The following is a 143,823-nucleotide window of genomic DNA, read 5'->3' on the forward strand; positions in this document are numbered from 1 at the left end:
TGAGCGATGGCTGTAATCATGCTGAGGGCCTCCTACAGCTCTGCCTTTCCGAACGGGGACCCCCACTGAGGGTAACCCAGCGGGAGTCCCTCGGGCCCCCCTGCCCGCGGGGGCCGGTGAGAGCAGAGTCTGCACCCTTAGCCTCCGTGCCCTCGGCGAGGCCGAGTGCTCAGCGGCAGTGGGCCGGTGAAGGGCTGTCCCCTCCCACTGGAGCCAAATAATTGCCTCCTGCTTTGTTGTGTGGTGTCTGGGGCCCGGGGCCTCTCATTTGTGGGGACGTGCTGTGGCGAGAGCCTCCCAGCGTAATTACCCTCCTCCCCATCGCTGCTGCCGCCACTGAGCCTCCTGCGTCCGCTGGGCCTTACTCACCCCCGCTGGCCTGCAGCTCCCCCCGCGGCCCAGACGCAGGGAACTCCCCTCCCCGGTCCCCAACTGTCCTTTCCCGACAAGCAACCTCTCGGCCTCCCCCCTTCCTCACCCCCCCGCCACCCCCAAGCCGGGTGGGGAGGAGAAGTCCCCGCCGGCCAGGGTCTGTCTCCAGGACAGGGACCTGAAAGGATATTTCTGGCCTGAACAAATCCTGCACCCCTGTCCCTGCCTGGGAACCTGACCCAGACCCGGGCTCTGGGCACGTGCCTCCCCTTGCGCAACATCTGGACAGGAGTTGCACCTGTCCGGACTCGCTCCCAGTTAGGGTTGGAGCTACCTGCGACCCTGATACCTGGGAGAAAACACTCCACTCTAGCTTCTTCTTCTTTCCCCCACCCCACCCTTTTTCCATTTCTCAACCACCTGTTTACCTACTTGCTGTAAGGAAAAGGAAGAAAACAGAGAGAGAGATGGAGGGAGAAAGGGCCTGAGACACACCCACAGACAAAGAAAGAAACAGAGATTCCAGCAAAGAAACAGAGACACAGAGGGGCCACAGAGAAGGATACACAGAGAGCCAGAGGCACACAGAGACGAAAGGATGGAGAAATGGAGAGGCCTTCACTTAAATGGTGACAAAAGAAGAAATAGAAAGAACAAATATAATTAGAAAAAGCAAGCCTCTTGTTTCTTGTTGTATTTTATTAAATCTTGGGTAACTCTTGGAGAATAGACCATTGAAGTTGAATGAAGGCTGGACGTGGAGGATGGAGGGAGGCAGTGAGAGACACTGGGATGAGCCAAGACTCTTTTTTTTTTTTTTTAATTGAAGTATTTTGACTTAAAACATCATATTAGTTTCAGGTGTACAACATAGCAACTCAACATTTTTATAGATTATACTCCAATTAAAGTCACCAGAAAATAACGTCTATACTTCCCCATGCTGTACAAAGACTCTTTAAATTATGAAGAGACAGTCGCATATCACAAAGGTTTGCACACAGGAGGTGTGCCATCAATCATAACTGATGGCAGATGACCCCTCTCTTCTGAGGCCCAGACAACTGAAAATTTAAATGGCAGCAATAGGGATGTAGGATGGACTTCTGGAGGAGGGACTGTCCAAGCATAAGAACCATTTGTCATTCAACAAATATTTATAGAGCTCCTACTATGTGCCAGACACTGTTCTGGGTGTTTCTGATACAGTTAGTGAATAAAATGAAGATCCTTGGGAAGACTTGAGAAGGTCATGGACTCTGCCTGCTGGAAGGAAGTTCAGAAAAGTACAAATCCCTCTTCTCAGTGTGTTTTAGGGGAGCTACTTAGAGAGGATGAGTTCAGGGAGTGCTGGGATTTCCCAGAAAACTAGGGAAGGTGAGCTTGAGGCTCCAGGTTATGGAGACCATCGAACCAGTGTAGACCAGGTCTCCCCACTGAGTTCGGAGCAGGAAAGAGTGGGTCCCTCCTGAGGTCACACAGCACAGGCAGAGTTTCAGTATCTGGTATGGCTGTGGGTTCTGGGGTACCAGCTGAGAAACCAAAAACATTTATTCCAACCAGATAGGCAGTATCAGGAGGAAGAACTGTCATTGTGTTCATGCATTTCCCTCCTGGTCCCTCCAAGCACTTCTTACCACCTCAGTTATCAGGAAGTTGTCTGGAAGGTCCAACTCAAAACCCTCTCCCTCAGTGGCAGTGGAAGAAAGCAATGCCTCCTACCCTTTTCCAGGGGGGAGGAAGGACAAAGAAGCAAGGATGTCATTTGAGGAGGTAGAGGCCAAAGGCTCCTTCACGAACACCCCTCCACCTCTCCCCAGCTACCTCTTTTAGGCCCTGAAGCAGAGGAGGAAGATGAAAGGGACAGAGCTGACTTGCGGTGGTAGGCAGAAGGTGGGAGCTGACTGGGAATGGATTTCAGGAGCAGATAGAGGGGGTGGGGCAGAGGAGAGTAGAGATTCTGGCAATCTCATTGGTTCCTTGGGCATCAAAGCATCCATTGGCTTTCAGCAAAGTAGAACTGGCTAGTGTGTTAGTGTGAGTATTGGCAGTGGCGGTGGCAGGAAAGGGGCGCAGGGTCCTCCACCAACGTGCTCAGTGTGTAGAGCTTCATATCCATCCCCCTTCTTATCCACACACACATATACAGTCAAGAAATTCTCCAGGAATCTGGCCCCACTAGGTCTTCATTCTGGAGTGACCCCTGTGATCTTCCAGCTGAGGAAAGAGACAGATATGAGAGCCCCTTCAAGGAATCACAAAGCAAAGTTTTGGCTTGACATGTAAAAATATTTTAATGTAAACATTTATTGGACTATGAGATGCATATAGAAAGATGCCATAAGTATATGACATAAGTAAATCACAAGTTAAAAAATGAAGTGGCAAAAAAAAAAAAAAAATGAAGTGACAGTTCACAAAGTGAACACACTTGGGTAACCAGAATGCAGCTCAAGGAACAGAACATGACCACCACCCCAAAGCCCTCGCTGTGTCCCCTCCAGTTACTACCCCACCCAAGAGTAACAGAATATTCTGACCTCAAAGAGCATATACCATTTTCTTGCCGATTTTCCACCTTCATATAAATGCAGTTGTGTACTGTGTGCTCTTTTGTATCTGGCCTGTTTCACCCCACATGTTTGTGAGACTCATCCTTTGCTTGAGTTTGAACCTGACTGTGAGGGGTGGGATGGGATGTATCAGAGATTATCCCCTTTAGGTCTCAAACTCAGGCTCCCCTGAGATCCCTTTCAGTACCTCCAAGTCCCAAACAGGATGAACACTCTGGGAGACCTTGTCCTCTTGGGGTTTCTATCCAGGATGGGATCTGGGAACTGCTGGTCCCCCACCACACCCCACCAAAGGGACTCAGAGGAAGTCCCTGACCTGGGTGGGGTTAATTAGACAGCGCTTTGAGATCTCAGGATGAAAGGACTGCCTAGAACCATTGTCCTTGGCCTGCTGTCCAGCTTGGTGGGGGAGGGGAAGAAATACTCTATCCCCTCAGGCCCCGGGGATGGGGCATCAGCCTATTGGGATTTACATCGCCAGGTGCTGGAGGATTCTTCGTTCTGAGAAGCTCCTGCCCAAAGAGGCAGGGAGCCCAGGGCCGAGAGACTGGGGAGTGGGGAGTCAAGGGCCCCTGGGGTCTGCCTCCCTGCCTCCTGGGTAGCGCCCAGACAGCCTGACTCTGGTGCCATGTGTGGTTTCAGGATAAGCTACCGATGCCACCCAGAGCGCCTTGCTGACAGACAAGGATCTCGCCCGCTTTCAAAGACGCCCTTTCATCTGCCAGGGCTAATTACACCTGCAGAGCGGAGAGGGCACTGGAGCCAGCCCCCTCCCTCCTCCCCCGTGCCAGCGCCCAAGCCCCCTTCCTCAGGAACCCTTCTCCTCCCTCCCTTCTGCCTGCTCTAAAGCTCCAGCAGCAGCCTCAGCACCTGCCTATTATGGCTCCTCTAGTGACAAGTGGCCCTGTCTCCTGGGAGGGAAGACCCATGAGAGCAGCGGGCTGGAGGGTGGGCCTGTGTGTGTACACGAAGGTTGGGGCTTGAGGGGTCTGGGTGGCATTAGGAGGGTTGCTGAATAGCTCTAGAGAGTAGGTGAGGGCCTGAGAGCATGAAAGTTCAAGTCCCTGATGGAGGCAGTTTAATGGTGACCATGAGCACCTAGGCTCTGATTCAGGCAGCTCTGGGTTAGAGTCTGTGTTCCATTACTTTATCAGCTGCATGACTGTGCTCTCACTTATTTGAGCCTCAGTTTTCTCTCCTGTAAAATGGGGATATTAATACCTACCTCCTGATGGTTGTGAAGCCCTGAGCCTTTAGCAGGGGTGCATCTGAGCATGGGAAAGATGTCACTTTAAGTGGGAAAGCTCTTTGGACTCCCAAGACTGGGTAAGTCCCCATAGTACTTGGTGCTTACTCCCCTGCCGCCCTTGACACACTGCTTTGCAACAATCTGTTTATTGGTCCGAGTCTCCTATCACCTTGTGAACAAATTCCTCGGGGCGCCATATTGGAACTGCCTCCAGCCCAGTGCCCAGAACAGAGCAGGTGCTCGCTATAGGATCTGCCAGTGTGGGATGGAGGCACATGAGTGCAGGGCTCCTCTGGAGTGAGGGTCGCTGTGTCAGCAAGAGAGTGTATGTGACGGCTGCAGGTAACAGTCACACAGTGAGGGGGGTCCGTGTGTGGGCCCGTGCACGAGTGGTCGCTGTGGGCAGATGGGGAGTGGAGTGACTCCACAGCATCTTTCTGCGTTTGGGTCTGAATGAGCCTCTCAGTGGTGATGACCTATGAGGGTGCGTGGTTGAGCGAAGGGGTGTGTGCATGTGTGTGTATGTGTGTCATGGCAGAGGATCTATGTGATTGCATGTGAAAGTGTGCAGGAGATGTATCCATCTATGTCTGGGCCCGTGGGGATGGCAGGGGTCATGTGCAAGTCTGGCTGCACCTGAGGGTCTGTGAGGGCTTCCAGTGGTGGGGAGGTCTTTAGAGAAGCAGATAAGGTCCCCAACTAGGGGGGGCTTCTGGGTAAGAGCCCACTCCTTCCCCAGAGCGGGGTAAATGGGAGGCTGCCGCTACCCTAACACCACAGTCCTCCTCCCCGTCCTGGGCCATGGGAACTGGTGAGGTGCTAGAGGTGGGTTTCCTTGGGAGGCCCAGGGAGCTAAGTAGGTCCAGGGGAGCTGGGGGCAGGAGGGTCAGAGTCCCCTCTTGACTGGCTGTGGAGCCAAGCGGCAATCTGCCCTTGCACAGGAGACCTGATTCCACACTTTCAGTATTGGCTGTGGGGTTCTACATTCAGACCCTTAATGGTCCTACTAACCAAAAGCAAGGAAGTTTTTGGTGTCTAACCCAAATCTCCTGTATCCCAGGCCAACCTGGGCCCTGCCCTGTCCTTGTCAGAGTGCTTGCATAGACGTGAATCATCGATCGTGGGTACGCTGGACCCTCAATCAGGGGCGCCGATGTCACAGTTTCCCCACTTTCCTTCTAAGCCTCATCATTTCTCTTCACCTTTCCACATCCCCTCCTCTGATTCTATCCATCTCTGGAAAGTCAATTCCCCAAGCTCATCCTGACAGCAGGTCCTTCCAGGAGTCTACCTGACTTCATGTTCTCAGGCCCTGTTTGGGGACTGGGTGCAGGGGGATCCCCCTGGAGCAGCGTGATGAGACGGGGTCTGACGGCCGGCTGAGGTCACCGGCCGCTGAAGTATGTCAGCAGAGGGTGTGTATGTGCCAGCCGGCCACACAACCTCCCTTTCATCCTTTGTTCTGCCTGCCCGGCCCATTCCCACCGAGGATTCTCAGATCCCCAGCGTGGCATGTCCGATGAGCCAGAGTCTTTGCCCAGACACGATCCTTTCCCAGCCCTGGCCTCTGCTCACCTCCTCCTCCCTGTCTCCCTCGCAGCCATGGGGAAGCCACTTTTGGGGTGTGGGAGTGTAGGGGGTGGGGTGAGGTGGGGGCAGCGGCTTGCAGTCTCCCTCCTGCCCCTCTCCTTGCCAAGCCCCCACTGGCCACCAGGGGAATTGCATTCGGACACAAGGAAGAACTTTTAGGGGTATCATCGAGTGGGGAACTTGGGCAGGTGGCAGACCCCACTTCTCCTGGGAGCAGAGGAGTGCCAGTCAGGAGCATGTGCCTGGGCAGAGAGTGGACAGGGGGACTTCTCCTGTCTCCCTTCTGTCCTTAATGCTGTCCCCAACCCTTTGTTCCCCACAGATGTCTGGCTGCTCCAGTCTGGCAGCCAATCCCCAGATTTCTCCATTCACCCCGGCATAAAACTGGGTTTCCAGCCTGGAAATGGCTGCTCATATTGGACCCTCCCAGCTGCCTGGTGACCCCGTGTCCTGCCTCCTAGCCCCTTCCCAGGCATCATGATACCTTCCCAACCTGGGCCCATCTTCCTCCTCATCTCCAAGAATTCTGTGGCTTGGATTTTCTACTCCAGACATCTCCTCACATATTCCTTCCCCTCCTTCTCCAGCGAGTTGGTCTTCACCTGGCCATGCGTCCTCCTTCCTGCCTTGCCCTGTCTCCCTAGTCCTGGTGTCCCCTGATTTTTCACCCAGAGTCTGCCAGCGTCTCTCCTGGTGTGTGCGTTGGGTCTTACATAAGTAAGCCAGGAGTTCCCTGAGGGTGGGCCTGGATCTCCCCCCACCCCTATTAGAAACACCCCAGAGATAGGAACCTTGATATTTTCCCAGTTCCCAGAAAAGTCCATGAGAGCAGGGCTGGAAGATGTGAGGGAGGGCAATTATCAGGGAGGTGATGGGAAAAAACTGGCAGGAGCTAAAGCATAGATAAGGATGGTGTGTCCCTGAGCTCTGGCCCAGGGAGCAGGGCAGAGAAGAGGAAGGAAGAGTTATGAAAGTTTAGTGGGGAGCGGTGGGGCAGAAAGAAAGTCTTGATGGCTTCTCTGGTGAGTCTGACAGGAGGTTCCCTGGAAGAGTTTACCAAAGCAAAGGCTGAGAGCGGTGAGGTCTCCTTCCTACCCAGACATGGGGGAGGCCAGCTTTGGGGTTCAGTTGTTGAGATGGAGGGAATCTGCTCCACTGGTCCCTCTTTCTTGAGCCCTACTTGCCTGGTAGTAGTACTGAGGTGCCATGGGCTCACTGGAGCCATTCCAAGTCATAAAGTGCTAACAAAAGTCCCCAGGCATCCTCCAATCTTGGCCTGGAAGAGAACCCATTGGGTTCTAATCCTGGATCTGCCATTAATTAATTTGCTGAGTGATCTCTGGCAAGTTCCTCAACTTCTCTGGGCCTCCCTTTCCTGTCCCCACCCCTCCACCCCATGAACAGGTGCCTGAGGGAGGAAGTGGAGCTTCTCCAGCCTGGCTCTGAGGCAGGAGGATGTGTGAGATGACCTCCCCAGAGTCCCTTTTGATGCCGGTGGTCAGAGCCTTTCCCTGGTCAGCGGAGGAGGTTGACAAGGAGAACATAGTGCTGCTTCAGTCCTGATGGGGACATTAATCTCTCCACACGTCCTTCCCTGCCCCTCCTCAGGTGCCTCCTGTTCCCTGGACCCCCTCCCCTGACACGCCCATCTTCCTGCCCACCTGGGGCCCTGCACGGGAGCAGGAGAAAACCCTCAGGAGAGAGACTAGCCCAGCACTTCTGATGAGCAATAATTTGTTTTATGACAGAAAAGGAAATTGTCTTCAGTTTCACAAGAGCGAAACGAATTCGTTTGAAGTAGTTTGCCCTGCGGCAGGCAGGAGAAGGTTTCTCCTGAGCTTGCCTTCGCACTCCTTCTCTCCCCCTCTCTCCCTCTTCCCTTCTAATTACTGCAGCTTCCAAGCCGTTGGCATGAGTCAATGCCAGGCTGTCAGATGCAAACTGCCCCAGGATCTCACCTCTTGGGTGTGGATGGGGGATGGGGCCACGGGAACAAGTTGGGGTGGCTCTCAGTTCAGCTTCTGCCATGCCCCAAGCCTTACCTGCTACCACCACGGAGGCAGGAGGGGACCCGGGGCAGAGGGCGGCTCGCCAGGGCCCTGGAGGGCCAACAGCTCCGGGCTTGGGAGATCACTAGCACCTTGATGCCCAGGGAGGGGACTGTCGTGGCCTGGTGGGCTTTACCCCGTGGACCTCCCATGTTTCCTGATCAGCCCTCCTTCCTCATCTTCTCTGATTGCAGCCTAGAAGTTGAACTCCCAGGTGGCATCTGGGCAAGAGAATGGACAATGGCCACCTACTGGCATCAAGACTCAAAGGTTCATTTGGGGCAGCCAGGATGGGGAGGAGAACACCTGTGGGTCACCGGTGCTCCCACTAAGAAGTCCAGTAGACTGGAAAATCATGGGACCCTCCTAGACTCATTCTAAGGGCCCCCCCCTTCCTTCCTTCCACCTATCCATCCTTCCGTTAGTCCATTCAGCAAACTCATAAAGCCTTCATAGAGTGCCAGGCACCTTTCCAAGCACTGGGAGTGTGGAGCGATGAACAAAACCCCCTGCCTCCAGCAAGGAGTATGTTAGCTACGGGGGAAGGGGCTGTGCTCAGCACGTTCCTAGGACAAAGCAGGCACTTACAAACATTTGCCGAATGAGTGACTAGATGCCCAATATGAATCAGAGGTAACACTGCAAAAAGTCAGCCATTGAAGGAAAAAAGAATCCCTTGTTTAACCCCTTCCCTGCCATGCCCCATCTCCCCACTCCCTTCCTCTCCAGGGAGTCCTCCTGCCGAGGTCCTGAGTGAGGGTGGGAAGGGGCAGCTGCTGCCTGGAGAGCAGGCAGACACCAGGCTCCCGGCTGCCAACCTGGCACCGCTGCTTGGCTCTGGGAGCCCCCTAAAACAACAAACTTCAAGTCTCTAATTCAGCACTTCCTGTTTGTCTTGATATTATCTCCCGTCCTTGAAGCCCACAGGCCCAATCAGGGATGGGGCAAAGGGCCAGAGCTTTGGGGACCCAGAGAGAGGGAGAGGCCAGGGTGCCCTCCCCTGTAGGTTTCTAGGCTGTGTTCAGGGACACTGGGCAGAGGTCAGAGGTGTCATATGCCAGGGTGTTCAGTGAGGAGCCTGAGCCCCCTGCGCCCACACTATAGGGAGTTTCTAGATTCTGGGTTCTGGTCGTCACAGGTTCTCGGATCAATGATACTCCTTCCCCTCTATGACTCTCGGTTTTCTGAACGCTGCAGAACAGGGGGAATTCAGGGTGGGAATCACCAAGCTTCACTGCCCTCTGTTTCTCATTCTCAACATGGCTGGGAAGTTCTTCTTGATGTCTAACTTCAGTACCTTTCACTAGCCTTTGGGGAATGACTCTGACTTTGGGTGCTTTAGCACCCACGTCTTATGTGTCTCAGGTTCCCGAATCAATATTGCAGGGACTTTACAGATGAAGATTATTCTAGACTTTAAAGTCCCCCTGGGACCAGCTGTCACCCATAAAAGCAGCCCACCCCCCCACTGTGCAAGCATGTCCACTATGATAGGCATCAAGATGGCTGCCCTGTGGATGGTAGGATCAGGGCAAATTCCAGACAGGCCCCCCACCCTGGCCAGAGGGGCAGCCCTCTGCCAACCCCAGAGCTCCAGGTAATAACCTAGGGGCCACGCCAGGCTCGCCAACACCTGAGCCACCGGCAGCAGATAATGACTGGGGAGCTGGGCAGGCAGAGCCAACCCCTCAATCAGGAAGCAAATTAAAAAGGGGACGAATCTCTCAGACAGACCACAACAATGAGACCAGCCCCCTTTCCAGGGCACTGCCTGCTTCCCCCCTTCCCTGTCAGATTTCGCCTGCCAGCTCCTGAATCCCAGCCCTCCCCTCTAATTACCCTCTCGTGGGATCCAGCTGGAGGCTGTCTGGGTGACCCTGGCTGCAGGTTGGTGACAGTGCCCGGCTGGCCACGACACAGGATGCTGGGCCTCTCAGTGAGCCTCGTCCACCAGCCTGATCTTGGATTCCTGACAGGGCCCTGGGCACAGTGAGGGGTGAAAGACAAAGGGTCAAGGCATGCTTTTGTGCTTTTGGTGCCACATCTTGATGCCCGTGAGGCAAACTCTGGATGGCTGCGACAATGGGATTTATAGAGAACCCACCAACCCCCAGCCTGGCAGCCCATTCTCTGCAAAGGGCGCAATTCAATTCAGCGCAACACATATTTATTGCACACTCAGCACTAGTCATTGTACGAGATGCTGGGGGGATACAAAGATGAACAGAGAAAACTCCAGTCTCTCAAGGGGCTCATGAGCTGACACACACACACAACTAATCGTATCATCCATCAGGCAGTCTTAAGGCCTCTATATTTTAGGACTCTAGGAACACAGAAAAGGGTAACTTGGAGAACTGGGAGGTCTTCATAGATGAGGGGGACATATGAGTTGGGCTTCGAAGGATCAATAAGAGCTCACAGGCAGAGAAATGGGGAAGAACATTTCAGACAAAGAAGACTATAGGGTGTAAAAATGTATGAACAATAGGATGGAGTAGAAGCTCCCTGTGGCTGGAGCCTGGGGAGTGAGAGGTTGAGGTTGGAAAGGTAGGCTGAGACCAGATGGGGAAATGGAGCTTAAATTCCAGGCCAAAGGGTATAGACTTTCTCTTGCAAGGAATGGGGAGCTATTGAATGATTTTGAGGTGAGGCATGACATGATCAGGATCCTGCCACCCTGGTAAGAAGAATTTTAACTGCCCACAGAGGGACAAAGAGGATTCTGCTTTTTCTGCCTCTTCTTTTCTCCATGGCTGCTGTCTAGCCAGCCCTTTCTCCCAGCTCCCACTCATTATCCTTGCTCCTTTTGTCCCAAACCTCTAACTCTTTGTTCCAAGCAGGCTGACAGGGCAGAGCGCTTCACTCTCCCCCGGCTCTCACCCCAACCCTTCATGTCTCAGACATCTTGCTAGGTCCTTCAACCTCCATCACACAAGTGGGGGAGGAGCTGGGTGATGGGACAGCTGGTGGGGAAGCTGGGCTCACTTCCTTCATGGATCTTTGGGTGTCAAGGCTTCTGTTGTGTCTTCCCTCCCTACCCAGGTTTCTGCCTTCACCGTTACCCTCCCTGACTGAGGAGCTTCTGGAAGCTTTGATTCCAGGGAAGCACTTTTCCAATTCACTCATCTGTGGCCTATCTGCCCCTTCTCAAAGAAAGGTGCTGAGCTAAGGACTGTGTGGCATGAAAAGGACATGGTTCCTGCCCTTCAGGAGCCTACCGACCAGTAGGGAAGATAAGACAACTCCGTGGAAACAGGGCATGTGGCAATCAGTGCTAGGGAAGTTCACAAGAGCAAGCCAGTGACATGCTGGTAAGAGAAGACTTTATAGAGAAAGCATGAGGCTGGAGCTTGGAGGATGAGAAGCTTTCTTGAGGGCAGATGGGGTGACAGGGGTGGAAATAGTTGGAGCAAACTAGGAAGGCTAGACATGTTTAGTGAAGATTAAGTCCAGTGGGCTGGGCTGGAGGGTCTGTACAAAGACCATTGCAAGTGAAGACTGAGAAGGTGATGGAGGCCCAGTAGGAGGGTCTTAAATGTCATGGCTAGCATTGGGGAGCCATTGGATGTGTTTGAGATGAAGTGTGCCAAGGTGGAGGGACATTTCAAGATGATTAATCTGGTATTGGTCTGCGGGACACCTTGGGTAGGTGGGCAGAGAAGTGGGAGAAAACCCATAGGAGACCTAAAAAATAATCCAAATGAGAAGCAATTCCTGGCAGCTACTCACCCAGGTTGGCCCGCTGTCCCCCTCAGAGCGTACTACCTACCACTTAATAAATCCTCGTTGTGCTCTCTCAGGAAAAAAAAAAAAAAAAGTAATTCCTGTCACCAAGTTGGCACCTCTCTAGAATTTTCACAGATCAGTGCCCATTTCCAACTCATTCATTCACTCATTCATTCAACAAATATTTAGGCCACACTTACCAAGTACCAAAAACCATTTTAGGCTATTTCTTCATTCCTTTCTTCTCTCTCATTCTCTCTCTCACTTTCGGATTTGAAGACTAAGGTAAACTCTCACATGCACACATGTGGGAGCCTTAGCCCAGCCTCCTCCTCCCCCCAACCCCCAAGCTAATCCAGTAACTTCTGCCTTTGGAGCAGGTATATGGAAAAAAATTAGAGAACTACACACAGTAAGGACTTGGGGGATGGCATGAGGTAGGAAAATCTGAGGGCAGGAGGGTAAGCAGCTTGGGCAGCAGAAAGCTCTTGATGGGAGGGAAAAAGCAAAGTTGACAGCTGAGTGTAGCGGGGGACCGGATCTCTGTGGGAGGGAGGCTGGGGGAGGAGGAGAGAGGTGGAGAGAAGAGTGGGAGACAGGCCTCTGGGTGAGAATGGGGGCCAGGAGGGAGGGAAGGACAAATTAGAGAGCTGGAGAAGGAAGTAGAGTCTTAGCAGCTAGAGGTGGGTGAGGGAGGAGGTGGGGCTGGGAGGCGAGGGCAGAGGAAATGGGCCCAGGCACTGGAGACAAAAGTCTGGGAGTCTGAGCCTCTGAGGAGCCACCTGGAAGGTGCAGGCAGCGGTAACATCAAACTTGGGATTGGAGGGTTGGCTCGGAGTGAGCTGGAGCTGGGTGGGGGTGGCTGCAGGGGGAGCTGAGAGCAAGAGCGAGGGGCTTGAATCTACCACAAACCCTGCTGGGTCTTCAGCTTCATGCAACACCCCCTCTTTCCTCTGAATGCCTGGGCTCCAGCGTCCCACCCCCGACATGTAGGTTGAGGCCCCATTGGCACCCCCCTCCACTTGCCTACCTCATGACTGGTGGTGGGAAAGCACTTTGTTCCAAGGTGCGAATAGAGAGGAGGTAAGGGGGTCTCCTGCCAGACATCGTCCAGGTGAACCAGGGTCCAGGTAAAGCCCCTCCCCGCAAACCAGGCAGGGTCTCCACGCACTCTTTACTGATCAGAGAGCTGGGGAGGGGTGTGGGCCAGCAGGTCCAGGCCAAGGGCTTCATCCTTTTCCTCCGCCCAACCCCCCACCCCACAAGATTCTCCCATTTTGGACTGGACCAGCTACCTAAGCATATGGAACTGATTGAAAGAATTTGTATGCTCACCTTATAATTTATGCAAATCAACTCTGTAATTAACTATAATTTGGAGGCATCCTTTGGTATTTGAGACATTTATCCATGAGGAAATGCCCTAGTGATAATGCTCCGGTATTAACATTATTTACTCCACCTGTGTGGTCTCCTCGCCTTGTTTCCCCCCTCACTCTGATTTTCTGGGCTGGAAGGTGGGGAGGGCCAGAGAAGCCCCTCCCTGGAGCCTGCCTCCTTCCTGACGCCTGGGGTCCCCCAGGGAGCCCTGTCCTCTTAATTTTCCCTGGGATTAGAGGAAAGGGTGCAGCTCTGCCTCCTAAGCCCCCGACCACTCTACTCTCTCCTGCCTGATGAGTAGCTTCCTGCTGAGCTTTTTTGCGCTCTTAAGGGCCTCAATGTTCTTATCTCTGAAATGGGTAGAGGAAGGACCTGTTGGGGCCTTTACAGGATAATTACTGAAAAGCTAATGAGAGGACTAGGAATCTTCAGTCTAGAGATTTCTAGGGGTGTAGGGGGAGGAACAGGAGAAGAGTTCAGGGCGAAGATGCCCTGACTGAATGGGATGTGGTCACGAGAAAAGTCTCCAGGCCACTCTCCTATGTGGGTCATAATTCCTAGTTTCAGAGTGCTTTGGGAAACCAGTCTTATCCTGTTTCATCTGCTTTCCCCTTCCTGGTCTTCTGTCCCTCTCTGCTCCAGGACATGCTCCTATTAGCCAGCATGCCTAAACTCACAACCACCCTAAAACTCAGTTCATGTAACTAGTTGGGAACGATGGAGGCCCACCTAAATTCACCCCCAGGCCTTTTCTCCCTTTCCAGGCCACGTTCCCAGCCTCTTCACTCTCTTGGAGTTCTGGGATTCCTGAATTGTCCATAAAAGTTCTTGGCTGGGCTCTGCCTCTGGTTCTAGGTGAATTCTTGTCCATTCCGAGCTGCCCCATGCTATCCTAAGTCAGGGAGAGGGTCTTCCTTCCCTATTTGACAATGAGAGATCCCAGATCCAAAATGTGAATTATATTGGACCCTCCTGGTGGTTCCAAGTTGAGAAGTAACTGAAAAGGAGACAAAGGAAAGGGAGGAGGAACAAGGCTCCAGCAGAGAAGGAGAGACCCACTTCAGCTGCCAGAGTAGCCAGGAACACTGCTGGGGAGCTCTGCAGGGAGGGACCATGTGAAGGGGAGTGTGTGTGTTTGTGTGTGTGTGTGTGTGTGTGAGGTCTTAAAAGTGGTACTTCTTTCTCTCCCACCATGTCCATGGAGGAAACAAAAGGAGGGGGTTGGAATTTGGAGAGTTCCAGCCATCCCAGCTCTCTCCCCTGGTGATGCTCTCATTTCCTCCATCCTGAAAGAACCACTTTTGTCCCTCTCCCACCAACTGCCCAACCTCTGGGGAGGGAAGGATGTCTTGCTCCCCCCAACCCCATCCCCACTCCCACCCTCAGCTGCCTCTTCCAGCTGAAATCCTCCTTTCCTGGCAGACCTCAGAGACTCAGATCTCAGCCCCACCATTCCCCCAGGAGAGCAGGGGGCCACTGTTTCCTGGATTATCCTAAAAGCTTCCGAGGCCGTGAGGACTTGGCAGCATCCCTGCCCGAGTCTCTCACCTCCCACTCTGGCTCTGACTGTTGCCTACTGTTGCCTCCTTTATAAAGCCTGGCTCTTCCATCACCCCCACTTGCCCCTCACTGCCGCTGCCAACTCTGGGCTCCATGGACTGGTAAGAGGGGCTGTTCCCTGTCCAGTTCAGGGGACAAGAGGATCAGGTCTTCACTCTAAAGTGGGGGTCATTGAGAAGGGGTTAAAAGGCTTGATTCTCTCTGTACTGGGGAGGGGGACCTAAGAGGGGGATAGTGGATGCATGGAGAACGAAAGAGGGTTCCTTGAGGTCTCTGGACAGGGCTGAGATATGAGGGAGAAGTACAGTGGTGATTCACCAGTTTCACTGGTTAATAGATGACTGGGGACTTCATTCTGATGAAAAAGATGGGCTAATATAACAGACATACAGGGCACACACTCACCACATGGAAGTTCATGCATGAGAGCATATCTGCAGAAGTCATAAGAGAGAAACCACTGTGCATGGCCTGTGGGGAACACACTTTATGATGGAGGAGAGAGGACAGACACCCCACATTCAAGCCCCAAAGGTACACACTGGTGTGTAGGTACACACTGTTGTGGTGGTTACACACAGGCATGGTGGGTACACATACATCTGTAGATACACACGCACACAGACACACACACATAAATGCACTAGCCTCAGCTGGGCTCATCTTTCAGACTGAGAGTGGTTGTGATGCTAGAGTAGTGCTTGGCCCTGGGTAGACCCTCAGTAAGTGTTAGTTCAGTGAATAAAGGATGAATGAAAGAAAACCATCTGGCTCCAGCTCTGGACCTTGTACAGTTTCCCAGGAGCCTTGAAGAGTGTGGGGGAGAGGAGGGGATATGAGGAAGGTGTTAGTGTCCATGATCACCAGCTCACAGTTGGCTGAGTGCAGCCTGGAAGCGTGGGATGGGAGAAGAGACGAGTGAGCAACTAGGAGACCAGGAATCAGGAGACTGGGGTTCTGGTGCCTGCTCTGCTTCTAACTTGTGTGACTTTGAGCTACTTGCCTCCTTGTTCTGGGGTTTAATTTCCCCTACTAGCAAAATGAGGGTTTGCACTGGACAATTTTTATGGGCAGAACAGCTTATAGTGTTCTGCACTATAAGAATGCAGATATCTATATTCTTATAGTGCAATCTCCATGGAGGGACAGTTGAAGTTTGGAAGAGACCACAGCAATCCAATCCAAGATGGGACCAGTTTGTCCTATCTTAGTAACAGGATCTTGATGGTTTTGATCTGGGGAATAGTTTAAAAATGCCGTCCTCTCCACCTTCAGGATCTAGGGGAGCCGGGCTGCCAGGGCCATCACTGCTGCCATAGTGAGGCTGGATGGAACAACAGGCAGAACGTGTGCTTTAGAGCCTGACAGATCTGGACTCAGTTTCCTTCTGTCTCTTAACAGCTCTGTAATCTTGTGCAGGTCCTTTAACTTCTTTAATCCTAGGCTTCCTCATCTGTACAATGGGGGGATAATAACAACTACTTTGCTGCATACCCATGAAAATTAGAGATATTTGTGTGAAGCACCTGGAACGTAGTAGGTGCCCAATAAATAAATGCTGGTTATTATGAGCATGGAGACCAACAAGGCTGCTCCAGGTACAAAGTGGATTGCTGACTAAAATGAGGCATGAGAAGCAGAGGGGCGGCAAGAATGGGAGACAGACACTTGTGGCAAAATCTGTCTGTTTACCCCTTTAGTGGAATGAGGGAAAGGAGTAGAAATGGCCCAAGTCCTGGGCAGATCTCAGTGGGTGGCATGGTTCAACTTTGAGGTGAGACAAGAACATGGCAGTGGGCAGTGGTGATCTTGGCAGTCACGTCAACAGATCATGAGCACCATTAAGTAAGGAAACATCTAGAAAGTGGGAAATTGAAAGGGCTGGAATCAAAGGAACAAAAGCAGAGGGGTATCTGGAAGAAAAGAAAGTGCCCTGAGTCAGAGGCAGAAACCCAGGCAGTGCAGGAAGTCAGAACAGCTGAGTTTTCTGAGACAACTGCATTGCGGTTGAATTTCATGCTGATGAGCGCCAGGCAGATGGAGGGTCTTTGCTTCTGGGAAACCCGGGTGGCTGCGGGTCAGGACCAGGTGGGGTGAAAGGGGGCCTGGGGTGAAAGTGGGGTGGGATGTCTACTGTCCAGGGGCTGGATCCCTTTCCCTCTTCTTTCCAGGAAAAGATGGAAGGAGCTAGGAAGACAAGACAATCTGGTGCCTGTAAATAAATGGGAGAGGGGGCTCAGGTTTCCCATTGAGAGTCAGATCCTTGCTCAGGTGTTAGCACCTTAAGAGCAGCAGCTTTGGGGAACAGCCAGAGGCCAGCGGGCTGCAGGGAGGAGGAGGAGGAAGAGAATGCCTAGGGGTCAAATCAGACTTAACCCAGGAATTCGAGTAGCAGGCTCTGCAATGTGAGCCCGTAACTCTGTTCCGGACATGGCTGTGAACTGAGGTGCAAACCCAACTAAGTCAAGATTTGCAGGCTGAGTGCACGGAGATAAAACCATATGGACAGAGAGGGCTGTCGATTTAGCCGTGGTCACAAAGACCCAGAGCGCTTCTTGAGAATCTACATCTCAGGGGCCCAAGAGTCGGGAATGAAATCTGACTGATCTGAAAGTACAATCCCTGACATCTGGGAGGCACCTCGCGTCTTCCCAAGTGCCTGTTCTCTGCCCCTCAGGGCGGCTGCTCTAACCGCATTTCACCCACGAGGAAACTGAGGCTCAGAGCAACCTCATCTGCCAGATCAGCTTAGCAAATGCAGGGCTGGAGTTAGAATTTTGGTCTGTCAACTTCTAGCCAAAGATCTTTGTGAATATACCTTTATCCAACAAACATTTGCTGGGAACCGACTTATTTAATAATTATAACGCTACCAACGATATCTTCCCTTTACTGTGAGCTTACCAGGGGCCCCAAGGCTAAGTGTTTTAAGAACATCAATTCCTTTAAGCCCCAGGAAACCCTCCCAACTTGTACTCAGGTTGTCCAGATGAGGAAACTGAGTCTTACAAAAGAGGGATTTGCACAGATGAATCAGACCCTGATTCTGGATATGAGAATGTGTATGTTTGGTGGGGGGAACCACACACAAAAAGATCGATTTTCAAGTGGCTTGTGGATCAGTTTAGCTGTTTAATAGTCGCACTTCGTATTCAGGACAGGTAAACCAACGGTGGTGGAATCGGGGCTGTACCTGCGAAAATGAATCAGCCTAAATTCTGCTCGGGCTGTACGAAATAGACTGTAAAGACAAAAACGAAATTAAAAAAGCAGATGGCAGAGTCCGCAGGGAAAGCCAACCGAGGCAACGAAAAAAATTAGGAAGTTGATCAGAGTGCCCCCTGCAACAAAAGAGTCATTTCAGGAGGTCAAAGCGGCCGGTTCAGGGAGGCACCCACCAGGAAGGGAGTTTCGTACCCGGTCGCACAGGCCATTCCTGGCGGGGGAGGAGAGGGGAACACTCCTACCCACCGCGCTGGATATCTCAACCAGCTCTGATCTTGAGAGAAGTTTTTAGGTGGGCGTCGCAAACGCCCTGACATTCTGCACTGTGTTGCAGAGGGTTGCACTGTGTATGTGCATTTGTTTTTCTCAAAGGAATCCAAGACCCTTACCCAAAGTTATGAACCTTGGGTTTAGACATTCAGATGAGAATCGGGAAGGAATGGTGGCAAGGGGTCGCGCAAATCTTTGCAGAAGTGTCCTTTCCCAGGGCTATCGCGGCTCCTGCCCCATCTTTCAGAGCCGGGTGCGCGCGGGGGCGAGGGTGGCTGGGCGCAGGCTGAGCACCTCTGGGACCGAAGGGAGCTCGGGTGTATTGGAGAGGCGGACCTGGGAGGCGCTGGGGTTGCTGCCCAAGGGTAGATGGAGAGTGAGGGCTGAGGGGCAGGTAGAGACGGGCCAGACAGATGGGAAGAGGAGAGGAGGAGGTTACTCGAAAAAAGGTGAGTGGCCGGAGAAAGAGAGCCGGGCTGCAAGAAGAGAGAGCAAAGGACCGCGGAAGGTGCTGGTGGTGGAAAGAAGCGGCGGGAGGAATGGTGAAGGAGGGCAGCGGCCAAGACCTACTTCTCACGGCCCAGGTCTGGGGGTAGACCGGACACATCCTTGGCGCTCAATCCTGTTTCCTTCTTTCCTCTCAGTTCTGGGGCAGCGCTGCCCGACTGGGGCGGGTGGGTGGAGGGCCGTGGAGGCAAACGGCGCCCTAGGGTGACTCGGTATCACCCGAAGGACCCGCCCCCTCCTGCATTCCCGCAGGGTCAGAGTCCTGGGTGCCCGCCAAACCGAGACAGCTCGAGGGCAGTTTTCCACTCGATGGGGCGGGCCCCAGAACCTGGGAAACACTCTGCCCAGGCCCCTCGCCCCAGCAGTGCAGGGGCCAGGGAGGAGCGAGGGAGGGAGCAGGGTGCCACATAGATAGCGATTCCCTCCGCCCGCCCCCTCCCCGCTGGCCCGGCCCGGCTCGGCCTCCGGTCCGGCAGAGCCCGCAAGGGTTAAAGGCGGCCACAGGTGAGGTGGGCGGGGCCGCGAATTCGGGAAAAAGGAGCGCAGGGCCGAGGATGAAGGCAGAGAGCGCGGTGAGTCACGGGCGGAGCTGTCCTCGCTCGCTCGCTCGCTCGCCGGCTCCCGCCCGCCCTCCGCCCTCCCGCCGCCTCTCTCCGCCCCTCCTCCGCCGCCAGCCGCCGGGTCTTGTTGCGGCCCCCTCTCGCCCTCGGCTCCTGCCCCTCGCCGCTGGACAGCCCGCTGGCGCGCGAGGCCCAGGAGCGCCCGTCGGGAGGGCGCCAGCCTGCCGTGCCAGGCGCCCGAGCGCAGCCTCGAGGTAGGAGCCCGGGTCAGGGCGGCGAGGGGTGCGCGCATCGGGGATCGTCTCTGAAAGACGCGCCCGGAACGCGCCACAGCCTCCTCTAGCCTCGGGGGAGGTGGTCTTAAAGAATCCGAGGGGCTTAAAGCCCCGGCGGAGTGAAAACGGGGCGGACAGGCGAGGCTGGAGACTGGGGAAACTGGAGCGACTGGGACATCTGGAGGATTGGAACCTTGAGGACCGGGAGTACGGAAGTCCTGACCACCTGAGCACCGGTGATGGGAGAGGCAGCCGGCGGAAGGGGGAAGGAAGGTGTCTCTACCAGCCTTCCCGCCTTGGGGAGCGACAAGCAGGGGTACGCGCCCGGCTGTCTCCCTTCCCGAGATCTCGGTAGCAGGCTAGCGCATCCCGGGATTGGGCTCCCTGGCCATGCGGCGGGAGAGGCCACTCTGGAGCCTGGATCATTAGCCTCCCCCCGCCCCCAACCCCTGGGGCCGTTCCCAGGCGCCAAAAGCTATTAGGGTCCCAGGCCTCACTGCTCCCGCCCAGCCCCTGCTGGGCTGCCCCGCCTGGGCCTGAGGCTCCATTCCTGCCGCTTCACCCTGTTCCTTTCTTGTGGTGAGGCAGCAGGAGCCTGAGTAGGCGCCCCAATCCCCCTCTCCCTCCCTCTCCCAGACCACCAGGGCGACCTCCCTGGTCCCAGAAGCAGAAGGGGGGTAGGGTCATCCGAATCCTGATTTAGGAAGGAAAAGTCCTTGCCCTAAACCACTGCGTCTCCTCCCCCATCATCAGAGAAGGCTCAGGCACCCAAACTCACATACTCCAGGCATCAGGCAGGGCTCCCAGACCTTAGGGAGAGGTGGTGAGATGAGGGGGAATTTCAAGCGACAGGTATGTGGTCCAGAGAGGGGTGGGGGGTTCTTTAGGTTCCCAGTGGTTTAGGGAAAGAGAAACAGACCAGGAATATACTGTATATACCTCTGGTTCACAGAGGTATATACAGTACATATTTACTGACTGAATGAATAAATTTTTTTTCAAGTGACTTCTCCAAATATGGTCTCAGTTTTCTCTTCTCTAAAATAAGAGAACTGGCCTGGAGCAGTAGTTCTCAACACTTGGCTGCATGTTAGAATCATCTGGAGAGCTCCTAAAAATGATCCAGGCCTAGAATGCACCCCCTATATAATCTCTTTGGGTAATTCTTCCTCTTAATTTCTGTGTGATTCTGGCTTTTCCTGTTGCTTCCCCCACTCTGTCCCTGAATCCCTTAAGGGGGTGGCAATTTTATCTTCCTGAGCGTGCTGGTAAGCTCTTCTCTGGCTGACCCCGCCGAGCTTCACATCTGGTCTCCTCTAGATTGGAGGAGGGCAGGGGTAGCAGCCAGAAAGCTGGCTGGGCACTGGTGTAGGTCAGGACAGGGAGGGGGGCTTAATTTCTCTGGTGGGGAGAAGTCTTCTGGAAACTGGCACTGCAGTTGCACCCCAGGGAGGTGAAGTCCTTGCCAGAGGGAAAGGGGCATGGGAGTGGGTTTGGTGGGGCTGAGGCAACCCAGCCAGGCAGGGAGCTGGGGTGAGTGGTGTAGAGCAGTGAAATGCTCTTCTTCACTGAGCATGCCTCAGGGATGGAAGGAGAGCTCTTTTTCCAAAACCTCAGAACCTGCTTTGGGCTTCGGGAAGTCAGGTCACTTTAAGCTTTGGGTTAGACCACCTCCCTCTCCCCAACTGTGTCATGAGTTAAACTGGGGAAGCTGAGATGGGCCTAGATTCTCCATTTGGGCTGGCAGCAGATCTGCGGGTGGGCGGGCATGGGGGCAGGGGTTATGGGGCAATGCCACTGCCCCTCCCACTGGGCTGGGCAGCTACAATGGTTCCAGCACTGTACTCTAGTTGTATCCAACTGACCTACTTGCCTGGGACCAGCCCAAGTTCCAGGATGAGCTGGGTCCTATAGGAGGGATCACCTAGGGGAAGGTAGATTTCCATCGTCCTCTGCACCTCACACCCTCAAACCCTTCCTAGCACTCCCAAGTTCTCTTAACTGATCTTTAGTCCCCACCCAGACATGCCTTCCTCTTTTTCACCTGGATATGAGAAAGAAGCATTTGACAGGGAAGGGAACTGGGCTAGGACGGAAAATGAGATGGTTACTTTCCTTACTTTACCTCATCTTTGCTTTCTTTAGGTCCCACCTGAGGTGCCCTTGACCATCCCTGTCCCCCACCCCACCCCGGATCCCGGCAATGCTAACCGCCGTCTGTGGCTCTCTGGGCAGCCAGCACTCGGACGCGCCTCCCGCCTCCCCGCCGCGCCTCGACGTGCAGCCTCTCCAAACATACCAGGGCCACACGAGCCCCGAGGCCGGGGACTACCCCTCTTCGCTGCAACCTGGAGAGCTGCAGAGCCTCCCGCTGGGCCCAGAGGTGGACTTCTCACAGGGCTATGACCTGCCGGGGGCCTCTTCTCGGGTAACCTGCGAGGACCTGGAAAGCGACAGTCCCTTGGCCCCGGGACCCTTTTCCAAGCTCCTGCAGCCGGACATGTCACACCATTACGAATCGTGGTTCCGGCCGACACACCCAGGCACCGAGGATGGCTCGTGGTGGGACCTTCATCCGGGTACCAGCTGGATGGACCTCCCCCACACTCAGGGCGCGCTGACCTCACCTGGCCACCCCGGGGCGCTTCAGGCTGGCTTGGGGGGCTACGTCGGAGACCACCAGCTTTGTGCCCAGCCGCCCCACCCACACCCGCACCCGCACCACCTCCTCCCGGCCGCCGGAGGGCAGCACCTCCTCGGGCCTCCCGACGGGGCGAAGGCCTTGGAAGCAGCCGCCCCGGAATCCCAGGGGCTGGATACCAGTCTGGATGGGGCGGCCCGGCCCAAAGGCTCCCGGCGGTCAGTGCCCCGCAGCTCAGGCCAGACCGTGTGCCGCTGCCCCAACTGCCTGGAGGCGGAGCGACTGGGGGCTCCGTGCGGGCCCGATGGGGGCAAGAAGAAGCATTTGCACAATTGCCACATCCCGGGCTGTGGGAAAGCCTACGCCAAGACATCGCACCTGAAGGCACACCTGCGCTGGCACAGCGGCGACCGCCCCTTCGTGTGCAACTGGCTCTTCTGCGGCAAGCGCTTCACGCGCTCCGACGAGCTGCAGCGCCACCTCCAAACCCACACCGGCACCAAGAAGTTCCCCTGCGCAGTCTGCAGCCGAGTCTTCATGCGCAGCGACCACCTGGCCAAACACATGAAAACCCACGAGGGCGCCAAAGAGGAGGCTGCCGGGGCGGTGGCGGGAGAGGGCAAGGCCGGCGGAGCGGAGCCCCCCGGGGGCAAAGGCAAGCGCGAGGCCGAGGGCAGCGCGGCTCCCTGCAACTGAGCTCCTCGTCCCGCCTCCCTGTCCCGCCTCCCCGTTGGTCTCCCCTGGGGCCATCAGCAGAGAGCCCTCTGGCCTGATTCCCTTGGGGGGGGGGTGGCTTGAGTAAGAGAAGGTGGTTATTTATGGAGAGGGAGGGAAAGTGGTGCGGGGGTCAGGGAGCCGGGTCGCTAGGGGTCTCTTAGTTTCTGGGGCTGGACAGGACGGACGCGTTTGACTGGGCGGGGAGGAGCTGCGCATGCCCATCAGTTCTCCCCTTCCTCGTTCTTTCACTTCACGCCCCTGGGCTGGGGGGCTGGGGGGTTGGGGTGGACCACCCCTACGGAGGCTGGAGGGCCGAGGGGATAGGTTGCAGGATACGGCGCGTCCCCGGAGCAGAGAGGAGTGGGGCCGCCCCGGGCGCTGGGGGTAGCTGTCTGGACACGTCGTTAGCGCCTGGGAACCTGGACATAAAAGGGCCTCTGGAGCCGCGCTGCGGCCCGGGTCCCTTTCATCCCCCTTAGAGTGCTTTACCCCGGGGTTTCCGGAGGGAGCGCTGAGATGGGGTAGCAGAGGCTGGGGGTCCCCCTAAGGGAGGAGTTTCTATCTGGCTGGGAGGGTTGTCACCGCAGAAATAATGTCTCTGATGTGCCTCCTTATTAAGCCTTCCAGACCCAGTGTGATGGAGCCACGAGGGAAGAAGGGAAGAGGGCCAGAATGGGCGACAGCTTCCAGCCAGAAGTGTGGGGTGGAGGAGGGAGCCAGATGTGGAGGTTGAGCAAGGAAGTCTTCCTCTAAAATGAGAGAAAGGGATTTGGTCAGGGAGTGGAAGTAAGCCCCTCCCTCTCTAACTCTGATTCAGTCCTTAACTCTTGGTCTTTATAAAAGTAAAGTTCAGTAGTCCACTCTCATCTGTCAGCCCAGGCAGGCCTTCAAGGCAGCCAAGAGCCCTTGCTCCAGAACTGATGTAGTTCCTCACCCTTGGTGCCTGGCCTTTGCCCTCCCCTGAGGGATGGAAGGAAGAGGGTCACCTCGGTTGGGTGAGGGTAGGTGGGGGTGTCCCAGCAGAGGGACCTCCAGCGGTTCCTGCTCAGAGTGGAGGACTGTGTCCCTGCCTGGCCATCTGCTTGCGGAGAAGCCAAGCCCCACTCTTTCTTTAGCGCGACCCTCCCCTTTCGTGCTGCCTACAAGCCTTGCCCCTCCTGTAGAGTGTGTTAGGAGGCTCTTCCCCATCTCATCTCTGGTGGGGCTCCCCTTCCGTATGAGGGAGTCGTCCTGTCACTGGAAGGGGCCTGCCTTCTGAGGCGATGTCCAGGAAGCTGTCCCTGTTCCCTTCTTTAGAGGCTAGAAGTACGTCCTGATGGTGGTCCTGGAGTGGGGAACGTGGGGAGGGGTGAAGCCAGAAGAGGCGGAGCCAGGCAAAAGGAAAAAAGCTGATGGGGGCAGGGTCTGACAGGCCGCAGGAGCCTGGAGCTAGTGGGCTTTCCCAGGCTCCAGGTAGCGGCCTTAAGATTCCCCCCGACCTCCCGTTTCCCTGCCTTTCTTTCTCCACCCAGAGCCCTGTGCAAGGATTAGTTGTGTATTGATTTTTTAAGTTATAAGCAAAGGGTATTTTATTTAATATTAGGACATGTGTGTTCATGTTGTGTGTACCTATGCATGTGTGTGTTTCTGTGTGTGTGTGTGTGTGTTTCTCTACTGAGCCTGGGGTCTCCAGCCAGGGAGACCCCATCTTGTTCACCCCAGCCGAGGTCCTGGAGCCTAGGCCCACAGCATCTCTTCCTTCCTTGGGGATATCAGTCCAAGGAGTGGGTGCTATTGGGAAGTGGGGCTGGGATCTGGGTGGGAATATGTTTGTGTAGAAGAGAGCCCTTCTTAAGAGGGATGGGGTGACTCTCCCTGAAGGACGCATGGGCCTGGGGTAGGTTAAGAAGTAATGTCCTTTCTTTATGCTCCCTCTTCCCCTACCTCCTGCTAATCCGACCAGAGGTCCCTTTCCTTGCTGAGAGGGCTGGGGGCAGAAGAGAGTTGGCAGTGCCTGCAGGTTGCCTGGCCAGGTGGATGAGGGGGAGAGAGGGAGGGCGCTGTGGGTGTGAGGTGCCGCTTTCCTCCAGCTGAGGAAACCAGCCACCTCTCCCTTTGCCACTAGGACAGCCTTGCCCAGTGACCGTCCTCAGGGGAACTCCCAAATGTGCGTTGGGGAGAGGACAGCACGGATATTCCCCCCATGGAGGCCCCGAGCTCTAAGGTGTGCTGGTGAGGGCTTTGGATAGGTTTTCTTTTGCTCCCCTCTTTTATAGATCTAGGTTGCTTGGCTGTCTGCCCCCTCCTAGGCAGCCGCCTAGAGGAGAAATGTAGGATTTTTTTTTTCTTTAAGTGCTGTGAACCCATTTTGGGGGGGGGGAGGAGGAGGAAGAAGCAGCCTGTGTTTTTTATGCCATAATAAAGTCATCAACCACACCACTGCTTCATTTGTCTTCCAGCTCCGCTTTCCTTTTTGACTCATGGTCTCTCAGCAGCAAGGACCAGGCTGGCTGCAGGGTGGGGTGGACACTTCTCTTTGATCCTGCAGCCCTGGGCAGCCTCACCTCCCTTTGTTTGGGGGCAGAGCTGAGGTGATTGTTGAAGGGTCTGATCCTGCCCGGAGGTTGTTGATGCAGAAGGAGGGTGGCGCTCCCTCGGGGTTGATAGCTGGGCTGACTGTCCCTCCCTGGTCTTCTCCTGTGGAGATGAAAAGGTTCTAGACATTTCCTTCCTTTTCCACATGGAAGCCCCCTCTTTCGCCTCCCCTGCCAAGAATGCCGGTTCCCTGCCTTCCCAGAGATGGCCAGCCCCTTGGCCCCCTCACCCCACCCCCGTGGGTGTGTGCCTGTCAATCAGGCCTTCTGGCTCTGAGAGGGGTGGGGGTGACTGACAGCGATTTCTTCACACAGAATGATCCCTGTCAGGGGCAAGGTGATGAAAGGCAGCCGAGATATCTGATGGGCTCCCGCCCAGCTGAAAAGCATGAGGGAAAGGTTCCTAGTGCAACTCCCAGCTAGAGACCTGCCGCAGTTACACAACCACGGTGTGCACAGAAGTTCCTCACTGGACCCATCGGGCACCCCCGGATATGCACAAAGGCACACCTTCCCAGGCTGCTCAAACGCCTGGTGCACAGTTGGTGCCGAACACACGTCAGATGAGTAAAAGCCTCATGGCTCCAGAGCCCCAAACCTAGGAAAGTTGACAGGGGATCAGTTTTTGGCTCCAAGGGGGCAGAGTAGGTTATTACGTTCTTTCACCTTTCCATCCTACATCTTGGCCAAAATTATCATCTACCCCAGTGAGGTTCCTATTTTCCCCCCACCCTATCCCTAACCCAGTTTCTCAGAGCCAAATCTGGTACCCAGGCTGGCCCATTCCACCACTTGTTTGGGAGAGTCTGGGGTCACAAAGTTTCTTAAATGGGGGCATCAGAATGATTTAGGGGTTACAGAGGAAAGCAGACCAGTTGAGGGGGCCAAACGTTTGTTTCTGTCTGCCTGGGTGGCGGAGGGACAGGCGTGTTACGGTGACCTCAGGCCCACCGCGCTCCCTGGGGCTCCCCTTTTGTCTTCCTGGTTCTGGGGGACTTAAGACCCCAGGAGCCTGACGAGTCCTCTCCTGCTCTCCCCCATTGCTGCCCCCAGGGAGAGGAGGGCAGCTGTGGGGGCGGCTGGGCCTGTCTGGGCAGGGCTGGGACTGCCCCTCCTCCCCTTGCAGCTCCTCCCGCTGACCTGCATTGTTATCGGGGGCCTTTGGTGGGGCTCTGATGCCTCTCACTCGCTCGCTCTGACGGCAATGCTGCCTGGCTGCCCCCACTCCCACCCCCACCCGCCTCCACGCCCCCCCCCCCGCCCCCCGCAATGGAGCCCGAGGCCACCTGTGACCCCTCAGTTCTGGCACCCCTGGCAGGACAGTCCTGGAGGGGCTGAGAGGGAGTTCGGGAAATCAAAACACCTGGGCTGGCCCCCTGGGCAACGTCTCTGAGCCACCCTCTCCTCTCCTGGGAAGTGGGAATAGAATCCCTCTAGGGTGGGTGAGTGAAGTCGGGAATGGGAAAGTGACCGAGGAACCTGCAGCCTGGGGACTGCAGCCTGGGGCTGTGCTGTTCTGCCCGCTCCTGCCCCCCAGCGGGCAGCTGGGGAAGTTCAGGGTGTGAACCGGCTTTCAGGCCAGCCACCTCGGGGACTCATGTTTATCACCACACAGTCCTGATGTTTGCTTCTGGAATGACGTCCAATGACAACCTCCCGACCCCCACCCCGTACATCACACCAGAAGCAGCCTTCACCTCCCATTAATCCTTGTGAGTCTGACTGCTCAGCATCTGAGCAGTGGAGGTTTGAAAGGAATCTCAGGCGCCAAACAGTATTTGGTATTTGGATAAGTATTCTCATTCTTTAAAAAAGGAATAAGTATTCTCATTCTTTAAAAAAAAATGCCAATCAATAAAAAAGTGAAAAAAGAATATGCTAATCAGCACTATGCCTAGTGTTGTAAACACAAAGATGGGTAAGACAGGACTCCTTTTAGCAACTCATGACCTCACAGGGAAAATAAGCATATAAGCTCAAACCATAATGACAAAGTGCTGTGGAGGCACCATGAAGTCATAAAACTACCTTTCTTTTAAAACAGTCGTTCCCTCCTTCTATCCACTCCCCAGCTATTTGTTGATTTTATAAATATTTGAGTTTGCTTTATGTCCACGCGTTGGCTTTAAACATGATAGACGATGCACATAAGCAGGATCTAGTCCATACTTTGAAGGAGTTTATGCTCAGAGGAAATGGGTTGCAAAAACAGCTATATTTAAAGAAAGAAATGAATATGGGCAATGAGAGCTATAAGTTGGTATTGGAGCACAAAAGAAGGAAAAAAGACTTCAAGTTGGATCAGGGAAGATGTTCCTAGAGCAATGCTGTTTAAACGGGACCTCGAAGGGCCATTGGGTATCAATGACGGACATCTTGGGAAGAATAAGCTTGCAACAGGAAAGTGGGAGAAAGGCAAAACACAGGAAAAATACTCTGAGTACCTGTAGAGTACAAGTGGGAAGAGTAGGAGATTAGAGCCAGATCATCTAGGGCTTTGGAGGCCAAGCCAAGGATAACATGCCAAGCTACCATGTTACCACAGCAGTGCTTTAGGACAAGCTTTAGCCTGCAACAGAACCAACCACTTGGAGGGCTTGTGAAAACACAAGCTCCACTCCCATAGTTACTGATTCCAGAGGTCCAGAGTAGGGCTGAGTATTTGTATCTTCAAGAAGTTCACAAGTGATGCTGGTATTTGAAGACCACTTCCGGAGAGTTAAACTGGTGATCGCGTGGAGGATGGCTTAGAAAGGGAGAGGGTAGAGATGGAAACACCAGTCAGAAGACAGTTATACCCATCCAGGTGAAATGAGAGACTAAGCTGGAATCAATGGAAATAAGATAGTCAGCTATAGTCAAGAGTAGGTATTTTCGAATAAAAGTCAATATGATAGAAAGTGTAATACTGAATTAAAGTTACATATTAATGAGAGGAGTAACTTCCTTTCAAGTTGTGTGAAAGGGTATCTTTTATTTCTTCTGGTAATGAATTGGCCTAGAAAAACAGAACTCTACTGGGAAGTGTGTAAATATAAGAATATTCCTTTTAATATTAGAAATTATAATGATATATAGAGATAAAAACTTTGAGCTCATAATCTAGAATTTGATGAGACCACAAAAGGTGGAATCTAATCAATGCTTCTGCTCTCAGGAAAGACTACCTCCAAAATCTATCAAGATCTATAGTTGTATATTTAATTTATGAAGATCCTGAAGGTGAGACTCTTAAGAGAGGTGAAGGCAGGGCTAGGGGCTCTGGAAGGTCCCAATAATAATTCCTAAGGTTTGGAGTTTAGACCAAAGCTTCTTATTTATTATTATCATTCTAACCTCTACTAGTTATTCCTACTAATTAGATATCTGATAGCTAATTGAGGCAATATTTTCCTTTTCCTTTTCCTAGAGATTTATCCTGCAATAAAATACAGTCTGTCGAAAGACGTACGTTTGAACCACTACCTTTTTTGCAGTTTATCTAAGTTACAAATATAACTTCATTATATTTGGAATTTTTGTAAAGCTTAATTTTTTATAAAATTAATTTGTTACCCCTTTGGAAATATGATTAAAATTACTACTAAAATTTTGTAGCAAATCCTTTTTGTCTCTAGCAAAGATTAGTGTGCGAATTATTACACAGATCAGAGTGAATCATTATAGAGCAGTGGCTCTCAACCAGGGTGATTTTGCACGCAGGTGACATTTGGTAGCGTCTGGAGACATTTTTGCTTGTCAGAACTGTATATGCTACTGGCATCTAGTGGACAGAGGCCAGAGATGCTACTAAACATCCAACAGTGTACAGGAGAGCCTCCCACAGCAAAGAGTTATCCAGCCCAAAATGTCAATAGTGCTGCCTTTCTAGAGAAATAAAGATCACTTAACACAAGTATTTAATGAGCATTTACTATTTTGTATCTAATGCACCGCATATATAATCATGAAAGTATAAATCATAATATCCTCCACAGTGAGATTTCTTCAGCGTACGGAGGGAGTAGTGTTGTTATGTTTCATCATATATAAATTAGAATTATTGCCAAAGGATAAATGTTCTGAGAGAATATATATTTTTCTTCTTCTTTTGCTTGTGTCTTTTTTTGTAGAAATCTTGGTTGCAATTTACTCACAGAACTGAGCTTTGGAACGTTTCAGGCCTGGCATGGAATGCAGTTTTTACACAAGTTGTAAGTGAAATAGAAGATGAATGCATGTAAAAAACGGTGTGTAAAAACATCATGCAGTTCTTGGTTAGCTGGGTGTAAGCCCAGTATGAATTCTGGAAAGTGTGTCCTGAGAGCCATTCATTTTTTTTTTCAAATGAGGAAACTAAGGTACAAAGAGGCCAAGAGACTTGTTTAACTCATATATATGAATCGCTCTGCTTTCCATAGTACTGATCTTTGGCACGGGCAATAAAAGGCACCAAGCAAAAACACTCAAATTAGCATTGTCATGGAATCCCACTGATGCCTCTCCAATATGCGAATGGTCCATGAAGTTCCACTTCTGAATTTCACTTTGATTCCTGCTCATGTGCAAAGTTCCTAACTGCTTAAAATGTATGCAACACAGAGCAGCAAAGAACGAAGTTTAGCACCGAATTCTTCAGGGAGCAAAAGGTGTGGGTGCTTCCCCAACCATTATTAGCTCTTTTAAATGGTAAAGCAGAAAGAATTCCTGAACACCCACCACAGGGCTCTCCCCAGCCACCCAGAACATTAGTTTTCAAAAAGCATATATCTCTGAAGTGAATGATCTGTGGCCAATAGGAAGCTTTGAGGTATGGAAAAAGACGTTGTTTGTGTTCAGCTGTAGTGTGAGAAATATAAAGAAAATACATTGCTGTAGCCTAATTCAATATACTTTCTCTGCTGACTACTCTTCAGTAAGAAGTGTGGGTTTTACACCCCTTCAGCTCAAAAATTCTGTGATTTCTCACGACACAAGCAAATGAGAGTGGGTACGTTCAATGGCCCGAAGGCGATTTTAGACTCAAGGTAAAGAGCTCTTCTACACCTGGCTTTGGAAAAGACTCCCTTACCTGTCTTGTGCTTCAGAAATCCAGTTTCACACAGTTCACTTTGGGTTAATGAAGGTGTTGAGGCTGTGTCTGGAGCTGGGTTAGCAATTCCTGCAGATGCCTATCTTCAGCGGCCTCCTTCCTTTCCCTTGTTAGTGTGCTGATGCCTACCTTGGGGAGAGAGCACCGAGGGTCAGTTTTTCTTTTGCCAGCACACCGGAGAGCAGGCTCATGAGGTCCCTTCACCAGGAGGTTTTAGTAGCGTCAATACAACGTCTTAAACTCACCGCCTTTCCTAAACATCCCATAACACCAAGAGTTCCTTATAAGAATCAGAGTTTCACTATAGTTATGTAGGCAACACAGGAAAATACATTGTGGAAACCAATCAATCAATCAATCAATCAATCACAGTTTAAAAATTAATGAATTCATCCAAAAACATTCACTGAGTGCCATGCCCACTGGTACTCCTCTCGGGTAACCTGCGAGGACCTGGAAAGCGACAGTCCCTTGGCCCCGGGACCCTTTTCCAAGCTCCTGCAGCCGGACGTGTCACACCATTACGAATCGTGGTTCCGGCCGACACACCCAGGCACCGAGGATGGCTCGTGGTGGGACCTTCATCCGGGTACCAGCTGGATGGACCTCCCCCACACTCAGGGCGCGCTGACCTCACCTGGCCACCCCGGGGCGCTTCAGGCTGGCTCGGGGGGCTACGTCGGAGACCACCAGCTTTGTGCCCAGCCGCCCCACCCACACCCGCACCCGCACCACCTCCTCCCGGCCGCCGGAGGGCAGCACCTCCTCGGGCCTCCCGACGGGGCGAAGGCCTTGGAAGCAGCCGCCCCGGAATCCCAGGGGCTGGATACCAGTCTGGATGGGGCGGCCCGGCCCAAAGGCTCCCGGCGGTCAGTGCCCCGCAGCTCAGGCCAGACCGTGTGCCGCTGCCCCAACTGCCTGGAGGCGGAGCGACTGGGGGCTCCGTGCGGGCCCGATGGGGGCAAGAAGAAGCATTTGCACAATTGCCACATCCCGGGCTGTGGGAAAGCCTACGCCAAGACATCGCACCTGAAGGCACACCTGCGCTGGCACAGCGGCGACCGCCCCTTCGTGTGCAACTGGCTCTTCTGCGGCAAGCGCTTCACGCGCTCCGACGAGCTGCAGCGCCACCTCCAAACCCACACCGGCACCAAGAAGTTCCCCTGCGCAGTCTGCAGCCGAGTCTTCATGCGCAGCGACCACCTGGCCAAACACATGAAAACCCACGAGGGCGCCAAAGAGGAGGCTGCCGGGGCGGCGGCGGGAGAGGGCAAGGCCGGCGGAGCGGAGCCCCCCGGGGGCAAAGGCAAGCGCGAGGCCGAGGGCAGCGCGGCTCCCTGCAACTGAGCTCCTCGTCCCGCCTCCCTGTCCCGCCTCCCCGTTGGTCTCCCCTGGGGCCATCAGCAGAGAGCCCTCTGGCCTGATGCCCTTGTGGGGGGGGGGGGTGGCTTGAGTAAGAGAAGGTGGTTATTTATGGAGAGGGAGGGAAAGTGGTGCGGGGGTCAGGGAGCCGGGTCGCTAGGGGTCTCTTAGTTTCTGGGGCTGGACAGGACGGACGCGTTTGACTGGGCGGGGAGGAGCTGCGCATGCCCATCAGTTCTCCCCTTCCTCGTTCTTTCACTTCACGCCCCTGGGCTGGGGGGCTGGGGGGTTGGGGTGGACTACCCCTACGGAGGCTGGAGGGCCGAGGGGATAGGTTGGAGGATACGGCGCGTCCCCGGAGCAGAGAGGAGTGGGGCCGCCCCGGGCGCTGGGGGTAGCTGTCTGGACACGTCGTTAGCGCCTGGGAACCCGGCCATAAAAGGGCCTCTGGAGCCGCGCTGCGGCCCGGGTCCCTTTCATCCCCCTTAGAGTGCTTTACCCCGGGGTTTCCGGAGGGAGCGCTGAGATGGGGTAGCAGAGGCTGGGGGTCCCCCTAAGGGAGGAGTTTCTATCTGGCTGGGAGAGTTGTCACCGCAGAAATAATGTCTCTGATGTGCCTCCTTATTAAGCCTTCCAGACCCAGTGTGATGGAGCCACGAGGGAAGAAGGGAAGAGGGCCAGAATGGGCGACAGCTTCCAGCCAGAAGTGTGGGGTGGAGGAGGGAGCCAGATGTGGAGGTTGAGCAAGGAAGTCTTCCTCTAAAATGAGAGAAAGGGATTTGGTCAGGGAGTGGAAGTAAGCCCCTCCCTCTCTAACTCTGATTCAGTCCTTAGCTCTTGGTCTTTATAAAGGTAAAGTTCAGTAGTCCACTCTCATCTGTCAGCCCAGGCAGGCCTTCAAGGCAGCCAAGAGCCCTTGCTCCAGAACTGATGTAGTTCCTCACCCTTGGTGCCTGGCCTTTGCCCTCCCCTGAGGGATGGAAGGAAGAGGGTCACCTCGGTTGGGTGAGGGTAGGTGGGGGTGTCCCAGCAGAGGGACCTCCAGCGGTTCCTGCTCAGAGTGGAGGACTGTGTCCCTGCCTGGCCATCTGCTTGCGGAGAAGCCAAGCCCCACTCTTTCTTTAGCGCGACCCTCCCCTTTCGTGCTGCCTACAAGCCTTGCCCCTCCTGTAGAGTGTGTTAGGAGGCTCTTCCCCATCTCATCTCTGGTGGGGCTCCCCTTCCGTACGAGGGAGTCGTCCTGTCACTGGAAGGGGCCTGCCTTCTGGGGTGATGTCCAGGAAGCTGTCCCTGTTCCCTTCTTTAGAGGCTAGAAGTACGTCCTGATGGTGGTCCTGGAGTGGGGAACGTGGGGAGGGGTGAAGCCAGAAGAGGCGGAGCCAGGCAAAAGGAAAAAAGCTGATGGGGGCAGGGTCTGACAGGCCGCAGGAGCCTGGAGCTAGTGGGCTTTCCCAGGCTCCAGGTAGCGGCCTTAAGATTCCCCCCGACCTCCCGTTTCCCTGCCTTTCTTTCTCCACCCAGAGCCCTGTGCAAGGATTAGTTGTGTATTGATTTTTTAAGTTATAAGCAAAGGGTATTTTATTTAATATTAGGACATGTGTGTTCATGTTGTGTGTACCTATGCATGTGTGTGTTTCTGTGTGTGTGTGTGTGTGTTTCTCTACTGAGCCTGGGGTCTCCAGCCAGGGAGACCCCATCTTGTTCACCCCAGCCGAGGTCCTGGAGCCTAGGCCCACAGCATCTCTTCCTTCCTTGGGGATATCAGTCCAAGGAGTGGGTGCTATTGGGAAGTGGGGCTGGGATCTGGGTGGGAATATGTTTGTGTAGAAGAGAGCCCTTCTTAAGAGGGATGGGGTGACTCTCCCTGAAGGACGCATGGGCCTGGGGTAGGTTAAGAAGTAATGTCCTTTCTTTATGCTCCCTCTTCCCCTACCTCCTGCTAATCCGACCAGAGGTCCCTTTCCTTGCTGAGAGGGCTGGGGGCAGAAGAGAGTTGGCAGTGCCTGCAGGTTGCCTGGCCAGGTGGATGAGGGGGAGAGAGGGAGGGCGCTGTGGGTGTGAGGTGCCGCTTTCCTCCAGCTGAGGAAACCAGCCACCTCTCCCTTTGCCACTAGGACAGCCTTGCCCAGTGACCGTCCTCAGGGGAACTCCCAAATGTGCGTTGGGGAGAGGACAGCACGGATATTCCCCCCATGGAGGCCCCGAGCTCTAAGGTGTGCTGGTGAGGGCTTTGGATAGGTTTTCTTTTGCTCCCCTCTTTTATAGATCTAGGTTGCTTGGCTGTCTGCCCCCTTCTAGGCAGCCGCCTAGAGGAGAAATGTAGGATTTTTTTTTCTTTAAGTGCTGTGAACCCATTTTGGGGGGGGGGGGGGAGGAGGAGGAAGAAGCAGCCTGTGTCTTTTATGCCATAATAAAGTCATCAAGCACACCACTGCTTCATTTGTCTTCCAGCTCCGGTTTCCTTTTTGACTCATGGTCTCTCAGCAGCAAGGACCAGGCTGGCTGCAGGGTGGGGTGGACACTTCTCTTTGATCCTGCAGCCCTGGGCAGCCTCACCTCCCTTTGTTTGGGGGCAGAGCTGAGGTGATTGTTGAAGGGTCTGATCCTGCCCGGAGGTTGTTGATGCAGAAGGAGGGTGGCGCTCCCTCGGGGTTGATAGCTGGGCTGACTGTCCCTCCCTGGTCTTCTCCTGTGGAGATGAAAAGGTTCTAGATATTTCCTTCCTCTTCCACATGGAAGCCCCCTCTTTTGCCTCCCCTGCCAAGAATGCCGGTTCCCTGCCTTCCCAGAGATGGCCAGCCCCTTGGCCCCCTCACCCCACCCCCGTGGGTGTGTGCCTGTCAATCAGGCCTTCTGGCTCTGAGAGGGGTGGGGGTGACTGACAGCGATTTCTTCACCCAGAATGATCCCTGTCAGGGGCAAGGTGATGAAAGGCAGCCGAGATATCTGATGGGCTCCCGCCCAGCTGAAAAGCATGAGGGAAAGGTTCCTAGTGCAACTCCCAGCTAGAGACCTGCCGCAGTTACACAACCACGGTGTGCACAGAAGTTCCTCACTGGACCCATCGGGCACCCCCGGATATGCACAAATGCACACCTTCCCAGGCTGCTCAAACGCCTGGTGCACAGTTGGTGCCTAACACACATCAGATGAGTAAAAGCCTCAGGGCTCCAGAGCCCCAAACCTAGGAAAGTTGACAGAGGATCAGTTTTTGGCTCCAAGGCGGCAGAGTAGGTTATTACGTTCTTTGACCTTTCCATCCTACATCTTGGCCAAAATTATCATCTACCCCAGTGGGATTCCTATTTCCCCCCACCCTAACCCTAACCCAGTTTCTCAGAGCCAAATCTGGTACCCAGGCTGGCCCATTCCACCACTTGTTTGGGAGAGTCTGGGGTCACAAAGTTTCTTAAATGGGGGCATCAGAATGATTTAGGGGTTACAGAGGAAAGCAGACCAGTTGAGGGGGCCAAACGTTTGTTTCTGTCTGCCTGGGTGGCGGAGGGACAGGCGTGTTACGGTGACCTCAGGCCCACCCCGCTCCCTGGGGCTCCTCTTTTGTCTTCCTGGTTCTGGGGGACTTAGACCCCAGGAGCCTGGCGAGTCCTCTCCTGCTCTCCCCCATTGCTGCCCCCAGGGAGAGGACGGCAGCTGTGGGGGCGGCTGGTCCTGTCTGGGCAGGGCTGGGACCGCCCCTCCTCTCCTTGCAGCTCCTCCCGCTGACCCGCATTCTTATCGGGGGCCTTTGGTGGGGCTCTGATGCCTCTCACTCGCTCGCTCTGACGGCAATGCTGCCTGGCGGCCGCCACTCCCACCCCCCCTCCCCGCCACCCCCCCGCCCCCCGCAATGGAGCCCGAGGCCACCTCTGACCCCTCAGTTCTGGCACCCCTGGCAGGAGAGTCCTGGAGGGGCTGAGAGCGAGTTTGGGAAATCAAAACACCTGGGCTGGCCCCCTGGGCAACGTCTCTGAGCCACCCTCTCCTCTCCTGGGAAGTGGGAAGAGAATCCCTCTAGGGTGGGTGAGTGAAGTCGGGAATGGGAAAGTGACCGAGGAACCTGCAGCCTGGGGACTGCAGCCTGGGGCTGTGCTGTTCTGCCCGCTCCTGCCCCCCAGCGGGCAGCTGGGGAAGTTCAGGGTGTGAACCGGCTTTCAGGCCAGCCACCTCGGGGACTCATGTTTATCACCACACAGTCCTGATGTTTGCTTCTGGAATGACGTCCAATGGCAACCTCCCGACCCCCACCCCGTACATCACACCAGAAGCAGCCTTCACCTCCCATTAATCCTTGTGAGTCTGACTGCTCAGTATCTGAGCAGTGGAGGTTTGAAAGGAATCTCAGGCGCCAAACAGTATTTGGTATTTGGATAAGTATTCTCATTCTTTAAAAAAGGAATAAGTATTCTCATTCTTTAAAAAAAAATGCCAATCAATAAAAAAGCGAAAAAAGAATATGCTAATCAGCACTATGCCTAGTGTTGTAAACACAAAGATGGGTAAGACAGGACTCCTTTTAGCAACTCATGATCTCACAGGGAAAATAAACATATAAGCTCAAACCATAATGACAAAGTGCTGTGGAGGCACCATGAAGTCATAAATCTACCTTTCTTTTAAAACAGTCGTTCCCTCCTTCTATCCACTCCCCAGCTATTTGTTGATTTTATAAATATTTGAGTTTGCTTTATGTCCACGCGTTGGCTTTAAACATGATAGACGATGCACATAAGCAGGATCTAGTCCATACTTTGAAGGAGTTTATGCTCAGAGGAAATGGGTTGCAAAAACAGCTATATTTAAAGAAAGAAATGAATATGGGCAATGAGAGGTATAAGTTGGTATTGGAGCACAAAAGAGGGAAAAAAGACTTCAAGTTGGATCAGGGAAGATGTTCCTAGAGCAATGCTGTTTAAACGGGACCTCGAAGGGCCATTGGGTATCAATGACGGACATCTTGGGAAGACTAAGCTTGCAACAGGAAAGTGGGAGAAAGGCAAAACACAGGAAAAATACTCTGAGTACCTGTAGAGTACAAGTGGGAAGAGTAGGAGATTAGAGCCAGATCATCTAGGGCTTTGGAGGCCAAGCCAAGGATAACGTGCCAAGCTACCATGTTACCACAGCAGTGCTTTAGGACAAGCTTTAGCCTGCAACAGAACCAACCACTTGGAGGGCTTGTGAAAACACAAGCTCCACTCCCATAGTTACTGATTCCAGAGGTCCAGAGTAGGGCTGAGTATTTGTATCTTCAAGAAGTTCACAAGTGATGCTGGTATTTGAAGCCCACTTCCGGAGAGTTAATCTGGTGATCGCGTGGAGGATGGCTTAGAAAGGGAGAGGGTAGAGATGGAAACACCAGTCAGAAGACAGTTATACCCATCCAGGTGAAATGAGAGACTAAGCTGGAATCAATGGAAATAAGATAGTCAGCTATAGTCAAGAGTAGGTATTTTCGAATAAAAGTCAATATGATAGAAAGTGTAATACTGAATTAAAGTTACATATTAATGAGAGGAGTAACTTCCTTTCAAGTTGTGTGAAAGGGTATCTTTTATTTCTTCTGGTAATGAATTGGCCTAGAAAAACAGAACTCTACTGGGAAGTGTGTAAATATAAGAATATTCCTTTTAATATTAGAAATTATAATGATATATAGAGATAAAAACTTTGAGCTCATAATCTAGAATTTGATGAGACCACAAAAGGTGGAATCTAATCAATGCTTCTGCTCTCAGGAAAGACTACCTCCAAAATCTATCAAGATCTATAGTTGTATATTTAATTTATGAAGATCCTGAAGGTGAGACTCTTAAGAGAGGTGAAGGCAGGGCTAGGGGCTCTGAAGGTCCCAATAATAATTCCTAAGGTTTGGAGTTTAGACCAAAGCTTCTTATTTATTATTATCATTCTAACCTCTACTAGTTATTCCTACTAATTAGATATCTAATAGCTAATTGAGGCAATATTTTCCTTTTCCTTTTCCTAGAGATTTATCCTGCAATAAAATACAGTCTATCGAAAGACGTACGTTTGAACCACTACCTTTTTTGCAGTTTATCTAAGTTACAAATATAACTTCAGTATATTTGGAATTTTTGTAAAGCTTAATTTTTTATAAAAGTAATTTGTTACCCCTTTGGAAATATGATTAAAATTACTACTAAAATTTTGTAGCAAATCCTTTTTGTCTCTAGCAAAAATTAGTGTGAGAATTATTACACAGATCAGAGTGAATCATTATAGAGCAGTGGCTCTCAACCGGGGTGATTTTGCACGCAGGTGACATTTGGTAGCGTCTGGAGACATTTTTGCTTGTCAGAACTGTATATGCTACTGGCATCTAGTGGACAGAGGCCAGAGATGCTACTAAACATCCAACAGTGTACAGCAGAGCCTCCCACAGCAAAGAATTATCCAGCCCAAAATGTCAATAGTGCTGCCTTTCTAGAGAAATAAAGATCACTTAACACAAGTATTTAATGAGCATTTACTATTTTGTATCTAATGCACCGCATATATAATCATCAAAGTATAAATCATAATATCCTCCACAGTGAGATTTCTTCAGCGTACGGAGGGAGTAGTGTTGTTATGTTTCATCATATATAAATTAGAATTATTGCCAAAGGATAAATGTTCTGAGAGAATATATATTTTTCTTCTTCTTTTGCTTGTGTCTTTTTTTGTAGAAATCTTGGTTGCAATTTACTCACAGAACTGAGCTTTGGAACGTTTCAGGCCTGGCATGGAATGCAGTTTTTACACAAGTTGTAAGTGAAATAGAAGATGAATGCATGTAAAAAACGGTGTGTAAAAACATCATGCAGTTCTTGGTTAGCTGGGTGTAAGCCCAGTATGAATTCTGGAAAGTGTGTCCTGAGAGCCATTCATTTTTTTTTTCAAATGAGGAAACTAAGGTACAAAGAGGCCAAGAGACTTGTTTAACTCATATATATGAATCGCTCTGCTTTCCATAGTACTGATCTTTGGCACGGGCAATAAAAGGCACCAAGCAAAAACACTCAAATTAGCATTGTCATGGAATCCCACTGATGCCTCTCCAATATGCGAATGGTCCATGAAGTTCCACTTCTGAATTTCACTTTGATTCCTGCTCATGTGCAAAGTTCCTAACTGCTTAAAATGTATGCAACACAGAGCAGCAAAGAACGAAGTTTAGCACCGAATTCTTCAGGGAGCAAAAGGTGTGGGTGCTTCCCCAACCATTATTAGCTCTTTTAAATGGTAAAGCAGAAAGAATTCCTGAACACCCACCACAGGGCTCTCCCCAGCCACCCAGAACATTAGTTTTCAAAAAGCATATATCTCTGAAGTGAATGATCTGTGGCCAATAGGAAGCTTTGAGGTATGGAAAAAGACGTTGTTTGTGTTCAGCTGTAGTGTGAGAAATATAAAGAAAATACATTGCTGTAGCCTAATTCAATATACTTTCTCTGCTGACTACTCTTCAGTAAGAAGTGTGGGTTTTACACCCCTTCAGCTCAAAAATTCTGTGATTTCTCACGACACAAGCAAATGAGAGTGGGTACGTTCAATGGCCCGAAGGCGATTTTAGACTCAAGGTAAAGAGCTCTTCTACACCTGGCTTTGGAAAAGACTCCCTTACCTGTCTTGTGCTTCAGAAATCCAGTTTCACACAGTTCACTTTGGGTTAATGAAGGTGTTGAGGCTGTGTCTGGAGCTGGGTTAGCAATTCCTGCAGATGCCTATCTTCAGCGGCCTCCTTCCTTTCCCTTGTTAGTGTGCTGATGCCTACCTTGGGGAGAGAGCACCGAGGGTCAGTTTTTCTTTTGCCAGCACACCGGAGAGCAGGCTCATGAGGTCCCTTCACCAGGAGGTTTTAGTAGCGTCAATACAACGTCTTAAACTCACCGCCTTTCCTAAACATCCCATAACACCAAGAGTTCCTTATAAGAATCAGAGTTTCACTATAGTTATGTAGGCAACACAGGAAAATACATTGTGGAAACCAATCAATCAATCAATCAATCAATCACAGTTTAAAAATTAATGAATTCATCCAAAAACATTCACTGAGTGCCATGCCCACTGGTACTCCTCTCGGGTAACCTGCGAGGACCTGGAAAGCGACAGTCCCTTGGTCCCGGGACCCTTTTCCAAGCTCCTGCAGCCGGACGTGTCACAGCATTACGAATCGTGGTTCCGGCCGACACACCCAGGCACCGAGGATGGCTCGTGGTGGGACCTTCATCCGGGTACCAGCTGGATGGACCTCCCCCACACTCAGGGCGCGCTGACCTCACCTGGCCACCCCGGGGCGCTTCAGGCTGGCTCGGGGGGCTACGTCGGAGACCACCAGCTTTGTGCCCAGCCGCCCCACCCACACCCGCACCCGCACCACCTCCTCCCGGCCGCCGGAGGGCAGCACCTCCTCGGGCCTCCCGACGGGGCGAAGGCCTTGGAAGCAGCCGCCCCGGAATCCCAGGGGCTGGATACCAGTCTGGATGGGGCGGCCCGGCCCAAAGGCTCCCGGCGGTCAGTGCCCCGCAGCTCAGGCCAGACCGTGTGCCGCTGCCCCAACTGCCTGGAGGCGGAGCGACTGGGGGCTCCGTGCGGGCCCGATGGGGGCAAGAAGAAGCATTTGCACAATTGCCACATCCCGGGCTGTGGGAAAGCCTACGCCAAGACATCGCACCTGAAGGCACACCTGCGCTGGCACAGCGGCGACCGCCCCTTCGTGTGCAACTGGCTCTTCTGCGGCAAGCGCTTCACGCGCTCCGACGAGCTGCAGCGCCACCTCCAAACCCACACCGGCACCAAGAAGTTCCCCTGCGCAGTCTGCAGCCGAGTCTTCATGCGCAGCGACCACCTGGCCAAACACATGAAAACCCACGAGGGCGCCAAAGAGGAGGCTGCCGGGGCGGCGGCGGGAGAGGGCAAGGCCGGCGGAGCGGAGCCCCCCGGGGGCAAAGGCAAGCGCGAGGCCGAGGGCAGCGCGGCTCCCTGCAACTGAGCTCCTCGTCCCGCCTCCCTGTCCCGCCTCCCCGTTGGTCTCCCCTGGGGCCATCAGCAGAGAGCCCTCTGGCCTGATGCCCTTGTGGGGGGGGGGGGTGGCTTGAGTAAGAGAAGGTGGTTATTTATGGAGAGGGAGGGAAAGTGGTGCGGGGGTCAGGGAGCCGGGTCGCTAGGGGTCTCTTAGTTTCTGGGGCTGGACAGGACGGACGCGTTTGACTGGGCGGGGAGGAGCTGCGCATGCCCATCAGTTCTCCCCTTCCTCGTTCTTTCACTTCACGCCCCTGGGCTGGGGGGCTGGGGGGTTGGGGTGGACTACCCCTACGGAGGCTGGAGGGCCGAGGGGATAGGTTGGAGGATACGGCGCGTCCCCGGAGCAGAGAGGAGTGGGGCCGCCCCGGGCGCTGGGGGTAGCTGTCTGGACACGTCGTTAGCGCCTGGGAACCCGGCCATAAAAGGGCCTCTGGAGCCGCGCTGCGGCCCGGGTCCCTTTCATCCCCCTTAGAGTGCTTTACCCCGGGGTTTCCGGAGGGAGCGCTGAGATGGGGTAGCAGAGGCTGGGGGTCCCCCTAAGGGAGGAGTTTCTATCTGGCTGGGAGAGTTGTCACCGCAGAAATAATGTCTCTGATGTGTCTCCTTATTAAGCCTTCCAGACCCAGTGTGATGGAGCCACGAGGGAAGAAGGGAAGAGGGCCAGAATGGGCGACAGCTTCCAGCCAGAAGTGTGGGGTGGAGGAGGGAGCCAGATGTGGAGGTTGAGCAAGGAAGTCTTCCTCTAAAATGAGAGAAAGGGATTTGGTCAGGGAGTGGAAGTAAGCCCCTCCCTCTCTAACTCTGATTCAGTCCTTAGCTCTTGGTCTTTATAAAGGTAAAGTTCAGTAGTCCACTCTCATCTGTCAGCCCAGGCAGGCCTTCAAGGCAGCCAAGAGCCCTTGCTCCAGAACTGATGTAGTTCCTCACCCTTGGTGCCTGGCCTTTGCCCTCCCCTGAGGGATGGAAGGAAGAGGGTCACCTCGGTTGGGTGAGGGTAGGTGGGGGTGTCCCAGCAGAGGGACCTCCAGCGGTTCCTGCTCAGAGTGGAGGACTGTGTCCCTTCCTGGCCATCTGCTTGCGGAGAAGCCAAGCCCCACTCTTTCTTTAGCTCGACCCTCCCCTTTCGTGCTGCCTACAAGCCTTGCCCCTCCTGTAGAGTGTGTTAGGAGGCTCTTCCCCATCTCATCTCTGGTGGGGCTCCCCTTCCGTACGAGGGAGTCGTCCTGTCACTGGAAGGGGCCTGCCTTCTGGGGTGATGTCCAGGAAGCTGTCCCTGTTCCCTTCTTTAGAGGCTAGAAGTACGTCCTGATGGTGGTCCTGGAGTGGGGAACGTGGGGAGGGGTGAAGCCAGAAGAGGCGGAGCCAGGCAAAAGGAAAAAAGCTGATGGGGGCAGGGTCTGACAGGCCGCAGGAGCCTGGAGCTAGTGGGCTTTCCCAGGCTCCAGGTAGCGGCCTTAAGATTCCCCCCGACCTCCCGTTTCCCTGCCTTTCTTTCTCCACCCAGAGCCCTGTGCAAGGATTAGTTGTGTATTGATTTTTTAAGTTATAAGCAAAGGGTATTTTATTTAATATTAGGACATGTGTGTTCATGTTGTGTGTACCTATGCATGTGTGTGTTTCTGTGTGTGTGTGTGTGTGTTTCTCTACTGAGCCTGGGGTCTCCAGCCAGGGAGACCCCATCTTGTTCACCCCAGCCGAGGTCCTGGAGCCTAGGCCCACAGCATCTCTTCCTTCCTTGGGGATATCAGTCCAAGGAGTGGGTGCTATTGGGAAGTGGGGCTGGGATCTGGGTGGGAATATGTTTGTGTAGAAGAGAGCCCTTCTTAAGAGGGATGGGGTGACTCTCCCTGAAGGACGCATGGGCCTGGGGTAGGTTAAGAAGTAATGTCCTTTCTTTATGCTCCCTCTTCCCCTACCTCCTGCTAATCCGACCAGAGGTCCCTTTCCTTGCTGAGAGGGCTGGGGGCAGAAGAGAGTTGGCAGTGCCTGCAGGTTGCCTGGCCAGGTGGATGAGGGGGAGAGAGGGAGGGCGCTGTGGGTGTGAGGTGCCGCTTTCCTCCAGCTGAGGAAACCAGCCACCTCTCCCTTTGCCACTAGGACAGCCTTGCCCAGTGACCGTCCTCAGGGGAACTCCCAAATGTGCGTTGGGGAGAGGACAGCACGGATATTCCCCCCATGGAGGCCCCGAGCTCTAAGGTGTGCTGGTGAGGGCTTTGGATAGGTTTTCTTTTGCTCCCCTCTTTTATAGATCTAGGTTGCTTGGCTGTCTGCCCCCTTCTAGGCAGCCGCCTAGAGGAGAAATGTAGGATTTTTTTTTCTTTAAGTGCTGTGAACCCATTTTGGGGGGGGGGGGAGGAGGAGGAAGAAGCAGCCTGTGTCTTTTATGCCATAATAAAGTCATCAAGCACACCACTGCTTCATTTGTCTTCCAGCTCCGGTTTCCTTTTTGACTCATGGTCTCTCAGCAGCAAGGACCAGGCTGGCTGCAGGGTGGGGTGGACACTTCTCTTTGATCCTGCAGCCCTGGGCAGCCTCACCTCCCTTTGTTTGGGGGCAGAGCTGAGGTGATTGTTGAAGGGTCTGATCCTGCCCGGAGGTTGTTGATGCAGAAGGAGGGTGGCGCTCCCTCGGGGTTGATAGCTGGGCTGACTGTCCCTCCCTGGTCTTCTCCTGTGGAGATGAAAAGGTTCTAGATATTTCCTTCCTCTTCCACATGGAAGTCCCCTCTTTCGCCTCCCCTGCCAAGAATGCCGGTTCCCTGCCTTCCCAGAGATGGCCAGCCCCTTGGCCCCCTCACCCCACCCCCGTGGGTGTGTGCCTGTCAATCAGGCCTTCTGGCTCTGAGAGGGGTGGGGGTGACTGACAGCGATTTCTTCACCCAGGATGATCCCTGTCAGGGGCAAGGTGATGAAAGGCAGCCGAGATATCTGATGGGCTCCCGCCCAGCTGAAAAGCATGAGGGAAAGGTTCCTAGTGCAACTCCCAGCTAGAGACCTGCCGCAGTTACACAACCACGGTGTGCACAGAAGTTCCTCACTGGACCCATCGGGCACCCCCGGATATGCACAAATGCACACCTTCCCAGGCTGCTCAAACGCCTGGTGCACAGTTGGTGCCTAACACACATCAGATGAGTAAAAGCCTCAGGGCTCCAGAGCCCCAAACCTAGGAAAGTTGACAGAGGATCAGTTTTTGGCTCCAAGGCGGCAGAGTAGGTTATTACGTTCTTTGACCTTTCCATCCTACATCTTGGCCAAAATTATCATCTACCCCAGTGGGATTCCTATTTCCCCCCACCCTAACCCTAACCCAGTTTCTCAGAGCCAAATCTGGTACCCAGGCTGGCCCATTCCACCACTTGTTTGGGAGAGTCTGGGGTCACAAAGTTTCTTAAATGGGGGCATCAGAATGATTTAGGGGTTACAGAGGAAAGCAGACCAGTTGAGGGGGCCAAACGTTTGTTTCTGTCTGCCTGGGTGGCGGAGGGACAGGCGTGTTACGGTGACCTCAGGCCCACCGCGCTCCCTGGGGCTCCCCTTTTGTCTTCCTGGTTCTGGGGGACTTAAGACACCAGGAGCCTGGCGAGTCCTCTCCTGCTCTCCCCCATTGCTGCCCCCAGGGAGAGAAGGGCAGCTGTGGGGGCGGCTGGGCCTGTCTGGGCAGGGCTGGGACTGCCCCTCCTCCCCTTGCAGCTCCTCCCGCTGACCTGCATTCTTATCGGGGGCCTTTGGTGGGGCTCTGATGCCTCTCACTCGCTCGCTCTGACGGCAATGCTGCCTGGCTGCCCCCACTCCCACCCCCACCCGCCTCCACGCCCCCCCCCCCGCCCCCCGCAATGGAGCCCGAGGCCACCTGTGACCCCTCAGTTCTGGCACCCCTGGCAGGACAGTCCTGGAGGGGCTGAGAGGGAGTTCGGGAAATCAAAACACCTGGGCTGGCCCCCTGGGCAACGTCTCTGAGCCACCCTCTCCTCTCCTGGGAAGTGGGAATAGAATCCCTCTAGGGTGGGTGAGTGAAGTCGGGAATGGGAAAGTGACCGAGGAACCTGCAGCCTGGGGACTGCAGCCTGGGGCTGTGCTGTTCTGCCCGCTCCTGCCCCCCAGCGGGCAGCTGGGGAAGTTCAGGGTGTGAACCGGCTTTCAGGCCAGCCACCTCGGGGACTCATGTTTATCACCACACAGTCCTGATGTTTGCTTCTGGAATGACGTCCAATGACAACCTCCCGACCCCCACCCCGTACATCACACCAGAAGCAGCCTTCACCTCCCATTAATCCTTGTGAGTCTGACTGCTCAGCATCTGAGCAGTGGAGGTTTGAAAGGAATCTCAGGCGCCAAACAGTATTTGGTATTTGGATAAGTATTCTCATTCTTTAAAAAAGGAATAAGTATTCTCATTCTTTAAAAAAAAATGCCAATCAATAAAAAAGCGAAAAAAGAATATGCTAATCAGCACTATGCCTAGTGTTGTAAACACAAAGATGGGTAAGACAGGACTCCTTTTAGCAACTCATGATCTCACAGGGAAAATAAACATATAAGCTCAAACCATAATGACAAAGTGCTGTGGAGGCACCATGAAGTCATAAAACTACCTTTCTTTTAAAACAGTCGTTCCCTCCTTCTATCCACTCCCCAGCTATTTGTTGATTTTATAAATATTTGAGTTTGCTTTATGTCCACGCGTTGGCTTTAAACATGATAGACGATGCACATAAGCAGGATCTAGTCCATACTTTGAAGGAGTTTATGCTCAGAGGAAATGGGTTGCAAAAACAGCTATATTTAAAGAAAGAAATGAATATGGGCAATGAGAGCTATAAGTTGGTATTGGAGCACAAAAGAAGGAAAAAAGACTTCAAGTTGGATCAGGGAAGATGTTCCTAGAGCAATGCTGTTTAAACGGGACCTCGAAGGGCCATTGGGTATCAATGACGGACATCTTGGGAAGAATAAGCTTGCAACAGGAAAGTGGGAGAAAGGCAAAACACAGGAAAAATACTCTGAGTACCTGTAGAGTACAAGTGGGAAGAGTAGGAGATTAGAGCCAGATCATCTAGGGCTTTGGAGGCCAAGCCAAGGATAACATGCCAAGCTACCATGTTACCACAGCAGTGCTTTAGGACAAGCTTTAGCCTGCAACAGAACCAACCACTTGGAGGGCTTGTGAAAACACAAGCTCCACTCCCATAGTTACTGATTCCAGAGGTCCAGAGTAGGGCTGAGTATTTGTATCTTCAAGAAGTTCACAAGTGATGCTGGTATTTGAAGCCCACTTCCGGAGAGTTAATCTGGTGATCGCGTGGAGGATGGCTTAGAAAGGGAGAGGGTAGAGATGGAAACACCAGTCAGAAGACAGTTATACCCATCCAGGTGAAATGAGAGACTAAGCTGGAATCAATGGAAATAAGATAGTCAGCTATAGTCAAGAGTAGGTATTTTCGAATAAAAGTCAATATGATAGAAAGTGTAATACTGAATTAAAGTTACATATTAATGAGAGGAGTAACTGCCTTTCAAGTTGTGTGAAAGGGTATCTTTTATTTCTTCTGGTAATGAATTGGCCTAGAAAAACAGAACTCTACTGGGAAGTGTGTAAATATAAGAATATTCCTTTTAATATTAGAAATTATAATGATATATAGAGATAAAAACTTTGAGCTCATAATCTAGAATTTGATGAAACCACAAAAGGTGGAATCTAATCAATGCTTCTGCTCTCAGGAAAGATTACCTCCAAAATCTATCAAGATCTATAGTTGTATATTTAATTTATGAAGATCCTGAAGGTGAGACTCTTAAGAGAGGTGAAGGCAGGGCTAGGGGCTCTGGAAGGTCCCAATAATAATTCCTAAGGTTTGGAGTTTAGACCAAAGCTTCTTATTTATTATTATCATTCTAACCTCTACTAGTTATTCCTACTAATTAGATATCTGATAGCTAATTGAGGCAATATTTTCCTTTTCCTTTTCCTAGAGATTTATCCTGCAATAAAATACAGTCTATCGAAAGATGTACGTTTGAACCACTACCTTTTTTGCAGTTTATCTAAGTTACAAATATAACTTCATTATATTTGGAATTTTTGTAAAGCTTAATTTTTTATAAAATTAATTTGTTACCCCTTTGGAAATATGATTAAAATTACTACTAAAATTTTGTAGCAAATCCTTTTTGTCTCTAGCAAAGATTAGTGTGCGAATTATTACACAGATCAGAGTGAATCATTATAGAGCAGTGGCTCTCAACCAGGGTGATTTTGCACGCAGGTGACATTTGGTAGCGTCTGGAGACAGTTTTGCTTGTCAGAACTGTATATGCTACTGGCATCTAGTGGACAGAGGCCAGAGATGCTACTAAACATCCAACAGTGTACAGGAGAGCCTCCCACAGCAAAGAGTTATCCAGCCCAAAATGTCAATAGTGCTGCCTTTCTAGAGAAATAAAGATCACTTAACACAAGTATTTAATGAGCATTTACTATTTTGTATCTAATGCACCGCATATATAATCATGAAAGTATAAATCATAATATCCTCCACAGTGAGATTTCTTCAGCGTACGGAGGGAGTAGTGTTGTTATGTTTCATCATATATAAATTAGAATTATTGCCAAAGGATAAATGTTCTGAGAGAATATATATTTTTCTTCTTCTTTTGCTTGTGTCTTTTTTTGTAGAAATCTTGGTTGCAATTTACTCACAGAACTGAGCTTTGGAACGTTTCAGGCCTGGCATGGAATGCAGTTTTTACACAAGTTGTAAGTGAAATAGAAGATGAATGCATGTAAAAAACGGTGTGTAAAAACATCATGCAGTTCTTGGTTAGCTGGGTGTAAGCCCAGTATGAATTCTGGAAAGTGTGTCCTGAGAGCCATTCATTTTTTTTTTCAAATGAGGAAACTAAGGTACAAAGAGGCCAAGAGACTTGTTTAACTCATATATATGAATCGCTCTGCTTTCCACAGTACTGATCTTTGGCACGGGCAATAAAAGGCACCAAGCAAAAACACTCAAATTAGCATTGTCATGGAATCCCACTGATGCCTCTCCAATATGCGAATGGTCCATGAAGTTCCACTTCTGAATTTCACTTTGATTCCTGCTCATGTGCAAAGTTCCTAACTGCTTAAAATGTATGCAACACAGAGCAGCAAAGAACGAAGTTTAGCACCGAATTCTTCAGGGAGCAAAAGGTGTGGGTGCTTCCCCAACCATTATTAGCTCTTTTAAATGGTAAAGCAGAAAGAATTCCTGAACACCCACCACAGGGCTCTCCCCAGCCACCCAGAACATTAGTTTTCAAAAAGCATATATCTCTGAAGTGAATGATCTGTGGCCAATAGGAAGCTTTGAGGTATGGAAAAAGACGTTGTTTGTGTTCAGCTGTAGTGTGAGAAATATAAAGAAAATACATTGCTGTAGCCTAATTCAATATACTTTCTCTGCTGACTACCCTTCAGTAAGAAGTGTGGGTTTTACACCCCTTCAGCTCAAAAATTCTGTGATTTCTCACGACACAAGCAAATGAGAGTGGGTACGTTCAATGGCCCGAAGGCGATTTTAGACTCAAGGTAAAGAGCTCTTCTACACCTGGCTTTGGAAAAGACTCCCTTACCTGTCTTGTGCTTCAGAAATCCAGTTTCACACAGTTCACTTTGGGTTAATGAAGGTGTTGAGGCTGTGTCTGGAGCTGGGTTAGCAATTCCTGCAGATGCCTATCTTTAGCGGCCTCCTTCCTTTCCCTTGTTAGTGTGCTGATGCCTACCTTGGGGAGAGAGCACCGAGGGTCAGTTTTTCTTTTGCCAGCACACCGGAGAGCAGGCTCATGAGGTCCCTTCACCAGGAGGTTTTAGTAGCGTCAATACAACGTCTTAAACTCACCGCCTTTCCTAAACATCCCATAACACCAAGAGTTCCTTATAAGAATCAGAGTTTCACTATAGTTATGTAGGCAACACAGGTAAATACATCGTGGAAGTAAATAAATAAATAAATAAATCAGAGTTTAAAAATTAATGAATTCATTCAAAAACATTCACTGAGTGCCATGCCCACTGTGTGTCAGCACTGTACTAAGTGCTGGCGATGCAAAGACGCATAGGGCAGGGAGTTTGTCCCCAAGAAGCTTACATTCTGGAAGGAGAAAGATGGATGTTGATGGGAAAACATATATGAGATCCATTCTAGCATCTATGCAGCAGGGTAACAAGGTGAGGGAGGGGTTGATGAAGTAGAAAATGGGTGGTAGGTTAGAAAATATTTGTAATGGAAGAGGCACCAACTTGTTCCTTTTGAATTTGTGTTCCTCTTAAATGACAGAAAAATGTAGTGAAAGAATCAGATCTATCTGGTCTTGGAAATAAATTAGTACTGTACTCCTAAAACTCATTCACAGTTACTTTCAAAAGATTGTCACAGTATAGTAAGTCTTTGTTTTGGGCTAAGTCTTTCTAATAGACAAAGCTAATTTGCTTCAGGAAACATTTGCCATGGTGAGATACAAACTTACTGCATCTCTTTCCAAAGGCAAGCCACCAAGGGAAGATGCCACCCTCGAATTAATCATTTTACTACCTATAATGACATATTACTGGGGTGTTTATAAGTTGCCTGCATTAAGTAAGTTTGGCTAAGGGCCCCATCTGAAGTCGATCTTTTATGAATTCAATGAAGCTTAGGCTTCAGGGCTCCTCACTTGCATAGGTCCCTTCCAAGGTCTTGAGAGGGGTCCTAGTGATTTTTGTATTCATAACTTTGCATGTTTTTATTAGATAGAATTTCCCAAAGTAGATGAGGTTCAGGCCCCACAAAACCTTGATTCATCACTGGGTTTCAGGTAATTATAAATCAGTAGATTTCTTGAATGAAGCCTCTATGTTATTGACAAATATCAGGTGACGTAGTTAGCAGTGTGGTAGTCTATTTTAAATTCGAAATCTACCTCAAAGATGAGCCAAGAGCTTATTAATTAATAAAGTACCACTTTTTGAATGGTCGTAGTAATCATGTCTCTTTCAGGTAAAATCAGGAATGAAATATATTATGGAAAACCAGCAGTGGTTGATAATCGTAAATGTTAAGTCTACTTTTTTTTCTGACTTTAAAGTGTTTCTCCTTCATTCACCTATGCAGGTCCAGACTGATGGCTTATTTTTAAAAATTCTTTTAGTCACTTCATTGGTTCTAACAATACAAGCTCCATGATTTTAGAAACTGAAGGACTCTACAATGTAGAAAGGCTATATAACTTAACCAGACAGAGGACATTCACATGCTGGCTTGTCTGTGGTACAGCAATATTGTACCAAGAACATAAGCACTAAGAGAGAATAAGAGGAAAATCAAAGCCTTATCCCTATTGAATTATTTACCCCATTGTTGAGAATATCAATGAGGTAGGTGTGGCCACACTATGAAGGCAAATTGAGCTGAGGTCACAGAGCCGCCCTAATGCTGCCCCAGTCAACTAGCATTGGTTTCCTTTAGATAGCTATGTACACACAAAAGCTTGCACACTTCAGGGTGTTGTCATCACTTTCTGCTATGTACTAAAATCCTGGCAGCTTCTCAGACTTAGAAAAGCATAAATGCTAAAAACAAAAATAACTTGGGTCTGTCCTTTGGGGTGATTTAGGGTGGCTGTTTTATTTGTAATAGTTCAAAATTTTGAGATTGTCACACCTAGCAACTACTATACTTTTCTTCCCCAACTGTATCTTATTCTTCCCACCTGTAGTATTTTCTCCCATTCTATATGTTTTTTCACTTTCTTGATAGTGTCCTTTGATGCACAAACTTTTTAATTTTTATAAAATCCAATTTATCTATTTTTCCTTTGTGCTTCTGGTTTCATATCTAAGAAACTGTTGTCTAATGCAAGGTCATAAAGATTTACTCCTGTGTTTTCTTCTAAGAGTTTTATAGCCTCAGCTCTTACATTTGGATATTTGATCCATTTGGAGTTAATTTTCATATATGGTGTGAAGTGTAGGAGTCTAGCTTCATTATTTTGTGTATGGATGTACAGTTGTCCCAGCATCATCTGAAAAGACTGTTCTTTCCACACTGAATTGTTTTGGCACCCTTGTTGAAAATCAATAGACCATAAATATGAGGGTTTATTTCTATACTGTCAATTCTGTTCCATTGATTTACATGTCTGTTCTTATTCCAGTACCACACTGGGATTGCAGTCGCTTTGAACTGAGTTTGAAACCAGGATGTGTGAGTCCTCCCACTTTGTTCTTTACCCACGTTGTTTTGGTTATTCTGTTTCCTTGAATTGCCATATGCACTTTAGAATTAGCTTGGCAATTTCTGGAAGGAAGTCAGCTGGGATTTTGACAGGAATTGCAATGGAACCATAGGTCGATTTGGGAAGTAGTGAAATTTTAATAAGATTATCTTCCAGTCCATGAATCCAGCATGTCTTTCTATTTATTTAGATCTTCTTCAATTTCTTTCAACAGTTTTGTACTTTTCAGTGTGAATCTTGCATTTACTTGGTTAAATTTTTCCCTAAGTATTTTATTTGTTTTGATGCTGTTACACATAGAATTGTTTTCTTAATTTCGTTTTTGGATTACTCATTGCTGGTGTGTAGAAATAATATTGATCTTATATCCTACAACCTTGCTGAACTCATTTATTAATGCTAACAGTTATTTTCCTAGATTCCCAGGAATATGTCTTGTGGTCTTCCAGTTTCCCAGGAATACATTGGAACATTTCAAAGTCTCTGTGGACATCTCATTCCTCAGCTTTTTTCTTTTTTAAGCTTTTTGGTTTGGCTGTTTTTTGCCCCAAACTGTTATCCATTGCCTCATGCAACCTCCATGTTAAAATATTTGCTTGAAAATGTTTTCCAAAAATGCCACGTGAGGAGAGTCTTTTCCCCCTAGACAGCTCTCAGTCAGGTCAAAGGCAAGCCTTTCAAGTGAGGTCTTCCAGGGGACCTCCAGACATGTAAAACAATGACAGTTCTTTGGGAATGAGGCTTTGAAGGACCTCCCAGTCCATGCTGCTCCTTCTGGTACCAGGGATGTGGGCTGTTTTTCAAGGCTACCACTGGCATGGAGAGCAAAGGTCAAGGACAATTAAAACAACAGAGATCTCATTGTTCTTACAGAAATTAATTTGTTTTCCTTGAATAAATTGCTCCCCAATTTGCTGCAAGCCTGTTGGTTAAATTTCCAGAGTTCAGAAAAAGTTGATTCTGACCTTTTTTGCCAGTTTTCATGTTGTTATTGTTGCTTCTATGGAGGGATGAATTTTCAGATGTCCTTCCTCCATCATTTTTACTGATTTTCCTGCAATATTTTTTAAAATCTCTAAAGTCTCAATGACCATAGGCTAATTAAATATTTATCATGGGAGATGATTAAGGAAAAAATAAATAAAAAGAGAAATAAATAAATAAATAAAAAGAGGAAAATATCATTTTCATAGACACTTTCCCAGATGAGTAGATGAAGTTTGAAAAGGTATTTCTATATTTAGTGCTCTCAAAATTAAGGTTAAAGTAACAGATGTTTTAAACACCCCCCCGCTTTTTTTTCATTCAGGTTAAATAGAGGCTTTAGAGTCAGAACTGAGTTCAAATTCCAGCTCTGCTTCTTACTAGCTTGATGACTTAGGACAAGTTATATAACTTCTCGGTGCCTCAGTTTCCTCATTTGTACAATGGGGTAATATATCTATCACATAAGGTTACTGTGAGGATTAAATGTTAAATGCTGATCACAGATGCCTGGCAACCCAAAAGATATCAGTTTTGATAATTATCTTTATAATATTCTCAAATATACGCTAATAATTCTTGAGTAGAGTTAACCTAAAGTCAGATATTCTTTTCTTTCTTACTGTTTCTTTTGGGGTTTTTTGTTTCCCCCTTATTTGTTTTAAAGAACTAAGAAAAAAAAAAAAAGAAAGAAAGAAAGAACTAAGAAGAAAATCTATTCCAACATTTTAGAATAAAATTTTGTTCCCCAAAATTAATTTGTTTATTTCATTGATATATAAACAAAATGTTGTTTATTTATTCAGCAAACATTTATTAAATACCTAGTAAATATTAGACACTATGTCAGGCACAGGAATAATAATGACAATAAAGTGTGGTCCCTGCTCTCAAGTTGCTGACAATCTAGGAGACTGACAAGTAAACAGGTGATTACATACACAGTAACAAAGGCTATGATACAAGAATACACATGGGACTATGTGATGGGAGTATGGCTTTCACCAGTTCCTCTTGGATATATCTCTTCTTCTTTGGCTCCAGAACCAAGGAATTAGCCCTATTTTTGTCTTTAACTGGGTAGTTTAAATCATGAAATTTTAAAAAATTTGTAGAGATGAAGGAAAAACACCTTGAATTATGGAGGACACTAGAAATAGTACTTTTTTACCGAGCAAGGGCTTCCTACCAGCATAGTCACTTCTAGGGTTTTTAACCTGAAAAGTTCTTTGGCATATTTTTTCTTTGCTAGCCACTTTTTTTCTATATTTTTGTTTGTTTGTTTGTTTCTCTTCTCCACTTAGTCATCTAGAAACCTGGGTAGTTCCCAATGAAAAAGTGTTTTACGGATGCTAAGGGTGATTTATAGGTAAAGACAGAAAATGACTCTTTTTTTAAACCTTCAAGTTCCATACCAAAAAAACTAAATATAAGCTTTCATGGAAGTAATTGAAAATTCAGATAATTTAAATTCCATTCCATTTTTCAGAATTCTCAATCATAATCCTTTGACAACAGTTGAAGATTCTTATCTTTTTAAATTGCCAGCATTAAAATATTTGTAAGTATTGCAACAGTTTCATGGCTCATGAGATAATTTCTGCTCTTTTTTAATTTCGTCAAAGATTGAGTACTTTGGCTAAAAAGTCATAATTTATATTTTAACTGGGTTATTGAAAATAAGAGTTATTGGCAAAGAAAAGGATTAAGAAAGAATATATATAAGTAAGACAGCCAGCAGAGAATGAGAACAATGTTAAAGAACACATATAGATATGGAACATGTAGATGCATGTAGGAATATTATTTATCCCAGAAAGCAAAAAGGAATAAGGGGTACATTATTTTTTAAAAAAAGAGTGATCAAAAGAGGTAGATGCAATTGAAAGTGGGAAGTTAGGATAATAAAAAATGATTGTACTGTTCAGCACCAAGGTCATTAATTTGATGATGCAAATTTAAATTTCTTCAATAAGAGCTCTTTGGAATTATCATGTATGGCAAGTAAGAAGCCAGAAATGAAGTAATCACATGTTAAGTATCTTTTTAAGTTTAGAATTTTTGTCTTTGGGTTTTATATCATGCATGTTTGGGCTTCTCCTTCAGAGAGATGGGAACAACACAAGTGTCACTTACAACAATTGAAAGCATCCTCATGATGACCCTTGAATTGGAAAAACTGTAAGTTGATTTTTCTTACATTTGTTTTCACACAATTGTTTTTTTAGGTTTGTTTTATTATTTTCTTAAGTCAGGTTTATTAATGTATAATTTTCATTTAACAAAATTCACTATTTTAAAATATACAGTGTGATGTGTTTTGACAAACGTATAGTTCTGTAGCCACCACCACATTTGAGGTAAAGAAAACTTCTGCACTCCCAAAGGACCCCTCATGTCCCTTTGTAGTCAATCCGTCCTCCTCCCACTACCAGCCCCTGGCAACCAGCAATCTGAATTTTGTCCGTATAATGTTGCCTTTTCCAGAATACCTTATAAATGAAATCATGTGGTATGTAGCCTGTTGTTTTTGGCTTCTTTCACTTAGCCAGTCTCTTTGGAGATTCATCTGTTTTGTTGCATCTGTCAGTAGTTCATTCCTTTTTATTGCTGAGTAGTATTCTAGTTGTGTGGATACACAGTTTGTTTACGCATTCATCATTTGATGAACATTTGAGTTGTTTCTAGCTTTTTGGCTATTATGAACAAAGCCTCTGAAAACACTCACATGTGTGTGTGAACATATGTTTTGTGCGAGCATATGTTTTCATTTCTTTGGGGTAAAATACCTAAGGGTGGGATTACTTCATCATATGCTAAGTGCATATTTAACTTTTTAAGAAACTGCTAAACTGTGTTCTAAAGTGCCTGTGCCATTTTGCTTTCCCACTAGCAGTCTATGAGAGTTGTAGTGGCTCCACATCTTCACCTGATCCTTATATTTGATTTTTAAAAACTTTTAGCCTTTCCAGTAGGTGTGTAGTTGCATCTCGTGGTTTTTGCCACATTTTGCATTTCTGTAATAGCTGATGATGTTGAGTGTCTATTCATGTGCAAATATCTTTTGAAATGAAGTGTCTGTTCAAATTCATTTTTTAATTGGGTATTTATATTGAGTTTTAAGAGTGCTTTATATAAAAAGCAATGGAAAATGTCCTTTCTCCCAGATATGTGTTTAGTAAATATCTTCTCCCAGTTTGTGACTTATCTTCATTGTATTAAAGTGTCTCTGAAGACTAAAAGTTTTAAATTTTTGATGAACTCTAATTTAGCAATTTTTCTTTTTTTTTCATATTTATTTAATTTACTTATTTAGTTGTGCTGGGTCTTAGTTGTGGCAGATGGGCTCCTTAATTGTGGCTCATGGGCTTCTTAGTTGTGGCATGCTATCTCTTAGTTGTGGCAGGCATGTGGGATCTAGTTCCCTGACCAGGGATCGAACCCAGGCCCCCTGCATTGGGAACTAGGAGTCTTAACAACCAGGGAAGTCCCTTAGCAATTTTTCTTAGATGGTTTGTGCTTTTTTGTGTCTTATCTAAGAAATCTTTGTGTGAAACCCCATTGTCTAACCCAAAATCACAAAGATTTTTCCTATGTTTTCTTCCAGAAGTTGTATAGTTACATTTAGGCCTATGATTCATTTTGAGTTAATTTTCATATATGTTGTGAGGGAAGGGTCAAGTTTCATTTTTTTGCAGTTTAAAAAACTATTTCTGTAGGACCCTATTGTGACAGTTTATTACACAACGTACTGTACCTAAAATTGTGCCATCCCCCCTTCAATATGGCAAGCTAATAGAAACTTTCTGTTATGCCAAGGCTAGTTGACGGGATTGCATGAGATTAGTAGGCAGAAAGGGCCCTGCATTTAGCAGTCTGTTCCAACCGTCTTTGTCAGGTCAGCTGACAAGTGACTGTCTTCACCACGCAGTCACACACTGGTCACTGCTCTAGCCTCATCTTCCTCAGCCTCCCACAGCATCTGCTGCAATTGTGATCCCTCTCTTGTTAGCTAGATGCCCTCCTCTCTGGATATTAAAAATTATTTTCCTATGTAACTACAATACTGTTAACACAGAGTATTGAATAAATTAAATTCCTACACAATAATATTACCTAATAAAGAGTTGCTATTCAAATTTCCCCAATTGTCTCTCTCATATAATATCATTTCTTTTAACAGCATTTTGAGGTATAATTGACATACAATAATCTGTGTTCACACACACACATACATACACACCATGACGACATCACCAAAATCAAAATGTCCATCACCTCAGAAAGTTTCTTAATGTCAATGTGTAATTCTTCCTTCCTATCGTTCCTTGTCCTTCCCAGTCACCATGCAACCATTGATCTGCTTTCTGTTCGCATTTTCTAGAATTTTATGTAAATAGAATCATACGGTGTATACTTTTTTCTAACTGGCTTCTAACTCAGCATGATTATTTTAATCTTCATCCATATTGTTGTATATATCAGTACTTCATTTCTGTTTATTGCTGAATAGTATTCCATTATATGGATGTACCACCATTTATCTATTCACCATTGATGGACATTTGAGTTGTTTCAGTCTTTGTCTATTACAGATAAAGTTGCTATGAATATTTGTGTACAAGTCTTTGTATGGATGTATACTTCCATTTCTTTTGGGTAAATACCTGCAAGTAGAATGGCTCGATCATTGGAAAGTTTATGTTTAAGTTTTTTAAAAATACCTATTTTCCATAGTGGTTTGATCATTTTACATCTCGACCAGCAGTGTATGAGAGTTGCATTTTCTTCACATTGCGGCCAACACTTGCTTTGCTCAGTATTTTTAATTTTAGATAGTTTAATAGGTGTGTAGTTGTATCTCACTGTAGCATCCCTAATGATTAATCATGTCAAACATCTTTTCATAAGTTACTTTCCATCTGTATATCTTTGAATCTTTTATCTATATTTTTCTGGAGTTTCGAGAGTTCTTTAAAGGGAAATTAGTCCTCTACCCAATATGGAAATTAGTCCTTTATCCAATATGGAACTTAGTCCTTTATCCAATATGTAAGTTGTTAAGTGTTTTCTCCCATTCTGTGACTCATCTTTTCATTCTCTCAGGAGTGTCTTTTGCAGTGCAGAAATTCCTAATTTTGATGGTGTCTAATTTATCTATGTTTTTCTTTTATGGATTATGCTTTTGGTGTTGTATCTAAGAAATCCTGCCTAACTCAAGGTCATAAAATTTTTCACCTGTTTTGCTCTAGATGTTTTATAGTTTTATGTTTTATAGTTTTATGTTGTACATTTAGATCTTTAAACCAATTTGAGTTCATTTCTGTATATGGTTTGGATGGAAGTTCATTTTTTTTTTTGCACCTGGATATTCAATTGTTCCAGCATCATTTGTTGAAAAGACTATCGTTTCTCCACTTAAATTCCTTTGAACCTGAAAGTCAGTTGTCCACATCTCTCTACTTCTGAAATTTCTATTCTGTTCCTTTGATTTTTTGTCTATCTTTACACTACTATCATAATGTCCTTAAAGTGTAGCTTCATAGGCCTTGAAATCAGTTACTGTTACTTCTTCAACTTTGTTCTTTTTCAAAGTTGTTTTAGTTATTCTAAATTTTATTTCCATATGAGTTTTAGAATTAGCTTGTCAATTTCTATAGAAAAGCCTACTGGGATGTTGATCTATAAATCAATTTGGGGAGAATTGATGTCTTAACAATATTGAATCTTCTGATCCATGAATACATTATATCTCTCCATTTATTTAGGTCTTCCTTAATTTCCCCCAGCAATATTTTACAGTTTTCAGCGTGCAAGTCTTTTACAACTTTTGTCAGATTTATTCTAAGTATTTTATATGATTGATTTTATTATAAGTAGTATTTTAAAACTTTGATCTCTGCTTGTTTGTTGAGATATATTAATCTTTGTGTATATTGATCTTGTACCCTGCAAACTTGATAAACTCATTTATTAGTTCCAGTAGCAATTTTGTAGATTCTGTCAGGTTTTCTACATAATCATGTTATCCACAAATAAAGATAGTTTTACTTCTTCCTTTCTATTCTGAATATCTCTTTTATTTTTGTTGCCCTTTTGCAGTGGCTAGAACTTTCAGTGCAATGCCAAATAGAAGTAATGAGAGCAGACATCCGTGCCTTTGTCCTGATCCTGGAGAGAAAGTACTTTGTCCTTCACCATTAAATATGATGTTAGGTTTTTTTGTCGAAGTCATTTATCAAGTTGAGGAAGTCTCCTTCCATTCCTAGTGTACTGAGGGCTGTTCTTTTCTTTAATCAGGAATGGATGTTAGATTTTTTCATTTTTTCCTGCATCCATTGCAATGATTATGTGATTTTTCTCTTCTTTTCTTTTCTTAATTTGTTTATTTATTTTTGGCTGCATTGGGTCTTCATTGCTGCACGCAGGCTTTCTCTAGCTGTGGTGAGCAAGGACTACTCTTCGTTGCAGTATGCTGGCTCCTCATTGTGGTGGCTTCTTTTGTGGCAGAGCACGGGCTCTAGGTGCACGGGCTTCACTAATTGTGGCACATGACCTCAGTAGTTGTGGCTCACGGGCTCTAGAGTGCAGGCTCAGTAGTTGTGGTGCATGGACTTAGTTGCTCCGTGGCATGTGGGATCTTCCCGGACCAGGGCTCAAAGCCATGTCCCCTGCACTGGCAGGTGGATTCTTAACCACTGCCCCACCAGAGATGTCCTGATTTTTCTTTTTTAGTGTACTAAGTTGGGTAAATTGATTTTCAAATATTAAACCAACCTTTCATTCTTGAGATAAACCCCACTTGGTCATGATGTATCATCTTTTTATATATTATTGGATTTGATATGCTAAAATTTTGTTAAGAATTTTTGCCTCTGTGTTCAAGAGAGATATTGGTCTATAGTTTTCTTGTAATGTCGTTGTCTAATCTTGATATGGTGAAAGTTGGCCTTATAAATAAGTTGGGAAGTATTCCCTTCTCTTCAACTTTCTGGTAGAGTTTGTGTACAATTGGCATTATTTTATTCCTTAAGTGTTTGGTAGAATTTATCAGTTAAGCCACCTGGACTTGAAGTTTCTTTGTTGGAAGGTTTTAAACTGCACATCCAATTTCTTTAATATCTTTATTCTTGAATAAATTTTTTTAAATGAATATTTTATTATCAATGTAAAGTAGAAAAACTGAATTCCAAGTTATACATACTATACACAACTATGTAAACAAATAAGAAATACAGAGGAAAGACCTGTAGAAATACATTGAAATATTAATAATAGTTATCTTTGAGTGGTAAGACTTTGTCTTTTTTATTTCCATGTATTATTTTAATATTGAGAATTTATACTTTTTTTAAACATCTTTATTGGAGTATAATTGCTTTACAATGGTGTGTTAGTTTCTGCTTTATAACAAAGTGAATCAGTTATACATATACATATGTTCCCATATATCTTCCCTCTTGCATCTCCCTCCCTCCCACCCTCCCTATCCCACCCCTCTAGGTGGTCACAAAGCACAGAGCTGATCTCCCTGTGCTACGCAGTTGCTTCCCACTAGCTATCTATTTTATGTTTGGGAGTGTATATATGTCCATGCCACTCTCTCACTTTGTCACTTCTTACCCTTCTCCCTCCCCATATCCTCAAGTCCATTCTCTAGTAGGTCTGTGTCTTTATTCCCATCTTGCCACTAGGTTCCTCATGACCTTTTTTTCCCCCCTTAGATTCCATATATATGTGTTAGCATACTGTATTTGTTTTTCTCTTTCTGACTTACTTCACTCTGTATGACAGACTATAACTCCATCCACCTCACTACAAATAACTCCATTTCGTTTCTTTTTATGGCTGAGTAACATTCCATTGTATACATGTGTCACATCTTTTTATCCATTCATCCGATGATGGACATTTAGGTTGCATCCATGTCCTGGCTATTGTAAGTAGAGCTGCAATGAACATTTTGGTACATGACTCTTTTTGAATTATGGTTTTCTCAGGGTATATGCCCAGTAGTGGGATTGCTGGGTCGTATGGTAGTTCTATTTGTAGCTATTTAAGGAACCTCCATACTGTTCTCCATAGTGGCTGTATCAATTTACATTCCCACCAACAGTGCAAGAGTATTCCCTTTTCTCCACACCCTCTCCAGCATTTATTGTCTCTAGATTTTTTGATGATGGCCATTCTGACCGGTGTGAGATGATATCTCATTGTAGTTTTGATTTGCATTTCTCTAATGATTAATGATGTTGAGCATTCTTTCATATGTTTGTTGGAAATCTGTATATCTTCTTTGGAGAAATGTCTATTTAGGTCTTTGGCCCATTTTTGGATTGGGTTGTTTGTTTTTTTGTTATTGAGCTGCATGAGCTGCCTGTAAATTTTGGAGATTAATCTTTTGTCAGTTGCTTCATTTGCAAATATCTTCTCCCATCCTGAGGGTTGTCTTTTCGTCTTGTTTATTGTTTCCTTTGCTGTGCAAAAGCTTTGAAGTTTCATTAGGTCCCATTTGCTTATTTTTCTTTTTATTTCCATTTCTCTAGGAGCTGGGTCAAAAAGGATCTTGCTGTGAATTATGTCATAGAGTGTTCTGCCTATGTTTTCCTCTAAGAGTTTTATAGTGTCTGACCTTACATTTAGGTTTTTAATCCGTTCTGAGTTTATTTTTTTGTATGGTGTTAGGGACTGTTCTAATTTCATACTTTTACATGTACCTGTCCAATTTTCCCAGCACCACTTATTGAAGAGGTTGTCTTTTCTCCACTGTATATGCTTGCCTCCTTTATCAAAGATAAGGTGACCATATGTGCACGAGTTTATCTCTGGGCTTTCTATCCTGTTCCACTGATATATATTTCTGTTTTTGTGCCAGTACCATACTGTGTTGATTACTGTAGTTTTGTAGTATAGTCTGAAGTCAGGGAGCCTGATTCCTCTAGGTCCATTTTTTGTTCTCAAGATTGCTTTGGCTATTCGGGGTCTTTTGTGTTTCCATACAAATTGTGAAATTTTTTGTTCTAGTTCTGTGGAAAATTCCAGTGGTAGTTTGTTAGGGATTGCATTGACTCTGTAGATTGTTTTGGGTAGTAGAGTCATTTTCATAATGTTGATTCTTCCAATCCAAGAACATGGTATATCTCTCCATCTATTTGTATCATCTTTAATTTCTTTCTTCGGTGTCTTACAATTTTCTGCATACAGGTCTTTTGTCTCCTTAGGTAGGTTTATTCCTAGATATTTTATTCTTTATGTTGCAATGGTAAATGGGAGTGTTTTCTTAATTTCACTTTCAGATTTTTCATCATTAATGTATAGGAATGCCAGAGATTTCTGTGCATTAATTTTGTATCCTGCTACTTTACCAAATTCATTGATTAGCTCTAATAGTTTTCTGGTAGCATCTTTAGGATTCTCTATGGAGAGTATCATGTCATCTGCAAGCAGTGACAGCTTTACTTCTTCTTTTCCGATTTGGATTCCTTTTATTTCTTTTTCTTCTCTGATTGCTGTGGTTAAAACTTCCAAAACTATGTTGAATAATAGTGGTGAGAGTGGGCAACCTTGTCTTGTTCCTCATCTTAGTGGAAATGGTTTCAGTTGTTCACCATTGAGAATAATGTTGGCTGTTGGTTTGTCATATATAACCTTTATTATGTTGAGGAAAGTTCCCTCTATGCCTACTTTCTAGAGGGTTTTTATCATAAATTGGTGTTGAATTTTGTCAAAAGTTTTCCCTGCAACTATTGAGATAATCATAAAGTTTTTCTCCTTCAATTTGTTTATATGGTGTATCACGTTGATTGATTTGTATATATTGAAGAATCCTTGCATTCCTGGAATAAACCACACTTGATCATGGTGTATGATCCTTTTCATGTGCTGTTGGATTCTGTTTCCTAGTATTTTGTTGAGGATTTTTGCATCTATGTTCATCAGTGATATTGGCCTGTAGTTTTCTTTCTTTGTGACATCTTTGTCTAGTTTTGGTATCAGGGTGATGGTGGCCTCGTAGGATGAGTTGAGGAGTTTTCCTTCCTCTGCAATATTTTGGAAGAGTTTGAGAAGGATAGGTGTTAGCTCTTCTCTAGATGTTTGATAGAATTCACCTGTGAAGCCATCTGGTCCTGGGCTTTTGTTTGTTGGAAGATTTTTAATCACAGTTTCAATTTCAGTGCTTGTGATTGGTCTGTTTATATTTTCTATTTCTTCCTGGTTCAGTCTCGGCAGGTTGTGCATTTCTAAGAGATTGTCCATTACTTCTAGGTTGTCCATTGTATTGGCATAGAGTTGCTTGTAGTAATCTCTAATGATCGTTTGTATTTCTGCAGTGTCAGTTGTTACTTCTTCTTTTTCATTTCTAATTCTATTGATTTGTGTCTTCTCCGTTTTCTTCTTGATGAGTCTGGCTAATGGTTTATCAATTTTGTTTATCTTCTCAAAGAACCAGCTTTTAGTTTGATTGATCTTTGCTATTGTTTTCTTCATTTCTTTATCATTTATTTCTGATTTGATATTTATGATTTCTGTCCTTCTGCTAACTTTGGGTTTTTTTGTTCTTCTTTCTCTAATTGCTTTAGGTGCAAGGTTAGGTTGTTTATTCGAGATGTTTCCTGTTTCTTGAGGTAGGCTTGTATTGCTATAAACTTCCCTCTTAGAACTGCTTTTGCTGCATCCCATAGGTTTTGGGTCGTTGTGTCTCCATTGTCATTTGTTTCTAGGTATTTTTAAATTTCCCCTTTGATTTCTTCAGTGATCACAAAAAAGACAATGGTTAATCTTGCCTCACTGTAAACACACTGGCACAGAGCTCTTTGCACTTCCTTCTCCTCCCCCTGACCTTGAACCAGTGCACAAACACAGTTCATACTGCGTACTGTTCAAAAAGGTGGTTTGGCCACCCCTCCCCCCCCAAAACAACATTTCAGACGAATTTTGACAAAAAGATATTTACAAAATGTCTTTTTACTACCTCTACTTTGAACGTGTATCAGGCACTTCAGAACCTCTAGAAAGACTAGATATTAGTCTTTCTAATAATATATGTAAGACTAGATATATCTTTGTGACCAGTCTGGCATAGAACTTTCTTTTCTTCCTCCTCAACGTCTGCCATTCCATGTCCTCTAACCCACTGAACAAACATGGACCTCTGTGGCTCCTGATGTCCCCTCTAGAGGTGGTCAAACAACTCCATTTCGAAAAGTCATTTCCAGAAGACGTTTCTTTTCTACGGTTTTTTAAAAGAAACAAATGGGCATTTACAAGACATGTGACTTTAACGCTATTATACGTCGGCAACCTCTTCCCATCTAGGCTTATGTGTAGTGAAAACTTTTTGAAAGGTTGGGGGGAAAGTTGAGAGCAGCTTTTTCATATTATATACACAGTCCTTCTATAAACGCCCAGTAAATCTTCCCAAAGGGTGGCAGGCACTTCATATTGGCCGCATGTGGTATGTTATTCTACCATTTGTATCTCCCGACATCGAGTTCTTGGTAGAACAATGACCAACCACCCAATGACCCGCTAACGTTCCACCTGCCATCGACCGGGGCTCCGCTCACCTTCTGGGCCCGTTAAGGACTTTGTCCGTTGTTGTCCCGACGAGGTGAGGTCTCGTCCAACTGGGACAGAGAAGTCACCTCAGGTCCCGGATCTGCGTGGGCACCAAGGCCTAAGGGTGGCTGAGCTGGTGTCCACGTAGACCCCCCTTCCCGGGCTCTCGAGGCTCTAACGGCCCTCTGCAGCATTCCAGTGGCCATTATTCTTCTCGCCCTGCCACGCCCGATTCCCAAATGCACCACATCCTAGGTGGCCTGCCAGAGGCTTTGCTTAAACCTTGCAGCGTGGGGTAAAGAGACCTGGCGGTGGGTGGGATCTGGGCTCCAAGGGGCCACCACCATTAGGTCACGGAGGTGGGGGTGGGGGAGCAGTTCGTTGCTGCTTCCAGGCTCGGGCCCTGCCAGTGGGCGGCGGTGGCGACGGCTCTGGGGCTTGGCAAAACACAGCCTGAGCCTTTCCCAGGGGCCCCCAGTTCATCTGCTGACCGGAGGCCGGAGGGCCTGGAGGGCCCCGGGCTAGAAGGCCACGATCCGCTTCTCACCGTGCTCTCTGCCGGAACTGTGGCACAACTTTTTTGAGGACAATTAAAATTTTATATCTAACATCCCAACAATCCCATTTCTAGATAATATTCTATAGAAATAAAGGACCAGGCTCACAAAAATGCAAGTACAAGGATATTCATTGCAGCAATGCAAGTAACAAGAAAACTGGTCATAATCTAAACATCCTTCAATAGGGGCATTTTTAAACTGTGATACCTTCATACTATGGAATATTATGCAGGAGTTTAAATGAATGGGGTAACCCTCTATGTACTGGGAAGGAAAGAAATCTAAGACATATCATGAAATGAAGGAATCAAGTTGCAGGATGTTACTTAGTAAAAAAAAGATAAGAAAAACACACAAAACTATTTTGCTATCTGTAAATATGTATGTACTCAAACGTATGGAAAAGAATCTGGAAGGATTAATACTAAACTCAAAGTACTGGGTGGGGGATTAGGGCACAAGGAGGGTTTTCACTATACCTGTTATTTCATTGTTATCTATTGAGAATATAGACATGTATTACTGGTATAATGGAAAATAAGTTTAAATTGTCTCTTATTGATTTTAAAGAGGTCCTGCCAAATTTAATTTTAAAAATAAACACAGAATTTCAATCATTGGGTTGCTTTGGGATATGGAAGGGGAAATACCTTTTCTCACAGTTATTGACCTCAAAATTCTGGACCAAGAAGGATATTACAATGCAGTTAGCTTTTTTTTTTTTTTAACATCTTTATTGGAGTATAATTGCTTTACAATGGTGTGTTAATTTCTGCTTTATAACAAAATGAATCAGTTATACATATACATGTTCCCATATCTCTTCCCTCTTGCGTCTCCCTCCCTCCCACCCTCCCTATCCCACCCCTCTAGGTGGTCACAAACAACCGAGCTGATCTCCCTGTGCTATGCGGCTGCTTCCCACTAGCTATCTATTTTACGTTTGGCAGTTTATATATGTCCATGCCACTCTCTCACTTTGTCACAGCTTACCCTTCCCCCTCCCCATATCCTCAAATCCATTCTCTAGTAGTTCTGTGTCTTTATTCCCATCTTACCCCTAGGTTCTTCATGACCTTTTTTTTTTTTCTTAGATTCCATATATATGTGTTAGTATAGAGTATTTGTTTTTCTCTTTCTGACTTACTTCACTCTGTATGACAGACTCTAGGTCCATCCACCTCACTACAAATAACTCAACTTCGTTTCTTTTTATGGTTGAGTACTATTCCATTGTATATATATGCCACATCTTTTTTTTTTAACATGTTTATTGGAGTATAATTGCTTTACAATGGTGTGTTAGTTCCTGCTTTATAACAAAGTGAATCAGTTATACATATATATATGTTTCCATACCTCTTCCATCTTGCATCTCCCTCCCTCCCACCCTCCCTACCCCACCCCTCTAGGTGGTCACAAAGCACCGAGCTGATCTCCCTGTGCTATACGGCTGCTTCCCACTAGCTACCTATTTTACGTTTGGGAGTATATATATGTCCATGCCACTCTCTCACTTTGTCACAGCTTACCCTTCCCCCTCCCCATATCCTCAAGTCCATTCTCTAGTAGGTCTGTGTCTTAATTCCTGTCTTACCGCTAGGTTCTTCATGACCTTTTTTTTTTTTCCCCTTAGATTCCATATATATGTGTTAGCATACTGTATTGGTTTTTCTCTTTCTGACTTACTTCACTCTGTATGACAGACTATAACTCCATCCACCTCACTACAAATAACTCAATTTCGTTTCTTTTTATGGCTGAGTAATATTACATTGGATATATGTGCCACATCTTCTTTATCCATTCATCTGATGATGGACACTTAGGTTGCTTCCATGTCCTGGCTATTGTAAATAGAGCTGCAATGAACATTTTGGTACATGACTCTTTTTGAATTATGGTTTTCTCAGGGTATATGCCCAGTAGTGGGATTGCTGGGTCATATGGTAGTTCTATTTGTAGTTTTTTAAGGAACCTCCATACTGTTCTCCATAGTGGCTGTATCAATTTACATTCCCACCAACAATGCAAGAGTGTTCCCTTTTCTCCACACGCTCTCCAGCATTTATTGTTTCTAGATTTTTTTTTCCATGCCAATATCCAATCAAGGCTTTTATAGAATCTCAGAGTTGGAAAACAGTACAGATGTGTTCTAGTCCCTTCTGACGAATGATTTGTCTCTACATCTTCTCTGTCAGTAATTATTCTTTCCAGCCCCTCAGGTGTGAATATTTCCAAATACAGAAGAATTGCCGCTTCATCAATCGGCCATGTAATGGTGAAAAATCAACCATTTTTAGGATCAACTGTGCAACCAGCACTAGACTGATATTATACTTAGTCATATGACTACTCTGTAAGGTAGGTATTATCCCAGTTTTACAGACTAGGAAACTGAGGCTCAGAGGATAAATAATTTCACAAGCTCCCACAGCTGTATTTAAACAGCAGTGATCACACATATATATGGAATCTAAAAAAAAAAAAAGAGGTCCTGAAGAACCTATGGGCAGGACAGGAACAAAGACGCAGACGTAGAGAATGGACCTGAGGACATGGGGAGGGGGAAGGGCAAACCAGGACGAAGTGGGAGAGTGGCACAGACACATACACACCACCAAATGCAAAATAGATAGCTAGTGGGAAGCAGCTGCACAGCACAGGGAGATCAGCTCGGCGCCCGGCGACCACCCAGAGGGGCGGGACACGGAGGGCGAGAGGGAGACGCAAGAGGGAGGGGACACGGGGACATAAACACACGCATAGCTGATTCAGCCCGTCAGAGAGCAGAAACCAACACAACAATGCAAAGCAACCATACTCCAAAAAAGATGCCAAAAAAAAAGCAATGATCTCCAAAGGTGATATACTCACTCTAAAATGTAAGAGACCAGTGAAGTTTAGTAGAACTGTTCTTACCATTTGCACAATTCCAACATGTCTGTGTTTTTAATGGAGATGGATAGAGGCATATGTTTCATCTTTTTATAACTCAGACCTTCTCTCCAAGTATAACATTCATGATTAGGTCAGATCCCAGACGCACACTACCCGAAATTTGGAGCTATACTTTCTACAGATTCTGAAATGAGAGCTAAATCCATGTCATTCTCAAAGATTCTGTTGCTAATTGGGAGATAACTACAAGTTAGGAAAGCAGAGATGATGTTCTTTCTTGTTTGCCCTAGTATCCCCTGTGCCTCATACAGTGCCTGAGACATAGTGGATAGTCAGCAAATAATTAATATTATTATTTTTTAACATCCCCACTGGAGTACAATTGCTCCACAATGGTGCACCATCCCCCGCCCTATAACAAAGTGAACCAGCCATACATATACATACGTTCCCACATCTCCTCCCTCCCGCATCCCCACCCTCCCACCCTCCCCATCCCACCCTTCCAGGCAACCACAAAGCACAGAGCTGACTCCCCACGCCACAAGGCCGCCCCCCACCAGCCACCCACTCCACATCTGGCAGCACATATATGTCCATGCCACTACCCCACCCTGCCACAGCTCACCACCCCCACATCCCCAAGTCCATGCCCCAGTAGGTCTGCGTCTCCATTCCTGTCCCACCACCGGGCCCCTCATGACCCCTTCTTTTTTTTCCCTTTTCCTTAGATTCCGCATACATGTGTTAGCATACTGTATTTGATTTTCTCTTTCTGACTTACTTCACTCTGTATGACAGACTCTAACTCCACCCACCTCACTACAAATAACTCCATTTTGTTTCTTTTTATGGCTGAGTAATATTCCATTGTATATATGTGCCACATCTTCTTTATCCATTCATCCAATGATGGACACTTAGGTTGCTTCCATGTCCTGGCAATTGTAAATAGATCTGCAATGAATATTTTGGTACATGACTCTTTTTGAATTATGGCTTTCTCAGGGTATATGCCCAGCAGTGGGATTGCTGGGTCGTATGGTAGTTCTATTTTTAGTTTTTTAAGGAACCTCCATACTGTTCTCCATAGTGGTTGTATCAATGTACATTCCCACCAACAGTGCAAGAGTGTTCCCTTTTCTCCACACTCTCTCCAGCATTTTGTTTCTAGCTTTTTTGATGATGCCCATTCTGACCTGTGTGAGATGATATCTCATTGTAGTTTTCATTTGCATTTCTCTAATGATTAATGATGTTGAGCATTCTTTTATGTGTTTGTTGGCAATCTGTATATCTTCTTTGGAAAAGAGTCTATTTAGGTCTTCTGCCCAATTTTGGATTGGGTTGTTTATTTTTTTGTTATTGAGCTGCATGAGCTGCTTGTAAATTTTGGAGATTAATCCTTTGTCAGTTGCTTCATTTGCAAATATTTTCTCCCATTCTGAGGGTTGTCTTTTGGCCTTGTTTATGGTTTCCTTTGCTGTGCATAAGCTTTTAAGTTTCATTAGGTTCCATTTGTTTATTTTTGTTTTTATTTCCATTTCTCCAGGAGGTGGGTCAAAAAGGATCTTGCTGTGATTCATGAATTAGAGTATTCTGTGTACAAATTGAAGGAGAAAAACCATATGATCATCTCAATAGATGCAGAGAAAGCATTCGACAAAATTCAACTCCCATCTATGATAAAAACCCTGCAGAAAGTAGGCATAGAGGGAACTTTCCTCAACATAATAAAGGCCATATATGACAAACCCACAGCCAACATCGTCCTCAATGGTGAAAAACTGAAACCATTTCCACTAAGATCAGGAACAAGACAAGGTTGCCCACTCTCACCACTATTATTCAACATAGTTTTGGAAGTGTTAGCCACAGCAATCAGAGAAGAAAAAGAAATAAAAGGAATCCAAATCAGAAAAGAAGAAGTAAAGCTGTCATTGTTTTCAGATGACATGATACTCTCCATAGAGAATCCTAAAGATGCTACCAGAAAACTACTAGAGCTAATCAATGAATTTGGTAAAGTAGCAGGATACAAAATTAATGCACAGAAATCTCTTGCATTCCTATACACTAATGATGAAAAATATGAAAGTGAAATTTAGAAAACACTCCCATTTACCATTGCAACAAAAAGAATAAAATATCTAGGAATAAACCTACCTAAGGAGACAAAAGACCTGTATGCAGAAAATTATAAGACACTGATGAAAGAAATTAAAGATGATACAAATAGATGGAGAGATATACCATGTTCTTGGATTGGAAGAATCAACATTATGAAAATGACTCTACTACCCAAAGCAATCTACAGATTCAATGCAATCCCTATCAAACTACCACTGGCATTTTCCACAGAACTAGAACAAAAAATTTCACAATTTGTAAGGAAACACAAAAGACCCTGAATAGCCAAAGCAATCTTGAGAATGAAAAATGGAGCTGGAGGAATCGGGCTCCCTGATTTTACTTGCAGTGTTTTAATGGAACCTATCTACACAATTCATAATACACCGGAGAAGAAAGCTGCTAAGTAAACCTAAGGAATTGACGAGATCACACTTTTATCTTTTAGGCATATCCTTTTAGCCCTCCCAGGGTGACTGATAGCTCCATGAGTATGGAGATCGTATATCTCTCATCACTTCAGCCAACAAGGAAAGAAATCAACAATAGCATGAGAGTGACTGGTGAGTACATCAAATCAGCATAGTTTTTTGAGTTGAAGAAATTTTACTATCATGTCAACTCTGGCCTTCTTATAAACTTAACTTGTCAAAATAGTCCAATGCCTTGTTATCATGGATCCAATTCCATAGAGATCTCCTGGGAGTGGAGTTCCTTTAAAAATCCTCTGTACCATTTTTCTAGGTTCCACATACATGTGTTAACATACGATATTTGTTTTCTCTTTCTGACTTACTTCACTCTGTATGACAGTCTCTAGGTCCATCCACGTCTCAACAAATGACTCAATTTTGTTCCTTTTTATGGCTGAGTAATATTCCATTGTATATATGTACCACAACTTCTTTATGCATTTGTCTGTCGATGGGCATTTAGGTTGCTTCCATGACATGGCTATTGTAAATAGTGCTGCAATGAACATTGGGGTGCATGTGTCTGGTTGAATTATGGTTTCCTCTGGGTATATGCCCAGTAGTGGGATTGCTGGATTATATGGGAATTCTATTATTAGTTTTTTAAGGAACCTCCATATTGTTCTCCATAGTGGCTGTATCAATTTACATTCCCACCAACAGTGCAGGAGGGTTCCCTTTTCTCCACACCCTCTCCAGCATTTGTTGTTTGTAGATTTTCTGATGATGCCCATTCTAACTGGTGTGACGTGATACGTCATTGTAGTTTTGATTTGCATTTCTTTAATAATTAGTAATGTTGAGCATCTTTTCATGTGCTTCTTGGCCATCTGTATGTCTTCTTTGGAGAAATGTCTATTTAGGTCTTCTGCCCATTTTTGGATTGGGTTGTTTGTTTCTTTAATATTGAGCTGAATGACCTGGTTATATATTTTGGATATTAATTCTTCTTCCGTTGATTCGTTAGCAAATATTTTCTCCCATTCTAAAGGTTATCTTTTCGTCTTGTTTATGGTTTCCTTTGTTGTGCAAAAGCTTTGAAGTTTCATTAGGTCCCATTTGTTTATTTTTCTTTTTATTTCCATTTCTCTAGGAGCTGGGTCAAAAAGGATCTTGCTGTGATTTATGTCATAGAGTGTTCTGCCTATGTTTTCCTCTAAGAGTTTTATACTGTCTGGCCTTACATTTAGGTCTTTAATCCATTTTGAGTTTATTTTCGTGTATGGTGTTAGGGACTGTTCTAATTTCATACTTTTACATGTACCTGTCCAGTTTTCCCAGCACCACTTATTGAAGAGGCTGTCTTTTCTCCACTGTATATGCTTGCTTCCTTTATCAAAGATTAGGTGACCATATGTGCACGAGTTTATCTCTGGGCTTTCTATCCTGTTCCATTGATTTATATTTCTGTTTTTGTGCCAGCACCATACTGTCTTGATTACTGTAGCTTTGTAGTATAGTCTAAAGTCAGGGAGCCTGATTCCTCCAGCTCCATTTTTCGTTCTCAAGATTGCTTTGGCTATTCGGGGTCTTTTGTGTTTCCATACAAATTGTGAAATTTTTTGTTCTAGTTCGGTGAAAAATGCCAGTGGTAGTTGGATAGAGATTGCACTGAATCTGTAGATTGCTTTGGGTAGTAGAGTCATTTTCACAATGTTGATTCTTCCAATCCAAGAATATGGTATATCTCTCCATTTATTTGTATCATCTTTAATTTCTTTCATCAGTGTCTTACAATTTTCTGCATACAGGTCTTTTGTCTCCTTAGGTAGGTTTATTCCTAGATATTTTATTCTTTATGTTGCAATGGTAAATGGGAGTGTTTTCTTAATTTCACTTTCATATTTTTCATCATTAGTGTATAGGAATGCAAGAGATTTCTGTGCATTAATTTTGTATCCTGCTACTTTACCAAATTCATTGATTAGCTCTAGTAGTTTTCTGGTAGCATCTTTAGGATTCTCTATGGAGAGTATCATGTCATCTGAAAACAGTGACAGCTTTACTTCTTCTTTTCCGATTTGGATTCCTTTTATTTCTTTTCTTCTCTGATTGCTGTGGCTAAAACTTCCCAAACTATGTTGAATAATAGTGGTGAGAGTGGGCAACCTTGTCTTGTTCCTGATCTTAGTGGAAATGGTTTCAGTTTTTCGCCATTGAGGACGATGTTGGCTGTGGGTTTGTCATATATGGCCTTTATTATGTTGAGGAAAGTTCCCTCTATGCCTACTTTCTGCCGGGCTTTTATCATAAATGGGTGTTGAATTTTGTCGAAAGCTTTCTCTGCATCTATTGAGATGATCATATGGTTTTTCTCCTTCAATTTGTTAATATCGTGTATCACGTTGATTGATTTGCATATATTGAAGAAGTCTTGCATTTCTGGAATAAACCGCACTTGGTTATGGTGTATGATCCTTTTCATGTGCTGTTAGATTCTGTTTGCTAGTATTTTGTTGAGGATTTTACCATCTATGTTCATCAGTGATATTGGCCTGTAGTTTTCTTTCTTGTGACATCTTTGTCTGGTTTTGGTATCAGGGTGATGGTGGCCTCGTAGAATGAGTTTGGGAGTGTTCCTCCCTCTGCAATATTTTGGAAGACTTTGAGAAGGATAGGTGTTAGCTCTTCTCTAGATGTTTGATAGAATTCGCCTGTGAAGCCATCTGGTCCTGGGCTTTTGTTTGTTGGAAGATTTTTAAATCACAGTTTCAATTTCATTGCTTGTGATTGGTCTGTTCATATTTTCTATTTCTTCTTCGTTCAGTCTCGGCAGGTTGTGCATTTCTAAGAATTTGTCCATTTCTTCCAGGTTGTCCATTGTATTGGCATAGAACTGCTTGTAGTAATCTCTCATGATCATTTGTATTTCTGCAGTGTCAGTGGTTACTTCTCCTTTTTCATTTCTAATTCTATTGATTTGAGTCTTCTCCCTTTTTTTTTGATGACTATGGCTAATGGTTTCTCAATTTTGTTTATCTTCTCAAAGAACCAGCCTTTAGTTTTATTCATCTTTGCTACTGTTTCCTTCATTTCTTTTTCATTTATTTCTGATGTGATCTTTATGATTCCTTTCCTTCTGCTAACTTTGGGGTTTTTGTGTTCTTCTTTCTCTAATTGCTTTAGGTGCAAATTTAAGTTGTTCATTTTAGATGTTTCCTGTTTTTTGTTTTTGTTTTTTTTTTTTAGAACATCACTTTCTGGCCAATTGTTTTGTTTTGTTTTTAATTTTTATTTATTTATTTATCTTAAGGCTGTGTTGGGTTTTCACTTCTGTGCGAGGGCTTTCTGCAGTTGTGGCAAGCGGGGGCCACTCTTCATCGTGGTGCACGGGCCTCTCACTATCACAGACTCTTTTGTTGCGGAGCACAGGCTCCAGATGCGCAGGCTCAGTAATTGTGGCTCACGGGCCCCGTTACTCTGTGCCATGTGGGATCCTCCCAGACTAGGCCTCGAACCCATGTCCCCTGCATCGGCAGGCAGATTCTCAACCACTGTGCCAGCAGGGAATCCCTGTTTCCTGTTTCTTAAGGTAGGATTGTATTGCTATAAACTTCCCTCTTAGAACTGCTTTTGCAGCATCCTATAGGTTTTAGGTCGTCGTGTCTCCATTGTCATTTGTTTCTATATATTTTTTGATTTCCCCTTTGATTTCTTCAGTGATCACTTCGTTATTAAGTAGTGTATTGTTTAGCCTCCATGTGTTTGTATTTTTTACAGATCTTTTCCTGTAATTGATATCTAGTCTCATAGCGTTGTGGTTGGAAAAGATATTTGATACGATTTCAGTTTTCTTAAATTTGCCGAGGCTTGATTTGTGACCCAAGATATGATCTATCCTGGAGAATGTTCCATGAGCACTTGAGAAAAATGTGTATTCTGCTCTTTTTGGGTGGAATGTCCTATAAATATCAGATACGTCCATCTTGTTTAATGTATCAATTAAAGCTTGTGTTTCCTCATTTATTTTCATTTTGGATGATCTGCCCATTGGTGAAAGTGGGGTGTTAAAGTCCCCTACTATGATTGTGTTACTGTCGATTTCCCCTTTTATGGCTGTTAGTATTTGCCTTATGGATTGAGGTGCTCCTATGTTGGGTGTGTAAATATTTACAATTGTTATATCTTCTTCTTGGATTGATCCCTTGATCATTATGTAGGGTCCTTCTTTGTCTCTTGTAATAGTCTTTATTTTAAAGTCTATTTTGCCTGATATGGGAATTGCTACTCCAGCTTTCTTTTGATTTGCATTTGCATGGAATATCTTTTTCCATCCCCTCACTTTCAGTCTGTATGTGTCCCTAGGTCTGAAGTGGGTCTCTTGTAGACAGCATATATATGGGTCTTGTTTTTGTATCCATTCGGCCAGTCTGTGTCTTTTGGTGGGAGCATTTAATCCATTTACATTTAAGGTAATTATCGATATGTATGTTCCTATTCCCATTTTCTTACATGTTTTGGGTTTGTTATTGTAGGTGTTTTCCTTATCTTGTGTTTCTTGCCTAGAGAAGTTCCTTTAGCATTTATTGTAAAGCTGGTTTTGTGGTGCTGAACTCTCTCAGCTTTTGCTTGTCTGTAAAAGTTTTAATTTCTCCATCAAATCTGAATGAGATCCTTGCTGGGTAGAGTAATCTTGGCTGTAGGTTTTTCTCCTTCATAACTTTAAATATGTCCTGCCACTCCCTTCTGGCTTGCAGAGTTTCTGCTGAAAGATCAGCTGTTAACCTTATGGGGATTCCCTTGTGTGTTATTTATTCTTTCTCCCTTGCTCTTTTAATATGTTTTCTTTTTATTTAATTTTTGATAGTTTGATTAATATGTGTCTTGGCGTGTTTCTCCTTGGATTTATCCTGTATGAGACTCTCTGTGCTTCCAGGACTTGATTAACTATTTCCTTTCCCATATTAGGGAAGTTTTCAACTATAATCTCTTCAACTATGTTCTCAGTCCCTTTCTTTTTCTCTTCTTCTTCTGGGACCCCTATAATTTGAATGTTGGTGCGTTTAATGTTGTCTCAGAGGTCTCTGAGACTGTCTCCAGTTCTTTTCATTTTTTTTTTCTTTATTCTGCTCTGCAGTAGTTATTTCCACTATTTTATCTTCCAGGTCACTTATCCGGTTTTCTGCCTCAGTTATTCTGCTATTGATCCCTTCTAGAGTATTTTTAATTTCATTTATTGTGTTGTTCATCCTTGCTTGTTTCCTTCTTAGTTCTTCTAGGTCCTTGTTAAATGTTTCTAGCATTTTGTATATTCTATTTCCAAGATTTTGGATCATCTTTACTATCATTATTCTGAATTCTTTTTCAGGTAGACTTCCTACTTCCTCTTCATTTGTTAGGTCTGGTGTGTTTTTACCTTGCTCCTTCATCTGCTGTGTGTTTTTCTGTCTTCTCATTTTGCTTATCTTACTGTGTTTGGGGTCTCCTTTTCTCAGGCTGCAGGTTCGTAGTGCCTGTTGTTTTTGATATCTGTCCACAGTGGCTAAGGTTGGTTCAGTGTGTTGTGTAGGCTTTCTGGTGGAGGGGACTAGTGCCTGTGTTCTGGTGGATAAGGCTGGATCTTGTCTTTCTGGTGGGCAAGTCCACGTCTGGTGGTGTGTTTTGGGGTATCTGTGGCCTTATTATGATTTTAAGCAGCCTCTCTGCTAATGGATGGGTCTGTGTTCCTGTCTTGCTAGCTGTTTGGCATAGGGTGTCCAGCACTGTAGCTTGCTGGTCATTGAGTGAAGCTGGGTCTTGGTGTTGTGATGGAGATCTCTGGGAGGTTTTCACCATTTGGTATTACGTGGAGCTGGGACGTCTCTTGTGGCCCAGTGTCCTGCAGTTGGCTCTCCCACCTCAGAGGCACAGCCTTGATGCCTGGCTGGAGCACCAAGAGCCTTTCATCTACATGGCTCAGAATAAAAGGGAGAAAAAATAGAAAGAAAGAAAGAAAGAAAGAGGATAAAATAAAATAAAATAAAGTAAGATAAAATAAAATAAAGTTATTAAAATAAAAAATAATTATTAAGAAAAAATTTTTTAAAAAAAGGACGGACAGAACCCTAGGACAAATGGTGAAAGCAACGCTATACAGACAAAATCTCACACAGAAGCATACACATATACACTCACAAAAAGAGGAAAAGGGGGACAAAATAATATATCTTCCTCTCAAAGTCCACCTCCTCATTTTGGGATGATTCATTGTCTATTCAGGTATTCCACAGATGCAGGGTACGTCAAGTTGATTGTGGAGCTTTAATCCACTGCTTCTGAGGCTGCTGGGTGAAATTTCTCTTTTTCTTCTTTGTTCGCACAGCTCCCGGGGTTCAGCTTTGGATTTGAACCCGCCTCTGCATGTAGGTCACCTGATGGTGTCTGTACTTCGCTCAGATAGCATGGGGTTAAAGGAGCAGCTGCTTCGGTGCCTCTGGCTCACTCAGGCCGGGGGGGAGAGAGGGGTACGGAGTGCGGGGCGAGCTTGGGGCGGCAGAGGCCTGCGTGATGTTGCACCAGTCTGAGGCCCGCAGTGCGTTGTCCTGGAGAAGTTGTCCCTGGATCACGGGACCCTGGCAATGGCGGGCTGCACAGGCTTCCAGGAGGTGAGGTGTGGAGCGTGACCTGTGCTCGCACAGAGGCTTTTTGGTGGCTGCAGCAGCCTCTTTGGCGTCTCATGCCCATCTCTGGGGTCCGCGCTGATAGCCACGTCTCGCGACTGTCTCTAGAGCTCCTTTAAGCAGCGCTCTTAATCCCCTCTCCTCGCGCACCAGGAAACAAAGAGGGAAGAAAAAGTCTCTTGCTTCTTCAGTCGGTCCAGACTTTTTCCCAGACTCCCTCCCAGCTAGCTGTGGTGCACTAACCCCTTCAGGCTGTGTTCACACTGCCAACCCCAGTCCTCTCCCTGGGATCCGACCTCCGAAGCCTGAGCCTCAGCTCCCAGCCCGCACCCACCCTGGCAGGTGAGCAGACAAGCCTCTCGGGCTGGTGAGTGCTGGTCGGCACTGCTCTCTGTGCGGGAATCTCTCCACTTTGTGCTCTACACCCCTGTTGCTGCGTTCTCCTCCATGGCTCCGAAGCTTCCCCCCTCCACCACCCGCAGTCTCTGCCCACGGAGGGGCATCCTAGTGTGTGGAAACCTTTCTTCCTTCACAGCCCCCTCCCACTGGTGCAGGTCCCGTCCCTATTCTTTTGTCTCTGTTTTTTTTTTTTTCTTTTGACCTACCCAGGGATGTGGCGAGTTTCTTGCCTTTTTGGAGGCCTGAGATCTTCTGCCAGCATTCAGTGGGTGTTCTATAGGAGCAGTTCCACGTGTAGATGTATTTCTGATGTATCTGTGGGGAGGAAGGTGATCTCCGCTTCTTACTCTTCTGCCATCTTCTCCTCTCTCTGCAACAACTTCTTTATCCATTCATCTGTCGATGGACACTTAGGTTGCTTCCATGTCCTGGCTATTGTAAATAGAGCTGCAATGAACATATTGGTACATGACTCTTTTTGAATTATGGTTTGCTTAGGGTATACGCCCAGTAGTGGGATTGCTGGGTCGTATGGTAGTTCTATTTGTAGTTGTTTAAGGAACCTTCATACTGTTCTCCATAGTGGCTGTATCAATTTACATTCGCACCAACAATGCAAGAGGGTGCCCTTTTCTCCACACCGTCTCCAGCATTTATTGTTTCTAGATTTTTTGATGATGGCCATTCTGACCGGTGTGAGATGATATCTCATTGTAGTTTTGATTTGCATTTCTCTAATGATTAATGATGTTGAGCATTCTTTCATGTGTTTGTTGGTAATCTATATATCTCCTTTGGAGAAGTGTCTATTTAGGTCTTCAGCCCATTTTTGCATTGGGTTGTTTGTTTTTTTTTTGTTATTGAGCTGCATGAGCTGCTTGTAAATTTTGGAGATTAATCCTTTGTCAGTTGCTTCATTTGCAAATATTTTCTTCCATTCTAAGGGTTGTCTTTTGGTCTTGTTTATGGTTTCCTTTGCTGTGCAAAAGCTTTTAAGTTTCATTAGGTCACATTTGTTTATTTTTGTTTTTATTTCCATTTCTCTAGGAGGTGGGGCAAAAAGGATCTTGCTGTGATTTATGTCATAGAGTGTTCTGCCTACAAATTGAAGGAGAAAAACCATATCATCATCTCAATAGATGCAAAGAAAGCTTTTGACAAAATTCAACACCCATTTATGATAAAAGCCCTGCAGAAAGTAGGCATAGAGGGAACTTTCCTCAACATAATAAAGGCCATATATGACAAACCCACAACCAACATTGTCCTCAATGGTGAAAAACTGAAACCATTTCCACTAAGATCAGGAACAAGACAAGGTTGCCCACTCCCACCACTATTATTCAACATAGTTTTGGAAGTGTTAGCCACAGGAATCAGAGAAGAAAAAGAAATAAAAGGAATCCAAATCGGAAAAGAAGAAGTAAAGCTGTCATTGTTTGCAGATGACATGATACTCTACATAGAGAATCCTTAAGATTAGAGTCATTGGGAGATTTAGGAGTCATAGGAGTCATCCTATGCGATGATGACTACCATAATCCCCATTTTACAGATGAGGAAATTGAGTCATAAAGCTAATAAATGACAGACCTGGGTTAAAACCCAGGTAGTCTGGCTCCAGAATCTCTATTCTTAACCACTTTGCTGTATTACCGCCAATGAGATGGGGAGAGGGACATGTTGATGTAAAGAAGATGGAATAAAGATGGGAGAAGAGTAGATGTTAAGAAATTAAATAATGGGGTAAAAAATGGAGAAGGAAAAAATAAGGGCAATTAAAAGTAAAAGACTGGAGGAGAGGGAAAAATAGTAAGAAGGAGAATGAAGATAAGGAATCATGGACAAACAAAAGGTGGAAACAGAAAGTCAGTCTATGTGGATTGGGAGATAAGGAGGACCCAGGAAGACCTGAAGAAAGGCTGCCATGTCAGGCAGGATGCAGAGAACAAATGAGGAAAGGCGATTCTTACATGATGGTGAAGGCGCCATTGTAGGTGTTAGGCTCTGGCTCAGGCACTCTGTGGAGCTTTTTCTTTGGGCTGAGAACAACACACGACAGTGTCTCATTTTTGCAGGTACAGAGCTCACATATGCTAATGTTTGTGGTGGCATTCTGTTCTGGCTGCTTCTTTTCTGGGGTATATTTTACATCAGGAATACCTGTGGATACTGAATACTGAGTCAAAGGAAAAAGAACTGTCTCAGATGGCCTTGGTTGCTGAGATATGTTAACTGCTAGGTCCACAGGTGGAACTGTGTCTTGAGTCAGGTGTAGTTGTGCAAGTGTCACCTCAGGGTGTTTTGGAGGGGGAGCTGTAGTCTGCCGTAGGGATGTAGAATGTCCAACCTCCATAGTGGGTTCTGGAGTTGTGGTTTGCTCTAGGTCCACATGATGAACTGTGACACTGGATGATGTTGAATGCTGACCTTGATCCTTAGTTGGGGTTGGAACTGTCACCTCCTGCTGGAATGGAGATTGAACTACAACCTCCTGAGGTGCCTCTGGAGGCTGAGTTGGGGTCTCCTGCATGATTGCAGAAGGTACAGTCTCCATATTGGATCCTGCAGTAACGGTAAGTTCCACATGCATAGGTTGAATTGTGACTTGAGTCAGGCTTGGCTGTGCAAGTGTCACCTTAGGGTATTTGGAGGGGGAGCTGTAGTCTGCTGCTGGGCTGTAGAATATTCAGACTCTGTAGTAGGTTCTGGAGTTGTGGTAAGCTCCAGGTCCAAAGGTTTAACTGTGATACTGGGTGATGTTGGCTGCTCAGCATGATCCTGATCTGGTGCTGGAACTGTCACCTCGGGATACAATGGAGACTGAGCTACAACTTCCTTAATGAGCTCTGGAGGCTGAGCTTGGGTCTGCTGCATGGTTGGAGAAGGTTCAACCTCCATACTGGATTCCAGAGTTAACATAAGTAAGAGGTTCAAAGGTTGAACTGTGACCTCAGTCAAGGTTGGATGCTGAGCCTGAACTTGCTCTGGATTTGGAAGTGTCACCTCGGGGTATGTTGGAGGGACATAGTCTCCTGCAGGGGTGTGGAATGTTCAGCCTCCATAGTAGGTTCTGGAGTTGTGGTAAGCCCCTCGTCTAAAGGTTGAACTGTGACACTGGGTGATGTTGGAGGCTCAGTGTGATCCTGATCTTGTGTTGGAACAATTGGGTTCTGATATACTGGAGGCTGAGCTACAAAAACCTCCTTAGGTGGTTCTGGAGGCTGGGTTAAGGTCTCCTGCATGGTTGGAGAAGCTTCATCCTCCTTAGTGGGTTCTGGCATTATGGTCAATTGAAGGTCCAAAGGTTGAACTGTGACCTCAGTAAAGGTGGGATGCTGAGCCTGAACTTGCTCTGGATTTGGAAATGTCACCTCGGGGTATGTTGGAGGAACTGCAGTCTGCTGCAGGACTGCGGAATGTTCAGCCTCCGTTGTAGGTTCTGGAGCTGTGGGAAGCCCCTGGTCCAAAGGTTGAACTGTGACACTGGGCAAGTTTGAATGCTGAGCTTGATCCTGTCCTAGTGTTGGAACTGGCATCTCATAATGCACTGGAGTTTGTGCTACAACCTCCTTAGGTGGCGCTGGAGGCTAAGATGGGGCCTCCTGCTGGGCTGGAGAAGTTTCTGTCTCTTTCAGGGGTTCCAGAGGTAGGTCTGGGAACTCCTGTTGGACTGGAGAAGACTCCATATTCTCAGGGGGCTGTAGAAGCTGAGGAAGGGTCCCTTGAGGGATTGAAAATAGTTCCACCTTTGCAGGGATCTCTGATGACTGAGCCTGAAGCTCCTGCTGTGTGGGAGAAGGTACCACCTCCTTAGGGGGCTCAGGAGATATAGCTGAGCGCCCCTGTGGAACTGGAGACTGGGCTGGGGCCTCCGCCTGGACTAAAGAAAGCTCTATCCCTCCAGGGGGATCTGGAGTCTGAGTAGGGTCCTCCTGCTGCACTGGAGGAGGTTCAACCTCTTTAGTGGGCTTTAGAGTTAAAGCAACCGCCAGATCCACGTGTTTACCTGTGATATTAGGCAACACTGGATGTTCAACTTCACCTGGACCTAGAGGTGAGAATGTCACTTCATTATGTACTGAAGGTTGATCTGCACCATCTGTAGAGGCCCCTGGAGGCTGAGTTGGGTGCTGATGCTGGACTGGAGAAGGTCCAACCCATTCAGTGTGCTTCGGATGCTGAGCTGAGCTCTCCTGCTGCCTTGGAGAAGGTTCAGTTTCCTCAGGAAGCTCTTCAGGTTGCGTTGGAGCTCCCTGCTGAACTGGAGAGGTTCAACATTTTCAGAGGGGGTTGGATGCTGATTTGAAAACTCTTGCTGGACTGACAAAGGTTCCAACTACTCAGGGGACACTGTAGACTGAGCTGAGGTTTCTTGTTGGGGTGGGGAAGTTTCAACATCATTAGTGAACACTGCAGTTAAGGTAAGTGCAAGATCCACAGGTTTAACAGTGACATCGGGCCGCTGCAGAAGCTGAGCTTGATCCTGACCTAGAGGAGAAACTGTTATCACATGATGCTCTGGAGAGAAAACTACAGTCACATTAGAGAGCTCTGGAGACTGGGTTGGAGAGGAGTCAACCTCACCAGGAGACTGTGGAGGCTGAGCTGTGGCTTCCTGCTGAGGTGGAGAAGGTACAAGCTCAGGAGCCTGTGGATGCTGATCTGGAGTCTCCTGTTGGGTTGTGGCAGGTATAACTTCTTCTCCAGGATGCTCTGGATACTGAGCTGGGGTCTCCTCTTGTACTGAAGGTTTAATATGTGTACTGGCTTCTGGAGATTGGGCTGGCGCATCCTGTTGAACTGGCAAACGTTCAACCTCCTCAGGTGGCTGTGAAGGCAGCGTGGGGGCCTCATGCTGGGTTGTAGAAAATTCTGCATTAGTAAGGGGCACTGAGGGCTGAGCTGAAGGCTTGTGCTGATTTGGAGAAGGTCCCACCTCTGGAGTGGGTTCTTTTTTTATGGTAAGCTCCACATCTGCAGGTTTGACAGCGACACTGGATAAGTTTGAATCCTGAGCGAGATGGTGACTTGGAGGTGAAACTGTCATTTCATGATGCTCTGGAGGTTGAGCTGGCTGTTCCTGTTGAGTTGGAGAAAGTTCCACCTCCCCTCAAGAAGGCTCTGGAGGCTGAGCTGATTGCTCCTGCAGGGTTGCAGAAGGTTCTGTCTCCACTGGAGACAGAGCTGGGATCTCCTGCTGGGTTGGAGAAGATGCTGCCTCATTAGGGGGCTCTGGAGACTGAGCTGAGGCTTTCTCCTGGGTTGCAGAAGTTTCAGCTTCTCCAAAAGACTGAAAGCTGAGCTGGGGTCTCCTGCTGGGTTGCTCGCTTCACCTCCTCAGGAGGCTCTGTAGGCTCAGAAGGCTGAGTCGGTTGTTCCTCTTCACTTGGAGCAGGCTCAGCTTCCACAAGAGGCTCTGGAGGCTGACCTGTGGACTCCTGCTTGGTTGGAGAAGGTTCAACTTCCCCGGGAGGCTCAGAAGGCGGAGCTGGTTGCTCCCGCTCACGTGAAGGCTCAACCTCTCCAGGAGGCTCTGGAGGCTTAGCTGACGTCTCTTGTTGGATTGGAGAAGATTCTGTCTCCTCAAGATGCTCAAGAGGAGGAGCCAGGTCCTCCTGCTGAGCTGTAGGAAATTCAGCTTCCGGAATGGGCTCTGGAGTGATGCTAAGTTCCAAATCCAGAGGTTGAAGTGTAACACTGGGCAAGTTTGAATGAGCGTGACGCTGAACGCCAGGGAGAGATGCTACCTCATCACTCACTGGAATTTGGAGTACATACTCAGTAGGGAACTCTGGAGCCTGAGTTGGGGCCTCTTGATGGAGTAGAGAAGGTTCAACCTCCTCAGGGAGCTCTGGAGGCTGAGATGGGGCCCGCTGCTGGACTGGCGGAGGTTCAACCTCCTCAGGGCTCTCTGGAGGCTGAGATGGGGTCTCCTGCTGGACTGGAGAAGGTTCAACCTCTTTAGTTACCTGTGAGTTATGGAAAGTGCCAGATCCAGAGGTTTAACAGTGACATTGTACAAGTTTGACTGCTGAGCTTCATTTACCCCATGATGTGCTACTGGTTGAACTACAACCTCCTTAAGTGTCTCCAAAGGCTTGGCTAGGGCCTCCTGAGGACTTGAAGTTTCTAGTTCCTCAGGGGCCTCTGAAGGCTGAGATGGAGCCTCCTGCTGAACTGGAGGTGGTTCTACCTCTTCAGTGGGCTCTGGATGCTGAGCCCGGGCCTCTGCCTGGGGTGAAAAAGATTCAACCTCCTCAGGGGTCTGTGGATGCTGAGCAGGGGCCTCTTGCTGGGGTAAAGATTCAGCCTCCTCAGAGAGCTCTAGATGATGAGTTTGGGCCTCCTGCTGGGATGGAGAAATTTCAGCTTCCTCAGGGGGCTCTGGAGGTTCATCTGGGCTCCCTAGAAAATCTGTAGGTAGGCTGTCCTCAGGATAAAAGGCATGCATACTGGGATCTAAATAATCACCCTGCAACTGTTGTTCTAGACCCTGAGTTTTTTTTCAAATTGGCCTGTAGTTTCAACAACTTTGGCAAGCCATCAATGCTGAACTAGATCTTTCTTCAGGCTTGGGGGTGAAACAAGAAACTTCATTGGTTTTGAGCTCTTACTACCTAGAGGTGGAACAAGTATTTCAAATGATTGGTGACCTTCAGCCTGATCTAGACCTATGTTTTTCGTCTTATATTTGCATTGAGAAGGCAGAACCAAGGCCTGATTCTGATTCCAATCCAGCACTGGCACTTCCTCTGGGAGCTTTTGATGTTGGGTTTGCTTGTTATTCAGATCCTGATGTGGAAAACCAAACTGAACTGGCCCTGTAGGCAGCTCTCCAACCGAATCCGTGTCTGGGTATGGAACCTCAGTCTCAGTCAACTCCTGATGAGGCGGGGCCAACATCTGGACTGGAGACGAGGACGTCCAGTAATTATAGCCCCCGGCTGCTGCCAGGCGTGTAAGGGCATGGGGCAATTTGTGAGGGGGGTCTGAGGCGTATAAAGACCAAGCCTCGGTCAGGCGCGCAGGGTTGGGGATCACCTGGATGGGGTCTAAGGCCCACTCCGGAGGCTGAACTGCCTGGACTAGAAACCACAGTAGTTGCCACGTGAGGAAGAGCTGTGGCAACCAAAGGCGCAGCCGGGACATAACACGCGGCGGCTCCCAGGCGCAGTGACACAGGCCACTGAGGAGCCAGAGCCATATCCTGCATCTGAGCTGAACTGCTATGCCAGCGCCGATGCTAGAGCTCACATTAGCAACTGCATGCCCCTCCCCCATCTAACGTCCAACCCATTATTTACGACATCTTTAGTTCTGCCACCTTTATTAGGTTCGTGCGGAGATCCAATCCACGCCACCAGAGTGGGCCTTTTTCCCAGAGACCCCAGGGCGCAAGCCATCCTTCCCCTTGCAAAGGCGACAATTACCTCTTGCTGGGCCCTCTTCCCAAGCACTCCCTGCCCTCCCTGGCCCCAAACAATGAGGCGGGATTTGGGCTGCAGACCCGAGTGGCCCCAAACTCCGGCAGCCCAGGGGTGGAGGGGGGTTTGTGAGGATGCTGAGCTTCCCAAGGAAACCACAGGACCTGGCATTCTGGGAAATTCAAAAGTGCTAGTCCAGTTCTGGCAATCTGAACTCTTCCTCCTCAAAGCTGAAGTCTGAGAGACATTCTTCCTCCCTTTGGCCACACGGCTGACAAGAAAAGTAGCTGACCTGCAAAATGAGCACGAGTTATGGTGGCGGGAGGGGAACACACCTTACAATTATTGTAAAATGTTGCCTATATATGTCCATGCCACTCTCTCACTTTGTCACAGCAGCTCGGTGGTTTGTGAGCACCGAGAGGGGTGGGATACGGAGGGAGACGCAAGAGGGAAGAGATATGGGAACATATGTATATGTATAACTGACTTACTTTGTTATAAAGCAGAAACTAACACACCAGTGTAAAGCAATTATACTTCAATAAAGATGTTAAAAAATAAAAACAAAATAAAAAAGTAAAAATAAAATGGTGCCATTTCCTCCAAACTCTCAGTATTCACGTCTCATTATTAATTCACCACTCTATTATTAGCCGTTACCACTGAATCAGTGATGACTCCAGAACTTCTGTAGGAGGGCTTTGGGGCAGGTGAGCAATTCATTCTGGGAAAGAGAGTCTAAAACCAAGTGTATGGCCCTTTACATTAGCATGGAAAACTTCCCCTATCCCACCTTGTCTCAACAGAGCCATTAATCTAGAAAAAAACTACAGTGTCGCTTTGCAGAGGTCTACCCTGTGTTCAAACATGGAGAAGACACTTAGAATGTTAAAGTCAGCATGGTAAGTAATTTTCTTCAAATACTGTAACTAGCTCCCAGTTTAATTTCTTCACAGTCCTTTTCATAATCTATTTAATTTTAGTCCTTTTTAATTGTCTGGTACACCTTTAACACCTAAACTCCAAGAGAGAATGAGCTTCATCTTATTTCCAGTGCCTAACACATAATGGTTTCTAAATGGAACTGATTCCAAGATTGGCCTCATTTAGGAATGGATCTGTTGTTATAATCAGGTTTCCGAAATCTTTAGTATCAATACGGAATCCTTTCCTCTCACATTTCACAGGAAGCTAGACTTCTTAAAGCCCAAACATGGATACGTTTGAAGTTTCCTTGACTGATTTAAATTGAATTAAAATAATTATTTTGTACAGGAAAAACTTTCAAAATTTTTACATTTTTCAGAACATAACCACCTTTTCTTTCTCTACTTTCTTCCCTTCAAAACAAACTCTGCAACATTGGGGTGAGTTAAATAATCAGAAATCTAGCCCCAAATTAAGCTCTCAATGACATGAAACACATTTTTTGCTCCTTTTTTAATAAAAATCCTATATGCAGTACATTAATGTTTCCTTTTAGAAATTACGTTGACAACTTAATCCCTAATTCGAGGCATCCATATAATTGATTTACAGAAAGGTTCTTCGGCAAAATATTTAACGCAAGATATATATGAGATGCTGAGACCTGGGTAATATACCTTACTTGAAAGGCATGAATACTTTTTAAACACTGTAGCATAATCACACTTAAGGCCATAGTTACTTTGTTCCCAAATCCCTGCAATTCTATTTGAGGGGAGTTCTAAAAGGCCTGTGTCTTCTCCTGTGTCCACAACTGTAGACGTACACTGATGGCCCTCAATCCTGCTCTCCAAACTTCAAATAAGGGGCCAGAGATAAGGCTCGGGACTTGGAAAAGCCCTAGAAATTCCCTGCCTCAAAAGCAGTTTCAGAGTTTCACATTTTCCGAAGGTTGACAGAGCTGAGTAGACATGCCAAAGTTTTCCACATCCTGCTGGTTGTTTTGAATTATGGCTACACTGGCTGTGTACCCCTTGAGTTTTTATCTCCACATACTTGAATTAAATCCTGTAGTTCCTCTTTGGTTCTAGCATCTGTGACCTCTTCACAGGGTCTATATGCCACAGCTATTTTACCACTTTCTGAAATAAAGTTAACAAGGATCAATTCAGAAGTTTTCTTGTTCTAACACTTCCTGTATACAATGGTAGCACCCAATAATTAGACATTCTTTTGATTTCTAAAAGCAGAAAATAAGAGCATTTTCCTAGAAGTTCCCTCATCTGACACTTCAGTTTTTATCATAATTATTTGTGAAAAAATATATGAGAAGTGTCAACTTTGGTTCAAAAACATTTATGATCTTAGAAATAAGAACTAAAGAATAATGACACAGGAATTCAAAGCTGTGGAAACAAAAATGTTCAATCACAATACAATTAAATAGGAAGGCATTAGGTGGGGGTCAAAGTGAGTTCAAACCTGGGATAGATACCACTGGACTATAATAGATATTTCATATTAGAAACAAGGCAAGGGCCTACTCCTTGGGACCAAAATTCTACCAGATACAATGAACAAAGCTTTGGAGACAGAGACAGAGAGAGAGAGCATTTGAACACTCTACTGGCAGAAACTGGCCCATGTATCTTTTGGACAATACAGCTTTCCTCAAGGCAAGCTAGAGCCACCAGGCTTTTTGGTTTAAGGAGTTTTGAGTACCTATAAGCAATACCTTTGCATATTAGGGACAAACAACCCAGACATTTAGTTTGGTTCTTAAAGGTTGTTACCCAGAGTTGACAGCTGATGGAGATTCTGCCTGATGACCAGGGAAGTCAAACTTCACTGGAAAGACTGCCCAGGCTGGAAGGCCAAGACCAATCCAGGGTCAACTCTTACAAGCAAATAAGGTCTCTGACAACTTAGCTAGGATTTCTCAGTCTCTAAGCCTGCAGGGCTGTGAAGCAGGGGAGCAATTCTGTTCCGGGAATCTACTAATCATAAAGTTTCCTTTGGGCACAGCCTGTGACATTCTCACCGCTGTATAACTCGATAGGGAACACAATCAACGCTATTCAGTAACATGACCACTTTCAAGGCTCACAAAAACGTAGCCGATTATTATATAAGAATCATATTCACCCAATATATCAGAAATGAAAACTGAAATTAAATGGATTCCAAAAACATAATCTAATAAACTCTTCAACAAGAAAACAATGATAATAATAATAGTCAATATATTTTGTCTGCTTACTATGTTTCAGGCATAGTTCTAAATTTTGACATTCATCATCTCATTTCCTCTTACAATATCCCCCATTAGGTGATAAGCTGAATTACTAACCCTATTTGCAGATAAAAAAATTGCAGCTTAGAGATATTAAATACCTTCAAATGTCTCTGGCTAGGAAAACCTAAAATTGCAACAACAACAACAAAAAAATCTGAGAGACAAAGGTAGGACTCAAACACAGGTGTCCAAGGCTTATAATCACTACACTATTCTGTATGGTAAGCAAGCAATTGAGGAAGAACTGGATCAAACACTTTCTGTATGAACTGAGGCAAGTCATTCTACATCTAAACACCGGGGACAATAATAGTTGCTGTCGTTTTTCTCATAAATGCCACAAAGAACAAATTTAAGACTGCTGCTGTGAAAGCATCTGGTGAATGAAAGAATACGTAATGTTTTAGATAACCATTATTTTCATCCAATTAACTTTTCAAATAAGTTGATTTGCTCACTGAAACTGAAGCACTTCAAGGACAGTCAAAAAGGTCTTACCTAAAACCACAATCAGCAGTTTCTGGAATGCATCTGTCATAGCCTTCTGAATAGTAAGCTTCTGGGTTACCTTCCTTTTCATAAGGAATGATAATAACCCTAAATCCAACCAAAACAGATGAATTTAAAATGCCTGTCTGAATAACTGATTTCTAGGTTATATGGTTAAAACTAAAAATGCATCTGTGATTCTTAGATCATTATCTTAGTGATTAAGGGCAGGCACAGCACTGGGCTACGGTTGAATGTCTCTGTTGTAGGTATACCCTGCCATGGCACATTTTTACTGCTCAGATCTATTCTGGAAGTTCCTAAAATACTCGATGGGAAATGCAAACCAAGAACGTGGCACAAATCTCATATTACTCACAGATTTCAAATGGACAAGCTGAGGCTACACTGCTACAGACCCTGCTCTCCTGTGCGTAAAGGGCTGGATTCATACAGTGAGATAGACTTGGTGGTAGTGCAGATGATCTGGCCTCTCCTCAACCATCACCCACTCAGGTGGATGGTGGAGCCTCCTCCACTCCATTCGCGAACAGTTCTGCCTCTGACTTAAAACCCTAAGCTCAAGTGCCATGGATTCTAGGAAAAAACTCAGTACCAATGGAAATCCCCTTTCTAGGGATCTACATTTGCTTTTTCCGCTCAGGCCCTTCTATAGGAGGCAAAGGACTAAACATTTACACAAGAGTTTATTGTACTGAACCCCGAGTGATACAAATACCTCCTGGGTTTGCTCTAAGAATTCAGGGAGGTCACGAGAGGACTAAGCAGCAGGGCCTGGCATGGGGTTAGTTTAGTCAACACTTAATAAACATTGTTATCATCATCATTGCTGTCACCATTGTTCCATTCCAAATGTGTGTCCATCTTGGCCCTTGGGATGCAGCTGAAAATGATAGACAGGCTTCATTCTCCAAAAGATCTTATGATCCAGAGGACTTAAAATGAGATTCATTTTTATGGTTGATTTTTAATGATCAATGATAGTTCTTTTAAAATAGTACTCTATTGCTTTTTTCGGAAAAATTAAAAGCTGGTCAACCAACACCACCAGTTCCCTCATTTTAATTTTTTTATATCTATGAATACCAAAGCCTGGGAATCTCTGTTCTAGATGGCATCCCCAGTCCCCTGACATGATAGCCTTGTTCTCAGAGGCCAGGCCTCACGGCTCTGGGAGCAGACCCTGAGCTTCGTGAACCAGGAGAGCATAACTCCTTTTTCTATTACTCGCCCTTGACCCAGTGACTGGCAGGACCTGGTCTCAGGGAAGCAGGATGAATGAATGAACAACGAGGTGCCTTGCCTGACACTGTTTTCCCGGCCCTGCATCTAGGCCAGTATTTTTCAACCATGCCTGGCATTAGAATCATCTGGGAGCTTTAAAAAATTCTGATGCCCAGGATTCAACTCCAGAGGTCATGATTTAATTAGTCAGGGGAGTACTCCTGACCTTTGTATTTTTTAAAGTCCCTTTGATCCCCTGTCATTGGCCTTAATAATCACTTCCTGCAGGACTCAACGCTCTAACGATTAGCTACACGTATGTACAGCTACTAGAATGAATTGCTTGTCCCAGTCATTGGCCGAGAGGCAGCAACATCAACTAGTCTAAGTTTAGTCTTCCTTTTTTGTCTTTCCCACCCTTGGAGGGGCAGGAATCACAAGGTGTTGGGTGAAGACCCAGTGACCCAATGAGTTCTCAGAGGTTCCTCTTTTCCCCCTTTATTTCCAGGATCTGCCTCTTGGGCTTCACTGAAGCTGTCCCCCTGGCACTTGACAAAAAGCTTGGTTCATTCTGACTTGTTGGGAGTGGCGGGAGTGAAATCCTTGGGAAAGACAGCCTCTGTGCAATCCCCTGCTCTTCAAGAACAGGTAGACATGTTGCTATTATTGTTTAAAAAATGTTTATTGCTGGAGCCTTTCATGTGTTCCTAATGTAGAGAGAGGAGTTCTGCATATTTCCATTTTGCTTCAGCAGGAGTCTCGGGTTATGGGAGCTGACTCCTTCCTGTCCCAGACAGCTTGGTGGCAGCAGATGGAATCAACTCCAGTCACTGTAGTCAAGGTTTCACACCTGGGCTGGGGAATCAGAGATGGAAAAGAGCCAGGTCCTGCCTTCCAAGTGTTCACAGCGTAGTCCAACAGGGCAATAATTACAGGGCAGCAAAGGTAACTGCAAGCCCAGAAGCATTAACAGGGCAAAGGCAGATGGTGGGGAGAACCGACTCACTCTTTCCAGGTTGAGTAACACTGGAGTCTTCAATGGAGAATGGACATTTGCCAAGTGGAGAAGGAGGGGAAGGGCATGCCTGACAGAGGGTACAGTATTGGCAAAAGCACAGAAGCAGGTTGTGGGGCACACAGGGGGAGGGACAGCAGCAGAAGTCAGAAGAGGCCAGGTTGTGAAGGTCCGCCCAGCCAGGCTCAGGAACTGGAATTTGGTTCTGGGGGTATGAGAAGCCATGAAGTGTTTTTTAAAAGAATTAAAAAAAACTTTTTATTGAAATATAGTTGATTTACAGTGTTGTGTTAGTTTCAGGTGTACAGCAAAGTGATTCAGTTATATATATATATATTCTTTTTTAGATTCCTTCTAAAAAAATTATTTATTTATTTGGCTGCACTGGATCTTCGTTGCATCATGTGGGATCTTTAGTTGCTGCATGCGAGCTCTTAGTTGCGGCATGTGGGATCTTCTAGTTCCCTGACCAGGCATTGAACCTGGGCCCCCTGCATTGGGGGTCTTAGCCACTGGACCACCAAGGAAGTCCCTAGATTTTTTTCCATTATAGGTTATTACAAGATATTGAGTATAGTCCCCTGTGCTATACAGTAGGTCCTTGTTGTTTATCTATTTTATATATAGTAGTGTGTTAGTCCCAAACTCCTAATTTATCCCCCACCCCCCTTCCCCTTTGGTACCATAAGTTTGTTTTTGAGTTTGTGAGTCTATTTCTGTTTTGCAAATAAGTTCATTTGTATCATTTTTTTAGATTCCACATATAAGTGATATCATATAATATTTGTCTTTGTCTGACTTACTTCACTTAGTATGATAATCTCTAGGTCCATCCATGCCAAATGGCATTATTTCATTCTTCTTTTATGGCTGACTAATATTCCATTGTGTATACACACCACACCTTCTTTATCCATTCATCTGATGATGGACACTTAGGTTGTTTCCATGTCTTGGCTATTGTAAATAGAGCTGCTATGAACATTAGGGTGCATGTATCTTTTTGAATTATGGTTTTCTCCAGATATGTGCCGAAGATTGGGATCACTGGGTCATGTGGTAAGTCTATTTTTAGTTGTCTGAGGACCCTCCATACTGTTCTCCACAGTGGCTGCACCAATTTACATCCCCACCAACAGTGCAAGAGACTCCTTTTTTGCCATGGAGGGTTTTAAGCAAGGCAATAAATTACTAGGATTTGCCTTGTGGTGGGATTGCAGGAAGGACCGGCATGGCGGAGGGCACAGGTGTGGATTCAGATGGCCCAGAGTCTGGGACTTCCCTGGTGGTCCAGTGGTTAAGACTCCTGGCTTCCATTGCAGGGGGAGTGGGTTCAATCCCTGTTTGGGGAAGATCCTGAATGCCTCACAGTGAGGCAAAAAAAAAAAAAAAAAAAAGTAGGTCAGATGGCCCAGATTCTTTTTTTTTTTTTTAACATTTTTATTGGAGTATAATTGCTTTACAATGTTATGTTAGTTTCTGCTTTGGCCCAGATTCTTATCCCAGCTGTGCTGCGTGAATGACCAACTATCCTTGGACTTGTCTCACTTCTTTGACCCTCATTGTCTTATAAAATGTGTATGATGATAAGTTATAATACTGTCCCAAGACTGTCCAGAGGCACAGATAGAGCAGGGGATATAAAGGAAATGTGAGAAATTGTGCTTGAGCAATTGTGCCTATTTTTGGTACTGGGGTACAGGGTTTAGAATCCTTCTAAGTGCCAGAAAGGAAGAGGGGAAATATGAAGGAGGCTGGCTGTGCTCAGCGTGGCAGCAGATGTGAGGCTTTCTAACCCCCTGTAAAATCTGTGCTTCCCCCCATCCCTCTCTTGCAAGGCTTCTGTGCCCACTGTAGGTGGCTTGTCTAGGGTATTTTCCAGGCAGAGTCCACTTCTAGGGGACACATTGACTCCTCAGACTAACTGGACATTTCTCTTTCCTTCCCAGAGAGGGATGGGGGATAGGCAGTCTGCTCTTGGGAGCTACCAATGATGTGACTGCCTGTCCTGGTGCAAGGGAGATGTAAAAGTGACATGCATGTGCCCCGAAGAACTTCATGGCTCCAAGGACTCTCAGGCCAAAATCAAGGGAAGTTAAGAAATATAGCCAGGCTTCTTGCTGAGGTCAGTGGTTTAGATTGTCACAAATGGGTTAGGGTAGGGTGGGTATGCCTAGTGGGCAGCTCTAAGGATAGGGTAAGAGGGGTGACCACCATCTCAGTCACTTGTCCCTGCACGAGGCACTTAAGACTTTCTTCATTTCAAATTCCTGTCCTGCCACATACTTGCTGTGTGACCTTAGGAAAGTCCCACAACCTTTCTGGGCTTTATTTTCTTCATTTGCAAATGGAGGTTTTGAGATCCTTTATAGGTCTAAATTTTTGTGATATTAATAACTACGCCTAATAATTGGAAATAAAATTGGACTTTGGTAATAAGAAATTATACTTGGATCAAGCAACTGGATATGGAACAATTTATTTTAATGTGTTTTAGGGTCCTCATTCTTCTCAAAGGCTTCTAGTTAGCGCATAGGCCTATGGTATGACTGGTGATTTGAACACAACTTGTGTGGGCCCAAGATGGAGGGAGTCTTAGCCTAGTGGTTTTCCAACTCTAGCAAGCATCGAAATAATAAATGCCCCAAACTTGAGGGAGCTGAGTGAGACTCTTCCTTATTGTGTTAGTTTGCTAGGTATGCCATAACAAAATACTACAGACTGGGTGGCTTAAACAACAGACATTAGTTTTCTCATAGTTCTGGAATCTGGAAGTTTAAGATTAAGGTGCCAGCAGGATTGGTTTCTCCTGAGGCCTCTCTCCTTGATTTGTCTCTGCCTTCTTGCTGTGTCTCCTCAGTGGCCCTTCCTCTGTGCATGCCCTCTCCTGGTGTCAATCCCTCTTCTTATAAGAATATCAGTCCTATTGAACTAGGACCCCACCCTAATGACCTCATTTAACCTTAATTACCTCCTTAGAGGCCTTCTCTCCAGCTATAATCACATTGGGAGTTAAAGCTTCAATCTATACAGTCTATCATACACATTCAGACCGTAACACTTACAACCAAAAAATCCTAGCATTGTGTGGAGGTAGAATTAATGCCAGAAGACCTGAGTTCAAGTTGACTCCTTCCCTGACTCAGCACTTCTCTTAGACTAGCTCCTTCCTTTTCTGGGCCTGGCTTTTAGAGTGCAATGAGGGGGTTTGAGCAGAACACCCCCAAAGGCCCCTTCCAGCTGAGTCATTCTAGGGTCCTAAGGGTCAGGACACAATCTCGGGTAAGAGGAGCCCAGTGGGTCCTGTGTCTGTGCCTTGAAGATTCCCGGGGCAGGGTTCACAGGTGGACTTAGGTGAGTGCGGTCTAGAGTTGCTGCACTGCACAGTTTCTGGGTCTGATTTTTTATGACAAATCAAAAATTTTCTCTTTGCAATGACTTCAGTGGCAGAATCCCTACTGCCACACTCTTATGGGGTTTCTTTCACACACTCATGCCTTAATGGCTTTAGAAAACCACTCCCAATCAACCATCTTGGATGTTGTAATCTTGCACAGACAAAAGAATGAGGCATTGGGCTTCCCTGGTGGCACGGTGGTTGAGAATCTGCCTGCCAATGCAGGGGACACGGGTTCGAGCCCTGGCCTGGGAGGATCCCACAAGCCGCGGAGCAACTAGGCCCGTGAGCCACAACTACTGAGCCTGCACGTCTGGAGCCTGTGCTCCGTAACCAGAGAGGCCGCGATAGTGAGAGGCCCGCGCACCGCGATGAAGAGTGGCCCCCGCTCGCCGCAACTAGAGAAAGCCCTCGCACAGAAACGAAGACCCAACACGGCCAAAAATAAATAAATAAATAAATAAATAATTAAAAAAAAAAAAAAAAAGAATGAGGCATTTCCCCAGGAATCCCAGTGTGGGGAGAAAAGCACGAGGCTGGGGGACAGGAGTCTCAGGTCCCAGCTCTGTTACATACTTACCTATATAGCCTTGGACAGACCTTCCTGGCTTTGGACCTCAGTCTCCCTCTCTGTAAAATGGATTAGGGTAAGCTCATTGTCCTCTGGGCAGCAGGGATGGGAGATGTCCCCCTCTCCCCAGCTCTATTGAGATATAATTGATATATATAGCACTTGTGTAAGTTCAAGGTCTACAATGTGCAGATTTGATACACTTATATTGCAATAAGATTACCACCACAGCGTTCGTAACACCTCCATCACATCACATGACTACTATTTCTTTGTTTTTGGTGAGAACATTTAAGACCAACTCTCTTAGCAACTTTCAAGTATATAATACATTATTATTAACTATAATCACCGTGCTGTACATCAGATCCCCAGAACTTATCCTTTTTATAACTAGGAGTTTATACCCTTTGACCAACATCTACCCATTTCCCCCACCCCCTGGCCCCTGGTAACCACCATTCTAGTCTCTGTTTCTTTGAGTTTGACTATCTTAGATTCCACATATAAGTGAGATCATACAGTATTTGTCTGTCTCTGTCTGGTTTATTTCACTTAGCATAATGTTCTGAGGTCCATCCATGTTGCAAACGGCAGGATTTCCTTCTTTCTTATGGCTGGATGATAGTCCACTATGTGTATATAAATACCATAACTTCTTTATCCATTCATCTGTTGACAGACACTTAGGTTGTTTCCATATCTTGGCTATTGTGAATAATGCTGCAGTGAACATGGGGGTGCAGATAGGGAGATAGTCGAGTCCTCTTTGACATGGATGTCTTATGATTCTTCACTCACTCTAAGAGCAACTCTTTTCTTTTCATATTCAAATAGCTTGCCCCTTGCATCTCTTTTCTCTTTTACCCCATCAAGTGGACATCACTCAAAGTTCTTTTTAAGATTTTATGACTTTTCTGAAATTTTTTTCCAAGTCTGACTTGCTCTTTGATCCAGCCTTTGTGTTTTTCTTTGGTGGTGTGGGTAGGAGGGGAGCGGACCGCTCGGGGTGAAGGCTTCCTTCTGGGCCACTGACAGCTGCTGTGGCCACACAGGGGTAGCACTGCTGCTGCTGTTTCTGCAGAGGCAGAGTTAGGTTTTGATCATATTACTCTGGTTTGAGAGCTGTTGTCTGGCTGCTCATGGGACAAGGACTTTGAGTTTCTTTGTGTATCACCCTGTAAAGAATTTTCCTTGCCACTTCACACTGGACCCTAAACTCTTTGAAGGGATGGGCAGCTGCAATGCTGTTGAGTTTGAGTGCTGACAAATGACTAGAAGATCAGAAACTGGGGTATAGGAGATGGGAACCCTCCTTTATTCATACATACTCTTTGTAGGAACTCTCACATTAGTGCCCTAATCCTTGAACCTTAATTTGTACTTATTTCCCAGGGCTGCTGTAACAAAGCACCTCAAACTAGGTGACTTCAAACAACAGATATCAAGGTGTCACAGGGCCATACTCTCTCTGAAACCTGTAGGGAAGAATCCTTCCTTGCCTCTTCCCAGCTTCTGGCAGTTGCTGGCGATCCTTGGTGTTCCTCAATTTGCAGCTGCATCACTTCCATCTCTGTCTCTGCCATTACATGGCATTTTTAGTTCATGTGTCTGTGTGTTTTCTTATAAGGACACCAATCATATTGGATTCAGGGCTCGCCCTGCTCCAGTATGACCTCATTTTAACTAATTGTATCAGCTATGACCCTGTTTCCAAATAAGGTCACATTTTCTGGTTCTGGGGGTTAGGACTGAAACATGTTTTTTAGCAGGGGAACACAGTTTAATGCATATCATCACTATAAGTGAGATCCTGATTTTTAAATTAAATTTAATTTTTTTTTTTATTTTGGGCTGCATTGGGTCTTCATTGCTGTGTGTGGGCTTTCTCTAGTTGTGGCGAGTGGGGGCTACACTTCATTGTGATGCACGGGCTTCTCCTTGTGGTGGCTTCTCTTGTTCTGTATCATGGGTTCTAGGCATACGGGCTTCAGTAGTTGTGGCTCGCGGGCTCTATAGTGCAGGCTCAGTAGTTGTGGCACACGGGCTTAGTTGCTCCACAGCATGTGGGATCTTCCCAGACCAGGGCTCGAACCCGTGTCCCCTGCATTTGCAGTTGGATTCTTAACCACTGTGCCACCAAGGTAGTCCCAGATATCCTGATTTTTATAGATGAGAAAACAGGTTCAGAGGAGTTTGTGACTCCTATAAATTCATATATATGGCAAGTGGCAGAGTCAGAATTTAGGGTGTAATTCTGGTTCTGATACCCATGCACGCTCCACTGTGACAGAACATTTCCATTCACAGCCTGTGGACCAACTGGATCAGAAGCACTTGGGGTTGGGAAGGCTGGTAAAACACACCTGGGACTGGGGAATCTGCATTTTTTTTACAGCTGTTTTATTTTATTTATTTATTTAAAAAAATTTTTTAGCTTTGTTGTAGTTCACCTTTTTTTCCAATGTTTTATTTTATTTTATTTTTTAACAACTTTATTGGAGTATAATTGCTTTACAATGGTGTGTTAGTTTCTGCTTTATAACAAAGTGAATCAGCTATACATATACATATATCCCCATATCTCCTCCCTCTTGCGTCTCCCTCCCACCCTCCCTATCCCACCCCTCAAGTGGTCACAAAGCACTGAGCTGTTCTCCCTGTGCTGTGCGGCTGCTTCCCACTAGCTATCTATTTTATATTTGGTAGTATATATAAGTCAATGCTAGTCTCTCACTTTGTCCCAGCTTACCTGTCTGCCTCCCCATGTCTTCAAGTCCATTCTCCACATCTGTGTCCTTATTCCTGTCCTGCCCCTAGGTTCATCAGAACCATTTATTTATTTATTTTTTTAGATTCCATATATATGTGTTACCATACGGTATTTGTTTTTCTTTTCTGACTTACTTCACTCAGTATGACAGACTCTAGTTCCCTCCACATCACTGCAAACAACTCAATTTCGTTTTTTTTATGGCTGAATATTAGTCCATTGTATATATGTGTCACATCTTCTTTATCCTTTCATCTGTCGATGGACACTTAGGTTGCTTCCATGTCCTGGCTATTGTGAATAGAGCTGCAATGAACATGGTGGTAAATGACTCTTTTTGATTTATGGTTTTCTCAGGGTATATGCCCAGTAGCAGGATTCCTGGGTCATATGGTAGTTCTATTTTTAGTTTTTTAAGGAACGTCCATACTGTTCTCCATAGTGGCTGCATCAATTTACATTCCCACCAACAGTGCAAGAGGGTTCCCTTTTCTCCACACCCTCTTCAGCATTTTTTGTTTGTAAATATTTTTTTTAACATCTTTATTGAAGTATAATTGCTTTACAATGGTGTGTTAGTTTCTGCTTTAAAACAAAGTGAATCAGTTATACATATACATATGTTCCCATATCTCTTCCCTCTTGCATCTCCCTCCCTCCCACCCTCCCTATCCCACCCCTCTAGGTGGTCAAAAAGCACCGAGCTGATCTCCCTGTGCTATGCGGCTGCTTCCCACTAGCTATCTATTTTACATTTGGTAGTGTATATATGTCCATGACACTCTCTCACCCTGTCACATCTCACCCCTCCCCCTCCCCATATCCTCAAGTCCATTCTTTAGTAGGTCTGTGTCTTTATTCCCATCTTGCCACTAGGTTCTTCATGTCCTTTTTTTTTTTTTTCCTTAGATTCCATATATATGTGTTAGCATACTGTATTTGTTTTTCTCTTTCTGACTTACTTCACTCTGTATGACAGACTCTAACTCCATCCACCTCATTACAAATACCTCCATTTCATTTCTTTTTATGGCTGAGTAATATTCCATTGTATATATGTGCCACATCTTCTTTATCCATTCATCCGATGATGGACACTTTGGTTGCTTCCATGTCCTGGCTATTGTAAATAGAGCTGCAATGAACATTTTGGTACATGACTCTTTTTGAATTATGGTTTTCTCAGGGTATATGCCCAGTAGTGGGATTGCTGGGTCATATGGTAGTTCTAGTTTTAGTTTTTTAAGGAACCTCCATACTGTTCTCCATAGTGGCTGTATCAATTTACATTCCCACCAACAGTGCAAGAGGGTTCCCTTTTCTCCACACCCTCTCCAGCATATATTGTTTCTAGATTTTTTGATGATGGCCATTCTGACCGGTGTGAGATGATATCTCATTGTACTTTTGATGTGCATTTCTCTAATGATTAATGATGTTGAGCATTCTTTCATGTGTCTGTTGGCCATCTGTATATCTTCTTTGGAGAAATGTCTGTTTAGGTCTTCTGCCCATTTTTGGATTGGGTTGTTTGTTTTTTTGTTATTGAGCTTCATGAGCTGCTTGTAAATCTTGGAGATTAATCCTTTGTCAGTTGCTTCATTTGCAAATATTTTCTCCCATTCTGAGGGTTGTCTTTTGGTCTTCTTTATGGTTTCCTTTGCTGTGCAAAATCTTTTAAGTTTCATTAGGTCCCATTTGTTTATTTGTCTTTTTATTTCCATTTCTCTAGGAGCTGGGTCAAAAAGGATCTTGCTGTGATTTATGTCATAGAGTGTTCTGCCTATGTTTTCCTCTAAGAGTTTGATAGTGTCTGGCTTAACATTTAGGTCTTTAATCCATTTTGAGTTTATTTTTGTGTATGGTGTCAGGGAGTGTTCTAGTTTCATACTTTTACATGTACCTGTCCAATTTTCCCAGCACCACTTATTGAAGAGACTGTCTTTTCTCCACTGTATATGCTTGCTTCCTTTATCAAAGATAAGGTGACCATATGTGCGTGGGTTTATCTCTGGGCTTTCTATCCTGTTCCATTGATCTATATTTCTGTTTTTGTGCCAGTACCAAACTGTCTTGATTACTGTAGCTTTGAAATATAGTCTGAAGTCAGGGAGCCTGATTCCTCCAGCTCCATTTTTCGTTCTCAAGATTGCTTTGGCTATTCGGGGTCTTTTGTGTTTCCATACAAATTGTGAATTTTTTTGTTCTAGTTCTGTGAAAAATGCCTGTGGTAGTTTGATAGGGATTGCATTGAATCTGTAGATTGCTTTGGGTAGTAGAGTCATTTTCACAATGTTGATTCTTCCAATCCAAGAACATGGTATATCTCTCCATCTGTTTGTATCATCTTTAATTTCTTTCATCAGTGTCCTATAATTTTCTGCATACAGGTCTTTTGTCTCCTTAGGTAGGTTTATTCCTAGATATTTTATTCTTTTTGTTGCAATGGTAAACGGGAGTGTTTTCTGAATTTCACTTTCAGATTTTTCATCATTAGTGTATAGGAATGCAAGAGATTTCTGTGCATTAATTTTGTATCCTGCTACTTTACCAAATTCATTGATTAGCTCTAGTAGTTTTCTAGTTGCAGTTTTAGGATTCTCTATGTATACTATCATGTCATCTGCAAACAGTGACAGCTTTACTTCTTCTTTTCCGATTTGGATTCCTTTTATTTCTTTTTCTTCTCTGATTGCTGTGGCTAACACTTCCAAACCTATGTTGAATAATAGTGGTGAGAGTGGGAAACCTTGTCTTGTTCCTGATCTTAGTGGAAATGGTTTCAGTTTTTCACCATTGAGGACAATGTTGGCTGTGGGTTTGTCATATATGGCCTTTATTATGTTGAGGAAAGTTCCCTCTATGCCTACTTTCTGCAGGGCTTTTATCATAAATGGGTGTTGTATTTTGTCGAAAGCTTTCTCTACATCTATTGAGATGATCATATGGTTTTTCTCCTTTAATTTGTTAATATGATGTATCACGTTGATTGATTTGTGTATATTGAAGAATCCTTGTATTCCTGGAATAAACCCCACTTGATCATGGTGTATAATCCTTTTAATGTGCTGTTGGATTCTGTTTGCTAGTATTTTGTTGAAGATTTTTGCATCTATGTTCATCAGTGATATTGGCCTGTAATTTCTTTCTTTGTGACATCTTTGTCTGGTTTTGGTATCAGGGTGATGGTGGCCTCGTAGAATGAGTTGGGAAGTGTTCCTCCCTCTGCAATATTTTGGAAGAGTTTGAGAAGGATAGGTGTTAGCTCTTCTCTAAATGTTTGATAGAATTCGCCAGTGAAGCCATCTGGTCCTGGGCTCTTGTTTGTTGGAAGGTTTTTAATCACAGTTTCAATTTCAGTGCTTGTGATTGGTCTGTTCATATTTTCTATTTCTTCCTCGTTCAGTCTCGGTAGGTTGTGCATTTCTAAGAATCTGTCCATTTCTTCCACGTTGTCCATTTTATTGGCATAGAGTTGCTTGTAGTAATCTCTCATGATCGTTTGTATTTCTGCAGTGTCGGTGGTTACTTCTCCTTTTTCATTTCTACTTCTATTGATTTGAGTCTTCTCCCTTTTTCTCTTGATGAGTCTGGCTAATGGTTTGTCAATTTTGTTTATCTTCTCGAAGAACCAGCTTTTAGTTTCATTGATTTTTGCTATTGTTTCCTTCATTTCTTTTTCATTTATTTCTGATCTGATCTTTATGATTTCTTTCCTTCTCCTAGCTTTGGGGTTTTTTTGCTCTTCTTTCTCTAATTGCTTTAGGTGCAAGGTTAGGTTGTTTATTCGAGATGTTTCCTGTTTCTTGATGTAGGCTTGTATTGCTATAAACTTCCCTCTTAGAACTGCTTTTGCTGCATCCCATAGGTTTTGGGTCGTCGTGTCTCCATTGTCATTTGTTTCTAGGTATTTTTTGATTTCCCCTTTGATTTCTTCAGTGATCACTTCGTTATTAAGTAGTGTATTGTGTAGCCTCCATGTGTTTGTATTTTTTACAGATCTTTTCCTGTAATTGAAATCTAGTCTCATAGTGTTGTGGTTGGAAAAGATACTTGATACGATTTCAATTTTCTTAAATTTACCAAGGCTTGATTTGTGACCCAATATATGATCTATCCTGGAGAATGTTCCATGAGCACTTGAGAAAAATGTGTATTCTCTTGTTTTTGGGTGGAATGTCCTATAAATATCAATTAAGTCCATCTTGTTTAATGTATCATTTAAAGCTTGTGTTTCTTATTTATTTTCATTTTGGATGATCTGTCCATTGGTGAAAGTGGGGTGTTAAAGTCCCCTACTATGATTGTGTTGCTGTCGATTTCCCCTTTTATGGCTGTTAGTTTTTGCCTTATGTATTGAGGTGCTCTTATGTTGGGTGCATAAATATTTACAATTGTTATATCTTCCTCTTGGATTGATCCCTTCATCATTATATAGTGTCCTTCTTTGTCTCTTGTAATAATCTTTATTTGAAAGTCTATTTTGTCTGATATGAGAATTGCTACTTCCAGCTTTCTTTTGATTTCCATTTGCATGGAATATCTTTTTCCATCCCCTCACTTTCAGTCTGTATGTGTCTCTAGGTCTGAAGTGGGTCTCTTGTAGACAGCATATATATGGGTCTTGTTTTTGTATCCATTCAGCCAGTCTGTGTCTTTTGGTGGGAGCATTTAATCCATTTACATTTAAGGTAATTATTGATATGTATGTTCCTATTCCCATTTTCTTAAATGTTTTGGGCTTGTTGTTGTAGGTGTTTTCCTTCTCTTGTGTTTCTTGCCTAGAGAAGTTCCTTTAGCATTTGTTGTAAAGCTGGTTTGGTGGTGCTGAACTCTCTCAGCTTTTGCTTGTCTGTTAAAGTTTTAATTTCTCCATCAAATCTGAATGAGATCCTTGCTGGGTAGAGTAACCTTGGGTGTAGGTTTTTCTCCTTCATCACTTTAAGTATATCCTGACACTCCCTTCTGGCTTTCAGAGTTTCTGCTGAAAGATCAGCTGTTAACCTTATGGGGATTCCCTTGTGTGTTATTTGTTGTTTTTCCCTTGCTGCTTTTAATATTTTTTCTTTATATTTAATTTTTTATAGTTTGATTAATATGTGTCTTGGCGTGTTTCTCCTTGGATTTATCCTGTATGGGACTCTCTGTGCTTCCAGGACTTGATTAACTATTTCCTTTCCCATATTAGGGAAGTTTTCAACTATAATCTCTTCAACTATGTTCTCAGTCCCTTTCTTTTTCTCTTCTTCTTCTGGGACCCCTATAATTCGAATGTTGGTGCATTTAATGTTGTCCCAGAGGTCTCTGAGACTGTCCTCAGTTCTTTACATTCTTTTTTCTTTATCCTGCTCTGCAGTAGTTATTTCCACTATTTTATCTTCCAGGTCACTTATCAGTTCTTCTGCTTCAGTTATTCTGCTATTGATCCCGTCTAGAGTATTTTTAATTTCATTTATTGTGTTTTTCATCGTTGCTTGGCTCCTCTTTAGTTCTTCTACATCCTTGTTAAATTTTTCTTGCATTTTGTCTATTCTATTTCCAAGATTTTGGATCATCTTTACTATCATTATTCTGAATTCTTTTTCAGGTAGATTGCCTATTTCCTCTTCATTTGTTAGGTCTGGTGTGTTTTGACCCTGTTCCTTCACCTGCTGTGTGTTTTTTTGTCTTCTCATTTTGCTTATCTTATTGTGTTTGGGGTCTCCTTTTCACAGGCTGCAGGTTCGTAGTTCCCGTTGTTTTTGGTATCTGTCCCCAGTGGCTAAGGTTGGTTCAGTGGGTTGCGTAGGTTTCCTGGTGGAGGGGACTAGTGCCTGTGTTCTGTTGGATGAGGTTGGATCTTGTCTTTCTGGTGGGCACGTCCACGTCTGGTGGTGTGTTTTGGGGTATCTGTGGCCTTATTATGATTTTAGGCAGCCTCTCTGCTAATGGATGGGGCTATGTTCCTGTCTTGCTAGTTGTTTGTCATAGGGTATCCAGCACTGTAGCTTGCTGGTCGTTGCATGAAGCTGGGTCTTGATGTTGAGATGGAGATCTCTGAGAGATTTTCACCGTTTGGTATTACGTGGAGCTGGGAGGTCTCTTGTGGACCAGTGCCCTGAAGTTGGCTCTCCCACCTCAGAGGCAGAGCCCTGATGCCTGGCTGGAGCACCAAGAGCCTTTCATCCACACAGCTCAGAGTATAAGGGAGAAAAAAATAGAAAGAAAGAAAGAAAGAGGATAAAATAAAATAAATTAAAGGTATTATAATAAAAAATAAGAAAAAAAATTATTAAGAGTAAATGTATTCAGAAAAAATTTTTTTTAATTTTTAAAGATAGATTTATTAATTTTTTATAATAAAAAATAAGAAAAAAATTATTAAGAAAAAAATTTACTGAGAAAAATATTTTTAAATTTTTTTTAAATAAAAAATATGAAAAAACTTATTAAAATTTTTTTTTAATTTCTAAAAGTAGAAAATAAGGAAAAAATTATTAAGAAAACATTTATTAGGAAAAAAAAGTTTTTTTAAGTAAAAAAAAAACAAAAAACAAAAAACAAAAACAAAAAACCCAAAAAACGGACGGACCTAACCCTAGGACTAATGGTGAAAGCAAACGTATACAGACAAAATCTCTCCGAGAAGCATACACATATCCACTCACAAAAAAAGGAAAAGGGGAAAAATTAATATATCCTGCTCCCAAAGTCCACCTCTTGAATTTGGGATGATTCATTGTCTATTCAGGTATTCAACAGATGCAGGCACATCAAGTTGTTTGTGGAGCTTTAATCCGCTGCTTCTGAGGCTGCTGGGAGAGATTTCCCTTTCTCTTCTTTGTTTGCACAGCTCCCAGGGTTCAGCTTTGGATTTGGACCCGCCTCTGCATGTAGGTCGCCTGAGGGCGTCCGTTCCCCGCCCAGACAGAACGGGGTTAAAGGAGCAGCTGCTTCGGGGGCTCTGACTCACTCAGGCCGTGGGGAGGGAGGGGTACGGAGGAGGCGGTGCGAGCCTGTGGTGGCAGAGGCCGGCGTGACATTGCAGCAGGCTGAGGCGCGCCATGCATTCTCCCGGGGAAGTTGTCCCCGGACCATGGGAGCCCGGCAGCAGCAAGCTGCACCGGCTCCCAGGAGGGGCGGTGTGGAGAGTGACCTGCGCTCGCACACAGGCTTCTTGGTGGCAGCAGCAGCAGCCCTAGCGTCTCCTGCCCGTCTCTGGGGCCCGCGCTGTTAGCCGCGGCTCGCGCCAGTCTCTGGAGTTCGTTTAGGCGGCGCTCTGAATCCCCTCTCCTTGCACGCCGCAAAACAAAGAGGCAAGAAAAAGTCTCTTGCCTCTTCGGCGGCTGCAGACTTTTTCTCGGGCTCCCTCCCGGCTAGCTGTGGCGCACTAGCCCCCCTCAGGCTGTGTCACGCCGCCAGCCCCAGTCCTCTCCCTGCTATCCGACTGAAGCCCGAGCCTCAGCTCCCAGCCCCCGCCCGCCCTGGCGGGTGAGCAGACAAGCCTCTCGGGCTGGTGAGTGCTGCTCGGCGCCAAGCCTCTGTGCGGGAATCTCTCCGTTTTTCCCTCTGCGCCCCTGTTGCTTTGGGATCTGCGCTGATAGCCGCGGCTCACTCCCGTCTCTGGAGTTTGTTAAGGCGGCGCTCTGAATCCCCTCTCCTTGCGCACCGTGAAACAAAGAGCAAGAAAAAGTCTCTTGCCTCTTCAGCAGCTGCAGGCTTTTTCCCGGACTCCCTCCCGGCTAGCACCGAAGCCCGAGCCTCAGCTACCAGCCCCGCCCACCCCGGTGGCTGAGCAGACAAGCCTCTCGGGCTGGTGAGTGCTACTCAGCACTGATCCTCCATGCGGGAATCTCTCCACTTTGCCCTCCACACCCCTGTGGCTGTGCTCTCCTCCGTGGCTCCGAAGCTTCCCCCCTCTGCCAACCGCAGTCTCTGCCCACGAAGGGGCTTCCTAGTGTGTGGAAACCTTTCCTCCTTCACGGCTCCCTCTCACTGGCACAGGTCCCGTCCCTATTCTTTTGTCTCTGTTATTTCTTTTTTCTTTTGCCCTACCCTAGTACGTGGGGATTTTCTTGCCTTTTGGGAGGTCTGACGTCTTCTGCCAGCGTTCAGTAGGTGTTCTGTAGGAGCAGTTCCACGTGTAGATGTGTTTCTACTGTATCTGTGGGAAGGAAGGTGATCTCCGCGTCTTACTCTTCCGCCATCTTGCCCCTCCCTCGATTGTTCTGTAGATTTTTTGATGATGGCCATTCCGACGGGTGAGAGGTGATACCTCATTGTAGCTTTGATTTGCCTTTCTCTGATTAGTGATGTTGAGCATTCTTTCACGTGTTTGTTGGCAATCTGTATATCTTCTTTGGAGAAATGTCTATTTAGGTCTTCTGCCCATTTTTGGATTGGGTTGTTTGTTTTTTTTGATATTCAACTGCATGAGCTGCTTGTAAATTTTGGAGATTAATCCTTTGTCAGTTGCATCATTTGCAAATATTTTCTCCTATTCTGAGGGTTGTCTTTTCATCTTTTTTAAGCTTTTGAGTTTCATTAGGTCCGATTTGCTTATTTTTGTTCTTATTTCCATTTCTCTAGGAGTAGGGTCAAAAAGGATGTTGCTGTGATTTTTGTCATAGAGTGTTCTGCCTATGTTTTCCTCTAAGAGTTTTATAGTGTCTAGCATTACATTTAGGTCTTTAATCCATTTTGAGTTTATGTTTGTATACGGTGTTAGGGAGTGTTCTAATTTCATTCTTTTACATGTAGCTGTTCAGTTTTCCCAGCATCACTTATTGAAGAGGCTGTCTTTTCTCCATTCTAAAATCTTGCCTCCTTTATCAAAATAAGGTGACCATAAGTGCATGGGTTTACCTCTGGGCTTTCTATCCTGTTCCATTGATCTATATTTCTGTTTTGTGCCAGTACCATACTGTTTTGATTACTGTAGCTTTGTAGTATACTCTGAAGTCTGGGAGCCTATTCCTCCAGCTCCGTTTTTCTTTCTCAAGATTGCTTTGGCTATTCGGGGTCTTTTGTGTTTCCATACAAATTGTGAAATTTTTTCTTTTAGTTCTGTGAAAAATGCCAGTGGTAGTTTGATAGGGATTGCATTGAATCTGTAGATTGCTTTGGGTAGTAGAGTCATTTTCAGAATGTTGATTATTCCAATCTAAGAACATGGTCTGTCTCTCCATCTGTTTATATCATCTTTACTTCCTTTCATCTGTGTCTTATAGTTTTCTGCATACAGGTCTTTTCTCTCCTCAGGTAGGTTTATTCCAAGGTATTTTATTCTTTTTGTTGCAATGGTAAATGGAAGTGTTTCTTTAATTTGTTTTCAGATTTTTCATCATTAGTGTATAGGAATGCAAAAGACTTCTGTGCATTAATTTTGTATCTTGCTTTTTTACCATATTCATTGATTACCTCTAGTAGTTTTCTGGTAGCATCTTTGGGATTCTCTATGTATAGTATCATGTCATCTGCAAACAGTGACAGCTTTACTTCTTCATTTCTGATTTGGATTCCTTTTATTTCTTTTTCTTCTCTGATTGCTGTGGCTAAAACTTCCAAAATTATGTTGAATAATAGTGGTGATAGTGGGCAACCTTGTCTTGTTCCTGATCTTAGTGGAAATGGTTTCAGTTGTTCACCATTGAGAATGATGTTGGCTGTTGGCTTGTCATATATAACCTTTATTATGTTGAGGTAAGTTCCCTCTATGCCTACTTTCTAGAGGGTTTTTATCATAAATGGGTGTTGAATTTTGTCAAAAGGTTTTTCTGCAACTATTGAGATAATCATATAGTTTTTCTCCTTCAACTTGTTTATATGGTGTATCACATTGATTGATTTGTGTATATTGAAGAACCTTTGCATTCCTGGATAAACCCCACTTGATCATGGTGTATGATCCTTTTAATGTGCTGCTGGATTCTGTTTGCTAGTATTTTGTTGAGGACTTTTGCACCTATGTTGATCAGTGATATTGGCCTGTAGTTTTTTCTCTGTCACATGTTTGTCTGGTTTTGGTATCAGGGTGATGGTGGTCTCGCAGAATGAGTTTGGGAGTTTTCCTCCTTCTGCTATATTTTGGAAGAGCTTGAGAAGGATAAGTGTTAGCTCTTCTCTAAATGTTTGATAGAATTTGCCTTTGAAGCCATCTGGTCCTGGGCTTTTGTTTGTTGGAAGATTTTTAATCACAGTTTCAATTTCAGTGCTTGTGATTGGTCTGTTCATATTTTCTATTTCTTCCTGGTTCAGTCTTGGCAGGTTGTGCATTTCTAGGAATTTGTCCATTTCTTCCATGTTGTCCATTTTATTGGCATAGAGTTGCTTGTAGTAATCCCTCATGATCGTTTGTATTTCTGCAGTGTCAGTTGTTACTTCTCCTTTTTCATTTCTAATTCTATTGATTTGAGTCTTCTCCCTTTTTTTATTGATCAGTCTGGCTAATGGTTTATCAATTTTGTTTATCTTCTCAAAGAACCAGCTGTTAGTTTTATTGATCTTTGCTATTGTTTCCTTCATTTCTTTTTCATTTATTTCTGATCTGATCTTTATGATTTCTTTTCTTCTGCTAACTTGAGGGTTTTTTTGTTCTTCTTTCTCTAATTGCTTATGTGTAAGGTTAGGTTGTTTATTTGTGATGTTTCTTGTTTCTTGAGGTAGGATTGTATTGCTATAAACTTCCCTCTTAGAACTGCTTTTGCTGCATCCCATATGTTTTGGGTCATTATGTTTTCATTGTCATTTGTTTTGAGGTATTTTTTTATTTCCTCTTTGATTTCTTCAGTGATCTCCTGTTTATTAAGTAGTGTATTGTTTAGTCTCCATGTGTTTGTATTTTTTAAAGATTTTTTCCTGTAATTGATATCTAGTCTCATAGCATTGTTGTTGGAAAAGATACTTGATAAGATTTCCATTTTCTTAAATTTACCAAGGGTTGATTTGTGACCAAGGATATGAATTTTCCTGGAGAATGTTCCATGAGCAGTTGAGAAGTGTATCCTCTTGTTTTTGGATGCAATGTCCTACAAATATCAAATAAATCCATCTTGTTTAATGTATCATTTAAAGCTTGTGTTTCCTTATTTATTTTCATTTTGGATGATCTGTCCATTGGTGAAAGTGGGGTGTTAAAGTCCCCTACTATGATTGTGTTACTTTCGATTTTCCCTTTTATGGCTGTTAGCATTTGCCTTATGGATTGAGGTGTTCCTATGTTGGGTGCATAAAGATTTACAATTGTTATATCTTCTTCTTGGATTGATCCCTTGATCATTATGTAGGGTCCTTCTTTGTCTCTTGTAATAGTCTTTATTTTAAAGTCTATTTTGTCTGATATGAGAATTGCTATTCCAGCTTTCTTTTGATTTCCATTTGCATGGAATATCTTTTTCCATCCCCCTCACTTTCAGTCTGTATGTGTCCCTAGGTCTGAAGTGGGTCTCTTGTAGACAGCATATATACGGGTATTGTTTTTGTGTCCATTCAGCCAGTCTATGCCTTTTGGATGGAGCATTTAATCCAGTTACATTTAAGGTAATTATCAATATGTATGTTCCTATTACCATATTCTTAATTGTTTTTGGTTTGTTATTGTAGGTCTTTTCCTTCTCTTGTGTTTCCTGCCTAGAGAAGTTCCTTTAGTATTTGTTGTAAAGCTAGTTTTGTGGTGCTGAATTGTCTTAAATTTTGCTTGTCTGTATAGGTTTTAATTTCTCCATTGAATCTGAATGAGATCCTTGCTGGGTAGAGTAATCTTGGTTGCAGGTTTTTCCCTTTCATCACTTTAAATATGTCCTGCCACTCCCTTATGTCCTGCAGAGTTTCTGCTGGAAGATCAACTGTTAACCTTATGGGGATTCCCTTGTATGTTATTTGTTGTTTTTCCCTTGCTGCTTTTAATATTTTTTCTTTGTGTTTAATTTTTGATAGTGTGATTAATATGTGTCTTGGTGTGTTTTTCCTTGGATTTATGCTGTATGGGACTCTCTGTGCTTCCAGGACTTGATTAACTATTTCCTTTCCCATAATAGGGAAGTTTTCAACTATAATCTCTTCAAATATTTTCTCAGTCCCTTTCTTTTTCTCTTCTTCTTCTGGGACCGCTATAATTCGAATGTTGGTGCATTTAATGTTGTCCCATAGGTCTCTGAGACTGTCCTCAGTTCTTTTCATTCTTTTTTCTTTATTCTGCTTTGCAGTAGTTATTTCCACTATTTTATCTTCCAGGTCCCTTATCCATTTTTCTACCTCAGTTATTCTGCTATTGATTCCTTGTAGAGAATTTTAAATTTCATTTATTGTGTTGTTCATCATTGTTTGCTCCTTATTTCTTCTAGATCCTTGTTAAACGTTTCTTCTATTTTCTCCATTCTGTTTCCAAGATTTTGGATCATCTTTACTATCATTACTCTGAATTCTTTTTCGGGTAGACTGCCCATTTCCTCTTCATTTGTTTGGTCTAGTGGGTTTTTACCTTGCTCCTTCATCTGCTGTGTTTCTCTGTCTTCTCATTTTGGTTAACTTACTGTGTTTGGAGTCTCCTTTTCACAGGCTGCAGTTTTGTAGTTCCCGTGGTTTTTGGTGTCTTCTCTCAGTGGGTAAGTTTGGTTCAGTGGGTTGTGTAGGATTCCTGGTGGAGGGACTAGTGCTTGTGTTCCGGTGGATGAGGCTGGATCTTGTCTTTCTGGTGGGTAGGACCATGTTCGGTGGTGTGTTTTGAGGTGTCTGTGACCATATTATGAGTTTAGGCAGCCTCTCTGCTAATGGGTGTGTTTGTGTTCCTGTCTTGCTAGTTGTTTGGCATAGGGTGTCCAGCACTGTATCTTGCTGGTTGTTGAGTGGAGCTGGGTCTTCTTAACATTGAGATGGAGCTCTCTGGGAGAGCTTTCGCTGTTTGATATTATGTGGAGCCGGAAGGTGTCTGGTGGACCAATGTCCTGAAAGCTCTCCCACCTCAGAGGCACAAACATGACACCAGTCAGAGCCCCAAGACCCTGTCAGCCACACGGCTCAGAAGAAAAGGGAGAAAAAAAGAAAGAAAGACAGAAAAAAATAAAATAGACTAAAATAAAGTTATTCAAATAAAAAATAATTATTAAAAATAAAAAATGTTAATAAGTAATAAAAGAAAAAAAAATGGACAGACTGAACCCTAAGACAAATGGTAAAAGCAAAGCTATACAGACAAAATTACACAAAGAAGTATACACATACACACTCACAAAAAGAGAAAAAGGAAAAAAAAATACATATATCCTTGCTCCCAAATTCCACTGCCTCAATTTTGGGTTGACTCGTTGTCTATTCAGGTATTCCACAGATACAGGGTACATCAAGTTGATTGTGGAGATTTAATCCACTGCTTCCGAGGCTGCTGGGAGAGATTTCCCTTTCTCTTCTTTGTTTGCACAGCTCCTGGGGTTCAGCTTTGGATTTGGCCCTGCCTCTGCGTGTAGGTTGACTGAGGGCGTCTGTTCCCATCCAGACAGGAAGGGGTTACAGGAGCGGCTGATTAGGGGGCTCTGGCTCACTCAGGCTCATTGGAGGGAGGAGTATGGAATGCGGGGCAAGCCTGCGGTGGCAGAGGCCGGCATGACGTTGCAGCAGCCTGAGGCGTGCCGTGTGTTCTCCTGGAGAAGTTGTCCCTGGACAGGGGACCCTGGCAGTGGCGGGCTGAACAGGCTCCATGGAGGGGAGGTGTGGATAGTGACCTGTGCTTGCACACAGGCTTCTTGGTGGCTGCAGCAGCAGCCTTAGCGTTTTATGCCTGTATCTGGTGTCTGTGCTGATACCTGCGGCTCGCGCCTGTCTCTGGAGCTCGTTTAGGTGGTGCTCTGAATCCCCTCTCTTCACGCACCTCAAAACAACTGTCTCTTGCCCCTTAGGCAGGTCCAGACTTTTTCCCGGACTCCCTCCCGGCTAGCTGTGGTGCACTACCCCCCTTCAGGCTGTGTTCACGCAGTCAACCCCAGTCCTCTCCCTGGGATCTGACCTCCGAAGTCTGAGCCTCAGCCCCCAGCCCCCACCCGCCCCAGCACATGAGCAGACAAGCCTCTCAGGCTGGTGAGTGCTGGTTGGCACTGATCCTCTGTGCGGGAATCTCTCCACTTTGCCCTCTGCACCCCTGTTGCTGCGCTCTCCTCCGTGGCTTTGAAGCTTCCCCCCCAACCGCCCATCTCCGCCAGTGAGGGGGCTTCCTAGTGTGTGGAAACCTTACCTCCTTCACAGCTCCCTCCCAGAGGTGCAGGTCCTGTCCCTATTCTTTTGTCTGTTTTTTCTTTTGACTTACCCAGGTATGTGGGGAGTTTCCTGCCTTTTGGGAAGTCTGAGGTCTTCTGCTAGCATTCAGTAGGTGTTCTGTAGGAGTTTTTCCACATGTAGATGTATTTCTGATGTATTTGTGGGGAGAAAGGTGATCTCTACATCTTACTCTTCCGCCATCTTGAAGGTCTCCCTGGAATCTGTATTTTTAATGAGCTGTCTAGATCCTTCTGAGGCATGTTAAAATTTGGGAACTCTTGCATTACATCTTGGTTCCTCTCTTGGGCTGAGGGAGGTGCTGAGATGAACAGCTGCTGGTTGTGCAGATGGGAAGTGTTGGGTGGGTGAGTGGGTAGGTAGTAAGAGCCAAAGGCTAAACCAGTGGTTCTCCAATTATGCTGTGCATATACACTATCTGGGGATCTTGTTAAAATCCAGATTCAGATTTAATAGGTGTAGGGTGGGAGGTGTAATTCTGCATTTCTTTTTTTTTTCTTCCAGTTTCATTGAGATATGATTGACATACAGCACTATATAAATATTTGGTGTACAACATAATGATTTGACTTATATACACCATGAAATAATTATCACAGTAAGTTTAGTGAATATCCGTCATCTCATATAGATATGAAACTAAAGAAACAGAAAATTTTTAAAATTTTTATTTTTGGCTGTGTTGGGTCTTCGTTGCTGTGCGTGGGCTTTCTCTAGTTGCGGCGAGCGGGGGCTACTCTTCATTGTGGTGTGCGGGCTTCTCATTGTGGTGGCTTCCTTTGTTGTGGAGCATGGCCTTTAGGCACACGGGCTTCAGTAGTTGTGGCACGTGGGCTCAGTAGTTGTGGCTCACGGGCTCTAGAGTGCAGGCTCAGTAGTTGTGGTGCACGAGCTTAGTTGCTCTGCGGCATGTGGGATCTTCCCGGACCAGGGATCAAAACCGTGTCCCCTGCATTGGCAGGCGGATTCTTAATCACTGTGCCACCAGGGAAGTCCCTAGAAAAATTTTTCCCTAGAACTCTTAGGATTTACTCTCTTAACAACTTTCACATATAACATAGAACAGTGTTAATTATTTTGACCATGTTGTACATTACTTCCCTAACACTTATTTCTCTTATAACTGGAAGTCTGTTTCTGCATTCCTAACAAGCTCACAGGTGATGCCAATGCTGATGCTGAGGTTCCATGGACCTCACTTTGAGGGATCTCAGGGGCTGTCCTAGATGAGACACAGTGGATGGATTCTCAATTCTGGCTGCACATTCAGACCCTTGGTGAATTTTTGATATACCAATCTTCAGGTCCCATCCCGAGAGAATACTGATATTTTGTAAAAGCTCCTCTGGTAATTCCATTGTGTGGCCAAGGTTAAGAACCACTATTTTAAAGCAGGGTGAGGGGCAAAAGAATGTACATGCAGAAGGCTTGTCAGCTTTTTTGTTGCCCTGTACTTCTTCCTTTGGAAAGTTTCTGTCTCACGCCACTGACTTGCCACTGCTGATCTTGAGGCCGACTTCAGAGCCAAGAAAACAGTCTGATTCACCTGTCTGAAGGGGCTGGGACGAGGGGCTGTTCCTGTGCCCTGATGGTGTTTACCCCGTACAACAAGGTGCTGGGTTGCTGGCTGATGGGTGTGAGAGTTTTCTCAGGGGCTCTGGAACTCAGAACATTGTTATTTTCTAGCTGGAGATCAGATCCCTGATTTTCTCATTTAAAGTATCACCTGCCCCGCCCACCAGCCCTCTGCTCTCATATTCACTAGCTCACCTCCACCACTCCTAGCTTTGGGCGGCTTCTCTGATGAACACCCATATCCAAGCAGTTCACACTGGCTAGAGGCAGCTCCAGGTGCAAGACATGGATTGTGCTTATTTAAACCCTCTCCCAAACATCTCCCCCACTTTTTACCTGGATTTGCCCCCAAAGCCTCTGATCTCAACCATCATACTATACTAAAACTGTTTACTGGACCCTGTGGTGGGAAGTAATTTAGAGTGGCAGTTAAGAGCTTTGACCTCAGACCAATCACCTTATCTTTGATAAAGGAAGCAAGAATATACAATGGAGAAAAGAGAGCCTCTTCAGTAAGTGGTGCTGGGAAAACTGGACAGCTACATGTAGAAGAATGAAATTAGAACATTCCCTAACACCATACACAAAATTAAACTCAAAATGGATTAAATATTTAAATGTAAGGTCAGACACTATAAAACTCTTTCAGGAAAACATAGGAAGAACACTCTATGACATAAATCACAGCAATATCCTTTTTGACCCACCTCTTAGATAAATGGAAATAAAAACAAAAATAAACAAATGGGACCTAATGAAACTTCAAAGCTTTTGCACAGCAAAGGAAACCATAAACAAGACCAAAAGAAAACCCTCAGAATGGAAGAAAATATTTGCAAATGAAGCAACTGACAAAGGAATAATCTCCAAAATATACAAGCAGTGCATGCAGCTCAATATCAAAAAAACAAACAACCCAATCTAAAAATGGGCAGAAGACCTAAATAGACATTTCTCCAAAGAAAATATACAGATTGCCGACAAACACATGAAAGGATGATCAACATCATTAATCATTAGAGAAATGCAAATCAAAACTACAATGTGATATCATCTCACACCGGTCAGAATGGCCATCATCAAAAAATCTACTAACAATAAATGCCGGAGAGGGTGTGGAGAAAAGGGAACCCTCTTGCACTGTTGGTGGGAAAGTAAATTGATGCAGCCACTATGGAGAACAGTATGGAGGTTTCTTAAAAAACTAAAAATAGAACTACCATATGACCCAGGAATCCTGCTACTGGGCATATACCCTGAGAAAACCATAATTCAAAAAGAGTTATGCGGTGAAAAGGAGGACCTCTGGAGTGTGGAGATCTGGAGTTTGGAGATCCTGACATCCTGATGATACCCTGACAGACTCAGAATCACAAAGAAGAGTCTTCTGATCATCACCATGTGAATGAAAGGCTCTTGGTGCTCCAGCCAGACGTCAAGGCTGTGCCTCTGAGGTGGGAGAGCCAACTGCAGGACACTGGTCCACAAGAGACCTCCCAGCTCCATGTAATACCAAATGGCCAAAATCTCCCAGAGATCTCCATCTCAATGCCAAGACCCAGCTTCACTCAACGACCAGCAAGCTACAGTGCAGGACACCCTATGCCAAACAACTAGCAAGACAGAAACACAACCCCATCCATTAGCAGAGAGGCTGCCTAAAATCATAATAAGGCCATAGACACCCCAAAACACACCACCAGACGTGGACCTGCCCACCAGAAAGACAAGATCCAGCCTCATCCACCAGAACACAGGCACTAGTCCCCTCCACCAGGAATCCTACACAACCCACTGAACAAACCTTAGCCACTGGGGACAGACACTAAAAACAACGGGAACTACGAACCTGCAGCCTGTGAAAAGGAGACCGCGAACACAGTAAGTTAAGCAAAATGAGAAGACAGAAAAACACACAGCAGATGAAGGACCAAGGCAAAAACCCACCAGACCTAACAAATGAAAAGGAAATAGGCAGTCTATCTGAAAAAGAATTCAGAATAATGTTAGTAAAGATGATCCAAAATCTTGGAAATAGAATAGAGAAAATACAAGAAATGTTTAACAAAGATCTAGAAGAACTAAAGAGTAGACAAACAGTGATGAACAACACAATAAATGAAATTAAAAATTCTCTAGAAGAGATCAATGGCAGAATAACTGAGGCAGAAGAATGGATAAGTGACCTGGAAGATAAAATAGTGGAAATAACTACTGCAGAGCAGAATAAAGAAAAAAGAATGCAAAGAATTGAGGACAGTCTCAGAGACCTATGGGACAACATTAAACACACCAACATTCGAATTACAGGGGTCCCAGAAGAAGAAGAGAAAAAGAAAGGGACTGAGAACATAGTTGAAGAGATTATAGTTGCTAATTTTCCTAATTTGGGAAAGGAAATAATTAATCAAGTCCAGGAAGCACAGAGAATCCCATACAGGATAAATCCAAGGAGAAACACACCAAGACACATATTAATCAAACTATCAAAAATTAAATACAAAGAAAAAATATTAAAAGCAGCAAGGGATAAACAACAAATAACACACAAGGGACTCCCCATAAGATTAACAGCTGATCTTTCAGCAGAAACTCTGCAAGTCAGAAGGGAGTGGCAGAACATATTTAAAGTGATGAAGGAGAAAAACCTACAACCAAGATTACTCTACCCAGCAAGGATCTCATTCAGATTCAATGGAGAAATTAAAACCTATACAGACAAGCAAAAGGTAAGGGAATTCAGCACCACCAAACCAGCTTTACAACAAATGCTAAAGGAACTACTCTAGGCAGGAAACACAAGAGAAGGAAAAGACCTACAATAAAAACGCCAAAACAATTAAGAATATGGTAACAGGAACATACATATCGATAATTACCTTAAATGTAAATGGATTAAATGCTCCAACCAAAAGACATAGACTGGCTGAATGGATATAAAAACAAGACCCATATATATGCTGTCTACAGGAGACCCACTTCAGACCTAGGGACACATACAGACTGAAAGTGAGAGGATGGAAAAAGATATTCCATGCAAATGGAAATCAAAGAAAGCTGGAGTAGCAATTCTCATATCAGACAAAATAGACTTTAAAATAAAGACTATTACAAGAGAAAAAGAAGGACCCTACATAATGATCAAGGGATCAATCCAAGAAGAAGATATGACAATTGTAAATCTTTATGCACCCAACATAGGAGCACCTCAATCCATAAGACAAATACTAACAGCCATAAAAGGGAAAATCAAAAGTAACACAATCATAGTAGGGGACTTTAACACCCCACTTTCACCAATGGACAGATCATCCAAAATGAAAATAAGTAAGGAAACACAAGCTTTAAATGATACATTAAACAAGGTGGACTTATATGATATTTATAGGACATCCATCCAAAAAGAAGAGAATACACACTCTTCTCAAGTGCTCATGGAACATTCTCCAGGATAGATCATATCTTAGGTCACAAATCAAGCCTTGGTAAATTTAAGAAAATTGAAATCATATCAAGTATCTTTTCTGACCACAGCACTATGAGACTAGATATCAATTACAGGAAAAGATCTGTAAAAAATACAAACACATGGAGACTAAACAATACATTACTTAATAACCAAGACATCACTGAAGAAATCAAAGAGGAAATTAAAAAATACCTAAAAACAAATGACAATGAAAACACGATGACCCAGAACCTATGGGATGCAGCAAAAGCAGTTCTAAGAGGGAAGTTTATAGCAATACAATCCTACCTTAAGAAACAAGAAACATCTTAAATGAACAACCTAACCTTACACCTAAAGCAATTAGAGAAAGAAGAACGAAAATACCCCAAAGTTAGCAGAAGGAAAGTATTCATAAAGATCAGATCAGAAATAAATGAAAAAGAAATGAAGGAAACAATAGCAAAGATCAATCAAACTAAAAGCTGGTTCTTTGAGAAGATAAACAAAATTGATAAACCATTAGCCAGACTGATCAATAAAAAAAGGGAGAAGACTCAAATCAAAAGAATTATAAATGAAAAAGGAGAAGTAACAACTGACACTGCAGAAATACAAGAAAAGGACAAATTCTTAGAAATGCACAACATTCCGAGACTGAACCAGGAAGAAATAGAAAATATAAACAGAACAATCACAAGCACTGAAATTGAGACTGTGATTAAATATCTTCCAACAAACAAAAGCCCAGGACCAGATGGCTTCAGAGGAGAATTTTATCAAACATTGAGAGAAGAGCTAATGCCTATCCTTCTCAAACTCTTCCAAAATATAGCAGAGGGAGGAACACTCCCAAACTCATTCTACGAGGGCATCATCACCCTGATACCAAAACCAGAAAAACATGTCACAGAGAAAGAAAACTACAGGCCAATATCACTGATCAACATAGATGCAAAAATCCTCAACAAAATACTAAGAAACAGAATCCAACAGCACATTAAAAGGATCATACACCATGATCAAGTGGGGTTTATCCCAGGTATGCAAGGATTCTTCAATATACGCAAATCAATCAATGTGATACACCATATTAACAAATTGAAGGAGAAAAACCATATGATCATCTCCATAGATGCAGAGAAAGCTTTCGACAAAATTCAACACCCATTTATGGTAAACACCCTCCAGCAAGCAGGCATAGAAGGAACTTTCCTCAACATAATAAAGGCCATATATGACAAACCCACAGCCAACATTGTCCTCAATGGTGAAAAACTGAAACCATTTCCACTAAGATCAAGAGCAAGACAAGGTTGCCCACTCTCACCACTATTATTCAACATAGTTTTGGAAGTTTCAGCCACAGCAATCAGAGAAGAAAAAGAAATAAAAGGAATCCAAATCGGAAAAGAAGAAGTAAAGCTGTCACTGTTTGCAGATGACATGATACTATACATAGGGATTCTTAAAGATGTTACCAGAAAACTACTAGAGCTAATCAATGAATTTGGTAAAGTAGCAGGATACAAAATTAATGCACAGAAATCTCTAACATTCCTATATACTAATGATGAAAAATCTGAAAGTGAAATTAAGGATACACTCCCATTTACCACTGTAACAAAAAAAATAAAATACCTAGGAATAAACCTACCTAAGGAGACAAAAGACCGGTATGCAGAAAATTATAAGACACTGATGAAAGAAATTAAAAATGATACAAATAGATGGAGAGATATAACACATACTTGGAGTGGAAGAATTAACATTGTGAAAATGACTCTACTACCCAAAGCAATCTACAGATTCAATGCAATCCCTATCAAACTACCACTGGCATTTTTCACAGAACTAGAACAAAAAAATTCACAATTTGTATGGAAACACAAAAGAACCCAAATAGCCAAAGCAGTCTTGAGAAAGAAAAACAGAGTTGGAGGAATCAGGCTCCCTGACTTCAGACTATACTACAAAGCTACAGTAATCAAGACAGTATGGTACTGGCACAAAAACAAAAATATAGATCAATGGAACAGGAGAGAAAGCCCAGAGATAAACCCACACACATATGGTCGCCTTATCTTTGATAAAGGAGGCAAGCATATACAGTGGAGAAAAGACAGCCTCTTCAATAAGTGGTGCTGGGAAAACTGGGCAGGTATATATAAAAGTATGAAATTAGAACACTCCCTAACACCATACACAAAAATAAACTCAGAATGGATTAAAGACCTAAATATAAGGACAGACACTCTAAAACTCTTAGAGGAAAACATAGGCAGAACACTCTATGACATAAATCACAGCAAGATCCTTTTTGACCCACCTCCTAGAGAAATGGAAATAAAACCAAAAATAAACAAATGGGACCTAATGAAACTTAAAAGCTTTTGCACAGCAAAGGAAACCATAAACAAGACGAAAAGACAACCCTCAGAATGGAAGAAAATATTTGCAAATGAAGTAACTGACAAAGGATTAATCTCCAAAATTTACAAGCAGCTCATGCAGCTCAATATCAAAAAAACAAACAATCCAATCCAAAAATGGGCAGAAGACCTAAATAGACATTTCTCCAAAGAATATATACAGATTGCCAACAGACACATGAAAGAATGCTCAGCATCATTAATCATTAGAGAAATGCAAATCAAAACTACAATGAGATATCTCACACCAGTCAGAATGGCCATCATCAAAAAATCTAGAAACAATAAATGCTGGAGAGGGTGTGGAGGAAAAAGAAACCTCTTGCACTGTTGGTGGGAATGTAAATTGATACAGCCACTATGGAGAACAGTATGGAGCTTCCTTAGAAAACTAAAAATAGAACTACCATATGACCCAGCAATCCCACTACTGGGCATATACCCTGAGAAAACCATAACTCAAAAAGAGTCATGTACCAAAATGTTCATTGCAGCTCTATTTACAATAGCCAGGACATGGAAGCAACCTAAGTGTCCATCAGATGAATGGATAGAGAAGATGTGGCACATATATACAATGGAATATTACTCAGCCATAAAACGAAATGAAATTGAGTTATTTGTAGTGAGGTGGATGGAGTTAGAGTCTGTCAAACAGAGTGAAGTAAGTCAGAAAGAGAAAAACAAATACAGTATGCTAACACATATATATGGAATCTAAGGAAAAAGAAAAAAGAGGTCATGAAGAACCTAGTGGCAAGACAGGAATAAAGACACAGACCTACTAGAGAATGGACTTGAGGATATGGGGGGGGGGAAGGGTAAGATGTGACAAAGTGAGAGAGTGGCATGGACATATATTCACTACCAAACGTAAAATAGATAGCTAGTGGGAAGCAACCGCATAGCACAGGTAGATCAGCTCTGTGCTTTGTGACCACCTAGAGGGGTGGGATAGGGAGGGTGGGAGGGAGGGAGATGAAAGAGGGAAGAGATATGGGAACATATATATATGTATAACTGATTCACTTTGTTATAAAGCAGAAACTAACACCATTGTAATGCAATTATACTCCAATAAAGATGTTAAAAAAAAATTGGGTATTTGTGATTTTGGGACAGAGTCCATTGCTTTCTTTAGGTTCATAGGATGAACGATTGCATTACTGCTGACTTTCTTATAAGAGGGAAAATTGTTTAATAAACTCCAAATATTTGAAACTGCCATTGTTGAGATCATGCAAATAATTGGGCTCTAACGCAGCTGGATTCCTAGAATTAATAATTTCCATGTTCAGGGACTTCCCTGGTGGTCCAGTGGGTGGAACTCCGTGCTCCCAAAGCAGGGGGGCCAGGTTAAGTCCCTGGTTAGGGAACTAGATCCCACATGCCCCAACGAAGAAGTCCGCATACCACAACTAAATTATCCCAAAACGAAGATCCCGCGTGCCACAATTAAGACCCAGCGCAGCCAAATAAATAAATAAATAAATATTAAAAAATTTTTTTTCATGTTTATACTCTGTGCACACCACACTAGCCCCTCTAGTGCCATTTTGGCCCCAATGGTTCTGGGTGCTGTGAGTCAGAAGGATAGGATGACCCAGAAATCCTGCAGTCACTGGGTGGTGGTAGTCCTGGGCTCTGCTTCCGCCTCCAGGGCTTTATCTCCCTTGCCTGGAAAACGTGGGTATTGCCCAGATGGTCTCTGAGTCTCCCCTAAACTTCATTTTGCTTACATCTTTTTTTTTTTTTTGGCCGTGCCACACGGCATGTGGGATCGTAGTTCCCTAACCAGGGATCGAATCCATGCTTCCTGTATTGGAAGTGTGGAGTCTTAACCACTGGACCACCAGGGAAGTCCTGCTTATATCTTTCTTATATGAAGTCAAGTTGAAAATTAGGAATCTCCTTCCTTAATCAAGGTGCGGTCACATTTTGAATAGAGAGGGTAAGTGGAAACACAGCCAATTAGTCATCCATTTGCTACATCTGGGGATGAGCTAAGCTGAGCGGGAGCCTTCCATGGAACTCTTCTGCTCCTTTCACCCACTTTCACCACCACTGAGGACTGTAGAGTTAGACTTGGAAGAGGCCAAAAAGGCAGCTCTTAGTTTACCTTCTCTCGCTCCTGAGCAAACAGGCCAGAGATGGGGAGTGCCTTACATACGGTCATGTGGCTAGTAAGTAGCTGGATTTGGACTTGAACCCAGGCTTTCAGACTACAAATCCAATGTCTATTTACAAAGCCAAACTAGTACCATCAACAGATCTAGGGGCCCTCTCAGGACCACCCAAATGTGACAAATCTGTGGGCTAGTGGGATCCTGGGACACATTTCCGGGAATGCAGTGCTCCCCTTTCTCAGTTCCTTATCACGCACATGGGAGGAAGGGAAGAAAGGAAGGAGGGAGAATATTGGCCCCAGGGTATGTGCCTCTATCCTGCTCTCAGCCCTTTGGGACTCTGACCATTATTGACAGCACATTCCCAACCTGTCAACCTTTTTCCCCACAAGGCTCTGGGACTCCCAAGGGGAATTGGACATACCCTTTCATGCCCCATTACTAGGCGGCAGATCCCAGAGATAAGGGGGATAGACTTTACTAGGAACTTTCCTTCCAACACTGTGACTGTTCTCAGGGTCTCTGTTTCATGCTTTGGAAACTCTGGGTATATTCTTCAAATTCTGGATGGGAAAGCTAGGGAGTTGGAACGCATGCTGGTCAGCTCTGCCCCACTTGGCCGTCTCACCCACAGTTCAGAGTGGGAAATGGGTCCAACCACCTGCCTCTGGGTTCTTGGGTAGTCAGAGCCAGGGCAAGTTCACATTCTGCTTGGGTCTGCATTGTGCAGTGGATGGGGGCACTGAGGAGGTGTGGTACCTAGGGTGCAAGGACAAGAATGACCCTTGATTTCTTTCATCCTCCTCAGCGGCTTTGAAGCCCCTGGATGGAGCACTGATAGACCAGAGCATTACTCCATAAAGGCTTGTCTCCCATCATGTTGGTTATTCTGTATCTGTTCTGAACAATCAACAAATGTTTGTTGAGTAACTGCTGGGTGCCCATGAAGGGGACCCAAGCAGCACCAGTTGTTTTAGCTGAACACAAAGAAGGGATTGATCAATTTTGACTGAGGGATATTAGAGAGAGCTTTCCAGAGGTAATGATTTTGTTTCCTTTTTTTGTTGGGCTTTGGTGTTTCTCAAGGAATTCTTGTTGTAAAAAATGGAAAAGAATTTCCAGGTAGAGGGAACAGCTTGAATAGAGGCATGGGCTTTTTCAGAGGAGGAAGTACAGACTTGGTGGCTAAGGCCAGACCATGCAGGCCCCTGTATGTCATGCAAGGGAGTCAGGCTTTTTTCTTTGGTGATAGGGAGCCAGGCAAGGGTTTTAAGTGAGAGAGTAAGCAAGGTTGGCTCTGTTTTTGAGAAGATGCTGTCACTAGGGGCCTTCCCTAGGCTGAATGTTTGTGTCCTGCCCAAAACTCATATGTTGAAAGCGAATCCCCATTGTGATGGTATTTGGAAGTGGGGCCTTTGGGAGATAATTAGGTAATCTCATGAAAGGGATTAGTGCCCTTATAAAAGAGATCCCAGGAAGTTCCCTTGTCCCGTCAGCCATGTGAGGACACAGTAAGAAGACTGCTGTCTATGAACCAGAAAGTGAGTTCTCATCAGGACCTGACCATATTGACACCCTGATCTAGAACTTTCAGCCTCCAGAACTGTGAGAAATAAATTTCTGATGTTTATAAGCCGCCCAGTTTGTGGCACTTTGTTATAGCAGCCTGAACTGAATAAGACAGTGGCTGTGTTGGCAATGGCTTGTACAGAAGAGACAAGAAAGAGAGGATCACTTCTGCATCCATCACAGTTTTCTGGATGACCTGTGATGACTCTTTTTTAGTATGGCTTTTTGAAGAAGTTAGAGTTATATCTTTGAAATGAACCAACAAACCAGCCAACTAACCTCCTCTTCTCCACCCCACCCCAATTTCATAAGGATTCTATATGGCCAAGATTTTACTCCACTTGGTGCTTGTTAAAGGATTAAGGATTAAAAAACAAGCTTCTAATTACCTCTGGGATTCCTTGGCTAGACTAAATGTGGGTTGTGGACAGATGTGGAAACTTCCTGAAGTTTTTCAGAAGTAACAGGGAAATGGGTTGATGATTATTTCCCTTTGCTATAAGAACAGGATCAGTTGAAAGAGCTTTGGGGTCAGACACTTTGGATCCTGAATTTAAATCCCAGCTCTGCTACTTACTAGCAAATTGCTCCTAGATAAGTTTCTTTGTCTTTCTGACCCTCAGTTTACCTAACTGAGAAATGGAGATAATAATATCTAACCCAGAGGATGAAGTGACAGGTGTGTCTACGGTACCTTCTGGGGGTGTTGTGTAGGAACTCTCCATCATGGACCACGTCTGTTGATGGGGAGCAGGGATTCTGCCAGAATGACTTCTCTGTGTGTGGCATCTCTTGGGAGTGGCTCTAGGCCTGGCCTTCCAGGCCTACCTCCCAGTCCCTGTTCCTCCAGTGCATGTGACTGAGCATCGATGACAAGCCAGGTGCGGAAAGAAGAGCGGGGACAACTCGGTGTGTGAGAGCCAGTGTCCGCCCTCGGGGAACTCACAGGTTTGTACCACAGCAGGATGGGTTTTCTCTCTTAATTCTGTTTCTCCTGGTTGATTGCTAGCACTCCTTGTTCCTCCTGAGTGGGAACTGCTTAAGGGGAACTGTACTGCTAGGGGCAGCATCCCTGGGGGCATGCAGGCAGCAGGGGGTTAAGAACCAGCCAAGAGACACACGGTTGATCACCTGTGGACCCAGGGGGATTCATCTACTCAAGAAAGCCTCTCTTTCTTGTCTCTTCTGTACAATCCATTGCCAACAGAGCCACTGTCTTATTCAGTTCAGGCTGCTATAACAAAGTGCCACAGACTGGGTGGTTCCTAGTCTCTCCAATTGTGGATTCCCTATCCCTCCTCTTTTCATTGTCCATAACTTTTTAAAATTGAAGTATAATTGGTATGTAACATTATATTATTTTCAGGTATATCAAATAATGATTCAGTATTTGTATATATTGCAATCTGATCACAGGAAGTCTAGTTAACATCTGTCACCATAAATAGTTAAAATTTTTTTTATGTGTGTGATGAGAACTTTTAAGATCTACTCTGAGCGACTTTCAAATATGCCATACAGTATTATTAACTACATCATCCATCCCTATGACTTATTATTTATTTTATACCTGGAAGTTTGTACCTTTTGACCAGCTTCACCCATTTCACCCACCTTGTGCCTCTGGCAACCACCAATCTGTTCCTGTAAATATCAGCTTGACTTTGTTATTTATTTATTAATTTTTTTTTTTTTAAGATTCCACATATAAGTAAGATCATACTGTATTTGTCTTTCTCTGTCTGACTTATTTTACTTAACATGATGCCCTCGAGATCCATCCGTATTGTGGCAAATGGAAAGATTTCCTTCTTTTTTAATGGCTGAATAATATTACATGGCATATTTCTACCACATTTTCTTTATCCATTCATCTATTGATGGACACTTAGGTTGTTTCCATATCTTGGCTATTGTAAATAATGCTGCAGTGAACATGGGGGTGCAGATATCTTTTTGTTTTCTTTGGATAAATACCCAGAATTGGAACTGCTAGACTACATGGTAATTCTATATTTTAATGTAAAAAATAACATGCATAGTTTAATATTCTTCTCCTAAAAGTGCATCTTGTTCTCTGCCTGTTCATCCATCCATTATAATAAAGGCTAACACATGAAGGTTTTCCATGTGCCGGGCACTGTGCTGAGTAGTTCAGAATTAAGTCCTCATAGTCACATTGTGAGGGAAATACCACTATTATCCCTGTTTTTAAGATGAGAAAATGAGATATACAGAGGTTAAGTAACTTGCCCAGAGCCAGCCAGGAGCCCCTGCAGCCTGGTGCCAGAGCCTAAGCCCTGAGCCACTAGAAGCCAGGCTGCTTCTCTATCTGTAGGTGACACGGAGAGTTAGCTGCCTGCAGTGACTTGTCCCAAGTACTAATACTGGCTATTTCTGAGTGGTTTGATTTGGGGTGATTTGTGACAGTCTTTTTAAAAGTCTTCAGTAGTGTTTTAGTTTTTAAATGATGTGCATGTATCATTTTGATAATAATGAAATATAAGATTTGCAGATAATCCCCAAAGCATATGATTTACAGGAGGCTAAATAGGAAGCAGGGATTTGGCTTTTTTTGGTCAGGCAAAGGAAAGGGCTTTGAGAGGCAGTGTGAGGAAGCAACTTTGGTCTTAACTATCATCTTCCTATGCTCTTTGGAAGCTGTTTGTAGTCGAATGTGTCTTCTTGATGCCTACCAGGGACACTCCACAGCCTCATGCTTTCTCTGCCACAAGATGGCAATCATGGCACATGATGGACCAGCCTATAGCCTCCACAAGGGAACACTTGAGCATCTGTCTCCCAACTACAGAGACCCTTCCCCAGTGTACAGTGGGAGGAAGGGACTTTTAAAGGGGGACTGCAAAGGCAGCACCCCCCGTTGACCCAAACCCCAGGCAGCCGGGCAGTCATATTCAGATGCTTCCATTCCCAGTAACCCACAGCCCTCCCCAGAACAGGGCTGCATTATCCATTTTGCTTTCTGATGAAACAGACATAGAGACAAAATGACACAGAGGTTTCCCGACACAAAATAAGCGCCAGCGAGCCTGGAGAATGGTTTATTTGTGATCTGTTATTTGAATGAGTTATTTATCCTGTGACTTGTGTCGATTCTTTTTGCTCCTTGGAGAGGGATTGGTGCTAGCCTTTCAGGGATAGAGGCTACAAAGCAAGTCCCAGGACAGGAAGTTGGCAGCCTTCACTGGGGTCTTTCCAGGTGAGTGGCTGTGTAGGACAGCTTCAACTGAGGCCCAGCTTTAGGTCCAATCCCCAGGAAGGAAGACTGCCATGAACAAGATGGCCTCTGGTTCCTGTGGTGAAAATGAGGAGGTGCACAGTGACTGGAGGGGGGGAATTTGGAGTGGGACCACTGCATTTCTACTGCCTGAGATGCCCAATAGGAACTGGATTCAGGTGTGGGAAATGGGGGCAGGACTCCTGTATCAGGTAACACTAGCTGCTATAACAGATGCAACTTCAAATCTCAGAGGCTTAACACAAGAGAAGTTCATTTCCTCTTCGTGGAATGTTCAGAATGGGTGATTCCGTGACCAGGCTCCTTCTACCTTGTGGTGCTGCCGTTTTCAGTGCGCGTCTTCTAAGGACCCTGAAGAGTAGGGGAAAGAGCATGGAAGAGCGCGCATGGGAAGCTTTATGGGCCAGGCCAGCGCGGGTGGAGGCATCGCTCCTATCTCCATTCCATTGGCCAGAAATGCATCTCACAGCCATGCCTAACAACAAAGGGGCCTGGGAGATGTGGCCTAGTGTGCTCAGGGGGATGAGGAAGTGGGTTTTGTGTGTGATGAGACAGTCTCTGCCTAAGGCTCATTATTGAAATAATCGACTATAGAGTTTATCCCAAAGAAATAATCAGATTTGCACACATGGATATTTGTGCATGAAGATGCTCACTACTCTGTTATTATAAAAGTAAATATTTAGAATCAATTTAAATATTTAGCAATAAGGCATTAAAGTATTTATGATCTTTTCACACAAAGGAAGTCTATGCTGCCACTAAAAGCTGTGCTGTAGAGTGATGCGTTTTGGCCCCACAGTCATCACAGTGCTTTAGTAAGGAGTAATCCTAGGAAGCCCCAGGACCCAGGTGAGTCAAGAATAAAATGCAATCGGGCATTATCCATTTCATTAGGTTATTTTTAAAAGGGTAAGATTAAGGCAATTCGCTTATTTTTGATGTACAGATAATTGGGTGTTTACCTGGTTTTAGCATATGATGTATAGTTGTTGGTTTTGTGTATTTGTTTACTTGTTTTTCAAGAGAAAGCCTTGTTCTTAGCTTGGGAACAGTCATATCTCTTGTGTTTCATGTTTTACCTAGGTCATAAATAAAGGCGATACTGTAAAAAATAAAAGTATAACACTAAAATAAGCTACTTAAAAGTTTTTGAGTGACTAGGGAAAAAAAATAAAATGCAATCAGGCTTTATCTATTTCATTTAAATGTTCTACCACTTAAGAGTCATATACAAAATATTTAAATATAACTCTTTAAAATATTTCCTCTGTAGTTTTAGGAACATATTTCTTCAAAAGCAAAATTTACAGTTGGATTTTACTGCAAACTTTGTAGAAGACTTTCATTTGCTCTTTTCTCCCTCGTTCAATGTCTGACCTTTCCCCTCCCCCTAACCCTTCTGACCCCCCAGCCCCGAAGCCTCACAGGGCAGGGACTGTGTCAGGTTTGTTTACTGCTCTATACACAGTGTGGGCTGATAGTAGGCATTTGCTAAATATTTATTGACTAAAGTTGACTTGAACGTGATGACGTTAAAGGATAAAACAACTTGAGTGAAAAAAGCAAGTAAAAACCCTGAACATTTAATACGATGCCAGCTATGTAAAAAGAAGTTCATAGAGGTGTATAAAAAGACTGCACGAGAACAAACCAGCATAATAGCATTGTGTCGTGTTCTTTTATTCAGAATTTTCTCTATTTTCCATTTTTTACAGCAACTTATTTGCATAATCATTCACATCTATCATTTGCATAGTCAAGATTAAAAGAAACAGTTGTTCTTAAAAAAGGCTGCGTAGGGACTAGGACTGCAGCTCCTGGCAGTGATGGATGAGGTGTGCGGAGCTACTTAAATCACTTATGCTCAGACCCTTAGTCTGGGAGCTGGGGCAGAGCCCAGCCTGGGGGTGAGGAGCTGGGACGCATGGAGGTGGGGGACACTTCTCTCCTGTGTATTCATTCATCCTGAGACCTTCTTGACATCCCCTCTTGAAGTGTGAGCATGTCTCTCATCTGTGCTGAGTAGTGTTTAGCCTCCAGGGAGAGGGATGGCTGGGGGGAGGTGTCATCCCAGGCTCGGCAGCTGGTACTGTATCCCTTCTGAGAGCTTCCTCACTGTCCTAGGGTTGCCAGATAACATACAGGATGCCCAGTTAAATTTAAATTTCTGATAAAGAGTGAATCATTTTTTAGTACAATTATGTCCTAAATATCGTACCTATCATATAACTCTACGGAGCTCCAGAGCCTTGTTTTGGTGAAATGCCTGCTTTGTAAGAAGTGAGGGAGTTGTATAAGCACCATCATAGTCAGGCCCCGAAGCCCTGACTTCCTCTGCCCACCTCCTTTCCCTCTTCCCAACCTCTGCCTTCCTCTTCCAGGACTGCCAGAGGTGGTATCCAAACCCAGGGCTGCATTGCCAGCCTGAGGGTATATTACTGCAGGATGTATCTCCTGGAAAATCCCTTCTGGGGCAAGTCAGACCCTGCCGACTCCTCTGGGTGCCTTTTCTGAGCTCCCTGCTTCGGCAGCCCCTTTCTTTGGGAGACTCTGCCCCTTTCTGGGTTGCCAGCTCCCAGGTCTCTCTTTCCTCAGGTTCTCAACAAGTTTGCAAGACTCCCAGCTTCTCCCGGAAAGCAGCATGCTGCCTTTTTAAGGTTTTCTCAAGACCGCCCACTTTTTTTAGGTGAACAGACTTGTATAAAAATGACAAGCATTTTCATTGTAATGCATTTCCTAGACCTTTAAAAACATTTGCAAAAGCTGTCCTGTGGTGTGCTGGCACGAAATGGGGCATAGCAAGGGAGTGAGGGAGGGGAGAGGGTTTGTGGAGGGGGACAGAAGCAAGGGAGAAACAATTCCAGTCTGAGAAGCCAGGGGTGGAGGTGCGGGCTGGGCCCGAGCCCTGAAAGCCTTCAAACTCTGAAGAATAGGAAGCTCTTGAATCCATGGTGAGGAGACAGAAGCAGACAACAGGGTAATCTTGCCAGCAAATGAGGCAAACAGGGGTTCAGAGCAGAACATGGGAGGGTCTGACTTGACTCCAGCAGATGGTGCCTCTGCAAGGGCAGTTGTGAGCCCTCCTTCCAGGGCTGCCAGGTTACTGGGTGTAACTGGGAACAAGGCCTGCTCTGTCCTAGGCCCCTGTCTCTAACACTCGTCAAATACAAACCAAATAGTTCTTTTTGGTTGTTTCTGAAAAGCAGATCTTCAGAGGAAGGTGTGAATAGATCATTCATGAATGGAATATTCCATTTTTCAAAACATTAGGTCAAACAAGTAAAATTTCCAATAGTTCTCTGCTTTGGATCTACAAAAACAGCAAGTTACATGTCATGATCATAAAACTACACACATACACCGATACACACATGCACATAAACATGTACTGTCAGGTACAGATAGACTTTTATTACCAGGGGTTGGCAAATAGGCTCAGAAAGGCCAGCCCCGACACAGTAACTGACATTATGACAGGATGTCTCCTGGAGTTTTTCTCAGGACTTTAAATTGAATTGAACAAGTTTACACAATCTCCAGTGCCTTCTTCTGGAGAAACTATGTTGCTTCTGGTTTTTCCAGCCTTGGTGGAATGTGCCCCTCTAGTCTGTCCCAGGAATCCAGGGCATAGTCTTGCTGGGGTCAAGTTCTCTTGGCCACAAAGCCCACAGTAGTTTTGGAAATGTCAGCCACACCTTGAATTATTTTGTGTATTGCTACTGTCAACTTACATATTAGCTGTAACTGTCTGGGGGTGGGGGCACCTAAACTTTCTGGTTGTCAAAAGACCTCCTGGATTTGGCGCTTCTCAATCATTGTCCTATGCCTGTGACCTTGTGACCCCCTAAGATGTACATGGGTGAGAAGGAAAACAGTAAGAGACTAGATGTCCTTGAAAATGTGGCAGGATGTGAAAACCCCATCCAGGATGGTAAAGCAGCATCAGGGCCTTTGCCAGTTAAAACAGCAGGAGGCACAAAGTTTCAATGAGACTGATTATAGAATGACCTGGAAAAGTCCAGAAATCTGGGTAAGAGAGTGTTTGGTCTATGAATATTCATGTGGAATGCAGTCTGCTGTGATGGGGTGATAGCTTCTTTAATTATCCTACCACAGTCCCTTCGTTTGCTAGCTGTGTGACCTTGGGCAAGTTACTTACGTCCTCTCAGCCTATTTCCACGTCTGTAAAATTGAGAGAACAATTCTTCCCTAATGGGATTGGCAGTGAGCATCTGATGAAGAAAGGTAAGTGGAAGCATGTTATAAACTGTTCAACCTGTATGTCACTGTCATGTGTGATGAACAGCGAGAATTCTTTTCCTGGAGGGCAGTTAAGGGAGGGAAGAGGTAGTTTCTCTGAGACTTTGAGAATCAGACCATCAGGGAGTGATCCCAGTAGCCTAGGGAGGAAGAATGGACTGCAATTCTGGGTGGATGGACAGGAAGGAAGCAGGGTTGCTAGGGAACCAGCCTCAATCCTGCTGGGATGAAGGATACGATGCAGGATGCCAGATATTCATGATCAATTCAGGCTCTTTGGAGCTGCCAGCGACTGAGAGTTCCCCCTGTACTGCCAGGACCACGCGTAGCTTCAGCCTGCTATTCTCTCAGGGCTCTAGAAACACAGACACCCCAGGAGTATTTCCATTATAGACTATTCTCCCAGGGCTTAGAGACAGTATGTTGTGATGTATTGTTTCCCAAGCATCGATGACCATAAAACATTTTAGAAATCATAATGTAGCAATATACAGCAACAGCAGGTTGAACATAAATGTTCAGTAGTCAACACTGAAATCTAGAATATACATGTAAATATAGGACAAGGTACCTCATACAACCTGTGATAGATGCTCCTGCTATAAGCTTCCATGGGACCAGGTCAAAACACTTCCCTTGTCAAAACACTTACCTTCCTTGCAAGAAAAGAATCTTAAATAAAAGTGACAGAATGCAACTCAAACTAAATTAAGCCAAAAAGAAGAGAATTTCTTGGCTCTATCACTGGAAACATCAGTGGGGCAGCTACTTTTAGGACTCAGGGTCTCTCTCACTTGCAATTTCTTGGAGCAGTTATCTCCACTGATGGGCCAGGTGACCACCAGCATCCCATACTTACATCCTACTGCTTAGCAACACCAGTGGAAAGACAGGGACTTTCAGGATAGCAATGGCAGAAAAGTTCCAGGGAGATTCTGACTGGCTCACCTTTGGTCATGTGTCCATTTATGGGGGTATCCTGATTAACCTCTTGGAAGTGGGTAGAATGCTCCTCCTCTCTGTATCACAGAGAATGCATTCCCTGTTGGAAAGGGGAGTTCTATTGCTAGAAGAAAGGAAGGAGTGGGTACTCGAGGACAAAAACAGCCCCCGCAGTACTTTAATGTTATAGCTGGTTAATTGTCCTCTCTGAGCTCTCCAAGGCAAGGACTGTGTCTTCCTCACCGTACTATCCTCAGGGTAGTGCTTGGCACATAGTCAATGCTTAATATATATTTGTCAGACTTAATGAATAAATGAACAAGTGAATAAGGAACTTCAGTAAGTTAGTTGGCAAAATCTGCATCTTTAATGGGACTTCCTGGTATTCATAGGTATAACATACTGTTTCCTTTTATTAAAAAAAAATTGATTAGAGATTAACCAAGATGGCGGAGTAGAAGGACGTGCTCTCACTCCCTCTTGCGAGAGCACCAGAATCACAACTTGCTGCTGGACAATCATTGACAGGAAGACCCTGGACTTCACCAAGGAGGATACCCCACGTCCAAGGACAGAGGAGAAGCCACAGTGAGACGGTAGGAGGGGCGCAATCAGAGTAAAATCAAATCCCATAACTGCTGGGTGGGTGACTCACAGGCTGGCGAACACTTATACCACAGAAGTCCACCCACTGGAGTGAAGGTTCTGAGTCCCACGTCAGGCTTCCCAACCTGGGGGTCCGGCTACGGGAGGAGGAATTCCTAGAGAATCAGACTTTGAAGCCTAGTGGGAATTGATTGCAGGACTTTGACAGGACTGGGGGAAACAGAGACCCCACTCTTGGAGGCCACACACAAAGTAATGTGTGCATCGGGACCCAGGGGAAGGAGCAGTGACCCTGGGGGAGACTGAACCAGACCTACCTGCTGGTGTTGGGGGGTCTCCTGCAGAGGCGAGTGGTGGCTCTGTTTCACTGTGGGGATAAGGACACTGGCAGCCGAGGTTCTGGGAAGTTCTCCTTGGCGTGAGCCCTCCCAGAGTCTGCCATTAACCCCACCAAAGAGCACGGGTAGGCTCCAGTGTTGGGTTGCCTCAGGCAAAACAACCAACAGGGAGGGAACCCGGCCCCACCCATCAACAGTCAAGTGGATTAAGGTTTTACTGAGCTCTGATGCCACAGCAACAGGGAGGGAACCCAGCCCCACCCATCAACAGTCAAGTGGATTAAGGTTTTACTGAGCTCTGACCGCCACAGCAACAGTCAGCTCTACCCACCACCAGAGCCTCCCATCAAGCCTCTTAGATAGCCTCAACCACCAGAGGGCAGACAGCAGAAGCAAGAAAAACTACAATCCTGCAGCCTGTGGACCAAAAACCACAGTTACAGAAAGATAGAGAAGATGAAAAGGCAGAGGGCTATGTACCAGATGAAGGAACAAGAAAAAACCCCAGAAAAACAACTAAATGAAGTGGAGATAGGCAACCTTCCAGAAAAAGACTTCAGAATAATGATAGTGAAGATGATCCAGGACCTCGGAATAAGAATGGAGGCAAAGATTGAGAAGATGCAAGAAATGATTAACAAAGACCTAGAAGAATTAAAGAACAAACAAACAGAGATGACCAATACAATAACTGAAATGAAAACTACACTAGAAGGAATCAATAGCAGAATAACTGAGGCAGAAGAACGGATAAGTGACCTGGAAGACAGAATGGTGGAATTCACTGCTGCGGAACAGACTAAAGAAAAAAGAATGAAAAGAAATGAAGACAGCCTAAGAGACCTCTGGGACAACATTAAACGCAACAACATTCGCATTATAGGGGTCCCAGAAGGAGAAGAGAGAGAGAAAGGACCAGAGAAAATATTTGAAGAGATTATAGTCGAAAACTTCCCTAACATGAGAAAGGAAATAGCCACCCAAGTCCAGGAAGCGCAGAGAGTCCCATACAGAATAAACCCAAGGAGAAACACGCCGAGACACATAGTAATCAAAGTGGCAAAAATTAAAGACAAAGAAAAATTATTGAAAGCAGCAAGGGAAAAACGACAAATAACATACAAGGGAACTCCCATAAGGTTAACAGCAGATTTCTCAGCAGAAACTCTGCAAGCCAGAAGGGAGTGGCATGATATACTTAATGTGATGAAAGGGAAGAACCTACAACCAAGATTACTCTACCCGGCAAGGATCACATTTAGATTTGATGGAGAAATCAAAAGCTTTACAGACAAGCAAAAGCTAAGAGAATTCAGCACCACCAAACCAGCTCTACAACAAATGCTAAAGGAACTTCTCTAAGTGGGAAACACAAGAGAAGAAAAGGACCTACAAAAACAAACCCAAAACAATTAAGAAAATGGTCATAGGAACATACATATCGATAATTACCTTAAACGTGAATGGATTAAACGCCCCAACCAAAAGACATAGACTGGCTGAATGGATACAAAAACAAGACCCATATATATGCTGTCTACAAGAGACCCACTTTAGACCTAGGGACACATACAGACTGAAAGTGAGGGGATGGAAAAAGATATTCCATGCAAATGGAAATCAAAAGAAAGCTGGAGTAGCTATACTCATATCAGATAAAATAGACTTTAAAATAAAGAATGTTACAAGAGACAAGGAAGGACACTACATAATGATCCAGGGATCAATCCAAGAAGAAGATATAACAATTATAGATATATATATGTACCCAACATAGGAGCACCTCAATACATAAGGCAACTACTAACAGCTATAAAAGAGGAAATCGACAGTAACACAATAATAGTGGGGGACTTTAACACTTCACTTACACCAATGGACAGATCATCCAAAATGAAAATAAATAAGGAAACAGAAGCTTTAAATGACACAATAGACCAGATAGATTTAATTGATATATATAGGACATTCCATCCAAAAACAGCAGATTACACGTTCTTCTCAAGTGCGCACGGAACATTCTCCAGGATAGATCACATCTTGGGTCACAAATCAAGCCTCAGTAAATTTAAGAAAATTGAAATCATACCAAGCATCTTTTCTGACCACAACGCTATGAGATTAGAAATGAATTACAGGGAAAAAAACGTAAAAAAGACAAACACATGGAGGCTAAACAATACATTACTAAATAACCAAGAGATCACTGAAGAAATCAAAGAGGAAATCAAAAAATACCTAGAGACAAATGACAATGAAAACATGACGACCCAAAACCTATGGGATGCAGCAAAAGCGGTTCTAAGAGGGAAGTTTATAGCTATAAAAGCCTACCTAAAGAAACAAGAAAAATCTCAAGTAAACAATCTAACCTTACACCTAAAGAAACTAGAGAAAGAAGAACAAACAAAACACAAAGTTAGCAGAAGGAAAGAAATCATAAAGATCAGAGCAGAAATAAATGAAATAGAAACAAAGAAAACAATAGCAAAGATCAATAAAACTAAAAGTTGGTTCTTTGAGAAGATAAACAAAATTGATAAGCCATTAGCCAGACTCATCAAGAAAAAGAGGGAGAGGACTCAAATCAATAAAATCAGAAATGAAAAAGGAGAAGTTACAACAGACACCGCAGAAATACAAAACATCCTAAGAGACTACTATAAGCAACTTTATGCCAATAAAATGGACAACCTGGAAGAAATGGACAAATTCTTAGAAAGGTATAACCTTCCAAGACTGAATCAGGAAGAAACAGAAAATATGAACAGACCAATCACAAGTAATGAAATTGAAACTGTGATTAAAAATCTTCCAACAAACAAAAGTCCAGGACCAGATGGCTTCACAGGTGAATTCTATCAAACATTTAGAGAAGAGCTAACACCCATCCTTCTCAAACTCTTCCAAAAAATTGCAGAGGAAGGAACACTCCCAAACTCATTCTATGAGGCCACCATCACCCTGATACCAAAACCAGACAAAGACACTACAAAAAAAGAAAATTACAGACCAATATCACTGATGAATATAGATGCAAAAATCCTCAACAAAATACTAGCAAACAGAATCCAACAACACATTAAAAGGATCATACACCACGATCAAGTGGGATTTATCCCGGGGATGCAAGGATTCTTCAATATACGCAAATCAATCAATGTGATACACCATATTAACAAATTGAAGAATAAAAACCATATGATCATCTCAATAGATGCAGAAAAAGCTTTTGACAAAATTCAACACCCATTTCTGATAAAAACTCTCCAGAAAGTGGGCATAGAGGGAACCTACCTCAACATAATAAAGGCCATATATGACAAACCCACAGCAAACATCATTCTCAATGGTGAAAAACTGAAAGCATTTCCTCTAAGATCAGGAACGAGACAAGGATGTCCACTCTCACCACTATTATTCAACATAGTTCTGGAAGTCCTAGCCACGGCAATCAGAGAAGAAAAAGAAATAAAAGGAATACAAATTGGAAAAGAGGAAGTAAAACTGTCACTGTTTGCGGATGACATGATACTATACATAGAGAATCCTAAAACTGCCACCAGAAAACTGCTAGAACTAATTAATGAATATGGTAAAGTTGCAGGATACAAAATTAATGCACAGAAATCTCTTGCATTCCTATACACTAATGATGAAAAATCTGAAAGAGAAATTATGGAAGCACTCCCATTTACCATTGCAACAAAAAGAATAAAATACCTAGGAATAAACCTACCTAGGGAGACAAAAGACCTGTATGCAGAAAACTATAAGACACTGATGAAAGAAATTAAAGATGATACCAACAGATGGAGAGATATACCATGTTCTTGGATTGGAAGAATCAACATTGTGAAAATGAGTATACTACCCAAAGCAATCTACAGATTCAATGCAATCCCTATCAAATTACCAATGGCCTTTTTTACGGAGCTAGAACAAATCATCTTAAAATTTGTATGGAGACACAAAAGACCCCGAATAGCCAAAGCAGTCTTGAGGGAAAAAAATGGAGCTGGAGGAATCAGACTCCCTGACTTCAGACTATACTACAAAGCTACAGTAATCAAGACAATATGGTACTGGCACAAAAACAGAAACATAGATCAATGGAACAAGATAGAAAGCCCAGAGATTAACCCACGCACCTATGGTCAACTAATCTATGACAAAGGAGGCAAAGATATACAATGGAGAAAAGACAGTCTCTTCAATAAGTGGTGTTGGGAAAACTGGACAGCTACATGTAAAAGAATGAAATTAGAATACTCCCTAACACCATACACAAAAATAAACTCAAAATGGATTAGAGACCTAAATATAAGACTGGACACTATAAAACTCTTAGAGGAAAACATAGGAAGAACACTCTTTGACATAAATCACAGCAAGATCTTTTTTGATCCACCTCCTAGAGTAATGGAATTAAAAACAAAAATAAACAAGTGGGACCTAATGAAACTTCAAAGCTTTTGCACAGCAAAGGAAACCATAAACAAGACGAAAAGACAACCCTCAGAATGGGAGAAAATATTTGCAAATGAATCAACGGACAAAGGATTAATCTCCAAAATATATAAACAGCTCATTCAGCTCAATATCAAAGAAACAATCACCCCAATCCAAAAATGGGCAGAAGACCTAAATAGACATTTCTCCAAAGAAGACATACAGACGGCCACGAAGCACATGAAAAGATGCTCAACATCACTAATTATTAGAGAAATGCAAATCAAAACTACAATGAGGTATCACCTCACTCCTGTTAGAATGGGCATCATCAGAAAATCTACAAACAACAAACGCTGGAGAGGGTGTGGAGAAAAGGGAACCCTCTTGCACTGTTGGTGGGAATGTAAATTGATACAGCCACTATGGAGAACAATATGGAGGTTCCTTAAAAAACTAAAAATAGAATTACCATATGACCCAGCAATCCCACTACTGGGCATATACCCAGAGAAAACCATAATTCAAAAAGACACATGCACCCGAATGTTCATTGCAGCACTATTTACAATAGCCAGGTCATGGAAGCAACCTAAATGCCCATCAACAGACGAATGGATAAAGAAGTTGTGGTACATATATACAATGGAATATTACTCAGCCATAAAAAGGAACGAAATTGAGTCATTTGTTGAGACGTGGATGGATCTAGAGACTGTCATACAGAGTGAAGTAAGTCAGAAAGAGAAAAACAAATATATATTAATGCATGTATGTGGAACCTAGAAAAATGGTACAGATGAGCCAGTTTGCAGGGCAGAAGTTGAGACACAGATGTAGAGAATGGACATATGGACACCAAGGGGGGAAAACTGTGGTGAGGTGGGGATGGTGGTGTGCTGAATTGGGCGATTGGGATTGACATGTATACACTGATGTGTATAAAATTGATGCCTAATAAGAACCTGCAGTATAAAAAAGCAAACAAAACAACTAATACTAAACTTTCATTGGGTTATTTGTATGGAAATATGTTAATATAAATGTTTCAGACATTACATGAAATTTCTAAAAATCTTATATTTGTATTTGTATGGAAATATGTATGGAAATATGTTAATATAAATGTTTCAGACATTACATGAAATTTCTAAAAATCTTATATTTGTATTTGTATGGAAATATGTATGGAAATATGTTAATATAAATGTTTCAGACATTACATGAAATTTCTAAAAATCTTATATTTGTATTTGTATGGAAATATGTATGGAAATATGTTAATATAAATGTTTCAGACATTACATGAAATTTCTAAAAATCTAATATGTTCTGGTATAATGTTATAAGTAATAATCCTAGTTATTACTTTAAAATGTATATCTCAGAAATAACTAATTTTCTTGTCAACTGCATTATTATGAACTTTCATCAAATCTTTTACCGTGGTCATTTTTAAGGCTTTTGTCATTTACAGACAGTTCTGGGTGTACTCTGATGATTTTGCAAATATGTTCCTATAAAAGGGTTTCATCTTCAAGAAATTCATGGAAAAGACTCTGACATGTACAGGTTTCTGGTAACTGACTGTACTGCTGAACTGAATGAATAAGCATTTTCAGAACTCTGATGAAAAACTGATGAACTCATAAAAGTGCTAACAAAAGATCAAGATGAAAAAAAACAATTAATTACATGGGACTGAGTGAACTGATGAGGATGAGTATAATTTTTGTGACTTTCTGTCTGAATTAAAAAAAAAAAAATCCCACAAGGACTCAGAGGCAAAGAATATACAAATCAATTTTCACTGCAAAGTAAAGGAGCTGTTACAGTGGAGGATTACTGGACTGAATGTCAATATTATGACATAGTATGAGTGTGTTTCATGTTTGGTAATGGCAATCATTGTTGCTTTTGTTGTGGTCATCCATGTACAATGCTTGGTGTCAGTCTATTTATCTCTTGTAAAAATAAAATACAGTGTGTGTGTGTGTGTGTGTGAAGAAAAAAAAAAAAAAAAAAAAGAACATCTAAAAAAAAAAAAAAAAAAAATAGGCAAACAACCCAGTTCCAAAATAGGCAAAGGATTTAAACAGATACTTCTCTAAAGAAAATATAAAATGGCCAATAAGCACATGAAAAGATACTCAACATCGTTAGTCATTAGAGAAATACAAATTAAAACCACAATGAGGTACCACTTCACATTCATTAGGATGGCTGTAACTTCTTAAAAATGGAAAGTAAGCCTTGTCAAGGGTGTTGAGAAATTGGAACTCTCATGCACTGCTCCTGGGAATGTAAAATAGTGTAACCACTGTAGAAGATAGTTCGGTGGTTTCTCAAAAAGTTAAACACAGAATTACCTATGATCCAGAAATTCTACACCTAGGTTTATACCCCCAAAACATTGAAAGCAGGGACTCAAACAGATACTTATACACACATTTTTATAGCAGCATTATTCACAATAGCCAAAAGGTGATTCTACCAAAGTTTCCATCAACAGATGAATGAATAAACAAAATAAGGTCTGTATGAATATTATTGAACCATAAAACATAATGAAGTTCTGATACATACTACAACATGGATGAATCTTGAAGACATTATGGTAAGTGAAATAAGTCAGACATAAAAGGACAAATACTGTACGATTCCATCTATATAAGGTACCTAGACTAGTCAAATTCATAGAGACAGAGAGTAGAATGGTGGTTGTCAGGGTCTCAGGGAGGGAGAATAAGGAGTTAGTGTTTAATAAAGTTTTAGATTGGGAAGATGAACAAGCCTAGAAATGAATGGTGGTGGTGGTAGCAATGTGAATGTACACTGGTTACAATGGTAAGTTTTAATGGTAATGTTCTATAGATTTTACCACAGTAAAAATCATTCTGTCTAGCCCTAAACCCCAACATAAAAGAAACATAAAACCTTTCTTGTTAGTTACTGACTCTCCAGTAACTTTGCAAGACTGATATCTGCATGTATGTGAAAAACCTTTCAGATACTATAACAATGTGAGAAAATTGCTGTTTTTCCACCATGAACGAAACATCTGTAAACTCAGGAAATTTGGCATAATGTATATTTTCTATAAATAACCAAAAATAAAAAAACTTTTTTAAAAAAGTAAAAAAAAAAAAAAAAAAAAAAAAAAAATTGATTTCAGGGCTTCCCTGGTGGCGCAGTGGTTAGGAATCTGCCTGCCGATGCAGGGGACTCGGGTTCGAGCCCTGGTCTGGGAACATCTCACATGCCGCGGAGCAACTAGGCCCGTGAGCCACAACTACTGAGCCTGCGCGTCTGGAGCTTGTGCTCCGCAACAAGAGAGGCCGCGATAGTGAGAGGCCCACGCACCGCGATGAGGAGTGGCCCCCGCTTGCCGCAACTGGAGAAAGCCCTCGCCCAGAAACGAAGACCCAACACAGCCAAAAATAAATAAGTAAATAAATAAATAATAAAAATAAAGGAATTCCTTTAAAAAAAATTGATTTCAAATTTGCATAGTATAACATTAGCCATCTAAAAATGTACAATTCATTGGTATCTAGCGCATTCACAATGCTGTGCAGCCAGCACCTACATCAAGTTCCAAAACGTCTTCATCATCCCAAAAGAAAACCCATACTTATTAAGCAGTCACTCCCCATTAATCCCTCCCCCAGCCCCTGGTAAGCACCAATCTGCTTTCTGTCTCTATGGATTTACCTATTCTGGATATTCTTAATGAAAACAACTAAACAAATTTGTGGGGTATTTTTTAACAGTTACCAAACAAACTAAAGAAAAAAAGTTATTTCTGATATTGGTGCAAACAACACAGACCAGCTTGATCCAGTTTAACTGAGAAAAGGGGGATTACCGATCCACCTGAATTCCTTCCGGAAGTCAAGCCCAGTCAGAGCGTCTGGTGCCAGGGTCGGAAGACTCGCCAGAACTCTGTCTTCCATTTCTGCTTCTTCCTACCCATCAGTTGCTTCTTTCTCTGCTTAGGTGGGTTCTCTGCTTTTCAGAGCCTGTGTCAGAAGATGCCCCTCTCCCCAAACACCCGGTTAATATCCCTTCTGGTCTCACCCCATTCAGAGGCTCTGGATCCACTTCCTCATTCCTGGGAGGGGAAATCAACTGGTCCAGCTTGGACAAGGTGTCCTCACGGTCCCATTAACTACTGAGGATCTCAGAACAGAGCCATCCCCTAAGCTGATGGAGGGGCAGATGGTGACATGGATCCAAGTTCTCTGGGGGGAGGAACAGGAGCTACTCAGGGCTGGGGCTTCTCATCTGGAGAACTGCCTGTTGCTTATAAGCCAAAGGGCTGCTCTGGCCTCCCTGAGCATGGCTGTAATTGATTTTGCTTTAGAGGATGTCATGGCCCTTCTTGAGATAATAAAAAGGACTAACATAAAATTCCCCCAAACACAATCAATTGCTTTCCCTTTTGACCAGCACACAGAGGCAGTGTGTTGTTCCTCTGAGCGAGCAGACTCCTGAAGCATGGAGCCTAGGGCCCGGGGGAGGCAGGCTGCCTGGTTTGAAAGGCCTTCCTGCCAGTATGAGGCAGGTTTCATGTGGCATTCTGGATCACGGGGGTCTGAGTTGCATGCCCCTCCTAGACCTTTGCTCTATTTCTTGGTCCAGGAGGTTTTCCACTTTTCCTGATGGGAGTCTTTGAAGTTGGCTGGCTTTCTAGTGCCAGAGGAGGAAAGGCTATGCACCTGGGGCTCAGGCATGATGATGACAGGTAAAGATGGGGACTCCCAGCTCGTCCATTCATAAAAGGCACATTCTGGGCAGCAGTCAGGAGAATGGCTCCCATATCTTCAGGTGGGCGGTAGTAAGCACCTAGCTGTGACAGGTTCCACTGACACCTAGGCAGAAAGAGTTCTTTGCTGTAAGAGCAAAGACCAGGTGCCTAGCAGCTTACCTGGAACCATAATTCCAAAATCCAGGTGAGCTCCAGCCTTCAGACCAACTCAACTGAGTGCTTCGATCGACTCCCCAGCTTGAGGAAGGAGAATGAGCATGCTCTTTGGAGCCGGGCAAAACTCTTTGCATTCTGGCGCTGCTTCTTACCAGTTATGTGACCTCGGACAACACAATCTCAGCTTCCTGGTCTATAAAATGAGGTTAATAATGTATATCTTTTGTTTTATTGATATAAGAATCACAAGGCACAGAGCTTAGCTTGCTGGTACAAAGGAGTTATGTTTACCCTAAAGAATCAAAAACTGTTGAATATATTATTGCACAGTTGGTTAGGAACAACACCCACTGCTTTGGTTTATCCACTGTCTCTCTTTATCCGTGTCCTAGCTCGTACCTTAAATTGCTAACTGTCTCTGGGCAAGGGGCTTCAACTCTTTTGGCCTCAGTTTCTCATCTGAAAAATGAAGCTGTAAGATAAGATCATCTCCAAAATCCCTCCTGGTAAGGAAGCCCAGGTACATGTGGTCTTCTGGGAAAGGAGCATGAGTCCCCAAAAGCCTACAAGACTTGTAAGACCACTTACAAGACTGCTAGAAACAGAGGGTGGCTCCTTCTGAATCCAGTGGTGTGGAAAGACCTGAGCAGAGAGTGTTTGTGTACGAAGGAAAGAGGCCGCCCTACCATTTGATTTTGTGCTTTGCTATTACAGCTTGGAGTTGCCAGTCCAGGAAGACTTGTGAATTACAGTTTTTCAATACCAAGCGCCTCTTGAATATGATATCATAGATGACTATCTATCTGGCAATTTACAACTAGTACAGAGAACTATCATTTTATAATGACTTCTCTATGTGGTTTTGAAACAGAAAATCCAATACTGTGGATGACAGTAGACCAGAGAAGCCAGAGCAGCAGTACCACCATAATATGGCCATTTCTATGGACATCCACAAACTGTTGTTAGTAATACTCAAGAAATGGGTTTGGGTATTATGCAAGAGCTAATTTATTTGCTCATCCCTCGATGAAGTTCAGCCCAGAGTAGTCATGTGACACGGTCAGCTATTTTTCTCGGGACCACAGGATGACTGCAGGTCTCTTGGAATGGACTGTGCATGGTGATGTGCCCAGGTGTGTGCTGAGTGATGAGTAATTCCAGGTGCTGGGTGAGAAGCCTGGACTGTGTAGGGGAGAGAACATTGGAGCTGGAGACAGAAATTCCCAGCCTCAGTCCTGGCATGTCTCCTTCTATGCTGCGTGGTTTTGGGCCAGTTGTTTCAACTCTGAGCTTCAGTTTCTTGGTCTATAACATAGGGAGATAGCCCTGTGCTCCCTCCCTCCCAGGTAAAATTTTCAGAAGGGGCATGTGAGATAACATATGTTAAAAATGCTTTGCAAAATGTAAAACACTACAGTTGATGCTAGAACAACAATATAGGAGAGATATTCTGCTTATTGCAACCACCGTTGTTTATTGATTACTATAGGTACTTGTCAGTGAGGTTCAGTCTTTGGGGTGAAAGAGGAGATTCAGGGAGGGCTTAGAGGGCACTAGGGTAAAGTTGTTTACTTTGTTACGCCATTTATACATGGTCATCACCCAGCTGAGAAGTGGTGGGCTCAGGCTTTGACCTTGCCTACACCCACTCAAACTCAAATTCCCCAATGATTTTTGAACAATGCTCCGTGGAACCTTAGACTGTTTGTGGAGACTTCAGGGATTCTGCAAATGCCTGATTGTCACTGTTGTAGAAGCTGAGGATATAGCAGTGATATTATTACTTAATCTCCCAGTGACAGGTCTTGTACTGACTGGTGGAATTTGTATCCACATCCACCTCTGGCCCACATTCACCTCTGAATCCACAGCCCATGTCCTTGGTTATCTTGGTTATCTCCAAATACAAACATGCAGAAATGTCCATAAACATCACGCTTGGGAGAAGCCTCCAGACCTCTCTAATGGCACAGGGTTCCTCTCTTTCTCCCTTTCCTGGGGTTTGGTGGTCTACTGAGGAGCATTCGTTCGAAGTGCTGATCTAAGTTCCTTAGCCAGGCAACGTAGGGAGACAGCGGAGCACTAGCAGGACACTTGTCCTTGCAAAGTGCAAGAGTAATTAACATGGTAAGAGGGGGCGGGGGAGTAATTTGGATTTCATCACTTGGCAGCTTTGCCTCTTGAGAATACCTTATGGTTGGGAAATTAACCTTTAGGCTCACTGTAGCATTTTTCTTTGAATAAATGATAAACATCCATCATGTAATACATCTCTTGCAACATTTCAGCCTGTCACTAATGACCTTATTGGAAAGAACATTTGATTTAAGATTTAAACCTTTCATGACAACCTCTAAGCTTGGATACATACATTTGAAGTAAAATTAACATGATTTTAGCCTGTGGTCAAGTAGTAAATCCAAGACTTTTCTGGATTTAAGAATCAGCGTCTCCTTCCCCCACCTTCAGTTCTTTAAAACTAATGTGCTTAAATCAACCCCTACTGGGTCCTGAAAATATAGTTAGATGACTTCATCCATTTTTGACCAATTGATGGTATAGTCTCTGAGGTGTCAAAAGAATTATTATCTAATTTTAGGAGTCAAGGTTGGAGCAGCAAGTGTCTGTTATTTTCTCTGATAGCTGTACATCAGATTCTAAACTGATGGTCCCTATGGCTGAGGTAATGATTTAAGTCTGGAGAAAAGACAGTGAATATTGTAGTGGCATCTGACAGCTTCCAAAAAGCTGAAGAGATGTTGTTGCTTCTGTTAGACCTTTTATTTAACATACGTTTATCTGCAACACCTTAGTCCAAACATTTTTAACCTGTGATGGGAGAGATGTGGCCCTGACCTTGGCATCCTTTGTTTAGGATGTTCAAGTATGTGTACTACTTGTTTGCTAGC

General features: G+C 44.8%; 3 protein-coding genes, 1 long non-coding RNA gene and 1 pseudogene across 6 annotated transcripts; 3 read left to right on the top strand and 2 right to left on the bottom strand.

Moving 5' to 3' along the window:
• Positions 1 to 576: 576 nt before the first annotated feature.
• On the bottom strand, positions 577 to 22,429 carry LOC309650065. Its single transcript, XR_014257390.1, has 3 exons — positions 22,358 to 22,429; positions 9,672 to 9,812; positions 577 to 2,589 (listed from the first exon to the last, which is right to left on the bottom strand). It is a non-coding gene; the product is annotated as an uncharacterized lncRNA (long non-coding RNA).
• On the top strand, positions 17,760 to 25,111 carry LOC309650060 (transcription factor Sp6). Of its 2 annotated transcripts, none has more exons than XM_082440874.1 (2): positions 17,760 to 19,317; positions 21,484 to 25,111. In XM_082440874.1, exon 2 carries the CDS (start codon positions 21,542 to 21,544, stop codon positions 22,673 to 22,675), a length of 1,134 nt encoding a protein of 377 aa, XP_082297000.1. In that variant the 5' UTR covers positions 17,760 to 19,317; positions 21,484 to 21,541; the 3' UTR covers positions 22,676 to 25,111. The 2 variants fall into 2 exon arrangements, with proteins under 2 accessions (XP_082297000.1, XP_082297001.1); XM_082440875.1 differs by lacking the exon at positions 17,760 to 19,317 and adding an exon at positions 19,327 to 19,654.
• A 5,625-nt stretch (positions 25,112 to 30,736) lies between these two features.
• Positions 30,737 to 34,389, top strand: LOC309651227 (transcription factor Sp6 pseudogene; annotated as a pseudogene). Its single transcript has one exon. The product of its transcript is annotated as a transcription factor Sp6 pseudogene (transcript).
• Positions 34,390 to 39,765: 5,376 nt separating this feature from the next.
• Positions 39,766 to 67,452, top strand: LOC309651228 (uncharacterized protein; the record flags this gene model as incomplete). The annotated part of the gene is made up of 6 exons (XM_082443670.1): positions 39,766 to 39,775; positions 39,870 to 40,656; positions 47,408 to 47,488; positions 53,459 to 53,530; positions 54,076 to 54,150; positions 66,306 to 67,452. The coding sequence occupies 6 exons, from the start codon at positions 39,766 to 39,768 to the stop codon at positions 66,418 to 66,420; spliced, it is 1,140 nt and encodes a 379-aa protein (XP_082299796.1). The 3' UTR covers positions 66,421 to 67,452.
• An 8,747-nt stretch (positions 67,453 to 76,199) lies between these two features.
• Positions 76,200 to 91,383, bottom strand: LOC309651229 (uncharacterized protein). Its single transcript, XM_082443671.1, is given in 8 exon segments — positions 76,200 to 79,619; positions 79,622 to 80,180; positions 80,690 to 80,854; positions 80,945 to 81,697; positions 82,353 to 82,562; positions 82,640 to 82,825; positions 83,434 to 84,309; positions 86,004 to 91,383. Coding segments are annotated over 7 exon segments (2,709 nt in total). The 5' UTR covers positions 83,875 to 84,309; positions 86,004 to 91,383; the 3' UTR covers positions 76,200 to 79,224.
• Between the last annotated feature and the right edge of the window lie 52,440 nt (positions 91,384 to 143,823).

The sequence above is a fragment of the Balaenoptera physalus genome, assembly GCF_965194825.1.
Source record: "Balaenoptera physalus genome assembly, chromosome: 20".
In the NCBI taxonomy this organism is placed as follows: domain Eukaryota; kingdom Metazoa; phylum Chordata; class Mammalia; order Artiodactyla; family Balaenopteridae; genus Balaenoptera; species Balaenoptera physalus.

Coding starts and splice junctions, on each gene's coding strand:
- LOC309650060 (XM_082440874.1), top strand. CDS start 21,542: ATGCTAACCGCCGTCTGTGGCTCTCTGGGCAGCCAGCACTCGGACGCG.